Raw genomic sequence first — 125,561 nt, 5'->3', positions numbered from 1 at the left:
TTGGGACGGTTAAACATGGAGGAAATGCAGCAAATGCACAGACAGTTCGCGCTGCCAACATTTAGTTACAGTGATTCAACAATACTGATCTGGTGCTGCAGTCCAGATATGACATTAGATTAATATCATATGAATAGGCAAGCATTCAGTGCTGCTTTGTGTAGCACGGCCTGTGTGATGATGAAGGCCTGCTGAGGACTCTAGCATTTAAAATAATATTCAGTGTTCCACACTAGGCTTGTTTAAATCAGATTTATCAGATAGATTTCAATTTGTTTATGTACGTAAAGCATAAAGTATGTCTTCAGGACAGACAAAATGACGTGTAATTTTCTCCTTCTAAATTGTGACAAAACTGAAGTAATGATATTTTGACCCTAAACACCCCCCCAAAAAATGTCTAACCAAATAGTTTCTCTGGATAACATTGCCTCGACCTCCAGTTCTATTATGAGGAACCTTGGAGTTGTTTTTGATCAGGATATGCCCTTTAATTCACACATAATAGCAGGTCTTTAGAACAGCCTTCTTTCACCTACATAATATTGTCAGAATCAGGAACATCTTGATCCTGAAAAACTAGCCCATGCATTTGTAACATCTAGTCTGAACTATTATCATTCTTTATAATCATGACATCCCAGTAACCCTATGAAAGATTTCCAGCTGAATCCAAAGGAACCAGTAAAAGGGATATTAGCTTCTCATCACTGACTCCCTGCAAAATTCAGATTACAATGATTTATTCTTTAGAGATAGTTCAGGTGACTCTGTGCCATCCCTTAGTTATGTTCCTATATGCCTAGACTGCTGGGTGACTTTTCACTCTCCTCTCCTCTGTTCTTTGGATCTGGAGGTACATGTCTGGTTATTGTTGTCATATTCATTTTTTGTTCTCCACTTGCAGTCTTGTTCTTTCTCCCCCTCAACCTCACCCTAACAGAGCAAAGCAGATGGTCTTCCTGGTAAAGGGGACTTTTTTCTCCCCACTGTTGCCGAGTGATTGCTCAAAGGAAATACAAAAACAAACAAAAAAAAAATGTTCAATTTGTTTTCACTTGTAAAGATCATGTATATCATAACAGTCTTGAGTTTTCAAGAACTCCTACAGTTCTTAATTTTCTGTGATGGAATAATGAAACATGTCTGTCACTAAAAATACCTCTACATTTTGTTTTTAATAAATTTATCAGATCTTCTGGAAGTATAACAAAATCTGCTCAATCAGAAATATACAAACAGCAACTTAAATTGTCAGTTTTGGTGATGTAGATAGTTGTGTTGATTGACCTTGGTGCTATAGTTTTATTTTCTCATAAATATTGACTGACTAAAGCTGCTGACTTCTGAGCCAATTTGATTAATGACGATTTAATAAACTCCATATAATCAGCCACAAACACTGCAGTGGGAAAGTCTGAGGAATTCAGCAAAGATCTGACTATACAAATCACTGACTTGAACAAGCCGAAAAGCCACTTGAGTCATTTTAAAGCAGCTACAGATCCAACTGTTTCCAAGTATAAAGTGCATGTCATAGTTGTGTTACTGCCATGATCAGAAGAAGGAAAAACAAAACAAAAAAAACAAAAACAAAACTCAATCATCAGATACACAATGAATTAGAATCTGCTCAAACACAGGTGTCAGTGTGATCTCAGTCAAGCATGTTTTACGTTACCATGTGGGACTGATATTTGCTGCTGATCACATAGACAATGAAAAGACATTTTGGAGGAAGGCCCTTCGATCAGATGAAACAAAAATTGAGCCATTTGGTTACAATGACCAGAAATTTGTTTTGAAGAGAGAAGATGAGATCTTTAATTACCCAAAACAACAAACCTACAGTCAAGCATGGTGGTGGTAGTATTATGCTCTGGAGCTGTTTTTGTTAAGATTTCTTTAGAAGCTCAGGAACAGAGGAGGAGATGAACAGATGCAGAAACACTGATTTATTTTCAGTAGCAACAGGAAATACAATTCCCAGTGAACAAGTAACTGAACTAATACAGAAAAACTCAAAGAGCTAGAGTGCCTCTATAAGAGGGTGGACTGCAGAAAAAGAACCTAAAGAGACTAACCCAACGGCAGGTATAGCCTGGGCAGGAAAGCTTAAACCGTCACTGAAACCCACAACTGCAGAAAATAACAACGATTAAGCAACCATGCTTTCAAAACACAGAAAGAACCATAAGTATCTAGAGCAATTTAGCTCCCTAGGAATTCAGGAGTGAACATAGAGCAACAACTACTAAACTACTTGTTACTTGTTACTACTACTAAGCAGTGGTGTAGTCCAGGGTATACGGCGGTATACGGCGTATACCCACTTATTTTTCAGTTAGCATTGCGTATACCCACTTCTAATGCTCCCTGGTGCGCATCATTCAGTAATATCTGTGTGCCAGGTAGCCCTCTTTTCCTTAAGGATGATGAAGCCATGAACAACCCTCCTCTGCCTGTAATTGGCTGGTACATGCTACCTTCACTGATTCGATTGGTTAACTTTAGGGATGAGCCAATCAGAGGCAGAGTAGGGCGGGTCATACAGAGAAAAATTTTGCTAACACCTCTGTGGCACTCCAGTTGATTGACAGGTCTGCTTGAAAGATGCGTGGAAATGCGAGAAAGTCAGAATAAACACATTTCAAGTGAGTAGCACGTATCGAGCGAACCTACTTTCATGGACGATATAATTCTCAGGTAAGTTTTAAGGTGGTTTCCAAATGAATCATTGTTCTAAACTACTGGCAACATGACTGCACATTTCAAGGAGAGGATATTTTGTCGCCAGTGGTTAAAGCTGCATTCAATTCCAGCCATTTTCAGTACAAAAAATCGCTAATATTCTATTTGTAAATAAAAATATGACGAGAAATACAGGGGATATTGGACGCACATCGCGAGGTGCATTTCCTCGAAAACGACCTATTCGTGGATCATATACCGTCTTCAAGACATGTTTTGGACAAAATAGTTTACTGGCTTGTTTCGTCTGGATGTCCAAGGTTGGATTATGGCCGTTTTTGTGGAATATTTTCATCTGTGTGTAATAATGAACCCGGAAATGTGAGTCGCGCTGTGTACGTTGAAGCCATGTATAGAGAACGGATGGATGGATATTCGTTGTTTGTCGGACAAATGTGTTTATATTACCGCTGTGGTAATCACATCTGAAAGTGGTTTATACCGGCGGATTCATGAGAATCTAAGCTTTCCATCGGCGTATAGTGTTTGTATAATCACGTTTGCAGTTTCAGACATTTAGCAAATTGCTTATGCACATCTCAAAGTGTACCGCGGGCGGGACACTGAAGCGTAACTGAAGCGCAACGGGTTAAACTGAGTGTCGGGCCGAGTCTGACTAACGTTTTGAAAGGCTAACGTTATTCTAACGCAAGTCTGAAGCTAGCTAGATTGGGATAATGTGGGAAAACCTCTAGGCTGGTAGTTGATTTTAAAGTAAGTAAAAACACAAGAATGGGGACAGGTAGTTTAAGATTTGACCTAAAACAATATTGAGGTTTTATTCATGATGAAATATGAACAAGGATGCACTGTCAACTTCATATTTGAAGTATTTTATTAAATAAATGTTCAAAAGTAACTGAAACACCATGTTTGCCTCATGATAAATACATGTTACATTAATCCAGTTTGCTTGTGTGACCAGTAATAACTACAAACTGCTCCTAATCAAGTCATGATAATTTTATAACAGTGGGCAAGTAGAAATGACTGAATAAATTGAAGAGAGTAGTCTTCTATGTCACTGTTTCTAAAACAGGGCGTTTTTCTGGACTAATTTTAAAAAAAGGTGAAAATTAAGAGTATACCCACTTCTCCAGGGACCACTACACCACTGCTACTAAGCTTACTAGAGAAACTGAAGTAGAACAAGAGCAACTAAAGCTCACAAGGAAACAGAAGTAGAGCAGGAGCAAAAGAGCAACTAAGCTCACTAGAGCAATTAAACAAACTTTAGTCTATTACCTATACTGCAAAGTAAGAGCTCCACACACACACACACACACACACACACACACACACACACACACACACACACACACACACACACACACACACACACACACACACACACACACACACACACACACACACACACAAAATACTCTAGTTCACCTCATGCTTGCTCGTACTGGGGCCGGACTGCCGGCAAGGTGTTAATGTGCTGGGGCAAAGAACTATTGGTCGCGAAAGCAACGGCAGATGGGGCTTGAATGGTGGGGAAGGTCCATGAAGTCGTAGGAGCACAAAGGTCCAGTTGAGTCCAGAGGGCATGTAAAACAAATCCCAGGAGCAGGCGGGTGTCCAGACTGAAGAGAACAGAGGCAGAGTTACTCAGAGTTCAACACTTGACAGTTTGGCAAGAGTGGATGAGTCACTGACTGACTGTGAGCATTCACGATGTTGTACTGCTGACTGGCGTCCCAATATATGGTGTAGAGCCAGGCAACTGATTGGAACTGGTGCAGCTGTTCCTGCTTCTGCTGATGCCCAGGATTGCTCTCACCTGCACCGCACACAGGATACCTAAAAAGGAATAAGACAACAGGAGGAGGGAGGGGCCCCAGCCAGAGCCTGCCAAAGCAGGCCTGACAGTTTTGATGCCAGCAGAATTGATGCTTTACTAAAAGTAAAAGGAAAAATGAAGGAGAAGAATTACCTTTACATTCTTTGGAAAAACCTAAAATCACCTAATAAAAACCTCATCAGCAAGAATGTTGATTCTTGACAGCAGTTAAGTGTTCCACCGGGACAATAAAATTAACCACACATCAAAAGTGATAAAGGAATGGTTAAATTAGCCAGTTATCCCAATCACCAAAGTTATTGTGGCATCGGTGTGTAACTTCGCTAAAATTATGGCGGACTCCGTAATGTTCTCTGGACCCCTGTCTGGTCTGACTAGTGACAATATCCTTAGTCGCATGCTGTCATTTCACCACTGGCTGTTGAGGTGGTGCGCAGCAAACAACGTGGGCTTCGTAGACAATTGGAGCTCTTTCTGGGGGAAAACTTTGTCTAATTAGGGGAGATCCTATCCATGTCACATTGTCTGGTGCAGTTCTCATTTCTAGGAATATGACTAATTTTATCAGAACTCCTAAAGCATGACAACCCAGAGTTAAGATCAGGATTCAGAGTTGTAGTCTTACACACCTCTCTGAAGTCTCCCTAAAGTTGTCACTTTCCAGTAACTCAGTTAACTCCACTGAGACTGTGTCTGTCTCCCAACTCCCAAAATTCAACTAATTCAATAAATAAAAAATAAACAAAATAAATATTTTAAATAAAATAACTATAAAAATCTAATAAAAATTTATAGCACGATTTCAATAGAGTGACGAAACAGGACAATTAAATGTGGTCTGTTAAATCTTAGATCTCTCTTGTCTAAATCTCTGTTAGTATATGATTTGATAACTGATCACCAGATTGATTTGTTTTGTTTGACTGAAACCTGGTTGCAGCAGGAAAAATAGGTTAGTGTGAGTGAATCAACTCCTCCCAGCGAAACTAACTGTCATATTCCTCTAACCACAGGCCGAGGAGGATGAGTGGCTGCACTCCTCCACTCTAGCTTAACAATGAACCAGAGTTCTAAATCTGGTTACAGCTCATTTGGAAGTCTTACTGTGAGTCTCTGACACTCAGACTGGACAGCTCAGAAACCAGTTCTATTTGTGTATTGTCTGTCTGCTCCTTACTCTGAGTTTTTATCTGAATTCTCAGATTTTTTTTATCTGATTCAGTACTCAGTTCAGATAAAGTTATTATTGTGATTGACTTCAACATTCATGTTGACATTGATAGTGACAGCCTTACGACTGCATTTAATTCACGACTAGACTCAACTGGCTTTTCTCAATGTGTAAATAAGGGGTAAGTTTTCTAACTTTACCCCCAAAGAAGTGTACTATCTTGTTAATAATGCCACAGTCTCACCACGTACGACACTCGATCGTGTTGCACCTTTGAAAAAGAAAGCTATGTCTCAGGGAGTACCTGCTCCTTGGTCCTTGCTGCAATTGCCTGCTGCAGACTTCAACACAGGCATCACAAAAGCTGTACAGGAAGTGGTATTCTACTAGTTTAGATTAAGTTTATGTAGCGTGAAAAAATAGTCCAGTAATTTGTTTTAAGAAAAGCTCTTTGTCATGCCAGAACAGCATAATATTCATTGTTAGTAGAGGAGAACAACAACAGCAACCCCAGGTTTCTTTCTCTTCAGCACTGCAACCAGGCTGACAAAGAGTCAGATCTCTGTTGAGCCTTGTATTCCTTTCGCTCTGAGCAGCAAAGATCTTATGAGCTTCTTTAGAGATGAAATTGTTACGATCAGAGAAAAAATTAATCTTGCCCTTCCTACAACTGTCACAGATGTATCATTAAGTGCAGTTCCTTTAGAATTGGCTGTAAGACCTGATGGATATTTAGACTTCTTCAATTCTATACATCTTTCTGAGCTAATTTCAACAGTTTCTTCATCAGTTTCTTCTAAACTATCGACATGTCTTTCAGACCCAATCCCAACTAGACTCTTTAAGGAGGCTTTATCTTTAATTCTTCAATGTTAGATTTGATCAGTCTCTCACTAGTAACAGGCTATGTACCACAGTCTTTTAAGGTTGCTGGAACCAAACCTTTACTCAAAAAGCCGACTGTTGATCCAGATGTTTTAGCTAACTATAGACTTATATCCAACCTCCCACTTCTCTCTTAAATTCTTGAGACAACTGTTGCAAATCAATTATGTAAACATTTACAAAGGAATAGTTTGAAAATTTTCAGTCAGGCTTCAAGAGTGCATCATAGCAGAAAAAAAGCTTTGGTGAAAGTCACTAATGACCTTCTCATAGTGTGAGATAATGGACTGGTCTCTGTGCTTGTTTTGTTGGACCTTAGTGCGGCATTTGACACCATGGACCACAAACATATTACAGTGACTCCAACATTCTATTTGCATTAAAGTGACAGCACTGGACTGGTTTAAATCTTACTTATCAGGCAGGTTCCAGTTTGTGCATGTCAGCACTGATTCTTCTAAGCACACCAAGGTTAACCATGGAGTTCCTCAGGGTTCTGTCTTAGGACTGATACTGTTCAAATTATACATGCTTCCCAAAGGCAACATTAGAAAGAAGCACTGTATTAATTTCCATTGTAATGCTGACGACACTCAGTTGTATTTATCTATGAAGCCAGAGGAAATTAATCAGCTAGCCAGACTGCAAGATTGTCTTTAGGGCATAAAGACTTGGGTGACCTGCAATTTCCTACTACCAAATTCAGATGAGCCTGAAGTCATTGTATTTGGCTCCAAACATCTCAAAAACTGGCATTCAAAGCATATAATTACTCTGGATGGCATTACTTTGGCCTCCAGTACCACTGTGAGGAACCCTGGAGTTTTTTTGACCAGGACATGTCCATTAACTTGAACAACAAACAAGTTTGTAAGACTTCCTTAGGTCACCTGAGGAATACAGTAGAAAAATCAGGAACATTATGTCTCAGAGTGATGCACAAAAGTAGTCCATGCATTTGTTTCTTCCTGGCTTGACTATTGCAATTCCTTACTATCATAATGTCCCAAAAGCTCTCTGAAAAACCTACAATTGATCCAAAATGCTGCAGCGAGAGTACAGAGGGAATTTAGCAAGAGATCATATTTCTCCTATACTGACTTCTCTTCATTGACTTCTTGTGTTTCGCATCTGCTGACAGAGGCTCAAGTGCAGGGCAAAGATGCAATACACAAGACGTAGGCACATTCTAAGATTGATTTATAATAATGACAAGAAATGAACAGAACTACAGCTGTAGTCAAAGAACTACAATAGAAAGTACAAACTGACTGAACGGTGGGAGTACAGGAACAGGAGTTGACCAGAGGTCCCACAAGAGGACAGGCTGACTAATGACAACCAGAGTCTATACAAAAACTACAAGATTAAGCACTGACCTACATAAGGTAAGACCCAATTAGGAAAGCTAGAAATCAGGGAATTAGAACAATACACAACACAGGAAGACAGATAATTTGTCCTAACTAGAATTTACCAGAATAGAAGTTAAATAATAATAGTAGGTCTGGTTCAGAGATCAAGAGGAGACTTAGCTGATCATGAAGACTGAGAGGAGGGGGTACTGGAGGCCGTGGCAGTAGGGACTGGTATGGAAAGCCCTTTGAGCATTTATTCCATATCCTTGATGTCAGACATTAGTTTTCTTCACTAGTTCAGTCTTTGTCAGCACTAGTTGGACATTCAGCTACACTAGTTATGCACTTTGCTGTACAAGTTGCACAAAAAATTCTGACTCGTCACTCATTTTCAGCAGCATGTTAACTAGTCAAACACGGATGCTCCTCACTAGTTAACTAGTGACTTATGATTTCTTTCACTAGTTAACTAGTAAGAACCAAAACACCCACTAGTTAACTAGTGAAAACCAAAATACTGACTAGTTTACTAGTGAAAGCCTCTTGAAGTCTAAAATTTTAACTAATGAAGCTCAAAAGTTGTACTAGTTAACAAGTGATGCCCCAAATATCCACTAGTTAACTAGTGAGACATTTCAACTTCACTAGTTCAACTATTAAGGTCCAAAATGTTCACTAGCGGAACTCGTGAATGCCAAAGTGCTCACTAGTTAACAAGTTAGACAAAAAACTAATGAGAAGGTGTGTAGAAAGTGTGCATCCAGGATTCCTATTGGCTCTACACTTAAAATACACCAATCAGGATTCAGATTTTGTCATTATCCCACCCATTTGCATGTTTTGCACTAGTTGACAAGTTGCCCTGAGAAATTGCAGCTGGTTAACTAGGAGCTGCCTATTATAGGCCACATGTTGACTAGTGAATGCAGAAACCCAGACTACTTTACTACTTAGTCTATTTTGACCTTACTAGATAACTAGTGAGGCTCAAAATGTTTACTAGTTAACTAGTGAATGTCAAGATATCCGCTTGTTACACGAGTTGGGCTCATTTTGACCACACTAGTTAACTAGTGAAACATGTATTTTCTTACTAGTAAACCAGTTGGGTCAGAGTGAGTCACTAGTTAACTAGTGACACTGATATTCATCTCACTAGTTTATAGTTTATACTAAAACAATGCATTTCATTTAATAGGTTGTGCTGTGTGTCGTCTCTATATCTTATGGTAATGGTAATCTATGTATGTAAGTGACCAGAAACTAAAAACTATTAAACAAATGCTGTTGGCTTAAAATGAGGACATTTTCATTTGACATGTAGTGGATGAGTAGTATACAGCAGCACAACCTGAAAGTAAATTCTAAGGATGTCAGAAATACATTGAAATGTACTCCGTGACATAATTTCACTGGTCTTCTTGTATGTCTGCTCGAACTTGTTTTGATTTCATGGTGAAAAATGTTGAGAGGTGTTTTACTGAGAATGCAAAATAAGTTGTTCAGTACATTTCAGTTAGCAGTCTTGCACTTATCATGGCTCATTATCACGTGTCACTAATGACTCACCCACTGAGTCTCTCAGAAGACACATTTTGTTGGCTGGAAAGTAGAGTGAAATTTGCTGACGTTAGTGCCTATGTTTTCTCCAGGTCTCATTAAGCATATAATCATTACATCATTATATGAAAAGGTAAACTATTATACTGACTGTGAAGCATAATTTTGTCCTGTCTTTATCTGAAACTTCCAAATTATACCAGAGTCTAACTTCTAGATATTCTGTAATTACGGTCATTAAGTTGAAGTCAGCACCTTGTCATGCAATGATATCTTTCAGCTGTGGATGTAGTTTAGCCTGTGGGAACACAGTCTGAGAATTTTCCAGGGCATTAGGCGACATCCTGCTGCACAATAACAACAGGCTCCCCTCTGTTTATTTGTGTTAGATTCCTATGTGCAAACTGCCATGTTTTTTGGGCCACTGATGTTTTTTTCCCATGCTTTAACTTTTCTGGCATAAAGACTACACCATTTTGATATGTAGTTCAGTGTACATATACACTACATAGCCAGAAGTATCTTTCTCAAATGCTGCCATGTTCATAAATAAACCACTTTCCCAGTTTGGGTGTTGAAGAGACTGGACTGTACAGACTTGGAGCCCTGACCTCAACCTCATCCAACAACTCAACAAGAACAAGAGCACTGACTGTCAATCTGTTTTTATTGCCCTCATTCTGTGTCTCATGAATTCTATCATGATTAAATGGGAGCAAATCATGATGACTGAGATTCAAAAACTGGTGGAAAAACTGAAACCACTGTTAGTTGTAGATTAATCCACATGGTGTAGCAATCACATCTTTAACGAAGATATACGACTGGAATAAGTTCTGATGTGGTTCCAATTAAATGATTAGCTTTGAAAATGAACTAATTTAATTTTGATAATTAATCAGTATTTTAAATAATCCATCCATCCATTCTCTATACACTGCTTATTCCTCATTAGGGTCGTGGATAGGCTGGACAGGTCACCAGTCTGTCACAGGGCTACATATACAGATGAACAATCACACTCACATTCACACCTACGGACAATTTAGAGTAATCAATTAACCTCAGCATATTTGTGGACTGTGGGAGGAAGCCGGAGTACCCGGAGAAAACCCACGCATGCACAGGGAGAACATGCAAACTCCATGCAGAAAGATCCCAGGCCCAGGCCGGGATTTGAACCAGAGATGATCTTGCTGCAAGGCGAAAGTGCTAACCACTATACCACTGTGCAGCCCCATTTGAAATAATGGTAATTAAAAAAAAACACAGCATTTTGTGGTTGAGATTATAAACTGTAAATTTAGCAAAGTTTGTTGCTTTTCCATTATTTTCATATTCAATTAAACTCTATAGTAATTTGGACTGATGCTCTCTCTAAATACTTAAATCATGCAGGTAGTTTATAAGCAGCCGTCAGTTCCATTTAATCCTTTGTTGCCTTTCTATCTATCTATCTATCTATCTATCTATCTATCTATCTATCTATCTATCTATCTATCTATCTATCTATCTCTCTCTCTCTCGCTCTCTCTCTCTCTCTCGATCTCTCTCTCTCTCTCTCTCTCTCTCTATATATATATATATATATATATATATATATATCGGCTTTATTAGTATCTCTCCTGTATGGCTAAAAAAAGAATGACCTTTCTTTGGATCTGACATCAAAATGTGATGTTAGATTTGACAAAACGCTAAAAGTCGAATTACATAGCCTCTTTATAAAAGTAAACTTTCACATACATGAATCACTCACAGACAAATAAAGACAGAGAAAGCATTCTTTCTCATATTTTTTTTAAAATATTCAACAGTGTTTCATTCTTTGGTGGGAGTGATCCTATGGAGTGATCCTGCTGCTGCAACAGAATTATCATACAAATGATACTTGACATTGAGACGTGTGCTTTTACTGACATCTAGTGGTCATTTCTTATTAAAACACTATTAATATAACATATAGTTTACTGTAACGTGCTTGATGATCTGTTCCATGTGTTATTTATTAGCAGTACAATGATAAAGAACCTCTTATGGTATAAGTGGAGACTGAGAGGTAATGTAAGTTAAATGGGTGCAGTCTCTGCTATTTTGTCACATTTTAAATCATTACATACTCCAGTGAAATAGCACCACTGGTGTGCACAGATAGACATCAAGTGATGCTAGAGCACCTGCCCCTTGCCCTCAGTATCAAGCAGGTGCTTTCCACGTCTCACCTTTTGCGTGGCAGCAGCTGCACAGCCCACATAGACTGTAGCCACCAACCAGAGAACACGTAAATGAATGAAGTGTATTCTTCATAAGCCTCACGGTGCATCTATTTGTCTCTGTTGTAAAGTAGCCTGTCTCATACAGCGCGAAACAACCGTGCCGAAATTAACAAGCTCCACGCTACCCATAATAATAATAATTAATCGACATAACGTGACGACGATGACCACACAACCAATATTGTGTGGTGAATTGGTACAGCATATGATCAGTACATTATAACTGGATATTTAGTTTGTGTAGGTTTATTATTAGCCTACATTAGGGAGAGGCAACACTTGTTGTGACTTATTTGCTAAATGACAAAAAGAAAAAGTAGCTTTGTGCCTTGTTGTAGCCTAATGTCAGGAATTAGTCTTGATATTGTCAATCTCTTTTAATTTACTAATCACAGCAGGCCCACATGGGAAAGGATCAAGAGAGACAAAGAAAGGGAGTTACAGCAGGCCATCCAGGGAAGCAGCTCTCTGCTCTCCTGGGTTTAAAGAACATTTCAGGAGGATGAGGAGACAGATCATGATCATGACGAAGAAAGGCCAGAGTCAACATCAGAGTCATGTGAACTGTTTAAAGCCTTTTCCTCTAATTTTATTGAGATATCTTAAAAGCTGTTCCTGATTTATATTTTCAACACAAAGTGATTTGATGGAACTAAATCAGGCTATAGGCTGTATTAGCAAACTATATTATTTTGTACTAACCATGAGTTACTTCTACGTTACAACACTTCCAGTGATTTTGGATTTACATTGATAGACTATTATTAAAACTCTGACTTTTATCGACTCTGTGTGTGTATTTATTAAGATGTTTAAATAAATGCCATTACAGAAAATCTCTTCCTGATTTTTTTATGTTTTCATGTCTCACACTGTTATATTAAGGCAGCCGGTGGTTCTACACGCTGCACAAGGTGCATTTTTTTCCACTGAGCACCTGCCCCCCGAAATGTCTGTGCACGCCACTGAATAGCACTTTATAGGTTTTTATTATTGCTTATTTATTACTGGCCAAAAAGAGTATCCTTCTTACAGCGCTTTCAGAGTAAAGTGTAAACTTATGCAAAAAGTCTATATTTCATAATCCATGGAAATAATGTATTTAAACATTTCAGCTAATAGAGGCTTGTTTGACTTAGTCAAACCACTGATGTGGTTACAGTGTTTTTAGTGTCTATCTAACCCATCTTTGTGTCATTGTCCTGCTATGGCAGCCTAGCAAGGAAGGAACCAAACCGATGCTATCTGAAAGATTGCTCATACTTTTAATAAACCACAACAGAGTGGCGGATGGTAATTTCATAATGAACAATTTTATTACAGTGATATTAGCAGTTTTAAATAGTACGACAAATGCTATTTCAATTGCTCTGTTTCCAGAGCTCAAACTAATCAAGGATAATCAACAAAAACAGGCCACCACAAGGGGTAAAACCTAAACTAAAATGCAATGGCTTAACTTATAGTCAAAAGTCCAACTGGTGGGGCGGTGGGTCGGTTCTGCGGCCGTCTGGCTTTGTATGGGAGGTGATCACTTCCACCAGCATTTGTGCCAGTTCTGCTGATTGAGACTGGCAGCACCTGCCCGATTGCCACACTCCAAACACATGCCTACCTAGAAATAGGGAAAGAGAGAAAGAAGGAGAACCTGCCACTCCTAGGCATCAGGTGGAGGCCGTGACAGCTATACTCCTAAAGGCCTAACCTGGTGGGGAACATCCCACGATGCACACTCATCTTCTTTACTTGTCATACATTTATAATCCACTAGTGCACGCCATTAATTTTGCTATTTAGTGGTGGCTGTGGCTCGGGTGGTAGAGCGGGTCGTCCAATGATTGAAGGGTCGCGGTTCGATTCCTGCTCTCGCCTAGTCATGTGCTGTCATGTCCTGGGGCAAGACACTTTACCTGCCTTGCCTCCAGTGCTGCTCTCACACTGATGTGTGAATGTTAGTGGTGGTCTGTAGGGGAGGATTGGCAGCCACGCCTCCGTCAGTCTGCCCCAGGGCAGCTGTGGCTACAAATGTAGCTTGCCGCCACCAGAGTGAGAATGTGTGAGTGAATGAATAATGGATCCATTGTGAAGTGCTTTGAGTGCCCAAAAAAGTGCTATATAAATCTAAATCTGTTACCTCTCCTGTAGATTGTGTTTTATCTTCAGATATGTTAGGCTCCAGAGCTGCACGTTTCTCATCTGGCCTCACCAACCTCCCCAGTGTTTATTGTTCTCTTATGGACTGTTTCTCTGATACACCTACTGCTGCTATTTGATGTGTGTGTTTGATGATCAAATCTCATTATTGATGTGACTCCACAGATCTATTTCTCTTCATTTCTATTTCTCACTGGTAGCACTCCTGTTGTTTGAGACACTGCAGCGGAAGCACTACTACTTTGTTGAACAACCTTTATTTTGCGATTTCGCCATATTATAGTATGAATATATCCACAACTCGCTGTAGATTTTCATGTACTTATTTTACTGCAGAAAAGGAACAAAAGACAAACAAATCATTTTATTTACTCTTTCAAAGTCAATTTATTGTAAACAAACTGCAATTCTCCTCTGACAAATCTGAATTCAGCACTGTATACCACAATAGTACGTTGTAAATCTCATTTGACCTATTTAGCACAAACACAAGTAACAACACACAGCATAAAATCTCAACCAGTGTCCATCAATCAAACTTTGTAAATATTTGTCCCTAATTTTATTGTTCATCCATGCCCTGTTTCTGAGGGTGTTGTCACAGTGCAGCTTTACAGGATTTTGGTATTTCTTTGTTAACTTCAGTCAGTTTACTCTTCTTCCTTATAAGGAGTTGGTTGGGCCCTTCATTTGTAGTTTTGAGAATTTTCCAGGCGTCATGGAGCATCAGGCCCTCCAGAGAACAGCCATTAATAGACAGGACCTCATCACCAACATCAATAAGCCCAGACAGCTCTGCAGCACCTCCTGTTGCAGAGAAGTGCAGAAATTCACTTTTCAGCTTTACTTAAAGATGCACAAAATGAGACACTATTCATATTTGCAAAAAAAAAAAACACTCACAAAGAGGATCAAGGTAGAAAGCCACAACAAAATACTGATATGACAACTTCCATTGAAAACCCAAAACATTATGAGCTCGGGCCTTATATTCTATATGTCAAAACAGCATACAGGCAGCGACAGTGGTTTCAGGCTGAAAACTTCTGCAGCAGATCCTTTAAGTCCTGGAAATTGAACGCTGGAGTTGCTGCAGTTCAGACTTGTTCCAACAGATCCCAAACACTCTGTCATAGGTTCTTGGTTTGTTCTTCCTCGGACCACTGACACTGACTTCATTGCTGCATTCCCAAGCTTTGGTGTTTCTAAGGTGCACATGGTCATGTGACAGAAATGATTTGGCCCTTGCCAAAGTTGGTCATGTCTTTGACCAGCCCATTTCTCTAGAATCCAACATGCTGACTATGAAAACCGACAATTCCCATTTCATTTAGAATATCCTATGACCTTCACATAAGCTCTTGTTAAAAGACATTGACTCGGTCATAATGTTTATGGTCATAATGTTTAGGTCATGATCCTGGCTCCATCTGTCTGTGTACCTCGATGTGGTGACCTTTTCCACTTTGCCTTGTCAGAAAATCTAGTCATGCAAGGCAGGAAAGATTTTTCCAGCTGATGGAAGAAGACTGTTTTCAAGAATAGCCCTGTACATGACCTGGTTCATTTGTCCTGTTCCACCCAGACTAAAACAACCCCAGATGGTCACTGATCCACCCCCATATTCTACTGTAGGGGCAAGACAGTCTGGTTTGTAGGCTTCTCCAGGCTTCCTCCAAACCAGTAAGTTGACTGGGGTGGGCATCAACTGAAAATTGGATCCATTCATTTCTGGCACACCGGTAACACTGGTGAACACTCCAGCCCGGTACATGGCGGTAGTGAACTGCATCTATGTTGAGGCCTCGGCAGAGTAATAAGTTAAACCACAAAAATGTCTGTCTTTTAATAACTTAATGATAAACTTTCAGCTTACGAAAAAATACTTTTGTTTATAAATAAAAAATGAACCATCAAAATTTCACCATTTATCAGACCCAGAAACAATGAAAACAGAATGAATCTATGGATCTTCAACTTTTTGAAGGTCCTTGAATTACTTATGCTTAGGTTATGTTCCATGCAATGGAAAAACCTTACTAAATCCTGATTTTAAATAATCACAATCACTTTTTTCTAATGTCCCACTTTAAAATTGTATTAATTATCAAAATTTAAAATCATAAACACGTTTATGTATCTTCATTGATTCAGCTGTCAACCAAAAGTTATTTGAATTGAAAAACTTGTTGTGTGAAACATTGCTATTTGACAAAACATGATTAATCGTAATTAATTAATTTCAAAGCCTGGTTCATGAGCTTTATATAAAGGTTTATGAGCTCCAATCTGTAGCAGTTTTAGATATAATACAACTAAACTAATACTACATAAAAAGTGAAAACCAGTGAGGTATTATTTTTGATAACTGAAGAATCTGCCTTTGGGTAGAAAATTATTAATTGGTATTAATTTACTACTGTAAATACAGAAAATTTAAAGTATTTTGCAAATTTTGTTTCACATATCCACAATGTCTATGTGTGTGACTTTACTAAACCTAGCAACCACAGTGAAGCTAAGCAGTTACACATATCTGGTTATCAGCTCATTAAGTCAACCCAGGATTTTGTGAAACTATGTTCACATAAAAAACAGATATGTTGGTGCTTAATGACCAGTTGCAAACCAGGACAGATCTAAAGCCACATACTTCTCACAATAAATACAAACTATGATCACTACCTCCATATCCTGCCATGTAGTACAGGCCTCCATTAAGGCCTCCATTCCTGGTAATGCTGGTAATCCAGGCACTGCGTTTGTTGTGACCTAGTTGTAGCTAGTGCAGCCAAATGGCTTCGTGGTTCTGCCTGTGTTATGACACTATTATCAAGTATTTGCAGATTATGTACGTGGCAGAACAACAAAAGTTTGCTAGGACAAACAGAAGGACCACAGGTGTACTCCAACCTGCAAGCCACTACAATGTGACTCAATAGGACTGTAGATGGGAAATTACTTCAAGCATTTTCTTACTTAGAGACAAAGTTTACCTGTAAAGATGCGTTTGACAATGAAAGGCCTGTCTCCATTGCTTGAGGACTTCCCCCTCTCCAGACTGAAGCCCAGGCCAGCAGATGTCTTGTGAAGCTCCACTGTTAAAGCACCATCTGGACCGACATCCCCCACTAAACAGCATTCAACAACCAGAATTTTACAAGTTAAACAACACTATAAGTAATTTCTGATAACTTATTACTGCTTACTAATAGAAATAAAGACAGTAAACGTTAGAAAAGCAAGGGAAGGTTATGATGATAATGCTTCTGGTTAAAACAGTGAAATGGTCTACAGGAGATAGAGTGGTAAAGTGACAAGTAGATCAGTGTGTTGAAATTCACTTCACAGTTAACAATATAAAGGGAAAATGAGAGGAAGCTCTATTGCTGTAGGACAAACAGCTATACCCTTATGAATGCAAGCATCTTGGTCTTTGTCATTAGATGTTTGTACAGGCTCCAACCACCTACCTGCTCCATCTTCCAAAATCTTCTTGGTGGCAGAACACATACTATTTGGCTGAATAGTCGAGTCTGGTCTGTCAGAGGTACTTTGTTCGCTGTCCTTGTTTCTCAAAACAACCACTACGGCTTGATTAGACAGTCTGGCTTGATGAAGGCAAGATACAACCTCTCCATGGGTTTTACCCTGCAGACTTTTGCCATTTATAGATAAAATTCTGTCACCTCGCTGGATTGAGCCCTCAAGGATAGCTGCACCTTTGGCGAAGACCCGATGAACCTGGACACAAAAGTTGTTCAAGTGTTGTAACATCAGTCCCTTTGCAGACATGCCAAGGTCAATAGATATAAGTCAGAGGGTGTCATTCTGGCAGTCTAACTTAACATTTCTTTAAGAGTTTTAACATAGTACAAACCTGAATAGAATGCTGTTGGATGAATTATATAGGCTGCCACAGCACAAGGTAAAGTAACCACAGACAGCAGGAGCTTTATCCAACCATATAACATCAGTATAGTAAATTTTCTGCCATAGCTGACCTGCATTCTGTTTCTCAGCTTATGCCTTGCTACATTGTCTACTGCTGATAAAGGTTGCCTGGTCAGTGTATTTTGAAATGGCCTGTATTGGAAAAAAGCTTTCAGACACCCTAATTATATTTTTTTGTTTACTGTTTACAAGAAAAACTAACAAAACTAAATTCTTCACAGTTTCAATATGTCAGCTCTCAACATTGTTGGTGTCAAAGTCAACAAATAACAGAGTATGTCTTCAAAACTGAACAAAAAACAAATAAACCTTCACATCATCAAATTAATACTTAGTTGTCCTAACATTAGCACACAGCAGAGCTCTAATCCCAGCTGGCATGTTCCCCATGAGCCTTTCACACTGTTGAGGGGCAATCCTGTCCCATTCTTCTTGAATGACTGCTTTTAGTTCTTTCTTTTGCGGAAAGTTTTAGCTCTGGTTGCATTTTTTTTTTTTTTGCATAAAGACAACTATTTCTTGCATAATACAGTACCAATTGTGTTTCCATAATGAATAATGTGATTATTGTTACTTCACAAGATATATGGAACAAAAATTACAAATTAAATGTGTAAAACAAATAAATAGCACTTCACTGAGTGTGTCACAAGTGCAAATAAAATCTTTTAAATGATACAAAGTGAAAATAACACAATGATAAATATAATGCAAAACTTCAAGTAGGACACCTAAACATACATAGCCTTGTCTTGCTTGAGAGTCTTTGCTGCACACAATACTCACTGTCTTTCACCTTGTATTTGATGCAACCTGGCATGGCCATTTGTTCTATACAACAGAAAATGCAAGTCATCTCCAACAGGACGTGTGGCTAGTAATCTACAGTAAGGGGCTTGGTACTGCTTGGCCTACTGGAGGAGCTCCTGCTTGTGTGTCATGTTTAGATGTGGCTTCCTGATCAGCCGTCTGGCATTCAGACCCTTTCAACCAATCTCCTGTTGACTGTCTCATGACTAACTTGGATATTTGCATCCTGCCTCAAAGACGCAGCAGCATGTTTATCTACCTCTAGTGTGCCCCAGAAACATTCAATTAGAAACAGAAATGCCTATTATGAGTTTCATTTACACATTGAATCATTACTCAATTTACCATTTTAATTTTTACCATTTCAAATTACCATTTTAGTGAACATAACACAGAAATTTGCATGATCATGCAAATTTCTGTGTTATGTTCACTAAAATGGTGCTTTTCAACAAATCCCCAATATTTACAAGCTGCAACCGGCATTTTGACCAGCAGTGTATGAATGGAAAAACAACTGAAATGAATAAGATCTAAATAAAATCAGTAAAAGACTAGGGTAAAAAGTTAGGTCATGGATTTGCTTTTAAAAACAACATGCTACCCTCAGTCCTTCAGGTAGAGTGACATGGACCACAGCAACAAAATAATGTGTTCTGTATTCATAGTATATAAGAAAACCTGAAGAATAGGTAGGAGCAAGACCAGGATGTGCTTTATAAACCAAAAGAAGGTTTTTAAGATCGTGAAGCAAACTGTTTCTCCTCTATAGTACAATTCATCCTAAACCATATCAGTTGGGTTTGGGGCATTTTATTATGGAAGTCACGTGATGCAGCACTCAATTAATTTTTGTCTTTGTCAAATAGTCACTAACTTTAGCAGTTGTTTGTTTGTCCTCATACATTATATTGCCAAAAGTATTCGCTCACCTGCCTTGACTCGCATATGAACGTAAGTGACATCCCATTCCTAATCCATAGGGTTCAATATGACGTCGGTCCACCCTTTGCAGCTATAACAGCTTCAACTCTTCTGGGAAGACTGTCCACAAGGTTTAGGAGTGTGTTTATGAGAATTTTTGACCGTTTTTGACCACAAGCACATTTGTGAGGTCACACACTGATGTTGGACCAGAAGGCCTGGCTCTCAGTCTCCGTTCTAATTCATCCCAAAGGTGTTCTATCAGGTTGAGGTCAGGACTTTGTGCAGGTCATTCAAGTTCATCCACACCAGACTCTGTCATCCATGTCTTTATGGACCTTGCTTTGTGCACTGGTGTACAGTCATGTTGGAAGAGGAAGGGGCCAGCTCCAAACTGTTCCCATATAGTTGAGAGCATGGAATTGTCCAAAATGTCTTGGTATGCTGAAGCATTCAGAGTTCCTTTCACTGGAACTAAGCGGCCAAGCCCAGCTCCTGAAAAACAAGCCCACACCATAATCCCCCCTCCACCAAACTTTACACTTGGCGCAATGCAGTCCAACAAGTATGGTTCTCCTGGCAACCGCCAAACCCAGACTGGTCCATCAGATTGCCAGATAGAGAAGCGTGATTGGTCACTCCAGAGAAGGCGTCTCCACTGCTCTAGAGTCCAGTGGCGGCGTGCTTTACACCACTGCATCCAACGCTTTGCATTGCACTTGGTGATGTATGGCTTGGATGCAGCTGCTCGGCCATGGAAACCCATTCCACGAAGCTCTGTGCACTGTTCTTGAGCTAATCAGAAGGCCACATGAAGTTTGAAGGTCTGTAGCGATTGACTCTGCAGAAAGTTGGAGACCTCTTCGCACTATGCGCCTCAGCATCCACTGACCCCGCTCCGTTAGTTTACATGGCCGACCACTTGGTGGCTGAGTTGCTGTCGTTCCCACACACTTCCACTTTCTTATAATACAGATAACAGTTGACTGAGGAATATTTAGGAGCGAGGAAATGTCACGAGTGGATTTGTTGCACAGGTGGCATCCTATCACAGTTCCACGCTGGAATTGACTGAGCTCCTGAGAGCGACCCATTCTTTCACAAATGTTTGTAAAAGCAGTCTGCATACCAAGGTGCTTGATTTTATACACCTGTGGCCATGGAAGTGATTGGAACACCTGATTCTGATTATTTGGATGGGTGAGCCAATACTTTTTTCAATATAGTGTATGTCCACCATTAAGGCTAATCATGGTGACCAAGGCCTGATTCATGCAGTCTCCTCCCAGCATTTGATGTTGAGATGTGTCTGTTCCAGGACACATTGATGTGGGCTCGGATGTGAGCCGCTGTTAATTGCTGATTTCTGAAGCTGGTAACTCCACTCTGCATCGTCCTCACTATACCTGATATGCTTGTAGCATACACACTTTGTCTTTGGAATTCCAGAGGAGATGACAAATCAGATAAGAACACACTCTCTTAGGATGGGGGTCTAAAACCCACATCAAACTGTCATTTTGGACATTGGACAGGTCCAGAATTTTCTCCTCTCCCAGGAGAAAAACACCATTAATGCCAAGGTTGAATTACAGCAAGACATCTGTGATTCTGGTCTCACAACCCCAGTTTCTGGAGGAAAACTGGGTTAGATGTATTTCTTCTGCATGTAACACTCAGACCTCCTGCAGAGGGATGGAGTTCCCTGGAGAACATTAACACCTTAAAAGAAACATTTGAAAGACCATGATTCTCACTTTATGCTGCCAATGTTTTCTTTAATCAACCTTTCATCCAGGTCTAAACCCCCTCTCTCCCCTCAGGAATGCCATGTTGCTTCCCCTTTGCAGGATCTGATAAGGACAGGGTCTTAAAATTATACGACCTACATGGAGAACTGGTTTGAGACTATTGCAAAACTTTCAGATGAAGCAGGATGGACCCAAAATTCATATTTTTCATATGTATTATTTGCATTCATGTTTACCAAAGCTGTAATAAGGTGTTCTTTTATAACACTCCCAAAATTGACACTTCTAGACCTTACAGAACCAGAGTTATTATTCTGGAGAAATAATCCAATTTCTTCCACAGTCCCACAGTGCCCCCTACTGACATTGGAGGACACGATGATTTCGGAATGAATGTCATTATTAACCTCGGAATTTATTTCCCATTAAGAATGTGAAAGGTGAAACTTGTGCTATTCATTACCATATGTATGATATGTAACCATATCTTCACTGTGACATATATATTTAGTATCTAGAGCACATTCACATATAGTTTGAGTGAATTAAATAATTTGCTAGTCTATTAATTATGATTGTGTTCACTTTTGGTTGACGGGATTATGGTGAGGAATAAACAGATCGCGTTTTAGTTCGTTTTGATAAACATCATCTCCCCTTTCTCCTGAAGACAAAGGGAGAGTAGTCAGATTACATAGAATCGCGCCAAAGTAACACCAACTCCGCCCAGGCCTCCAGCCCTGATAAAAACGGGCAACACCCTTGTCTGCTCTCTTCTTTCTTCCTTCTGACTTGCTCCGAGAACGTGCTGGGCATTTTCTTTCTAGATGCATCTTTTCTTTATCTTCTGAAGTTCCTTTGTTTCAGAGTTTGGTCTCTGGTAGCTAGTTCGTTCTTGACATTTTTGCTCACTTTCAACACAAGCCTGAACTTATCATTTTGTTCTTTTATCTATTTTTCTCACATGAACTAATTGGAACCAGTTTTCCTTTTTTCTAAATTTTGCGGCGGCTCTCCAGTCAACATCCATCACCCGGCTAACACCGGCTAAACTAGAACGAGAGCCACCATTTTAATCAAGTGACTTTTTCCATCAGCCCTGGACATCGACTCTGCTCATCGCTCATGATATCCAACGCCTCAGAGGTCTGCTGGTCCAGATCCACTTGTGCCGAACTGAGCTCCCAGGGCAGGACGTGAACCGTTGCCATAGCGACGACACAGCGCTTGGGAACAAAGACGTCCCATCGCGTTATGAAGGCGTCATTAAGCGGCGACTTCTTCGTCCCAGCCTCCCGAGACTCTGACAGTTCTGCTCACAGTAAGGTTCCTCCGAGCTTTCTCTGTTCCTGATCTTGGTTGCGTCTCCCAAAACGCTGTTGGTCCCTCCCTCCCTCTGATTTTGCCCCTTTATTTGTGCACGCGCGCAGTACCTGACAGGAGTGCCCGGAGTGCTGCAGCATCTCGCCTGTTTTGCTGTTTTCCACTCTTCTACATTTAGTACATTTAGTAAATAATAAAGGAATTACATTAGAATGCTGTATTGAGTCTAACTTGTCCTAATACCAAAATAACATGAATCTGCTAGGACTAACGAGTAAAGTTTCAATATGTGATTACACTCGTGTATCCCTCTCGATGACGTTGTTTATCAAACTTAGTGCATTTACGCGTGTATATGTGTTACATTGTTTATTTATTTCTATCTAGAGTTCAGAATTGCATGACTCCTCTGATGAAGAGTATGTCCCAGACGCCCCAACATCTTCCTCCAGAGGTCGGGCATCTAAACGAAGCCGTCAGGCAGGCTATGGAGGCCGTGGTCGGGGAGCGACGCGAGCACCCCGAGCCAAAAAACGTCCTGCAGTCTCTTGGCCTGACAAGCCATGGGATTGGTAACTTTTCTGGAAGTTGCCGAGCCCTGATGCTCTCTCCTCCACAAGCAAAACAAATGTGCGCGCGGTTGCGTAGTGTGTAGCTCGCCCACCTCTGCATGGGCTTGCTTGCTGTGCGCGTAACCGTTGATTGACAGCATGACAAAGCTGAAGCTCGAACTTGATTGGTCGGCAGCGACCGGCGCTTTTTGGAATAACATGGGGGTCTATGAGAGGAAGGCGGAGCTCAGGAATAAATTTTCATATCGCGTTATACTAACTTTATATTATAGTATCGAACTAGACTAACACATTAAAGCTTTGTTAAACAATGATACATAAATTGAAAACAAACGGAAACTCCAGACAGCAGCTTTAACCCGCCTTGCCTTCAGTGCTGCTGTACGAATGCGTGTGAATGTTGGTGGTGGTTGGAGGGGCCGTAGGCGCGGACTGGCAGCCACGCTTCCGTCAGTCTGCCCCAGGGCAGCTGTGGCTACAAATGTAGCTTATCACCACCAGAGTGAGAATGTGTGAGTGAATGAATAATGGATCCATTGTGAAGCGCTTTGAGTGCCCTGAAAAGTGCTATATAAATCTAATCCATTGTTATTATTAAACTGATAATTTTCCTCAGGTAAACTGAGGTGGTGCCCGTTTATTTCAATGAGTGCAAATATAATCACTTCCGTGGTTATGCTACATGCTCATACTGAATTTTATCACCAGCTATATATGTAGTATATTTAATGCCAGAGCCGTACACCATAACAGTAAACTATTAATCAATTTCAATGTTAGCTTGTACGTAGTATCTATCATCTATCTTATCATGCATGTATCCAATTGTGTGTTATATGTTGTTCCCCACCCTTCTCTTCTCCCATCCCTCCCCCTCTCCACCCCTCTACCCCTCTACCTCTCTACCCTTCTACCTCTACTTCTCTACCTCTTCTGTCCCTCTCAACTTGCTGGCCAGCAGGCAGATGGTTCCCCCACATAAAGAGCTGGGTTCTGCTCAAGGCTTTTTTCCCTGTTAAAATGGTGTTTTTCTACTCTTTTTTTTCCCCTGTGCATGGTACTTTCACTAGGATTGATCACCTGCTAGTTGACTCTAGACTTATTTCAAGTGTGATAAGCTCGACTTATCATAGTATCTTGGTTTCGGATCACGCACCTCTCACATTAGTTATTGATTTTAATCTTCACGCCCCCCAACACAGTTGGAAATTTAATCCTTCTTTATATTTAGATGACACTTTTTGTGATTACATATCGGACAAGGTACGTTTTATCCGTTTGATTCCTGGCTATAAAACACACAAGCAGAAACAAAAAATCAAGCCGTTTTTTCGTTTTTTCGTTTTGAGCAAAAAACAAAAAAACAGGAAACGGTTCGTTTTTTCGTTTTTTCGTTTTGAACAAAAAAACAAACAAAACATTAAACGGTTCGTTTTTTCGTTTTTTCGTTTTCACCCCCAAAATGAAAATACGACTCAATATTTCGTTTCATTGGTGGGCGGGGCTTCGGAGCCTGCCAGTGCACAATAAAGCTCCTGCCCATCACAATAAAGCTTTTGCGCTGGCATTCATAGACAGACTGACTTTCATTGTATTGCCTGCCCCCACTGCACTTCCCCTAACTCTAAATCAAAACAAGTTGTGTACACAGTAATGACAGTCATAACCAGTGGTGTAGTCTAGTTTTTTCTACTGGGTATACTCCAACCTCATAAACCAAAGCCAGGTCAGGTCAACGCTGCTCGGGGTACTGTGCAGCGAGAAATACGGCCGCCGTCTTGGTCCGGTCAGCCGCTCCACTCAGCGCTGTTTGACAGCGCATTTAATCCATCTTAACTCTGAATATTAAAATGATTTTCACGCGTTTTTTATTTTTATTTTTTTGCTACAAACGTCATACATGTAGCTATGATCAGTGATGTAGTCTACGTGATACGCAGGTATACACCCCACCACTAGAAAATTTTCCAAATTTCTGTATACCCACTTACAAATGCGCAAAGATACGTATACCCAGGGGTGTAAACACGCAGGTATACGCCTTATACCCACTAGAAAAGGTCCCGAATTTCCATATAACCACTTAAAAATGCGCAAACACATGTATTAGTATGTTTTTTTGACATAACGTTCACTTTTCTCTGTGTCAGGAAGCGGTGAAGCTGTATGGGACGGGGGAAGGTGTCTGGCTGAGAACAGGGTTCACTAAAGGCCGACCGCGGTCCGGATCCGGACCCAGACGCCGTCTATACGGGTGTAAATTTGACAGGTCGCTTCTATTTTACCGGTGCAGCTTTCCAGTGTTTATCATTGGTCTATCGGCTCAGAAACGCACAGACCAATTATGTAGGAGTTCAGGCATCCCACGTGATGCTACTCAGCCAATGACGTCGCTGAATCGCATCGCAGCTCTGCCTTCAAAAAGCAGCTGAGAGATGAGGGACAGAGAGGACAGTAGTGATGGAAGTTCAGCTCTTTTCAGAGAGCTTTTGGCACTGCTTCCAAAGAAAAGCCGGTTCTTTCGGCTCCCAAATGGCTCCTAATTTATTATTCTTTGTAGCCTCATGTTTTTGCCTAACCTGGCAAATATGAATCATTTGTGTTTTGACAAACTCTTTTTCATTCAGTGTTTTTATGAGAAGCTTTATAATTGACTCATTTTGTACATTTGCTCTGTTACAAAAACAGGTATTCTTGCTTTTGTTTATTATTTCAACCAAACTTTTTTGCACAAAAAATAAATGAACAAAACTCTGCACATGAACCCACAGAACCAGAACAGAAACAGAACCAGACTCAGTATTCAAACAGTATAAATGTCCTCAGAGCAGGCTGACATTTAGAAAAAATCAGATGGCTGAGCTTGGATGGGCTGATACATTTCTTCTTTCAGTGAATATCTGCCGTGTTTTTGAGAAGATTCTCTCAGATGGAAGAAGTTGTCTCTCCTCCATCACCTTCACCAGGTGGGGCAGACTGAGGCCTTGTCCTGCCTCCAGCTCAGTGGGTCGTCTGCTGGTTGGATGAGGGCTTCCTCTAGATATGATCCTCCATTACCACATCAGCTGTAGGATTTCTCTTGAATCATCTCCTGTAGCTCTTCCATCAAAGAGCCTCCACACAGCAGAAGTTTGAGGTTCCTCCTCCACTTGGTCCTCTAATGGTGGAGGTGTCAGACTGCTGCTCTTATTCTCTGAAGTGTCTCATCAACAGCTCTGTTGTCACTGAAGGCAAGCTTCTTTAATCTAGGATCCAGTAACATGTTTTCTGCGAGGACAGTGTTAAACTCCATACTCCATTAAATACGTTAGGAGTCGGCTCTTCAGATTCACTACAAAGCATCGGCTCTGAGAGTCGTATCTTTTGTATCTTATTTATTAATAAATGTCAAAATGTTTTTGAACCGTACTGAATTTATTTGACGGTCAGTTTTTGATTACAGGCAGACTCTAATAAAACTACCAGGTTACATCAGCATATATCACAGTAACTCAAGTTAGACATTATGATGTTCTGGACCTTTGCTGACTGGACCTCTCTGAATTTTAGCTGAATACCACTGGCTTAGAAGAAGAGGGACATGAGTCTAGAACTTCTAATGATCCAACATCAGTCAGTGGAGAAAAAATAAGAAAAAGAAAGCAAAGCAAAATGAAACTATTTCAGTGTTTTAATAAGCCTGTTGCTTGTCCTGTGAATACTGCCGCTTTAGGGAACACTACAGCTGGAGCTAAGGTTAAAGTTTAGGAAAGGGAGCCTGATGAAGAGGAAACATCAGCTCTACCTGATGGAGAGGAAACACCAGCTCTACCTGATGGCAGGAGGAGGAGCTGCTGACGCTATAATGTCTATAAGTATCTAATTGGTAGTTTGAAATAAAGGAGCTGCTGCTGCTGTGTGTGTGTGTGTGTGTGTGTGTGTGTGTGTGTGTGTGTGTGTGTGTGTGTGTGTGTGTGTGTGTGTGTGTGTGTGTGTGTGTGCGCGCGCGCGCGCGGACATGTGAGTGCACGCGCACATATATGAGAACCTGACCTGGCTTTGGTTTATGAGGTTGGAGTATACCCAGTAGAAAAAACTAGACTACACCACTGGTTATGACTGTCATTACTGTGTACACGACTTGCTTTGATTTAGAGTTAGGGGAAGTGCAGTGGGGGCAGGCAATACAATGAAAGTCAGTCTGTCTATGAATGCCAGCGCAGGAGCTTTATTGTGATGGGCAGGAGCTTTATTGTGCACCGGCAGGCTCCGAAGCCCCGCCCACCAATGAAACGAAATATTGAGTCGTATTTTCATTTTGGGGGTGAAAACGAAAAAACGAAAAAACGAACCGTTTCCTCTTTTTTTGTTTCTTGTTCAAAACGAAAAAACGAAAAAACGAACCGTTTCCTGTTTTTTTTGTTTTTTGCTCAAAACGAAAAAACGAAAAAATGGCTTGATTTTTTGTTTCTGCTTGTGTCTTTTATAGCCGGGAATCAAACGGATAAAACGTACCTTGTCCCATATCAGCCAAGATTGCAGATTTTCTTCTCACTAACGATAATGGTGCTGTCTCAGATTCTATTCTATGGGAGTCCTTTAAAGTAGTTATAAGAGGACATATCATCTCCTACCAGTCGTCTCGTAAAAGGGCTAGGCGTTCGCATCTCATTGATATGGAGATGAAACTAGCTAAATTGGAAGAGGAATATCGAAACTCAGGATCTGAGGACACTCTTAGTACTATTCTGAAAGTGAAGTATGATTACAACCATATTCTTGGCGAACAGGTTGCGAATTATATCCGTAAATTAAAACAGAAGCATTTTGAACTGGGTGAGAAGGCAGATAAGTTGCTTGCTAGGCAACTTAAGGGCATCCAAGCTGATAGGGCAATACATAAGATTTTTTCATCCACCGGTCAACTATTAACTGATCATAAGCTAATTAATGACGCATTTTTAAATTTTTATAGACATTTATACACCTCTAGATCTAACGCTACTGATACAGACTTTGCAAATTTTTTTAACACTTTAGACATTCCTGTCCTTTCTCAGTCTGCAAGGCTGGCTCTGGACTCTGACTTCACACTGCTTGAGATTAGAAGTGCTATTTGTTCTTTTCCCAGCGGTAAAGCATGTGGTCCAGACGGTTTTGGGATAGAATTCTGTAAGACTCATATTGATAGTGTCGCACCCCTTTTGCTTCGGATGATCAATTGCTCAGTGAAAAATGGTACCTTCCCTTACTCTCTTTATGATGCCCATATTTGTGTCATTTTGAAACAGGACAGAGATGAAACAAAGGTTTCATCGTATCGCCCCCTTAGTCTTCTTAATTCAGACCAAAAAATTATAGCAAAAGTCCTGGCCAATCGCTTAAGCAAATTTATTGGTACTTTAATACATCCTGATCAATCAGGTTTTATTCCGGACAGATTTTCCTTTTCAAATACGAGAAGTTTGCTAAACCTGATGTACCCAACAAATCTACCTTACTCTGCTGTTATTTCACTGGATGCTCAGCAGGCCTTTGACCAGGTAGAATGGAGGTACATGTTTGCTGGGCTCGATAAATTCGGTTTTGGGTCGAGATTTATGAATCTCTTAAAGATGCTTTATGCCAATCCCCGATCCTCTGTGCTAACTAACCATGACAGGTCCCCTCCATTCCTGTTGTACCGTGGCACTAGGCAGGGCTGCTGTCTCTCTCCTATGCTTTTCGCATTAGCTCTCGAACCTTTGGCCATAGCCATCAGAGCTAACCCCCAGATTAGATGTGGCACTTCTGAATGCACCATCGGTCTGTATGCAGATGATGTCATTTTGACTCTTTCAGATATAAAGACTTCTCTTGCACCCCTTCTTAATCTGATAGATGGCTTTGGGCGACTCTCTGGGTTCACTATAAATTGGGAGAAATCTGTGTTTATGCCTTTAGCTAATGGCCTTGACCCTAGTTTTCTTTTCAATTTGCCTTTTAGAGTTGCTCATGATCAATTATCTTATTTGGGGATTGTTGTCCCCAGAAACCCTAAATTTGTTTTTAAAATTAACTATCTGAACTTGATCGGTAAGCTCAAGCGTTTGATAGACAAATGGAAACTTCTCCCTCTCTCAATGATTGGACGTATCAACATTATCAAAATGGTCGTGCTCCCTAAATTCACATATCTTTTTCAGCATGTGCCCATCTTCATTACTTCCTCCTTTTTTAAGATGTTGGACTCTATTATCATGCCCTTTATCTGGGCCTCCAAGCCCCCTCGTATATCAAGGGCCCACCTACAGAAGCCGACAGAGGATGGTGGCCTGGGTCTTCCCGTCTTTCGACATTACTATTGGGCCTGTAACGCCAGAGCTTGGCTTTTCTGGAATCAATCCTCAGTGGGTGGAGAGGTGTGCAGGCCCGGCCCTAGATGGCCTGAGATAGAGCTTAGTAATGCTCTATCACTTACAGGTGCCTTACTGTCAGCTATTTTATTTTCAACACCTGATTTCAAAATGAAATCCCTGCGCAACAATTTTGTGCTCTACAACTCAATCAAGATTTTGAAACAAATTAAGGGAATCCCGAGGCTCCCAATAATTTCTATATATGCTCCCATATATCAGAACCCTTGTTTTAAGCCGGGATTAATGGGTGCAGTTTTCAAGCAGTGGGCGAATGTTGGTTTAATTTCTATCAGGGATCTGTACGTTGATAATCATTTAGCCTCTTTTTCTGAACTTCAAGAAAAGTTCAAACTCCCTGATCGTCAATTTTTTCACTATTTGCAAATTAGGAATTTTGTTAGGCAGTCATTTCCCCGCTTAGAGGTGGCTCCAATAAAACATGTTTTTTATGACATTATGACCAAACCTCCCACCTCTAAACATTTGATCTCTCAATTGGTCAGCCTCTTTTCTGTGGCAACCCCCTCTCTCCATATAAAGAAGGCATGGAATGAAGACACCGGGGAAGTAATCTCTAATGATCTTTGGGCAAAAGTGTTATATAGGATAAAAACTTGCTCTATTAATGCTCGACTTCAGCTTATTCAGTTTAAAATAGTTCAGAGGTTGCACTACTCCAAGAAAAGACTGAACAAAATATTTCCTGCTGTTTCTCCCATTTGTGATAAATGCAATTCGGCAGAGGGTACTCTTGCACATCTTTTCTGGTCCTGCTCTAAGCTCACATGTTTTTGGTTTGACATTTTTCAATTGTATAGCACTGTTTATGATAGACAATTGACTCCTGACTGTCTTTTAGCAATACTGGGCTGTTCTAATGTCTCTCTGACTTTTCCTTCTGCTTTACAACAAGCACTCATGTTTGGCATGGTTATTGCAGAGCGGGTCATTTTGAGGGAATGGAAGTCTCCTTCCCCTCCCTGCTTTAGAAGATGGCTGAATGACATGGTCTCCTGTTTACACCTTGAAGAAGTTCGGCTTGCAATGTCCAATTCCCTAGATAAATTTGAAAAGATTTGGGGCCCTTTTATAGAGTACATTAGGAGGGTGGGACCACAATCTGATGCTTGAAGGCTTTGCTCCCTTTTTGGCCTGGCTGTGCTGTTTATTCTTACATATCCATTTATTGAGACTTTGTCATTCCCCTCATGATTAGGCCTTCTGGACTAAATCTCTGGCCTTTTCCATATGCTTTGGACAATCTTGGATCTTGTGTTGACATGTATTGTATATTTTTTCATTTATTAATGGTTAAACGCTGGCTGTAGAGTGTTTTTTTTCTCTCTCCCTTGTTTCTCTTGTGTTTTTTTTCCTTTTTTTCCTTTTTTCTTTTTCCTTTTGTGTATTTTATGTGTTGGGGAAAAAAATTGAAAAAATTCTTTGCATAAATAAAATTTTCAAAAAAAAAAAAAAAGGTGTTTTTCTTGCCACTGCCGCCTTAGGGCTTTCTCTGGGGGTTCAGGCATATGGGTTCTGTAAAGCGTCTTGAGACAATTTGACCTATAATTGGCACTATATAAATTAAAATAAATTGAACTGAATTAATGAAGTCCTCCTCTGCAGCAGAAGGAACTCTTTGTCCTTCTTTCCTAGGCCAGTCCTTAAGAGAGCCAGTTTCATCACAGCTTTCTTGAAGAAATTCTCAAAATTCTTGTAATTTTCTGGACTCACTGACCTTCGGGTTAAAGGAATGATGGACTGTTGTTTTTTTCCCATTAATATGGATTAATATTGTCTGTAAATAAGACTATTTGCTGTAGATCAACACTACCTTGGAGCAAAAGAACTGGTCTCAAACACACTGATAAGACAATAATTGGCATCAGTGAAATAGAAAAATGAAGATAAAGTCCTTGAAAGAGTAGATGCATCCACTCTTTTGACTGGTGCCGTATGTGCCCAAAGATTACAATATATTCTGCTACAAAATACGCAGCAAAAATACCATAAACTGATTAACGTGCTTTTCATACGATATAGATGAGCTGCATACAACACATATTGCAATAAAGTGTGCCTTACTGATATTACTGCTTTAACCACATTAGACATTTAATTTTTTTAAAGAAATCTGCTGCCTGGGGAGTGAATCTTGGGAAGTCAACAAACTCTGTTTAGAGCATAATCAGTCACCATTATTTTAACTTAGTACCTAGGTAATGACTGGACTACTACAATGCTTACAGGAATAGTCAGACTCCAAACTGACAGCCAAATTAAAGTTTCAGGCTAAAGGGCATTATAACATAATAAAAGACTGGAATTTTTTTGATTTTGCTACTCCCAGTAACAGTGTGACCGTACACACTATGACAGACTACTGTCATGGACAGGGTTTGATTGCCCCCTTCCTACTGTCAGCTCTTCTGTCCGTTTAAGTCTCCTCCCTCTCCTTCTGCGCTGCAGAATGCAGAGGGAGAGCAGCTGTGAGGATACACACCTGCAGCTAATCACCATCAACCCGACAATAAAGACTGTCTCCCCACATCGTTCAGTGTGGGATTGTACTGCCAGCCTACTGCAGACAACAGTGTGAGGCTGCACCATGGAGCAGCCTGTTTTCCGCTCCAGTGATAGATCAGATAGAGGACCTGGACCCCCTTAGTTGCCTCCAGTCGAAGACCCACAGACTGCCTCCAGATAGAGGACGTGGACCCTCCTCCTGGACTGCTCCGACCAACTCTGTCCCCACTTCCAGGACCCAGAGTCATCCCTGCCAGCAGCCGCCGTTCTCAGCTGGACACTGTCGGCACAGGTGTGTGCTTCTGTGCCTGCTGTGACTGCCGGTCCCCAGGAACCTGCCTTCCGCCCTCCCTCCCCGTAGAGTTTCTCGCCTTAGTGGCAATTAGTTAATTATTGAAACAATTGGTATTTCTGAATAAAGACCTGTTTATTTCTGATCTCCCGTCCGCTCTGTGAATTCTCATTTGGGTTCAAATTTCCCTCAAACCATGACAACTACATATAATCATTCATGAGTCTACAATCTGTACTTACAGTTATTTCCTTCTGCTCAAGGTCAACTCCACCAGCAATACTAAACCCAAGCCCTGAGCCTTCTTCTTTACTCAGCACGACAAGTTGAGTATTACTGTTGACCTGCAGAGTACAGACACAGTCAGTGTGACAAAAGTGAAAGTGAGACTGAAACAATATAGTCTACAGAAAGTGTTGTGCAAATATGTATATCAGCAGTGTATTGTTACCTCTGAAATGGTTTCAGTGTCCTGAAGCAATTCAGACACGTACGCTTTAGCTTCCAGGGAGGACAATGTTTGCAGCTTACTCTGACTCCCAGAAAAAGTAGCCAGCTCCTTCAAACTGCAAACAAAAGCAGTAAGATAAAGAAGTTTACACTATTTGCCCCAATGATTGTAATTCCAAGTAAGACTACCCATTGAAATTGAATATGATTGTAGTAAAATACAATGAAATTAAAGGGTGAACATATGTTACAGGTAGCCATGTCCAGCAAGTCGATATACCAGGAACAGAAACCTGTCTTAAGTGTTTATCAGACACAAAACCATTCAATACTATGAAAGCACCATTTTCCCCCTTCTACTATAATGCATTCATTATAAATGATGCAGTATTACTTCAATTGTGAGTCCTGTTCATTAAGAAGAGACAGTCAAACTTTAAATAAACACAATATTGCATGGGTAATGATTCAAGAGTGCAGCTGGAGAAGCCAAAAGCCAACTTATTATCTATTTAGTATAAGATATAAAGGAGTGTTGCCACCAGATTGTGTTCAACGATTCATCTCTTTTTAGATGTTCCAGATTAGAACTGATGTAAATAGCTTAAGCTGTGCTACAAACTTTACTTTATATTTTGTGTGATAATGCTTAGCTTGGTGTTGATTCATATAACTAACAAATGAGAGTTGTTTGAGGTCAACCTTCAAATAAACTCACTCAGTTGTACAGATATTTGTAGCTATTGTAGAATACAAGATGTTCGCATATGGGATGTTTTTTCATGAGTGTGTGATGAATGCATTCCAAAGTTCCATGAGAGCTTATAGCCTATGAAGGTTTAAAAGTTACATCAGTAACAGTACATGTCACATACCCATTACTGTGAGGAGTTTTTTTTTTTGCAAGAGACTTGAAAAATGTGAGGCAGTGCAGATGGTGCCTGTGCTGGAACCTCTGTTACTGCAGTTACGTATTCTGCAGAGATGATCCAGCACGGCAAACCCCTTGAACTCAGTCTGCTAGTGATACTAGACCTGACAGATAGACCACTGTTCCCAGATTAATCACCTCCAATTGTCTTTTTTTCTGATCATGAACTACAGTATATACATTTTTTAAATGTTGACTTATTCACTGGATAAATGAAGGAGAAGGATCTTCTGAATTGTCACAGTAAAATACTTAACTCATGTATGCGACAGAGTCTTCCAAGCAGCCTCCTAACCAAGCACTCTAGAGTAGTCACTGAAATGTCTGAGAGTTTCACACCCATCATATTGATTCTGACTAACAGAGTTTGGCTATTTTCCTTACGTACATGCCATTATTATAGGTTTTAAGGACATGAGATGATTAGCCGAATTTGTTCAGGGTGTCTATGTGAGAGAAGAGGCCACTGCTGGAAAAAAACACAAACAGTTATTGTGTGTCAATGTTTTTAAAAGCCCTATGTCTGTTCTGTAATTCTGCCTTAACCCAACCTTTATTGCTTGCCTGTGTAATCCAGTTCACAGCAATGCCCTCCATTAGACTGTAGGACATACAGTACAAAGCAAGTAAAATCTGGGCTTGGATATGTATTCAAATACCTGCACAACAGCCTCTGCTATAGCCCATAGAGTGCTGTGAAAAGTACTTTCCTCTCTACAGATGTCTTTTATTTTTACATATTTGTCACATGTACATGTTTTACAAAATCAAACTAATTTTCGATAACACAAGAAAACACAAAATTACATTTTTAAATCATTATTTCATTTATTGAAGGAAAAATTAATGTGAAAATAGTAATTGCCCCTTAGCTACCAATCTACCAAATGACTTTGGTCATTTGGTAACTGGGTTCACTCTTAACAGCCAAAGCCACACTGCCAGGTTAGTTGAACCTAAACATTACAAAACAGAATCTGTCTGACATTGTGAAGTAGCTAAATGGTATCAAAAAGCACCACATGATGCCATGTTCTAAAGAGATTAGAGCAGATGCAAAACAAAGTCTCTGACATTTTTCAGCCTGGAAAGGGTAACAAAGCCATTGCTAAGGCTCTGGGACTCCAGAGAACCACAGTGAGAGAAAACATGGAGAAAAATGGAGAACTGGAGAAAACATGGAAAAGTGCTGAACCTTCCCAGGAGTGGCCCAACTACCAACATTTCTCCAAGAGTGCATCAACATTTAATCCAGGAGGCCACAAAAGAATGTAGACAAACATCAGAAGAAATGCAGGTCTCCTTTGCCTCAGTTAAGGTCCATCGACATGATTCCACACTAAGGAAGACTCTGGGCAAATATGGCATCCATGGGAGGATGCAAGGCACAAAGTACTACTGACCAAAAATATCATAAAGGTTTGTCTGGCTTTTGCAAAAAAAAATATCTACATGAGCCCCAAAACTTTTGTGATAACATCCAGTGGACTGATGAGTCAAAAGTGGAATTTTTTGAAAGACATGGTCCATTAGATTTGGTGGAAAGGTAATATGGCATTCCACAAGAAGAACACGATACCATAAGTGAAACATGGTGATGGTAGTGTGATGGTTTGGGGCTGCTTTGCTTCCACAGCACCTGTACGACTTGTCGTAACTGATGGAGCCATGAATTCTGCTCTCGATCAAAAAATCCTCCTGCAGAATATCCTCCCATCAGTTCATGACCTAAAGCTCAAGTTAAAATGGGATTTGCAGCATGACAATGACCCAAAGCACACAATCAAGTCTGTCTTTGAATGGCTCAAAAATAACAAAACAAAGTCAACGTCTGGACTTGAATCTAATTGCTGTGGCAAGATCTTAAAGGGGTAGTTGGTGCTCATAAATCATCTAATGTGGCTGAATTAAAACGGTTCTGCCAGGCTGTAAGACATACAGCACAAACACACCTGATTGACCAGCTACACTGTTGTCTCTGGGGTTACCTGATCGGTCTCTCCAATGGATCCAGCATCACGTCTTCTCACCATGTTCACATCTACATTTGTTGGTGTGGCAGAGCGTGGAAAGATTTCAGTCCCTGCAGCTTTTGTGACTGTTGTGGGGTGGATGTCGTACTGTGTTTTATCTACAGCTGTACCATGTCCTCTGGTAAAGTCCTTTGTGCATAGTTTTTCCAATTCAGGCATACTGAGAGCCCTAAGTTTCTGTAACCGGCAGTGGGAAAGTCTGCTGTTTTTTCTCTGAAGCACAGGAGGGGTTTGTGCTGAAATCACATCCACAGCTTTTAGAACCTCAGGGGATTTACCAAGAAGTGGTGAACATGGTCTGACAGGAATTAAATTCTCCACATAAGAGCTAAAACTTCTTTGCTGTTCCAGGCAGTCAACAGATTTAACCAAAGTGAGCAGAGAAGAGTGGGACAAAATTCTTCCATGGCAACAAAAAAGACTGATCACAAGATGTAACAAACAATTAACTACAGTTGTTGCTGGGTGGCCCTATCAGTTATTAGGTTTGGTCGGGGGGGGCAATTACTTTTTCACAGGGATGATATAGGTTTTCAATAATTCTTCAATAAATCACAATTTAAAAACTGCATTTTGTGTTTTGCGTGTTATGTCTGCATAACATTTAATAGAATCTGGAGCATGTAAGTGTGAGAAATATGCAAAAACAGAAGACAATACCTTTTCACAGCAATGTAGTTTTGATTTCTTCAGCTTTGACCTACTGAAAAAGTAAGTCACTGACAAAAGCATGAAAACATCACCACTCAGGAAGCTTTTTAAAAGTACCAAACATTACTCTGCAAAATCCATCCTAACCATTCTCTTTGAAAATGTTGAATAGATGGGCATGAGAGTAGATCGATCCAATTTGTCAGAAATCTGCTGTGTTTAATTGGGAATATCTGTTATGTCACTCGATACATTCTAAATTTTGTTGCAGTGATTTACTTGGTCAATACTGTACCAAATTGTTCTCTAGTGATGAACTAAAGAAATAAGTGTTTTTGGTAAAATGCTTTTTAAAAAAAATCTTGTTCCTTAGCAGTAAATACTCATGACTAAATATGTCATAATTAAAGGGAAAGTTTGGAAAAAAATCTTGTTAAGTGAAAATGTAATACTTAAAACTTGGACTGTGTGTGTGTGACTGACAGTGGCATCATAACATAAGCAAACAGCCATTGGAACTGTTGTGGCATAGATTGCATCTCCTTTAGCTCACTGTAGCACTTATTGAAAAAACAATCAAATCAAGGAATTAATGTGTTTTAAGTCAATGATGGTTGGAAAGGCAACCTTTTTATAAAAATGTTTAATCTTTCTTGCAATACAGGACTTTTCCCCGTAAAGTTCAATACTCTCATAATGTGATTAGTCTTGCATATATAATTATTAGGATGTCTACATCTAGCATAATTGCACTCATCCCCAGTGCTCAACAGCAGTGACATTTCCAGTCGGGATATAAAATATACTTGGAATATAAAGAACTGCAAATGAGCCGTTTTTAGCTGAGTTACCCACCTGATGGACCAACTACAGTGTTGTCCATGGGTCTCCGGGATTCCCTGAGGAGTCTCTCCAATGGATCCAGCATCACGTCTTCTCACCCTGTTCACATCTACATTTGTTGGCGTGGCAGAGCGTGCACAGCTTTCAGTCACTGCAGCTTTTGTGACTGTTGTGGGGTGGATGCCGGGCTCTGTTTTATCTACAGCTCCATCGTGTCCTCTGGTAAAATCCTTTGTGCATAGTTTTTCCAGTTCAGGCATACTGAGAGCCCTGAGTTTCCGTAACCGGCAGTGGGGAAGTCTGCTGTTTTTCCTTTGAAGCACAGGAGGGGTTTGTGCTGAAATCACATCCACAGCTTTTAGAACCTCAGGGGATTTACCAAGAAGTGGTGAACATGGTCTGACAGGAATTAAATTCTCCACACAAGAGCTAAAACTACTTTGCTGTACCCGGCAGTCAACGGAATTAACCAAGCCCATATAACAAGCAATCCTTTGGTTAAGTGAGGCTCTATATGCCAGGCCATAAGACTGAATGTCACTGTTTCTAGCCACAGGTTTGTCAAAGTTAGCCAAGTTTTCAAAAGATTTTATTTTATGCTGGACAGAGAAAGGATTGTAGTCTACAGACAAGGCATTATCTGCGGAGAGACTTCCTCTTTTCATTGTCTTAAGGTATAATCTGGATGTGCAGGATTTTAAGGTCTCATCTGTGTCCACAATAGGACTAGGTTTTAAGCCATTACTTGTGGTTGAAGGAGCTGCTTTAGTAGAACACAATGAGTTCAACACTATGCTACTATTCATACCATTTGTTTTCTTTGCTGTGGAAATGGTGGGAGAAAGCATAGGTGCTAATCCTGCATTTGTATTGCTTTTAGGACCTTCTGCTTCTTTTGAAATCATTGTTTCATTTTGTGTCACAGCTGGTGATGATGATCCAGATATGGAAGACAGTTGAACCTCTATAAATGTTCTTTGAATAACAGGAGGGTGTAATTGATCCTGTGACTTGACTGTTACTTTGGAACCTAAATGAATATCCTTCTCCTTGGCCAGTTGTACAGTTTGTAATGTGTCACCTGAATGCCCATACTCAGCTGGAATTTGAACTCTGTCTTTGACTCTGGACAAAGCAAGACAGATCTTGCTGGTATTAGGCTGGTCAATGGTCTTCAAAAAGCTTGGCATGGTTGCCTTTGGTGGTAGTTTTGTTGACTGTTTCAAAGCCGCATTGATGTCAGAAGAAACAGGATTTTGACTCCTGAAAGGTTTTCGTTGAAGCTCCTCCTGTTGTTGGTTCTTACTCTTAATACTTAAGCCCTTCAGTTTGGGAGGACCACTTTCAGCCATTAGTTTTAAGTTACGACTCCTTACAGGACCATCTGAGTTATCAAGGAGTGTTAGGGCTGAAGTCTTCTTTCGTGAGGAGCTTGCATCATGGCTTAAATTAGGTCTACACTCCAATACTTTTTGTGTATTCATTACTGATGTTGAGGAACTTGTATCTAATCTGCTGCTTGAACTTGACGTCCCAGATGCAATTAAAGGTGCTTGTGTATTTAAATGCTTTATTAAATCTGAGCTCTGCAAGGCATTTGTAAGCACATCTGCAGTAGTATCTGTTGGAGAGTGGCTGGATGCCACGCATGCTTTGAATGTCACACTATTGTTGGAACACCCTGTAGTTGACACACATAATGTATTGTTGGAAGATGGGCATGGTTGTTGTGCAGAGGAGGCCTCTGGTAAATGAGAAAGCTGTGAGCAATGGGTTGTTACAACAGTGTCTTCTTCCTTTGGCAGTGAGACATCGGAGGATTCCTGTACTGCAGCTGAGGTATGGTTCAATTTTTTATCGTGATTGTGGACATGCTGAAGAGATGAACACCCATTTGGTGACTCATTAACCTGGGAGTGCTGACTGGCACCAGGTCGCTGGGCATCACAGGAATAAAACTCCACTTCCTCCTCATCAGAAAGAGGTTCATGTAGATTACTATCATTCATCTTATTTATAGTACAGCTGTCAGTGGTGGAGTCACTGTTGGAATCATCATCTACAATGGGGTACATCTGTTTGAAATCGGCATCAGGCCTTTCCAGGCTTGATTTGGAGTGATTTTCCTTTTGTTGGTCCAGACCTGTCTCCATAGGCCTAATGATACCACTTTCATTTCTTGTCTCCGAGGCAGAGGAATCCAGGATCCTGGACTGTGTTAGATCGTCCTCAGACTGGGCTACATTATATTGGCTTGAACAACAGGATACAGGCTCATTGGATAGTGTTATAGATGGGGATTCAATGTGTGTATCTGTGTCACAATAGGGGCTCACTTCTGATAAAATGTCATCTATATTGGTGATCGGTATTTGGAAGTCGCAGTCTGTTTGGGTTCTGTGGTTGGAATTCCCCAAATTTGCGCTTGTTACTTGTCCTTCGTCAGATGTCCCTTGAAAATATTTGGCTGTGTCCACTCTGGTGGCTTTAACATTGTTCACTGATGACATAATCAAACTGGACAGTCGATCTACAGCTGGGACCAGGGATGAAAAATGAGCAGTTCAGTTAGGCCTGAATGAGAGTGGGGTGACAAGTATTAATCCACACCAGATAAAATCAAAGGTAAAGTAGCAGTTTTTGCTTTCAAAAACATTTTTTTCATCTTGCAGCACAGCGAGGTTTTATACATGTCATTTCAAAGAGCAATGCTTTTTCAGTTAGGAATTATCAATCTCGTCAGTCTGAGGGTCTTTGCTAACTACATCACAACGAACAGTTACACCCTACAATATCCACAGCATTCTTAAAATCTGATAATTGAATGTTGTATCATAGTTTACAGTTGTGGCTTACTTCCAGGCCAGTCACAAGATAAAAATGATTTCATTCTACATTAAAATAATCTCGTGTTATCAGCTCACCAAAGGGCAGTAAGAAGTCTACATGAAAATATAGACATCAAGAAAGTAAACGCCTTGTTATAAGAAGGTAGACTGCTAATTTTCACTTACAAATTATTTTTTACAAGATCTGTGCAAAACTTATTGAAAACGCAGATTGAAATAAGTTAGAAAATAACATATCCTTCTGTAGGGCTGCAACTGGAGCTAATATCAAATAAAAGTTAATAATTGATTACATTCTTAGAAACAACAACTATGCATGCTGCCACATTGTAGAACACAAAATTACCTTTTGACTAGAGGTGTTAGATTGCATTATATTATATTCAGTCTTATTAGTGAAGACAAAAGTAAGTATAAATACATCTCTTCCTCAGTAGACAGATCTGATTGATTCTCTCCCATAAAAACTTGGCACATATTCATGCTCGTTCAGCATGTAAATTACAAGACTTAACTAGAGACATTGCTGTGGTTGCTCCAGGAGTAGTAGTACTTCTATTCCTGGAAGGTAGAAAGAAGAAAGCTAAAGAATTTACATTCAAGAACAGAAGCGTACATGCAATTGCAAAGACAATGCATATGATGGTAGTCTTGAGTTTCAAATGACTCCTACAATAAAACACATGCATCTGTGTAACAAAACATGCAATAATGCATTTTGATCCTTTTAAATACCTGAGATATTACCGACCTTCTGGAAATATGAGAAAATTTGCTGTGTCCAAAATATACACAGAAATTAGATTTTCAGTTTTTGTGACGTAGACAATTGTGTTAATCAAAGGCTCATAGTGGCATGACTTCTTACCTTCCTGTGATGGCATTTAACTACAGCTGCTTACTTCTCTGAGCCAATTGAAATAGGGCCCATTTGATACACGGAATAGACTTTCACTTCAATTACACTCAACAAAAGTATAAACGCAACACTTTTTATGAGATGAACTCAAAGATCTAAAACTTTTTCCACATACACAATATCACCATTTCTCTCAAATATTGTTCACGAATCTGTTTAAATCTGTGATAATGAGCACTTCTCCTTTGCTGAGATAATCCATCCCACCTCACAGGTGTGCCATATCAAGATGCTGATTAGACACCATGATTAGTGCACAGGTGTGCCTTAGACTGCCCACAATAAAAGGCCTCTCTTTTTATGAATTCAATACAATTCATTTGAATACATTTCAGCTTAACTGTATTTATATAGTGCCAATTCACAACATCATCTCATAACACCTCATACAGTAATGTGAAGACCTTACAAATTTTAAACACAGAAACCCAACAATTCCAAAGTTTCCTTTGGTTTTCCTTTGAGCAAGCATTGTGCGACAGTGGGAGGGCACAAAAAACCTGACCAGATGGGGTGAAAGTGGGGATGAGGGAGTGGTTGGGGTGGGGATAGTAGGATATATCCTCCATCATCGATATCAGTGATTTGCAAGACGCGTCATGTGTTAGTATTCACTGGTGCTGGGGATATTAATCAGGCAAAAATAAAGTAAGTTTTCCCCAGATTTCTTTTCCAACATGTGGATTTTCCTGCAAGGGGAGCAATAGGCAAGATTATGCCTACACTAACACTTTAAAAACAACGCTTAAAGCCATCACATGCCCTCATCTTGGCTTGTCAATCACATTCTGGTGATAATACCACCATATAGACCTCTGCTCATCAGAACAAAGTCCTCCTTAAAGCAGGTGAGAGTCTGGCTGGTAAGAGCTATGTCAGCACTGCAGGATTGCTTTGATTGCACTGACTGGTCTATGTTTTAGGAGGCTGTCACCGAAGATCATACCATAGAAGTGTATGCTGAGGTTGTATCAAGCTGCATAAATGAAATCATGGATGATGTCTGTGCCAATAAGAACATCACAGTCTAAGCCAGGGGTCAGCAACCCGCGGCTCCGGAGCCGCATGCGGCTCTTTCATCCCTCTGTTGTGGCTCCCTGTAATTTTGGAAAATAAATAATAAACAGGCTATTTAATTAAATTTTCTTTTGTTTTAGATTGTTAATTTTTAAAATGTAATTCTAAATTTGAAGATTATGGTGATCTTGTAACATCAAAATTAAACGTCTTAATGTTTGTCTGTCAAAATATGCGTCCCAGCCGTCAATCTCCGACACTCGCCGGCCTGCGGGTATTCATTTGGAGTCCTGTTGATCTTCGGATCCCAGTGTTTGCTCTACATTCATTCAGCAGTGGCAGGCCACCATTCCTAAATCCTAGCCGTCGAGCCTTCAAATTTCTTTCTTTTTTTATTGTCGCAAATACACCACCGATGCACATCTCCGCATTCACAGAAGAGTCCTGCATTGTGTCGGGTACTCGTGAGTACTAAGGTAAACTACGGATAATTGTCTTGCTCAGTATCTACTCTTTGATATGTCAGGTTAATACGACGTTACTCGTGAGAGCACGGCTCGATGTCACGTCCAGCATCCAGGCAGCAGGTCAGAGAGTCAGAGGAGTGTCGTCTTGGAAAATAGGGCAGCGACTTACCAGAGAAAAGTTATTAGCTTAAGATAAATAGATTTTACAAGTTAAATAGACATTCGCAAAATATTGAGTTCCAGCTAACATTATGTAACATATGAGGTCCAGGAGCAAAAATGACATGAACCAAGTAAGATAAATATTAGTGGAAGGGCACAATTAAAAAAATGAATCTATCTAATTAGAGGCTTTGTAATTAATTAATCACGACTGATTAACAAGGGCATTGAGGTAAAAAAGTGTCTTCATTTTAAATGCCAAAAGGATTTTGCGGCTCCCGGTGGTTTCTTTTCTGTGGGAAACAGGTCGAAATGGCTCTTTGAGTGTTAAAGGTTTCCGACCCCTGGTCTAAGCGAATTAAAAACCTTTAATGTCCTTTGAGATTGGAACAATGTTGGAAGCAAGAAATTCTGCTTTTAAATCTGGCAAAAAATTGCCCTCAGCTCTGCAAGAGCCAAGTACCAGAGTGGCAAAGAAAGCATATGCACAAAAAAATGAGAGAATTTTATGTTCCAAGAATATCGGAACATTAGGAGACTGTGGCAGGGAATTCAACTCGCAACAGTTTACAGGACTGCTCCCCAGTCCTCTAACAACAGGGCTGACTTCCTTAATGATCTCAATAACGATTTTGCTCTGTTAGAGGCATGTAACAATATGCCAGCGTTGACAGCCACACTCCATATTTACAACCAGGTGCTGAGTTTTGAATCAGCTGTTGTCCACCAGACTCTGAAGAAAATTAATCCAAGGAAAGCTGCAGGTTCTGACAAGGTACCAGGCTGTGTGATTACTAGGTGTGTAGACCTACAGGCTCATGTCCTTACAGACATATTCAATATGTCTTAGAGCCAAGTCATAGTGCCATTATGCTTCAAAATCTGAGCTACTATCTCAGTTTCAAATAAATCCAGTCACTTTTCATAATAAATGCCGTCCAGTAGCACTTGTCCCCACAAGGTTAGTCAAGGATCAAAGCACATCTTTCCTAGCACCTTAAGAACAAGAATACAGTTGTATGAATGCTGTTTGTTGACTTTAACTCGGCTTTCAAAACAGAAATCCCCCCACATGAATTTGCCAAGGGTTCATGTGGTAGACAATCTAAACTGGTCCCTGCACACCTCCACTCTTATTGGAAGAGCTCACCAGTGCCTACATTCCTTGCAGCAGTTCAATAGGGCTTCAATCATCAATCCTCAATACTTGTTTAGAGAGGCACCACAGACATTGTGTTGACCAGAGCCATCTCTCTCTGGTATGAGAACAGTAATGCCTCAGATAGAAAGACCTTAAGTAGAGTGGTGAGGTCAGCTTAAAGAATTAGTGGGACCTCACTGCCACCTGTTCAGGACCTGGTCCAAAAATGCTGCCTGTCAGAAGCCACCAGCATCATCAGTGACTCCACTCACCCCTGTCATCACCCTTGTGCCCTCTGGCAGGTGACACTGTAGCCTGTGAAGCAGAACTGTTGAGTTAAGCAAGAATGTCTACCCAACTCTTATCAGACTTCTAAATAAAATGATGCACCATCCCCGATTATGGACGGACCCATAGACTCATTGCACCCACAGTCTCTGAGCAATTCCATTCTATTCTTTCATGTGGAATAGTTAGTATGTAATAATATTTATGAGTACTTGTAGTATAACTCCTTTATTCTATTATATATTACACATTAATCATATTTTACCTACATATCTGTATTGTGGTGTTTTCTTGGATTCATTTTTTCCTGTGTTTTATTTCCTGATGTATAGGTAACTGACAATAAAATAACTCTGAATAAATCTTTAATCGTCGGCCAGAAAGTTGGATCTTGAATGCAGTTGGGTGTTCTAACAAGACAATGACCGCAAACACACAACAAAAGTGGTAAAGTACTAGCTAAATCTGGCTAGAATTAAGGTTTCAGAAGAATCCTTTGGGTGTGCTGAGAAATACGTTTGTCTCAGTCAGCCAACAAATTTACTTGAACTGCAGCAATTCTCTTAAGAGGGATGGTCAAAGATGCCACCAAGAGCTTATGGATGACTGCCAAAAGCATCACAGAGATAAAAGCCTACTGAGTGTATTAAATGGGTTCTGTTTAAATAGGCTAGGAGAAGTCAGCAGCTGTAGTTGATCATAATCATCCACAGGAAGGTAATTCAATTCAATTCTATTCTGTTCTATTTATATAACGGCAACTACATTTCAAATTGTCTCAAGACGCTTTACAGAACCCATATGATTGAATCCCTAGAGAAAGGCCTAAGGTGACGGTGGCAAGAAAAACCTCCCTTTTAACAGGAAGACACCTTGAGCAGAACGTGGCTCATATTGGGGGACCCATCTGCATCTGTTCGGCGGGTTGAGAGGTACAGAAGAGGTGGAGGGGGTGAGGGACAGGGAGGGAGAGGGATGGGAGAAGAGGGGAGTGGGGAGCAAGGAACATACAGTAGAACACACAGTTGGATACATGCATGATAAGATAGATGATAAGAAGTCATGCTACTAAGAAACTTTGATTAACCATCTTCTGCATTACCAAACTTACAATCTAAGTTACTGTGAGTATAATCTGACCCAGCAGTTTTTGTCATATTTCCAAAAGGCCTGTAATAAATCACTAAAAAACAAAATGCATAATTGTTTTGTTTGTTTGTTTGTTCATTGTTTTCTTTGGGACAAAGATGTATGTGTTTCAATCATTAGTTACAGAAAATTACAAGTTGTAATAGTCACTCACGACCATTATATACAGTCTTTACAAGACTATGTGAGCTTTTGTTAACAACAGTATGTGTTCACAAACTAAAGATGCAATATGGAAAAGTTAGTTGGGAGAAAGGATATTTACTTTTATTTAACTCTATCAACCTATTTTTGAAAGTAAGGACATGGAGATAAAATGCCTGTCTTTTAGGGACTACAAAACAGCAATCCACAGCAATGTCTATGCTAAATCTAGATTTACACTAATACTACATGATAGTTGATATTTTATTAAAAGTGTACAGGGACTGAAGCTACGGGGTACAGGGTAAATCTAGCATTGGTAACTATGTTGTATTGAGTAATCACCATGGATAGAAAGCCAGATACTTGCAGGCTGGTTTGGGTATGTGAGTGAGGGAGGGTTGGTCCTACATCTTAGGTCAGCATAAAAGGGAAACACATGGTGATCTATTTGAAGGCATACAGAGCAGCATCCTGCCGCAATGGTGTATAAACACAAGTATAAAGCAGCATAAATATATACCAATATACACTCAACAAAAATATAAACACAACACTTTTGTTTTTGCTTCCATTTTTTATGAGATGAACTCAAAGATCTAAAACTTTTTCCACATACACAATATCACCATTTCTCTCAAATATTGTTCACAAATCTGTCTAAATCTGTGATAGTGAGCACTTCTCCTTTGCTGAGATAATCCATCCCACCTCACAGGTGTGCCATATCAAGATGCTGATTAGACACCATGATTAGTGCACAGGTGTGCCTTAGACTGCCCACAACAAAAGGACACTCTGAAATGCGCAGTTTTGTTTTATTGTGTATCCAACAATTGTGTACAGATCCTTGCAACATGGGGCCGTGCATTATCCTGCTGCAACATGAGGTGATGTTCTTGGATGTACGGCACAACAATGGGCCTCAGGATCTCGTCACATAATGCCATACATGCTGTCTGCCATCTGCCCTGAACAGTGTAAACCGGGATTCATCCGTGAAGAGAAGACCTCTCCAATGTGCCAGACACCATCCAACGTGAGCATTTGCCCACTCAAGTCGATTTACGACGACAAACTGGAGTCAGGTGGAGACCCCGATGAGGACGACAAGCATGCAGATGAGCTTCCCTGAGACGGTTTCTGACAGTTTGTGCAGAAATTCTTTGGTTATGCAAACTAATTGTTTCAGCAGCTGTCCGAGTGGCTGGTCTCAGACCATCTTGGAGGTGAACATGCTGGATGTGGAGGTCCTGGGCTGCTGTGGTTACACGTGGTCTGCGGTTGTGAGGCTGGTTGGATGTACTGTCAAATTCTCTGAAACACCTTGCTTATGGTAGAGAAATGAACATTCAATACACAAGCAACAGCTCTGGTTGACATTCCTGCTGTCAGCATGCCTATTGCACGCTCCCTCAAATCTTGCCACATCTGTGGCATTGTGCTGTGCGATAAAGCTGCAACTTTCAGAGTGGCCTTTGATTGTGGGCATTCTAAGGCACACCTGTGCACTAATCATGGTGTCTAATCAGCATCTTGATATGGCACACCTGTGAGGTGGGATGGATTATCTCAGCAAAGGAGAAGTGCTCACTATCACAGATTTAGACAGATTTGTGACCAATATTTGAGAGAAATGGTGATATTGTGTATGTGGAAAAAGTTTTAGATCTTTGAGTTCATCTCATAAAAAATGGGAGCGACAAAAAAGTGTTGCATTTATATTTTTGTTGACTGTATGACATATAGGCAAGGTGCAAGGGTTTAATAAACAGCACAGACTTAAAAAAATAACATCTGGAGACTACATAAATACAATAAAGCCCAACTGAAATACAAATACTCTTCTGTTTTTCCAGTCATGTAAATTGTCTGTGTTTTTTTAAACTTGCTAATTGTTTCTTTTTCTCTGAGAGGAGGAGAAAGTTATAAATGCCTCTGATGGTGTTCCTGCAGTCACAGATATCCACAGCCAGCTGAAGAGAATGAGTTTTTCTTGATGCCTGGTCTGTGTCTATAGGTGTGATGCAAATATGAAACTAAATTGGAAGAATTCAGTTTGCAGTTGTGATCAAAATTGGTGTCCTGCAGACTTTATTATACTTTCTAATATCAGCTGGAGGAAAATAGATGCCACGTGGAACTAACAGGCAACACTCAGTAGGGTAAGGAAAGCAATATAGGCAAAGCAAATACATCCATCCATCCATCCATCCATCCATCCATCCATCCATCCATCCATCCATCCATCCATTCTCTATACACCTCTTTATCCTCACTAGGGTCATAGGGGGTGCTGGAGTCTATCCCAGCTGACTCGGGTGAACGCAGGGGACACCTGGACAGGTCACCAGTCTGTCACAGGGCTACATATACAGACAGACAATCACACTCACATTCACATCTACGGGCAATTTAGAGTAACCAATTAACCACAGCATATTTTTGGACTGTGGGAGGAAGCTGGAGTACCTGGTGAGAACCCACACAGGGGAGAACATGCAAACTCCATGTAAAAATATCCCAGGACCTTCTAGCTCCAAAGCAACACTGCTAACAACAGTCTCACCGTTATACCCAGCTCCAGAATAAAGTGACTGTAAGGACTTACCTGAAATTGGTTTCTTTACTTCCAAGGACAATGTTACTGGAAGATTGTGCATGAGCTCACATATTTCCTGGTAGCTTGAGGAGCACACAAGCTTTTCTCCAATTTTGACAATATCATCTCCAGGACACAATTTGCCCTTTTCCTGAAAGTATATTTACACAAATGTAGTTTTTTTTACTGACCAACAGACTCAAGTATCATTAAAAGTCAAGGATTTTTTTTTATTCTTTCAAAAATGAGAAATTTGGCATATGGTCTGAAGCATTGTGTCATAGCTAGACTAATGAAGATGACACCATTTACACATACCTTTTCTGCTGCTCCTCCAGGCTTTAATCCAGCAATGACAACTTTCAGAGGTGATGACGTTATCTCCAGGTCAAGCCCAAATGACTCATCTTCACGTCTTGTCAGGGTCACTGTATCAATGGTACAAACACCTACAAGCTCACTGGTATCTCCCTTCTTACACAGCTGATTGGGTATTAACTCTGCCACAATCTTGGGATTTTGTCCACATTGTGTAGCAAAGGATGGTAGCTGGAGTGGGGCCAAACCTGGAAAGAGCTCATTTGCCTTCAATTTTTGCTGTTGAGGCATGTTTGGTGTTTCAGTGCTCATCATACTTTTGACCCGAGCCACTGCTTTATGTTCAAGCTTGGGGGAGTGCCTTGGCTCCAACTGTCCATCATCTTGACAGTTGTCACTCTGGATACTCAGATTACTTACAGAGCTCATAGTGCTTGCTGCCCCTGCCCTGTTGTCAAAGTGACTGCAGATAGGTATAAATTGTGTTTCAGAACCAGGTGACTCTAATTTATTGGTATTACCTTTCTCAACTTGTGGAAGAGCACTGTGGAGTGGTGTCATATTATTGCTTCCACACCTTCGCAAATCTCCACCATCGTTATTGTCTGCATCGAACAATGATGTAGCGATTACAGCTGCTAAACCACTTTTGGAAATTTTGGATTCAAGTGCAAAGTCAAAGGGTTCAGATTTTATTGGATTGTTTAAAATCCCTGTGTTTCCACCACTGTCTGAGTCATCATCATCACCAAGTTCATCCTCAAAGCACATCACCCCCCGCTGGCGGAGAAGTGGGCTCCGCACTGAGGCAGGGCTAGAGGCAGTAATCGGCTGGCAAACTGCCTCTACATGGTTATTCAGAGGGACAGAGGTTTTTTCTTGCAATGTGTTGTTCACAGGGCTGCTCTTCAGGTCTGTCAGAGAGTGGGTGAATGCTGAAAATGAGGTGCAGATAATCAGACAATGTAAATATGGTAACAAAAATTAAGGTGGTAAGTTAGGTAAGTTATGGTTAAATTAACAGACACGGTGTCTCTAAAGACTGAAATGTTCTACACTGAACTACATCTGAATAGACTGTCATCCTAAGCAGGTAATTCTACCTTAAAATTAGCTCTCTGAAATACATAAAATATTTAGAATAATGCCACGGTGCACAGTGTGATTTTGAGCTGTCTGATACATAAAAAACCTAATTCATGGTTTTGATTGCTCTGTAGAGCATGTCCACTGATGTCAGTGTGATGGGACGTTCACATAATTTATCTCAGCAATCAACTGTTCCATCAACTGTTCCTTCATTTATTCAGAGCGTTGGAGATATTCTACAATGTTCTAAGCCATGTGGACAACCATCTCACCGTATTGCAATATACATAAAAAATGATATGTATAAGCCACTCAAACTAACTTGAGCTGCTTTTCTCAGTGATACATTGTATAACAGTTTATGAAATGTCTTTGACGCTTGGACTAATTGACAGACAAATCAAGCAAACTGAGGGCGTCCTCTTATGCTCCAGATCGTTTTCTGGGTGTTGACACTACTTTTGACATTTCATAGACAAAGCAAAACAGTAAGATAAATCATTATTAAGTGTAGTCCTCCTCTCGAGCTGAGTTTAATCCCTGCTTACACAACCTGTTGTAAAACTTCTCTACTGTGTTTTAATGAGTGAAATTTTACCATGTGGTTCTGATGAAATCTCATCCATTAATGTACTGAAGCTCTGTTGATGGAGCCCTTCTTCACTATTTGAGCCCATCAGAGTGGATTCAGACAGGAATGAGTGGCTGGAAAAGTCCTGGGAGAAGTACTGTGATAATTCTGTCTCTGAACTCAGGGATCCCTGCTTATGAAAACAAAATGTACCAAAGATCACAAATTAAAGGAAGGTTAAAACTACCATCATACATTTTTAAAGTAACCCTCAATAACCTTTGGAAAAGTACATATTTAGCAAATGAAATGAATTGTTTAACTCAAAATACACAACTACGCAGAATGAAATTCATACAGTACATGATGGCTATCACACAAAAGAGCATATTCATCCACTTCACATCTGCCTCAGTGAACAACAAAACATCAGTGGACGGCTCCTATCCTTGCGCTGCAGGACTGAAAGATTCTGAAAATCTTTCTTGTCATCAGCAATCAGACTGTTTAATTCAAAAGTAAACAGATGAGAACCCAGACAATTGAATTTCCCTTCGGGGATTAATAAAGTCATTGTATTGTATTTAATTTAATAATAAGTTTACATTGTTTTAAGGATCAAGAAAGATTGCATTGTGACAGCAAAACACAAAAAGAAGAAAACTAAAGATGTAAATATGGAAATAAAAAATGCAGATGTTTAATAAAAGTTCATAGTTTTTTTTTAATTGTCGGACAGATTTGGACTGAACAGTACGTATACACAGTGCATGCCCTATACATCGTAAGTCATAGAAAGATTTATTGAAGTACTGACTGCTGAGAGGTTACCACACCTAGGATGTGTTTGTAAAACTAAACTAAAAGATTAATATTGAATGAATACTTACTCTACTGGCAGGCTCAAGGAACCTCTTCATGGTCCAGCTGAGGGAAGGGGAGTCATCTCCTTGTCTGTCCCTCACTGTTGAGTTGGAGCTCTTCCAGGACTGACCTATAGGGTACAACCATAGAAGGTAAACCCAGAGGAGACAGACAACCACAGCATAAGAAAACTTTCTTGGGCAGCTGAGCCATACTGATGAACTCTTTCAGTACTTTGTTGAACTATTGTATAATAACAAGGATATCTGTAAAATAGCAGAAGTTAACCTGTGAATTTTCCTCCGAAATTTGTGCTGTGTCACATGATGTACACTGTTTCAGAAAAATAACAAAAACAAAACAACCAAAAAACTAACAAACACTAAAATAACATAGATTACATCAGAAATTACAAATAAGTGGCTGCAGTGCATCAAATGAATCAGTCCCGCCTGTTTGCTTAGTCCACACACTAAAAAACAGAAAGACTTTATTCAGTCTACCCTGTGTAACTAAATCTTTTTTGCTGACAAAGTTCATATTCTTCAGATGAAATATGGGAGAGGTTGGACATAATATCACCTGCCAGAGAAGGCATTCTTTTAGTATATGCAGCCTGACAACTTCAAACTACTTCACAACTTTATGCAGTCTTTGAACAGATATATAGCAGTCCAACCAGTTGAGCTTTAAACTGAACAGTGACAACTACTGTCCCATGCACTGATTCCATATTGCAAAGCACACTGTGTTATTAAATGGAAAACAACAACATCATCTGAAAATGATTGCAGTGTATGAGTAAATAAAAGATAAATGAAAGAAATAAAATTTTAAAAAAAAATAAAAGAGGAAATAAGTAAAACTTTAATGTAGGTAAAGAACAGACCTTGGGAAAGTGACGAATGTCTGTTCCTGCACATTTTGTCTCTCTGTGTGGATCGAGCTATTATGTGATCCATCTCCTGTTCTGACACCTGAGACATGACAAAAAAACAGGTTTTATTGTATCACTGAAACAGGGAATGTTGGAGCATCACCACAATGGCAACAACAAGAAAACAACATATCAGCAATTACTGTATTTTAAGAAAATATGGAAATAGAAAAAAGAACTTGTAAATAATAAAATTGCATGTGTCCATCTTTGTTCTCCAGTAATTTCTGAAGCAGCCAGAGCTTACCGTCTCTGGCCGCATTAAATACTGCTGTTTTTAAATCCATTTCTAAAGAGTTAGGATCACTTTATAAAAACGAAGATATATCCGTGAAATAATGGGTCAACGATCAGTCGAGGTGTAGTTCAGCTGTGGACATGTAGAGCTCGGAATCCTTTGTTTACAACCAGCCCCAATTTTCTCATTAAACCAATTAGCTAGCATTTTTTTGTTGTTGTTGTTGTTGTTGGTTAAAAACTCACAGCGATACATGACTTTCTAAAACTTCAGCTTTTTAAACCGGTTGGTTTTGTGAATGCTTAACTCTACCAAAGACTCAGATGTTTGAGACAACCCTTGGTCAAGTAATACATTTGTCACCAAGTTAGCAAGGTGGCTAGTCAACTTCCTAGATCAACTGAGTTAACAGATTAGCTTCGCTTAGTAAACCTTATTTGCCTTCACAATTAATGCAATGGATTGTTTGTTGTTTTTTGTCTGGTATTGCCAAACAAAGTGCAACAGTAGAAATTAAACCCTATCCCAATTTGTAGGACTTGCTGGTTTGTGATACAGTGTAAGTGGGAACCAGTGGGAGAATATTGTTTTCACCACATATTCTAGTGCTAACAAGAACAGCAGGTAATCAGGTATCTTTATACATAGCCATAAGTTGAGCAAAGTAGTTCATGTGACAAAGGTTAAACTACAGATACACCGATTATCAGCCTGGTTCTGATGCAGTCACCTTTTTCTGCAGTCATTCTATGACCTCAACAATGTCCCACACGCAGCTCCATCTGATTGGTTACTTGTTACAAGGAACAATCAATCAGCCCTGGATGCTATTGCATACAGACAAGCACATTTGCGAAGTGAAGCTATGTTTGGAGGGGAAGGTGGTAGATGTTGCTGGCATCACACAGCATCACTGAGAGGCTTGCTGTCAGGACTGTGGCTAATGCTATCAGAAGTAACTTATCATCTTTTAGGTAAAGTTAACCTGGCAATCTGTTCTTTCAGACAGACAGGCATACCTCTCTGACAGAGACACAGCCAGTATAATCTCAACAAGAAACACAAGCTGAGGCCACAAATAAATAAATTAGGTACTTTTACACTGGTTAAGACTACAGTAACAGACAGTGGAAAAGTCAGGATGCATCCACAGACTGCACTGAAGCAACAAGTGTGCATAGGCCGTTCTTGATTGGCAAAAATCTTCATCGATAGTCAATCCCTTGACTAAAGCCTGAAGACATGAGGAAAGAAAATTTCCAAAACAAGTAGAACAATATTTTGTGATCTAACCTTCTTTAGATTTTGCATCCAGACTCCTTCTGCCAAATAGGAGCTGAATGGCTTGTCAAGGTTTAAGGTCACATAAACACAACTACATCTGTCAGTCAGCTGCAATCCACAATTCATCCTAAGCATTAAAAATTGCTGTTCAGAAAATGTCCTTTCACTCTGGTTTTGCGCTACTTGAACTCAGAGCAGCCTTTGACAGTTTATTACAGCATCCTGCTGGACAGACTGAGGCAGTGGGTGTGTATATCTGGGACAGCTTTGACTGGTTCCCATTATATCTGTGAAATAGAAGATTTTGTGCCTTCATCAACAATCACATATAATCACTTTTTTCTTAAGTATGGTGTGCCACAGGGTTGGATTTGGGAAGAATTTTAGTATACATTCTTCCACTGAGGCACTATATTCACAGACATGGTGTCTCTTCTCATTTTTCTGCCACTGACACACGATCCTCTGAGCCTGGCATGCGAATGACTCTAAATGACTGGATTTCCAATGATCAAAACTGGATGCCGAATAATTTGCTTCAGTTGAACTCTAACAAAACAATGATTTTTGTAATTGGATCGCAGCACAGATTTTAACAAAAGCTGTTTTGATTTTCCTTCAAGTGAATGTCAGAGAATCTTGGTGTCTTGTTTGAAACTAATCTGAGTTTTGAGCAGCACATCATACAGCTTGTAAATTCATGTTTTTAATCATCTTATGAATATTTCAAAAGTATGGTCTATTATAAATTTTAAAGACAAGATTATTATGCATGCTTTAATTTCATCATGCTTACAATGCTTTGACATACTTTTGACCTACCTGAACAAAAAATGCATTGATCAACTCCAGACTCTGAGCTGTAAGGATTTTATTCATGTCAGTACATTACTCCTGGTGTTTAACTTCCTTACACTGGCTCTCAGTGGGTTTCAAGCTTTTAAGATTACTCATGGCCTGTGTCCCTGAGATCCGTGGGCAGAGACCCTCTGGGCGCTAGAACAACCTGCCTGAGAACATCAGGTCTGTTGAGTCTTGAAGAGATTTTTTTTGATTATATTTGAGTTTTTATTGCCTTTGAAATGTCTTTTAATTATTTCAATATTGCTTTCACGTTTTTAAATTCTGTGTTGGTTTTTATCCACCGTGCTGTGTTTTATCTGTTTCCTAAATTCTGATGATTTAACAACTTGTCTGTTTTATTTTGCTGTCTGGTAATGTACTTTGTAACTTGATTTAGTTTTTTCTCTAGAAATAAACATTTTTGTTGTTATCGGATGCTTTTTCAGAAGCCAAAAGGCAGTCTGTTTGAAGCAGTGTGAGTGTGTTTGTGCTGCTGTCTCAATAGAGCACAATGAACTCTTTCCAACTGACTCTGCTTGTCTCCAGTGATCTTCATTGACCGAGCCTTCTGATGTCACCAGGCCTCATTTTATGAGGTTGTAGCTAGATGTTGTAGCTTAGTAAGGAGCAGAACATTCAACAGCAACAAAAACAGATCCAACAACCCTCTCCCAAAGCTGTAAATCTGGTAAGATACCATTTCAGGAGACAGCTAATCCAAAATTCATCTCCAAATGGAACATCTGCCGATCGGATGTATACTCCCAAAGGACCACTCATGGCACTCTTGGTGACAACAGGATGCCTCCTACCTCCACTAGAATCTGATAAGAGTCATGAAGTGTCAACTGTGAGGAAAACCATACCTCTTCAGGATTGTTATTCTGACCTTCTGATCTCCCAACGGAACACACAGAACTCTCTATACAAGAGTGAATAGAATAGTTTAACCCTTGTGTTGTCCTTACCAAAAAATGTTGTTGCCTTGTCTGAAAAAAGTCGAAAAATTCAGAAAAAATGTCCCCAAATCTCTAAAAATGTGCAAAATCATCAGGAAGAAAATTCCTGAAAAGTTTCCCTCAAAAGTTGTATTTTTTAAAATTAAAAATCCCAAGATTTGACAGCGAAATTCACTGGATTTTGGTTGATTTTTTTCTGAATATTCTTAAACATTTTTTAATTTTTTTTCCACCAAAAAGTGTTCAAAAACTTCCTTAAAAAATTGAAAATGTGGAAGTTTTCACTGTGAAAATATTTTTTTTCCCCAAAATTTTAAAACTTTAAAACGGGTCAATTTGACCCGAAGGAGAGTTAAAGCAGAACCTTAAAGCAATGCAGCATCACCGGAATGACGGTCTGGACTCAGTTTCTGATACCAGGTTGATCCGGACCAGTATGGAAGAAGAACACATGGAATCTGAAGTGTTTGTGGAAGATGCACACACAGGATACACAAACATCCCCTCCTCTCTCTCTGTCACAGACCACAGCCACAAAAAGACACAGAGAGTCTTTTCACTCTAAGCATATGTTCTCCCTATGCCTTCTTTATCTTATTATTACTGAATGTATATGCTTTTATGTTTAACCATGTTATAGGTTTACCTCATGTAGCCTAAATTCTAGAATTTGTAAGTTTATTCATATGTTTACACCTTTTATTATCTCAGGAACCATATGAGATAAACATATTGTGTTTGGTGTCATTTTAATCATTTATTTGGTGTTATTTCAGATCTGTGATCACCGTAAATATCGAATAATTGGAACTCCACATTTAAGAAATGAACTAAGAGTAAGTTTTAAAGGTATTTGGCCTCTGAACTCTCCTGGACAGTAAAGCTCGAGACCACCCATTGGGAGGAACACATCCATGATTGGTTAGATGCGGATTTGAATTTGGCTCCAAAACTTTCTATAAAGAGGAAGGTAACTAGAATGCAACTCACTTTAAAGAGAGTTTTTAAAGTTTATGTTTACGTTTGAGTTTGGGTTTTGACTTTTGTTTTGACCTTAAGGATGTAACTTGGGCTTCTAAGAAAATTCAACTTGGGCTTGTAACTGTTTTTGTAAGAATGGGCTTTTATAACAAAGGATCTTAGAAAAATTGAATTTTAGAAGAATGCAACTGGACTTAAGAATTACTCAAGAACTACAACAGTGCAAATACTTTCTTAATCATTATGAGCTTTGACTCTTAGTGTTTTTATTTCTGTGGCACACTTTTGCAATTCAAACCTGCCAAAGTGCCTTTTTGTCTCTGGGTTTCTGGACCAACTCATCCAGCAGATCATCACAGCTCCACACTCTGCAGTGGCCTTTTTCTCCTACAAAGGCTACGCAAGTATCACTCTCCTTCTGCTAAATGAGTGAATTTACAAATTACAATTTGTTTTCCAATTCCAAATTATTTAAATTCATCACCTTTTCTACCAACTGCACCCAGTGACGATCACAGTTCATCAGTTAATTTATCTGCATTTATTATTCATTTGTTCACGATTGTTGTCATGTCATTGTTGTTTATTGTTTGTTTGTAGTATTAGTTAATAAAGGTTTGTGTATAATTATCATCGGTTTTACTGCATATTTCCTTGTTTTGGGAACTGGAGGTCAATGAAATCAGAATTTATGACTTTTAGAATGAAACTTCATTTTAATCAAAGTCTCTTTGAGACTTAGCTTAAATTGATATTTTCCTCAGATAAGCTGAGGTGGTGCCCCCACATTAACGAGCGCAATTTCAAGTATAAAGTGTAGATTCTACCATTTCTACATGTTCTGCTACAATGTTGTGAAAGGTTTTTCTTCGCAAAGTGAAGCATTCCACACTGCTTATCAGTCAACGGTCCGATTAAGTTTGAGCTTGTGAGAATGGAAAAAATGGTTGGAATTCCTGAAAGCTACAGAAGCCAGAAAAAAAAGAAAAAAAAACACCAGACTCCCAGAGTTTCTTCAGCTCTTTCCTCTCCTTTCTCTGTCCCGTGTCCATCCCACCAGATGGCCACGAGCATATGTATGCACTTTTAATGCACAAAAATAGTCAAACTGAAAATTAACATTCACTTGTGTGGGATTCAACCCCCATTCTCCCAAAGTAAAGTCCTTTGGTAATCTCATTGCACCATTACTCTTTCCACTACAAACTTTGTTGCTGTTTGTCATCTCTCACTTGATCTGTTCAAAAACCTCTGTGACTAGTTGAAGTCTCCCAACACAGACTACATTTTAAAATACTGAAAGGTTAATATGGGATTGTTGTCTAATGACGCAAAAAAAAAATACTACTTTGTTAAACACCTTGCTTAAAAGCTGGAAGTCTAATACATCTTGATTGCCAAAGTCCAAAGGCTTATGGACCAGACCACATGTGCTTCTCCTGCCTTAAATCAACAGTGGCTGGATACAGTTTTATTTTGGCAAACAATCTGCTCTAAGGACTAATGGGGCACAAAACACTCAGCATGACAAACATAGCTCAAGACTGCAGAGTTAAGGCTGTTCTATTGATTATAGGACAACTACATAATAGTAGATAGATACTGAACAGCTTAAAAGAAAATTAGTCTTTCCAGGTAAAAACAGACGTACCTTGGGATTAGGGTGTCGGCTTATAATGAGACTCACAGGTCCTGAGCCACATTCACTGAGGATGCCATAGGCCTCACTGAGTGCAGCATGACGAAGACTGACTGAGTCTACCTCCAGTATCTGATCTCCACGACTACACAGATAGGCAGAGGTGGTAGCACAACATTGTCAAAGCAGTCTCAGCATAAATGGCTACAGATGTCCAGTGTCTTTCCACTAAGTTTGTCATGAATAAACGTTTCAGTCAATGAAATATGTCCCTCTTTTTGTACCTTTGTATCAGTACAAGTACATCATAATTTGTGTTCATCAGTCTGCAATTCAAAGATGACTCTAAAAAGTTACCTGAGCCTTCCATCCATCTTGGCCACAGATCCCAGGGCCAAGCTATGGATGTAGATACCAGGAGCAGAATTCTCCAATGTCAGACAGCAAACTCCAATTCCCAGACCAACACCTGGCTCTAAAACAATCAAAAATCAAAATCAGAGTGTCCTCAAAAGGGAAGTTAGCCATAACTGCAGAAACAACGTAAGACAGTGTGCCCGCTGTCATCTAAACTATGACAACTGGAACAAATATGTTTTGTAATTCATGAGTTGAAAATATTCTACACCTAAATAGCAGTTAAGGACACTCCATATAAAAGTGCAAAGACACAATGCTTGTGCATTTTTTTGATATGAGTGTGTTTCCCAGTTTCTCAGGATCTCAAATATTAATCTTACAACTTATAGTAATACCTCAGACAGTGTTCCTATACACAACGCTAGCTTCATTTAGAAATGCTGTAAAGAAGTTGACTGTCCAGCACACAGCCTGCTCTCCACTCCATCCAGCATCAGTGTTAGACCTCACTGATGCTGTTGTGTCTGAACAGGAGCAAAACCCTGCATAGAGGTTCCAACATCTGGAGGAAAGAATCAGATTAATGGCCCTGTTGTCAAAATCACATGTTCAACTTTGACATATGGCTAGAATGTCTGGCTACTTTGCAAAGGGATGTGCACCTTTGTCACACGTTCAACTCTCTCTACATCTGTGACTGATTTGAGCAGTCTGCATAAGTATGTGTATAAATGAACAGACATGCTATTGTTGTGTGTAACTCACACAACTGTCATAGTTTTCTTACTGCTTTGCAGTACAGTTTTAATGAAAACTGACCACAAAACAGACATTAAACGTCAACAGTTTCTTCCAACGTGACATCCCCACACAGGAAGTGAATGCAGAACCAGGTAATGGTATCTAAATGTCTCTCTAGGCTCTCCATCAAGCTTGCTAACCTTTATTAAGTGTGACTTCCATGATGATGCAGTCTTTTGAACCTGGGTTGTGGCCCCTGCACCCATCAGCCTCTTCAAGCCCGGACAGGGCAGGTGTACCTCCACTGGTGTAGGAGTTAGGCGAGTTGGAACGACTGGGGAGGGTGGGGGTGGGACATGGTGTCAAGCTGGGGCTGCGCAGACGAGTTCGAATCGTCAGGGTCACCACACCTTTTTTCAGTTGCTGTTAAAAAAAAAAGAAATCTGATTCAATGTTAAGCAGGCAAAGATGAAATTATTTTTATCTTTGATTTTCATTCTGAGCTTCAGAAAAATTAAAAACTAAACTTTCACCCCCAAAGGAACAAAACATGTCTTTTTAATACACTTTTGTTCTACTCTCAAAAAATGTGATCAAGCAAATTAGCTTGCACTGTGAACATAAAAAATGATATATAAAACAAAAGCTGTCTTTTGGCTGAAAAAAACCCACTTTGTCAAAAATATTTATGAAAACATATAACTGTTTTAGTGTTTTTGAGAGAGTTAGACAAAATCCATTGTAAACATGGAGCCCACCTTGAAGGTTTGGATAGCCTGTTGGTGTGTGAGTCCTTGGAGAGACTCTCCGTTTACCTCCAGAATCTCATCTCCTACACAGGAAAGCACACAATTAGACAGATATAGGTATCTAGTGTAAACTGTAGATACAGACCAATTTCAGCGCTATCATTTAACTTTTTTGTATGCATCAGTTCCATAACATAGGGGGGAAAGGAATGGTTACCTTCTTTTAGTCGTCCATCAGCAGCTGCAGCTCCATGAGGGAAAATAGTTTTGACAAAAATACCCATTTGACCACGTGCTGAGTCCTGTCCACCAACAATGCTGAATCCTAGACCCTGCAAAAGTTACATCTCAGAAATGACTAGTAAAGACACAGTTGTCAAATGTTTACTGACTTTGGCGTTCCAGGATTATCGGCTTTGGCAGTTTGGTTGAACGCAAGAGAGGAGGGATGTCAAAGAACAGAGGTCCAGCTTTAAAAACTCACATTTCATTTTGCCATGCTAATATGTTTTCTCTTGCAGATTAATCACACTGTGACTATGTGTGTCATGGCTATAGTTTGCACATTCTAAGAAATAAGTTTAGCTTTTTATATCTTCCAGTCTAATACTACCACCTGTTGACAGGATGTGAAGGTGCAGTTCAGATGTGGTGAAAACCTGCTTTTATTGTATGTTGTATGATTCAAAAACTTGGAGGCATAAATAAAAGCAGTAAAAATATTAAAACACCCATGTGAACAGGGCTTTAGTCTTACATTCATTCACGTCTGTCAGCTGCCACACATTTAACTGTGATGCTCTGCTCTGCCAATCAGTGAACAAAGCAAACAAAAAGAGTCTTCTGCTCAAAGGATGCTGGGGCAGCAGCAGCTCAGCAGAATTTAAAACCACAGACAATGACACAGCCTATTTAGGCCAGGGCTAAAACATTCATGGTAAAATTAACAATATCTGCAGTATTTTTGAGCTGAAAATGAAAAAGCACTTATGTAGACGTGTGAAATTTTTTGTTAATTTGCCCAAAAAGGGCACAGAATGGGACTTTTAAGTTCCACTTTTGTTTTGAGAGTACAGCATTTGGTCAGTGCTGCTACATTTTCTGTATTTTTTGGAAGTACACTTCCTTTTGTACAATGAATGCCACTTAAGGACATGTCTTTCAGAGTCAAGTTGTGTTCCACAATGAACTCCAAGTTAGCACAATCCCCTTGGTCTAAAAGGCTTTGCGGGCATGATGATTGTTTAGATAGCTGAATAAACTGCTTCAATGGTGAGGAGTTAGGTCAGCATAATGTCAAAATTACAAAACACCATTCTTAGCATTCTGCTACATTATATAAAATATGAATTCAACTTCTTTGTTTATGATTTTAGAATACATTACACCATTGTGCTCTGCAGCTGGGCGAGTTGAGTTGTGTTCTGTGGAAGAATGGTTTGACTTATGCTGAGAAGTCAGACCATTTAAAGGACTTGATGTGCAGGTGATTGTAGATACTATTTCATAATAAAGTGTAAATATAATATGCATACAGTCTGACTGATATTGTAATATCTGTGGACTCTGTGGACGGTCATCCGGCTGATGTTCAGCTGCTTGGCTCTGTCAGACTTGTTGTGGCCAGCATGAAGGAGAGCAGATATCTCAACTCTTTTGACTTCCATCTTGATACAACTTCACCAGAGAAAAAATTGTATTAAGGACACCTGCAGATAAGGTAGAACTTTCAGTTTATTTAAAGGAATTTTTCACTCCGACATGTAAACGTCTCTAAAGATCATGAAACCGTGTAACAGAATTTTTGCAAAGCCCGGTATATATATATATATATATATAACACCGGTCAAAAGTTTTAGAACACCCCGATGTTTCCAGTTTTTTATTGGAAAGTGTGCATGTTAATGTCTCATTGTACTCTGAAATTAAACATAGAACAAATAAACAACTGAAGTAAACAAAATCCATTTAGAAAACCAAAATGTATTCTAAGCTTTTGACTCTTTAAAGCAGCCACATTTGGCAGAAATAACAGCTGAACACACTCTTTCACAATGGAAATTAAACATTCTTCACAAAGTTCTTCCTAACTCTGTTGTAGAAGTTCCCATAAATGTGTGGCACTTGTAGGTTGCTTTGCTTTCACTATTCTGTCCAGTTTATCCCAAACAGATCCATGGGGTTTAAGTCTGGAGACTGTGCTGCCACTTCATGTTTTCAGATTTACCATCTTGTTATTTTTCCCTAAGGTAGTTCTGGCATAGCTTGGACTTATGTTTTGGGTCATTATCTTGCCATAGGATGAACCCCTGACCTCTGAGTAGGCACATATCAGAGTCTATTGCATGGCGCTGCAAAATGCTGTGTTTGCCATTTTGATTCAGGGTCCCTCTCATTCTGTACAAGTCACCGACCCTGGATCCAGCAAAACAGCCCCAGACCATCACACTCCTCCATATTTGACAGTTGATGTCACCCAGTGAGGAACCATCCTTTGGCCTACTCGACAGCGTACAAAAAGCCTGTGTGATGAACCAAAGGTTTCAAATTTTGATTCATCAGTCCATAATATCTTCTTCAGTAGTCCATTGGCCCTGTTTTATGGCCCAAGCAGGCTTCTTTTTCTTATTCTGACGCAATGGTTTTCTTGCTGCAACTTGACCTATCAAACCTGCAGATCCAAGTCTTCTCTTCACAGTTGAAACTGAGGCTTGTTACAACAACTGTTAAGCTGTGCTTGAAGCCATTGTCCTGTGAGCTGCCGATCAAACGAGCTGTTGACTCAAAGTAACTTGTTTTCTGATTATTTTGTGGCTTTGGTTCTTCCAGATCTCTTCCTGTCAGAGTTTACCCCATTTTCTGAGTGCCTTTTGATGGTAAAGAAAACTGTACTCACTGACACCATCACTTCCTGCACAATTTCGCTGTAGGAAAGACCTCCACTTTTAAGTGTTTTGATGGCCTGTCTCTCTTCTATTGTTAAGTGCCTTTCCCTCACCTTTTATATAGCAACAGATTGCTGTACAATACTGTTTAAATAATGCTCTCGAGGGTATGATGCCACGGTGTCAAAGTTGGGACACCTGTAGGATTTGGTAGCACCAACTTGCAAGGCTTGATCAACCTCCATTGCTGCAGAATAGCTTTAAGTTGTTAACCAATTTCTTGTTCCCTGAAAGAGGCCTTTTTATATAATTCTGAAATGTACATTATTTCTCAATTTTGGGTAACCTTACCTTTTTATTTAGCCTCTGGCAGTTCACTACTTACCTTTGAACCATTTCAAGCTCTTTATTGACCTTGAAATACTTCAATTTCAACATAAAACTGGAAAATTGGGGCGTTCTAAAACTTTTGACCAGTAGAATATACACTGCTCAAAAAAATTAAAGGAACACTCTGAAAACACATCATATTTCAATGCGGGGATAAAACAAACTGGACATGTATATTGATATGGACTGCATAATGTGTTAGGAATGAAAAGATGCCACATTGTTTATTGGAAATGAAAATTATCAACCCCCCAGGAGGGCTAAATTCAAGACACCCCAAAATCAAAGTGAAAAACTGATGTGGCAGGCTGGTCCATCTTGCTGAAATTCCTTGGCAGAAATGCAAAATGGTATTCAGTAGTTTGTATGACCTCCATGTGCTTGTATGCATGACTGATGATGCCAGGACAAGCTCTGAATGAGACGACAGATGGTGTCCTGGGGTATCTCCTCCCAGAACTGAACCAGGGCATCACTGAGCTACTGGACAGTCTGAGGAGCAACCTGATGGTGTCGGATGGAACAAAACATAACGTTCCAAAGGTGTTCTATTGGATTCAGGTCAGGTGAGCATGGGGACCAGCTAATGGTATCAGTTCCTTCATCCTCCAGGAACTGCATGAGTTCTCTTACCACATAAGACTGGGCATTGTCGTGCACCAGAAGGAATCCAGGACCACTGCACCAATGTAGGGTCTGACAATGGGTCAAAGGATTTCATCCTGATACCTAAAGGCAGTCAGAGTGCCATTGCCCAGCCTGTAGAGATCTGTGTGTCCCTCCATGGATATGCCTCCCCACACCATCACTGACCCACCACCAAACCGGTCATGCTGAACAATGTTACAGGCAGCATAACGTTCTCCACGGCTTCTCCAGACCCTTTCATGCCTGTTACATGCGCTCAGGGTGAACCTGCTCTCATCTGTGAAAAGCACAGGGCACCAGTGGTGGACCTGCCAGTTCCTGTGTTCTATGGCAAATGCCAGCCGAGCTCCACGGTGCCGGTCAGCGAGCACAGCGGGCACTAGAGGACGCTGGGCCCTCAGACCACTCTCATTACATCTCTTTCTGATTGTTTGGTCAGAGACATTCACACCAGTGGTCTGCTGGAGGTCATTTTGTAGAGCTATTGCAGTGCTCATCCTGTTCCTCCTTGCACAAAGGAGCAGATACCTGTCCTGCTGATCGGTTGAGGACCTTCGACAGCCCTGTCCAGCTCTCTTAGACTAACTGCCTGTCTCCTGGAATCTCCTCCATGCTGTTGAGACTGTGCTGGGCAACACAGCAAACCTTCTGGCAATGGCACACATTGATGTGCCATCCTGGAGGAGTTGGACTGTCTGTGGAACCTCTGTAGGGTCCAGGTATCGCCTCATGCTACCAGAAGTGACACTTACCCTAGCCAAATGCAAAACTAGTGAAAAACAGTCAGAAAACATTTGGAAGGAAAAAAATGTCAGTGGCCTTCACCTGCAAACTCATTCTTGTTTTGGGGGTTATCTCATTGTTACCCCTCTAGTGCATCTGTTGTTAATTTTATGAACACCAAAGCAGCTGAAACTGACTAAAAACCTCCTCTGTTACTTACTTGACCAGATCAGTATTCCACATGTTTGACTGACTTGATGCAATACTTAGATTAAAAAGTGTTCCTTTAATTTTTTTGAGCAGTGTATAAATATATAACATATATTTATTTATATTTATTTTCACAATTTCAAGAACTAAGGAAAGTCAATCAATAACAGATGAGAAGGCTGGACAGTCTAGGTAATTACTCACACAGCATGACTGGAATGGCAGACATTCCAGTCATGCTGTGGAAGAAATGAAAATCTAGAGTGAGGAAATTTATTTCTGTCACAACTTCAGCTGACCTCAAGCTTAGTTTGTTGTAGTGGTAATCACAACACCAATAAATCTACAAGTCAACTAAAGAACATTGATTTTGTTAATTTTTAACCACAGCAAATGTTGTTGTTTTTTTTTTACTGCTTTTCTTATTATGAGAGCCAGATCAATGGTGACACTATACTACTTTCACCAGAACTGCTTTTGTGAAATCACAGGAAAAATATTGCATTATTTTATTCATTCATTTTATGTATTTTAAATTCTATCTTTGCCAAATTAAAAGCATCCAAATTTACCTCACTGTAATCTGTACAGTCTCTTTACAAGACGCGCAGGTGAACAGTCCCTATAAACTTTTAACAACGGCTAAGTTGATATTAATATCATAAACTTACTACAATGCTGTGGCTGCTATAACAATAATATTCTGCATTTTAAATATAGACTTATAGCACCACTGTATTCTGATCGTCAATAATAAACAGAATAAACATTAACATAATGCACATAATTACAACAGTATGAACCTTTTTTGGCACTAATATAATGGTCTAGTTCAATTGCTACTTCTGGTAAGAAAAGCCTTTTACCAATAAGTGATTGAAGAGAAAGCACAAAAGAAAGAAACATTTGTAAATCATGTCAGAATACATTAAAACCAGACAGATGCATTTATTTTGTAATTGTGAGATTACATGCACATACTCTTTGAACTTTATTTATGCATACATGTGAAAGAAGTGCACTCACTTTGCCTTGGCCTTTCATCAGCACTATACTGGAGATAATGGATGGCTGTGCCAGTCGCCATGGAGACTCCACTTGAATGGTGCTCAGGGAGCGTGCTGATTTCTTAACAATCTGATATTCCTAGAGGAAAGATAAATATCAAAAGAAAAAAATCTTCAATCAAATTTTCAAATCTTTTCCATCTTTAAATATTCATGTTTACTGTGATGAGACTTTTCTTTCTCTTCATTAAGTCCTAGTTTATTCTAATATACACTTGCCTTATTTTCTCACACTTGAGGTTGACAACTGTGTTTTTCCCTGGTAGTGCAGCCCGTTAAGGTCTGATGCTGTAACTTGATGACTCAATTTTACATGAAAGTGTTTGTTTGTGTATTACCCCCACTAGCAGTTTGAGTCTAAGACTCTGAACATCATCATGTAACATTTTATATTTTATTTCCTTTTCCTATTTACCCTCTCATTAAGCAACATTGTTATTATTGTCAGGATAGCATGGTAAAAATGAGTGACCAGCATTTGAGCTGATCTGGCTGTGTGTGTGTGTGTGTGTGTGTGTGTGTGTGTGTGTGTGTGTGTGTGTGTGTGTGTGTGTGTGGTGGTGGTGGTGGTGGTTGTGGTGGTGGTTGTGGTTGGGGAGGGAGGGGGAGGGGGGGTGACAAAAGTGTCTTTATTTCAGGTTAAGGTTGCTCCGGAACACATTCTCTATAGTGCCAGGGTTGCTGGCCATAAGGCCCAGAACACTGAAGAAAACTTATGTTTTCTATATCTATTATGAGATAAAATGAAAATAACAGACCATGATCCTATGTATACTTTGTATGCACGTCTTTACATCTTTAGTTGCATATAGAGAGGGAGGGCATTCACTTACCTGTCTCATTCCAGCAGCATCTAGCTGTTGAGGTAAGGAGTGTTTACGACGACCAGGTGGAGGCTTCTCTGACTCTTCACAGCCACTCATGCCATTCTCCACAAACAGCTCATCATCCTCACCCACTGACTCCAGGCGATTACTCCCCCCTGAGTCAGTGAAATTAATCATTTTTTCCTCTGCACATAAGCAGTACGTTTTTTCCAACAGTGAAAGCATAAATATAGTAGACACCAAATTACCAAACAGACAAACTGCATAATTTTGGAAGTATTGTAAATATGTTGAATACACTGCAAAAACAGTGATGTAAGACACAGATAAAATGTTTCCAGGCTTTTGGTGTTCCACCATTTTGGTGTAAATGAACAATTAGTTTTTATTGAGCACCAACCTTGGGATCGGTTGCACAGCTTCATAGGTATGGAGGTGCAGCAGGATCCTTTGAGTGCCTCTCCCTGACTTTTCACTTCGAGTTTCTCCAGGCTAGTCAACTACAAGAATACACACAGGTTTTATGTTTTTTCATGCAAATAGCATGGACCTATCTCAGACCATGCTCCACTAGAATGAACTGTCATGACAGGTATCAAATGTATCTGTAAACACCTTGATGTGTGAGCCCTCTACCACTGCCAAATGAACTCTTTATTGCTGGAGTGAGGAGTCACTTAAAGAGATCCAGGTGTGAGAGTAGATAATATCCTAGTTGGATTAGGTTCATTTTGTCATTCATTACTATATGATAACATTGCTTATTTAAACCTACAATTCAGTAAAGAAAAGTTGTATTACCTTTGCTGACATGTTTCGACAGCTTCTGCTGTCTTCCTCAGAGCGTCATCTGATGTTTGGTGACGTGTCCTTTATATCACGTGGCCGGTTTGAAGGGACGGGGGGAGGATTATAGCCTCAGAGACAAAAAAGCATAAACGATGGATCAAGGAAGCCATCAAAATCAGGAAGCGGGCGAGCTGCACCATAAACCGAGACGAGGGGGCCTACATCCTCTTGCACACCTGGGACACCATCCTCCAGAGACCACCGGACGGGGGGAGGCGTGGTCGGTTTGACAGATTCTGACAGATCTGTCAAACCAGCCACGTGATAAAAAGGACACGTCACCAAACGTCAGATGACGCTCTGAGGAAGACAGCAGAAACTGTCGAAACATGTCAGCAAAGGTAATACAACTTTTCTTTACTGAATTGTAGGTTTAAATAAGCAACATAATCATAGATTATGTCCTGATACATGCAGTTGAAGATTTTCTAGATGTGTTCAAATGGGAGGCCTGAGTAGGCCCAGAACAATCAAGAGGGAACATACGTCCCACCTGGCATGGGAACGTTTCTGGATCTTCCAGAAGGAGCTAAAATTAGTAGCTGGGTACAAAGATGTCAGCCTGCTAACTGTCAAATAAATAACTACTTTTGACTTGGTCTATAACTCTGCTTTGTGACACAGGTCACTGCTTTAGATTGGAGCAGGACTAATTTAAGTGCCCCACATACCCGCAGACACACATATGATCTATGTATACCAGGTAGGTGTTGTGCAGACTGGTGCTGCTGTTGGAGGCTGGGAGAGAGGGCAGGGTAGCTGACTGAGACATGATGGAAGAAGAATTGCAGGTGCTGACGAGGTCTGGTAGACTGGTGGACGGGAAGCGTTCGAAATCCACATCTGATTCCTCCTGCCGAACAGAAAAAAAATAGAGTACACATATGTGTCATTTTTCTTTATATGTATCATACATGTTTCTATATAGAACATTCCTAATAGGAACACTAAAAATAGAATACTTTTGCAGCATAATTTTCATTATCTGAAACTTTTGTTGTCTTTTTTTCAGCTCAAATTTCTTCCCGCAGAATAGAAAAAGTAAACGTTTCTGCAGTTTGGAGCACAGAAACTGCAACAGAGTCCAGAGTAAGTGTTTTTCTCTTTTTTCCTAAGTGATATAGTGTGTGAAGTGTTTGTGTTTGCCTTTAGAAAGTGTATTTCACTTTATTGTTCAGGCTACAGATTCTAGAGCTGTCTTTGGTGCAGGCATCCACTCTGAAGCTGCATGTCCTCATTCATTTTCCTGTAATTATCATTTAAATTCTGTTTACAAAGTTGGACAATATTGTCATCAGCTAGAAAGTATGCATTAGCAGTACTGGTCTTGTTTGTACCACAGACGCATATTCATAAAAAAATTCCAAAACATGATGAAGTCAGGAGGCCACTTCCTTTAGGTTTTAACTTAGAGCATCCATTGTTGCTGTACTTTGCATTTTTGCACTATAGACATGTAACACAGACTTGTTTTTAGGTAATCAAAACAAATTGTAGTAAGCAGGATACAGGTTCTCTTTGAATAGTTTTCATTAGTAGACACTAAGAGGACAGGGAAGGCTACAACAAACTTTACTTCACACAGTCTCCCTGCTCCACTGCTGCACGTACTCTGTTACACTGTACAGTTACACAACTGTAAAAGAATGGCAAATAACTAAAATCAGTCTAAACCATGGAACATAATGTGTGTGTGTGTGTGTGTGTGTGTGTGTGTGTGTGTGTGTGTGTGTGTGTGTGTGTGTGTGTGTGTGTGTGTGTGTGTGTGTGTGTGTGTGTGTGTGTGTGTGTGCATGCCCGTGTGCGTGTCCATGTGGGTCTTTGTGGCACTTGGTCTTTCTCCTACCTATCCTAGTTAATATCAGCACTACTATGTCTGGTAGAAGCACTGCCAGCACTTACCCTGCTGGCCACCACCAGCTGGATGAGACCAGTAGTTGAGCGCAAGATAGCAACAGCCTCCTGATGAGTAAGACCCACCAGAGAGTGACCATTAATCATCAGCAACTCATCACCAGCATGAAGGCGGCCATCCCTGAAACACACACATGCACGCACACACATTTAGGCAGAACAATTACTTACACTGTACATATGCATAGACACTACAGCGGAACCATTCTCAACCATTTCAGATCACTTAGCTGTCACTTATTATATCAGGACTCATAGTAGAATTCCAACAGAATTTTGAACTAATGTCTTGAAATTTTTAACTTGCGTTGGGATTACGAATAAAGTACACTTTGTGTAATACATCTTTCAGATTTTTGTTGTTGTTGCAAGTGCTCAAGCAAAGGTAATTCAAATATATAAAAAACTGATTGTAATTTGTCAACACATTCTGAGATGTCTGCCATAGAAAAAGGAGAAACTAATAAACAAGACTGATAAAAAAAAAAACAGGACCTTCAAACTTTTGGAAAACCAGTATGAAAATTAGCAACCTTTTAATCACTTGATAATTCACCAGAAAAAGATACAATTACTAGACAGTGCAGACAAAACTAATGAATTATGACCTTAATTATGAGCTGGACATCTCAGTGACTAGCACCTCTGACTTTGCAGGTCGATGGTTCAAATCCCAGACAGGGTGTAATTCTCCAGCGAGGATCCTTAGTGCCTGCCTACCAACTTTGTGTTGTATCTATTCTCAGCTTTGGATAAAAGTGCATGCTAAATTAAAAAGAAAATTGTAACAAAAAATTAACCAGAACTAACTGTACCTGTGAATGGCACCCCCCTCCTCTATAAAAGCTATAATGATGCCATGTGGCGAGCGTTTGGAGCCACGTCCTCCTGTTATCTGTATGCCCAGGCCCTCCTGACCTTTCACCATATGCATCTTCCAGATCAGGCAGCCATCTCTGGGCTACGAAAAAGAGAAAACCCATAAACACAACAAACACACAAAGCAACATATCACACAGGGCTCACACACACACACACACACACACACACACACACACACACACACACACACACACACACACACACACACACACACACAGGCATAAATAACACTATGACCACTGACAGGTGAAGTGAATAACACTAATTCTCTCTTCATTATGGTACCTTTTAGTGAGTTGGATTTACTAGGCAGCAACCAAGCACTTTGTCCTCAAAATGATGTGGTAGAAGCAGAAAAAATGGGCAAGCGTAAGGATTTGGGCGAGTTTGACAAGGACCAAATATTAAACAATCCATGAGAGATGAAAGGGTTTGAAAAAGCAAAGCTTAGCAATTATTTATATCTTAGTGCCACAACAGAAGGTTTCTTTAAGTACAGAAAAAGGGGCACTCTTGCAGTTCCTTACAAATGTGAGTCTCTGTCACTTTTACTGTTTGTCTTCATAATAGAACTCCAGCTCCAACCTTACATGCACAATGCTATTGCCCAGTCAGCACATAACAGCTCTGCCCTTCTCTCTGATGCTCTTTTAGTCCAAGAATCAAATAAGGCTCAGAAAGCTTCAATGCCTTATTCTGTCAGAATCAGCTCCATTACCAATTTCCCTAGAAGGTATTGAAGTTAGCTACGTATAATGAGAAGGGAATAAAAGAACCCAGTGTTAAATGCAACAGTGGAAACAAAACATGGAGAAAAAAGAAGGTGGAAATATTTTAATATGGGGAGGAAAAGAAAATTATGATTCAAAAGAAGAGCAGATGATAGACAATAGACAGACACCTTGACCACAAACTCTGAAAACCTGTTCAGGGTGATTTGCAGATTTTTAAGGAATAAACTAACCCAAGCAACACCAAATCAAAAATATTCTGAATGTGTAATAAAATAATTAACTAAGAATATACACTGTAAAAACTATAATCATTGATTGTTTTGTTATGCTGTTTAAAGGATGCTTCCTTTCATATGCTTTTTAGGCTCAAGAGTAAATTGAGCTAATAGTTTCAGTTCTGATCAGCTAAGAAACAATTTTCCATCTACAAGTTAAACTGTTTTTGATGTGATTTGACTACATCTCTGTGAACAGTGGATGGTTGTTTCGCGCAAAGTTAAGAAAACAGACTGAATGTAAAAGGAAACATTTTCACTGATCATTCCAATTTTTGCATTTGGTTGTGTTGTTTTTTTATATCACAGATGGCAACAACCAAGTAACTTCTAAAGTTCAGGTTCACACTGCTTTCCAGTCCATGTATACTTCTTCCTTCTGTCTCTCTCGCATCCTGATGCTGTCAGTGCTTCTCACACATTGTCTGAACTGACCAAAGAATAAGTTTCTTTTAGCTGGGCTGAAATCATTTGTCTCAATCCCTTGTCATCAGAATACATTCTCAGGTACAGTAACTAGTATGACCCTTGCTTGTGTAATACCTTCGAGCCCTGTATGTCAGCAGTGTGTCTCACCTGACCAGAAGATTCAATGTTCAAAGAGTCCATTTTGCTTTCTAACAGCTCACTGTGGCATCTTGCAGGCATAGTGACATCCCCTCTGCTGTGTAGACGCTCGGGAACTGTTGTCACCTGAGGACAGGTGTTTGGACTTTCCTCTGCAGGTGTATGTGTGGAGAGGATGCAGACCGAGTCATCTTCTGGAGGGCTGACTTCTCCATCAGTGGAAGGAGAACAGCTGTGGCCATTGTAAGAGCTCCGAATTTCTGAGTCAGTACTGTCCCTGTTGTCTCGTTTAAAGGACGAACGTGATATGACACCAACCTTGCGTGTGCGTTCACAGTTTGCCAAGTTGTTAGAGGACTCAGAGGCAGCTGTGCCCTGCTGCTGGTTTGCACAATGGTCACTGCGGAGAGTAGTACTGACATTTTCACTGTCACAGGGAGGGAGAGGAGCCTTTCGCTTGACTCGACGCAGCAGGATCAGGTAGGTACAGCCTCCATTCCAGCACTGGTCAACCAAGTAACTGTAAAAAGATTCAAACCACTCCAAAGTTTAATCAGAGAAATTTAAATGGGAACATTTATGAATAAGAATATTATGATTTAATGCTTCATGTACCATTTTACAATAAGTGGAAAGTCTTGTTGAACTTTAGGACTCATCTTTAACAAGTCATGCCTGTACGTTAATGAATGGTTTTACCTATCAAACTAAAAAACAGGAGCTCATAATAGCTTATATGAAGACTACGCGTCATTAGTTTCATTGCTCTCATGATATATGAAAAAAGCACAAGCTCTCTTAGTTTTTTAAAATCATGTAATTTTCACGTAATGATGCAAGTATGTTGAACATTTGTTTTCAGTCTAAAGTTAACTAAAATGATTGATATGAAAAGCTAATTAGCTGTCAGTGGACACCATTTGTGACAACATGCTGACCGACCTCTTTACCCTGCTTAGCTAGGCCAGCAAATTTAAGGAGGTGGAGAGTGTATGAGCCACAGTCACGGTAGTCACAAAACTCAGAAATACGCCAGTCTGAAACGCACCTGAGTTATCCTTAAATTCACACACTTTTGAAGGTTAGGGTTGAGGTACCCTCAATGTGGTTTGCAATGTATTATCATTGTGTGACTCTCAAACTGAGCAACCTTAATACAAATCAAAACACAAACAGCATAGCAAGACAGAAGGGTCAAACCATACATACTGGGAAAATTGATATTACTGTATTTTAAGAACACTTTATCAAGTTAGGTTGATCTGTAACTTTAAATGTTGCAACGGTGGAGAACCACACACTAAACAGAGCTGGATATCATGTTCAACCACCAAGGAGTTCTAAAAGGTCTCGAAATGATCTCCAGTCCTGTACACACTCAAAATCCAGATGTCCACAGAGCTGCTTGTCAGATTTGTCAAATGTCTCTTCCAGTTAGACCATTGTAGTCAATAAATGATACAAAACAGAGCTGTGCTAAATCTGTCAGAGCCAGTATATTTTTTCCAAAGGAAGAGACCCAGTCAAAAACAGACCGGAGGTTTGTTAGGCCTGGTTCAGGATTTTACAGGCCAGCAAGCTCAAGTGGAATTAAAAGGGTAACATTAAGTTAAAAAAAATAATTGCAACAATTATGCTAAACTTTTTTTTTAGCAGAAGTGTCAGCCATTTTCTGCTTCAACCTTCTTAAATATAAGGATTGGCTGGTTTACCTCAGATTACATATTAGTGTGCCACTGTCATCTAAAAATGTTGTCAAAAGCTATTACAAAGTAGCACGTTAGATTAGAAAAGAAGAGTCTGTGCTTGATAAAAAGCCAACGTTGCAAATCACTGAACAGGACATCTCTATGGTAATGTTGGATTTACAGACTTGTTGTTTTGATATAAAAAAAAACACAGTGAATAAAGGTATTTATAATGTAGTAAATCAGTTTATTTGCTTCATCATCTCTCATCTGATCTTCTTGCATTGTGCTTACAGTATGCAAGGTCACTATTGCAATCATTGTTTCCTTTCACATGGTTGGTTCAAGTTTCAGTTTTTATTAAAATCCTCTTACCTGGCTCCACTGACGTCTACTCCCACCATCAGCTGCCCGTTCACTGACAGCAGTTCATCTCTGAGTTTGATCCCCCCACAACGAGCTGCTGGGCTCCTCTTCCTCACCTCTGTCACCCAGATGCAGCCCACATCCATGATGGGGCCCATGTCCCTTCTTCTCCTTGGGCCTCCCTTTTTTCTTCTGTCAGGATCCCCAAAAATAGGGATGTTCCCAAAGCTGAGGCCAAACTCTGCAGAATCCCCTTCATCTTTACTTAGGAAAACAGCATGAACTTCAACGTCTAATCCCTCCCTGCAGAAGGATGGACTGCCTGATGGCACTGTGTCACCTTCCATGAAATTGAACTTAATGTATTCCACCAACTTTTGAATGGCAGCAAAACACAGGGGCATGTCCTCAATGTGAGCACTGCTAATACTGCTGCTACTGCAAACACTGCCCACTTCCTCATTCTGATAGGAGTCCTGATCCACATGCTGGAGGAACAAGAAGAGTTACAAATTAGAAGATGAAGCTCAATGATAACATTTGTTTTTGTGCACAGGATAGCTTTTCATAGTCATATATTATGACAAATGAGGACTCCTATTTACAGTTCCAAAGTTATTCTCTGTGGCAGGTTTGATGACTTAGTAATCTGAGGCATGTCTTTCATGCGGCCTTACGTCACTATCTCTAACTGACAGTGTTGGTATTGACAGTGGTAGAAAAAGTTCCTTTAATTAAATAAAAAAAAATCATGTATTATGTCTTTGAACTTCAAGCAGTTCCTTGGTGTTCATTGCTCCTCTCACATTTTTACTCCCAGTGGGTACATTTTTCACTGTAATAACAAGTTCTGCAAATCTAATTGCACAACCATCACTAGAAGTGGAGAGAATTAAAGCATGTCTTGTGTGCATGACCAACACTCTTCCAAATGCCCACTCATGAAAAAAAATGTGACCCCATAGATATTTCTTTCCATACTTGTATTCTCTCTGCTCTCTGTAAGTACAGCCTGCAGTTAAGCTAAAAAGTTGCTGAATTTTTAGCAAAATTATACATGATAAATATGGTAATTGAAAGAATGCTGTAACTCAGATGATGCTTTCTGTCTATACTGTCTCTGGTTCTGATTACTGGTGTCATTTTTAAAGACAGCATTCTCTTCAAACCCACTAGTATGTTTGGAGGCTTAAATAATACTATCATTTCTGAAACCAGTGAGCCAATTAAAGTAGGCTACATTTGTCTGTCACAGGGTTGCCACAGACAGACAATTGTACTGACATTTACATGCACAGGTAACTTTTAGAATGGTTACTAGTTAACTATGTTTTTATTCAGATTAATACTAACAAGTATCAGTGTGGAAAGGGAACAGTCACAGCGATGGTTGATACATGGTATTTGGTCCTGAATATTTTAGGTTAATCAGCTTGCTACATACATATAAATTTAGGTGTATAGTCTGATGAGATAAGCGTGTCTAGACAAAGGGCGAGACACTGCCTATTGACGGGGAGACCGAGGTGTAAAACATATTTGACTTTCATTTTTAACAAGATAAAATTACAGACTGTTTTAACAAGAACAGTTTATTGTATAACTTAAATAATTTCCATTTATCAAGCAATAATGGCAACGTCAGATCAACATGAAAAATATCTTGTCATACTGTGAAAAGATTCCAAAGAACCTAAGAATCTAAAATTGGGAAAATTTGGAGGATGTGGGGGGAAGGTAGCGAAGTGAATGAAGTACCTTAAAACTAAAACTGTCCTTATTCAGGTCGTCATCCTGTTGTGATCCTTTGTTTTGAGCCCCATGCCAGTCCTCTAGCAGTGAGAGGATGCTGAAGGCGTTGTCCTGAGTGATAGGCATCCTGGCATCTTGGGCCTTTAGGCATCCCTCACCAGCAGCCACTCAGAAGCTTCCAACACTTAGTACAGGCACAGGAACGGGAAGGGATTGACTTCCACAAATCCATCCCTGAAAGAAGACCACTGTTGAGAAATTGTACCAACTCCTGAGAGATTTTCCAATAAACCAGGGTGAAAACAACAGATTACTGGCAGGATGTGTCTGCTGTAGTGTTTTTTGCATCAGACCATCATCTAAATAGAACACAGTAGATGTCACATTGTAACAGACGATGAAAAGGCATATACCAAGAAAAATGATTAATTATTATCGCTATTTCGTCCAACCCTCCTCTTTTTTATTAATTAATTGAGCTTCAATTTAAACAAATAATTTGCCATCAAAGCCTTTTATATAAGATACACCAGTGAAATCTCTTTACTTTTCATTTTGGCAGTTGAAACTTTGGCAAATGCATGAAGTTACAAAAATCAGATATAAAATGTATCACAAATATGCAGATGAGAAACTAAACATAAGATGATACTTTGCGTCTATTTGATTCCAATTTAGATGTCTCCCTTTTGGCTGCTTTGTCTCTCATCTTATTATTGTTGATACTGTACATTATAATTATTTTATGGATAAAATTTCAACCAAAATGACAGTGAACCCAAATAATCAGAATTTAAGGTTGAGTGGGAACAATTTTGGGATTTCAATTACAATAACAAAAGCTAAATCTATAAACCACAGTTCTCGTTGCAGTTCTGTTGTTAGCTTTCACGCGGCAAAAGGACAGATGCCACAAAATTCATTTGCACCAAAAAGACAGGTTATGAGTAAAAGTAACCTCGCATCACTATCCATCCTGTAGCTCTGTTCAGTTGTTGCATTGTGCTCCCCACATCTGACACATTTTCACCTCAACCAAATCTGGCCCTACTTTGCAAAAAGTTTGGACATCCCTGATCTATACAGTAGTCAAGTCAAGCCTTGTTTTAGCTGTTCATGGAAAAGAAACAGAAATACTTAATCTTAAGGGAATAAATCAAATAACATGTAATGTATGCACAAGTAATGATTTGCATATTTAACTGTGAACCACAACGTCCCACTATGGGTTGTATCGACCATGACGCCATGCAACCTTCATGACACCTGTCTCCAGCAGCACTTTGTCTTCCTCTCCAGCTACAACTCCAGTCTCCATTACCAGTGTTCCCAAATTAAGACAGACACACCAATGAGAAATTTATGTGTGTAAGCAGATAAGTGCCTGCTTAATTTAACAAAATCAAGACTGCAAGACACCATTAAATAACGTAAACAATGATTTAATAGCAGTCCCCAGATTCTCCCAATTAACTTTATATCTCATGACAACACAGCGCATTCCTTGTTTGTGTTTGAGATGCAAAAAGACGGAGAAAATGACAACTCGGATGCAGAGTTGTCTGCGATGCGGAAACGTCTCTCTTTCTTTCTAGGGTCCACACCCCAGATATACATTTAGTGAAAGAATACCTGACAGCAACAACCAAAAACAACAAACAGGCTATTGGGCTATGAAAAGCACTAAATGCTGTCACTTTCAAATCGATAGGCTACTGGACATTATAATTTTAAAAAATTCTATGAAAAAAGTAATAAAAGAAATTGAAAATAATATTAAAAAATAATTATTAAAATTAAACGATTTAATTTATTTCTTTCAGCCTTGGGTAGGCAGTACCTGACTGGCAGATGAGAGTGATCCAATCAACCACTTCTTCAGCTATATAAGCAGACTCCACTCACCACTCAATGCTTGAATGTGAAAAATCAACAGTCCTGAGTCTTTGTTCAGTCTAGCTCACCTTGCCTTTGTTCTCTGTTTAATTCCTGTTCGTGTTCCTTTCCAGTCTGGACTTCTGCCTACTCATGCCTTTCCCTGGATCCACCTGCTCCAAGCCTCTGCCGTCTGTCACCACTATGGAGTTTCTGCAATCCCCATTCATCCCTCCACCATCTCTGGACCTTTCCCCACACCAACCTGGTTCTGACTGCTACACCGCCATCTCCGCCAACGCCATACACCACTGCCAACCTCTGCCACATGCCAACTGCTTCAGACTCCCTTACCCTCCTCTCCATATCCTACCCAGCTAAGTTTCCAATAGCTTCTGACCCAAACTGGTAGTTGCTTTCGCATTTCGTATTTGTATCATTACTTTTCTTGTATTGTTCATCTGCTTAGTGTAGTGTCCATTCCGGCCTAGGTGCTACCTATCATGGGTCTGTGTTTCTGAGTTCACTCTATTTTGTTAAGCAGAAGCCTGTTTGTTGTGCAAGTAGTTCGCTAGCCCTCTAAGGGCTCCCGTTCCTCTTGCCGCCTTCTGCATGTTGTAGTTGTGACATTTCATCACTTCCGTTTGTAGTCATTCTTCATAAATTGTAGTTCTCTTGCTGTTTGATTCTCAATTTGTAAAATAAAAGCCTGTTATCTTTTATCCTCATGTCGTGTCCATTATCTTGTACTTGACCCTCATAGGTATTCGTAAGAGTACGGACCAGCCAAGATGAGCTCAGCAGGTAATGAGATCAGCACCGAAGCTATGGAAGCTAGCATTACCATTCATTAGGCTTTAGTTAATCAGGGAACAGTACTTGGGCAGCGTGAGGAGCTGTTCCGTAGCCTCATTAGCAGCAATAGTGCGTTGTTTAACCAACTCTCCCAACTCACAGAGAAGGTCACTCAACTTGCATTTCAGCCTTTGGCTCCTGTTTCTGCTATGGTAGCACATTCGGTAGGAAACAGTATCGCAGTTAACACTAGTACCATTGTCATGATTCCAAGTGATGAACCTCATGTACCAGTCCCTGAGCGTTACAGCAGGGACTTCAGCTGTTGTCAATCTTTTATGACCCAGCTTTCTCTAGTGTTTGATTTATAGTCTCATTTTTATGCTATGGATAGAGCCCGTATAGCCTATTCAATCAGTCTGTTGTCTGGCTCAGGTAGAGAATGGAGTACTGCTGTTTGGGAATGCCAAAGTGAGGTTTGCAGCTCCTATACTGCCTTTATCGCTGAGATGAAGAAGATTGTTGACCACCCAGTGCGAGGCAGAAGTGCCACAACGCCGCTACTGACCGTTACACCAAGGGTCTCGCAGCATGGCTAAATACTCTGTGGAGTTCCTCATGGTGACAGAAAAGACAGGGTGGAATGATGTGGCTCTCCAAGGCGTTTTCTACAAAGGACTCCAAGAGGCTCTGAAGGATGAACTGGCCTCATTGTCGCCCTATCCAAGTTATCTTCAGCCAAAGAGATGGTGGAAGTCATGATCCAGCAATTCTTCAGGCCCCACGGCATTCTTGCAGGCAGACATCATGTCAGATTGCCGCCCTCAGTTCACCTCTGAAGTCTAGAAATCCTTCTGTGCCACCTTGGAATCTTACTCCTGGTTTTCACCCACAATCTAATGGTCAAATTGAATGTATTAACCAGTGCCTAGAAGTTTTCCTCCACTGTCTGGTCTCTAAGACTCCTTCCTCCCGGAGTGCACAGCCACCCTGGATAGAATATGCTCACAACTCTCTGACTAATGCATCCTCTGAATTATCCCCTTTTCAGTGCTCCCTTGGCTACCAACCACCCTTGTTCTCCTCCCAAGAACAGGAAATCACCATTCCTTCCATCCAGGCCCTGGTCAAAAGGTGCAAAGTGACCTGGAAGGAGGCCCAAAGAGCCCTCCTGCGAGCATCCCAGCCCATCACACCAAGACAGCTCAGCACTCCATGAGTTTGTAGAGTGGTGACAAATTTTCCCTGGAGCTTACTGAATAGAAAAGACCAAAGAGATGGTGGTGACTTTCTCCAGCAAGCAGAGGGAGCTGGCTACAACAGCTGTCAGCACAATCCATAGGGTGAAGGTAGAGACAGTGAATGAATACAAATACCTGGGCACAATTTTTGATAATGCATTCAAATTTGTCTTCAACACTGAGGAGATCCTCAGAAAACGCCAGCAGTATCTACCGAGGAAACTGAACACTGTTAGTGTCAGCAGAAACATCCTAAGGACATTTTACCTTTCCTGCTGGTTTCACTTCATCAACTTGCAAAACAGGACCCACCTGCACTGTCAAGACCTGCTCTGAAATCATGGATTCCCACTCAGAGCACTTTGCACTCTGCATGAGCAGCAGAACCCATAGACAACCATCTCAGTTCACCTTTAAAGAATGTTTGTTTAATAAATCCACCTTTTCTAAAACCACTCAGTGTTTTGTGCTTCTGGGTCCAAACAAAGATAAAAATCGCAACTATCATGTTAAAGACCAAGTATATATCTAATCATTTTCACAGCAATGCCAAAAACATCCTAAAATACACCAAAACTCATAAAGTTTAACTTTGCCCTACTGAAGTAAATTGAAACAAAGACAACCTGAATGATAAAAATCTACGAACCTATGCTTCTGTAACTTCTCTAACTTCTGCAACTTGAAACAATACACTTTGAAATGGTTGACAGTAATGCAAGGTATGCTAATAGAACATTTAAAGGTTGAAAACATACAAAACCAGCAGAGTCCTTCAGGGGCCCCGTTCACAATAAAGTGCTTCTGTGGAATCTGGGCTGACCCTTCATCTACACACTTAGAGCTGAGTGTAGCCACATCTATGGCAGATATAGACAAACATGCATGCTTCTGAGACCACACTTTAATGACTATGCAGAGCTAGGGCTTCAAATAAACTGTTGGGCTTTGTGGTACCATCTGTCCTTGCTATTCCTGTATGCTCAGCTGAAGGCAAACAGGGCCTGCCCTGTTCTGGCCCAAGCTGAACCATGGCCTGGAAAAAGCAGTGTAGGTTTAGAGCAAAAAACTGAGAGTGGTACACTAAAAGGTCCTAGGGAGACGAAGCTTTCAAAATGTGATATCAAAAGACAAAGACCCCATATCAGACAATTATTATTGGGGCTGTTTGAGGTTTGCACAAATCTTAAAGTGTAACCCCCCTGATGGAGACGGATATTAATTTAATATACAACAGTAAAAATACTGGTATCTTACTGCAGCTGTAAGGTACTTGGTACCTTACCATAGCTGTAAGGTACTAGGTATCTTACAGCTACAGTTATTAAAAGGAGCACAAATACTGCAGAGCCACCCAAACTAAAGAACCGCGGAACACTCTGTGGTTATACACATCATACTTAATTTAATCATTTAATAAATAATGATTTTAATTCACAGTTTCTACCGTAAATCAACAGATGAGTTGAAAACTCATTGCAAACAGTTCTGTGAAAGATTCCAATCAATTACAACTTCTCTCGTCCCTAATATCTCAGGATCTGAGAGTCAGGAAGACCTGGCTGAGTGCGTACATCAGTGTCCATTTCATTTTTATCCAAGCCTTGCTAAATTACTGCCAGAAACTCCACATTTTAATTAGAATGCAGGCAGATGCGACAGCTCTGCTTTTTATACATTTAAAAATTCAATTTCAAAAAACAACAGATGCTAAAATATGTATAAATTATTTTTGGTCTATAAAATGGAAGAGATTAAAATGTAGCTTGTTAATGCATCAAAACTGTTTTTCCAGCATACACAAATACATAATAACAATATTACAGCATTAAACACTGTGAAATGGATTTCTGAAAATGAAATAATCAACAAGTTTTGCTTGTACTCTTGTACTTGAGTAAATGAATCCAGGCTATTGACTTATTACAAAGTACTTATAAAATATGCTTGTGCAAGTTGTCTAAAGTAATGCTAGTATTTGTCCCAACAACAGCTGAACTTTTCAGCAAGTCAGAACTGTTCCATAAAAGAAATGTGATGAACCTTTAGTCTATTTACTGCTTAATCATGTATTACTGCAGAGCATTGTGAATGTAGGACCTTGCTTAGGTTGGATTATTTAAATAATATATCAGTATTGGCATCTTTTTAAATAATACATTTCACAGCTTTACACAAGACAGCCACCTTAAATGAATTTTAACATATTGCTACCTGGCTGCCCATCAGATGACACTGCACTAAAAGTCTTGAAATAGGTGCCAGAAACATTTCATTTTACTGATTCCTAATTCCAACAGCAGTGCTGCGGCCTCATCCCACCTACAATAAATAGTCTGTTTTTGCTACCAAATAGTTCATAATTTGAACTTCCACTTCTATCTGATTACTTAAATTTTTAGAAAGTATCAGTTAAAAAAATCACAAGTCACTCCCTCAAGCCCCTTTACAAGTTCAGTGACTGTCCTAAGTAAAATATACATTTTAAATCAAGTATCTATGTTCTATAAAAATTCAATATCCACGTGTTTGTCTTAGCTGATAGAAAACTTTCGGGAGCCGCAAAAAACTGTAATTATTTTAAGTAAACTTCTACATTGCCCAAGGTTGTCTGACCAACAAGTCCTCCAACTCATACGACCACACAGGTTTTATGTAACGTGCACCGGAATACGACCCATGAGAGCGTATTTACGTTAGCGCCCCTACGGGGAAAAGGAACGCATTACGGGATTTAATTTGCGAAACGGCTTTTTCCTCACTTTCGCAACACGGGTTTAGGGTTGTCGCTGTCGCCATAGATATATACAAAAGTTTGTTCATGGTGACGTTTCAGCTGTGACACCAGAGTGTCGATATTTACTCAACCGCTAGAGGTCGCTTAACGTCAAAATGTAACACTCGGTCGTAATACGGGCGTGTACAGATGACCTATGTGGTCGTTTTTTCTATGAGGACAGGCTCTGTCTGACATTTATCCAAAAAGGTAAAAAGGTGCATTTTGTGGACCGGAGAACAGCAGACAATCATGGGTCCCATTGACTACTGGCCTTTGTAATAATGAACGGTTTTTAACACCTTTATAATGCACTCTGCTGTGTGGTCATTTTAACTTGCCATAGGTTTTATTTTTATCTTTGTATCTTATTGCATTTTAATTGATTACTATTATTGTTGTTGTTCCTGTTGTGTATTTTATTGTTGCATATCGCATTTTATTGTGTTTGTTTGTTTGTCGTTTTTGCTGCTGGCTGCACCAAAAATTGCCCCAGTAAAGATTTCTTGACTTGATTTGACTAGACTTAAAATTACAAGAGACCTGGGGAAATCAATACAGATGAGACTTGGGCAACATTGACATGCTTCTGTCTAAATCTGAATGAAAGTGTCTTAACTCACATCTAGATTTATATTAACATAGGACACACTTGAAACGATTGTGAGTATTTAGGCCATTTCATGGTACTTTAAATTTGAATCTTCAGAAAGACAGAAGAGAGAGAGAGAAACACAAACAGAATTCAGTTCAGCTGTTGACACACATCAGTTAAATAACAACAGCATTAACATGACATTTCCAGTAATGACCTAAATCCTTCTAAATGGAGCCCTTCCCCCTCTGCAGATAATCTCTGACCCACTGCTCAACACTTGTAACAGAATTAAAGACCTACAACTACCACTGATAAAGATTCGCAAGTCTCTGCTCATCATTGATAGTATTATTCTTTTCAAATGTCATCAATTGTCGGAAATAATGCTAAAATGCTCATTTGTCTTTAATTTGTGATATAATCCCTGCGAAGAACTATAATAGTGAAACAGTTTAAATTTTTATAAGCTGAGAGTTTTTGTGAACAAATGTACTCTGAGAGACATGCAGACATTTTGATCAGTGACAGTGGCCCTTACTGCCCCCTCATGTGATCTAACCCAAATCAGTCAGAAGAAACTGTTTATTAATGTACTTACCATCACCAACACTATGTATTTGTCACAATGTAAGATGTAGTACATGGTATAACCTTGGTATATATTTCGTGTATATAGACTACCGGGTTCTCCAGCTTCCTCCCACAGTACGAAGACTGCTGAGGTTAATTGATGATTCCAAATTGTCTGTACGTGTGAATGTGAGTGTGTTATGTTATCTGTTTCTATGTGTAGCAGCTGTCCAGGGTGAACCCTGCTATCACCCTAAGTCAGCTTGGATAGACTCCAGGCTCTATGCAGCACGACTGAGGATTAAGTGGTGTGTAGATAATGGATGGATCGACTGATTTAGCCATCTGTCAAGGAAAAAGTCGGTCTACTGTGGTTGTCTAGATACCTGAAGTTGTGACAACTTAATTTGTTCTGACAACAGAAATTTGAATGAAAATATGAGGGCAAAGTTGAAACTGAGCTAATAATGCAAATTAGGCTATTAAGTAGAGTAACACTGCTACTAAGGCCCTTTCAAGTTCCCTTAAAACTTTGGTTACCCTTCCATTACAAGCCACATACTCCATTCAGGATTTGGCGCTCCAACAGTGTACTGACTAATCCACACCTAAAATTTATGCTGACAAGCAAGAATAACACAATTTGTCCTGTGTATCTTTCCTGATGGTTGCTTACCAAACATTACAGTGACCTCATGCTCTCAAGCCCATTGGCCCATGTGAAAAGGAAAAAAAAAGAAAATGACTGATTGCATACATTACTTGTGCAACTCCTGGAGAGCAAGCTCATTTTGCATGACTGCTTACAGCAATATGCAAACAGGTTTTATGTAGTGACACAAGAATGCACAAAATTGTTAGCTTGAAATAAAACAAAAACAATTAACTTGAAGAGACTCATGAATAAAGCCAAAGCTATCAGATACAACATTTACACCAAACTGGTTGCAGTTTCAGTGATAGGGATGGACTGTGAGAAATTTATCAGTGTGCCTCATCCCAGAGTATTGTGGAAATATGGTATGCTGTATCTTAATGCCTAAGGAGGTTAGTGGCACGTCTGTAACTTTGACATCAAAGTGATATAAATTAATACATAACAAAGAAAGAATAAACAAAGAAAAAATCATTTATTGTGAGGCTCAGATATTCTTCAACATTACTGCCACAAGATTTAAGATTTACAGACAAATTGCTTTTCATTTAAACCTAATTTGATAAATGTTGTATTGATTTGCAGTGTATTAACCACATGCTCACGTGTCAACATTTGTGTATATTATAGTGTCACACAAACAGTACATGTCACAGAAATGAAAGTGACATTTACGAACATACAAGTTGTTGAAAGTTGTTGTTAGACAAGTGTCAGTATCAAACCTTGGGCCACAAATCCTTTAAGTTTGTTATTCATGTAAATTCTGAACCAGCTGGAAAGACTTATGAACAGAGCAGCACAATGCTACCCATAATATCATTGACAGCCTAAGAAACAATTGACATAGGACTGAGTCTGATATGAGATTTCCAGACTGCAGAAATGGCACCTGTTAGAAAGTGCATTTCAGATCTGTGGAATACCCTACAGATATCTTCAAGTGCAATGCTGCACTATACTGCACTTCTTGGTATAAACAACCACTCATGGACTGTAAAGCTTCACCCTTTTTTTCAACTGTGAAAACAAATTCAGACTTTAGTGTAGGGTGACCATACGTCCTCTTTTGCCCGGACATGTCCTCTTTTGAGAGGCTGTCCGGCCTGTCCGGCCGGCGTTTATAAAGTCCTTCAAATGTCCGGGTTTTTGATCTTGCCTAGCTTGAGCGCGTCACAGACCAGTGTATTTATCATTCACGTTGAATGGTTCCTTTGGAAACACGCTCTGAGAGGCGGAGTTTGAGCCGAGGCGCTTCACACTCACTCACTCCTCGCAGGCTGACGGGCAGGTAGGCACACTGCGAGAGAGCACTCGAACCGAAAGAAAATACCGAAACGCAAATGTCATTTCACTGATGAAATGTGAAAAAAGTACCCCTGTTTTTGTCCGGGTCGTGTCAAATGGGAGGCAGAATGTACAGTCTGCAAAGCTGGGACTTATGTCTCTGTAGCTAATAAGAAAAGGAAAAAGACCTCTCTTTTTTCTTTTTGTTTAATATTTTGAGGCATTATTTTTAAATTTAAATAATTGATAATTGGGACGTTATTTTGAAGAATGGTACTCTACCTCACTTTTCCTAACTAAGGTGTAAGTGTCAGACTTAAGAGAGATGATTATTTCTTATTTTGTTAAACATCTGAATACATGTGTTCCTACACAGCTTGAGTCAATAACTATTAAAGACTAGAGCATGCCATATTTGTATGTGACTGATTATATTGTTTAGGAGAATTGCTTTAAATTAATAAATATATTATTTATAAAGCAACTGTTTGTGAGTGTTTTGGACTATTTTTCTGTATATCCAGGTAAAGTGTTCTTTTCTGGGGAATTCAGAATATCTGTTTAACTGAGTTTGAAGCACAGAAAGCCCCCTGACCCATGGAAAACCCCTAAAAATGGGTTGGGGGGGGACTGAAAATTTTTCGCGAGCGAGCTGGAAGTGTGTCCTCTTTTCAGAGAAACAGAATATGGTCACCCTACTTTAGTGTTTTACAGTCGTGTGAACAAATTACTCTACCTTACAGTTTGACAAGAAGGATTAGTTTCCCACTCTTTGTTTTGATTCAAGCTGACCTACATGTCTCACCCCCTCCCCCTGTACACTGCGCTTCCCGGGGTGCCATATGGCCAAAGACGAGAAAAAGCCCCATTTCAGTACATCTGAAATGTCACATTGTTACAGAATAAATGAGGAACTGACAGTAATGTCCTGGTCACACCGCTTGTGACACTGACTTTCAAAGCATATTTTTAACCATTTTTCATCACACTTCAATTTTGGGAGCAGCTCTGTGCCACTGTCCAATAAACTGAGCTAATTTTGTAAACTAAATTGATGAAGTAAATGTGTGCAGTAAAGCAAATATTCAGTGGTAAGTCTGTCTAGGTGACTGTATACATAGGCGTCAGTTTAGGGGGGGACGGTGGGGATGTGTCCCCCCCACTTTTTGTCAGTGGTCATTTTGTCTCCAACACATTCAAATTCTTCACATGTAAGCCGTTGTAAACCCAGTTATTTTCAGCAGTATAGAAAATTCCGACGCTCCTGAACGCACCATCCGCACTCGGCCGAGAGTTGTACAGACATGCAGCACACTTTCGTGAGGTTAAAAAAAAAACGTGCAGATGCTAAATTTGCGCCCGTGCCAAGTGGAAGCTACGACCAGAGGCATACAGGGGCAAAATTTCGGCCCAGGAGAATTAGTACTATAGCGGCCCACAGACCCTTTTACCTGAATGTACCCATAGCTCAACAGGTTCGGCCTCTGCTTTTGGTGCGGTCGTTGTGAGTTCGAGCCCAGCTTGTAGTATTTTGCCACCGTTCTTCGACATTTTCTCAAAGTGCTGTGGTCTCCATCCCCCCCACTTTTAAAAACAAACTGACGCCCTTGACTGTATGGATCAGCCACAACATCAAAACTGCTGACAGGTGAAGTGAATGTCTGACCTGCACAACATCTTGCAACATCTAGATGGCCCTAGGAGTTATGCAAAGATCCTGTTGTTGGATTATTAACTCAGCATTCACTCCACTTCTCTTCTCCCTCTGTACCACGGGTCGCCAACACAGTGCCCACAGGCACCAGGGTGCCCGTAAGGACCACGTGAGTCGCCCGCAGGCTTGTTCTAAAATTAGCTCAAATAGTGACACTTATCAGTGAGCTGCATCTATTTATTTTATTTTATTTTTGCTATTCTTGTTTAAATCACACTTACATGTGAACTAGAAATGACAACATATTAATTAATTTTTTTTTAAAATGATTAATATAAATGAACTCTGACCTACTATAGTTCAAGGGTCATTATTATGCGCATGCCCAAAACGTAGCATTTGTGGAGCGGCAAAAACAAGATGATTGACCCCAAAAAAGAAGGCAGAAAAAAGAAAGAAAACCTATCAATTTCACAATGAATGGGAGGTATATTTTTTTTTTTACCAATGTGAAAGGAGCCTGCGTGTGTCTCATTTGCGGGACGACTGTAGCGACGGCAAAGCGACACAATGTGAAGAGACATTTCACAACTTGCCACACATGCTACCATGCTAACTACCCACCGGGCAGCGCACTACGAGCAGAAAAAGCTCGCGATTTAAAGGCAGCTTTGAACAAACAGCAATGTTTTTTCACGAGACCGGTGAAAAGTTCCCAAAAAGCACACGCTGGTGGAGAGCATGCAATGCCAGGCTTCCCACTAACTGACAAATATACAGATACCAGATTTGGTGTCCAGTTCAAAATGTGTCATTCATGATTTGTTAAATGTGTTTGTAAAATGTAACATTTGATAGCACAACTGTTAAGTGCATTTTTTTCTTAGGCTTGTACAGGGTTTTTGTTTAAAATATTCAAAATGCTGCGGAGGTACATTGTGATTTTCTTGGACTGTTGTAGAAGTGATCATTTGAAAATGTTCAATTTGAAAAACACTTGCACTTGAAAATTTAGAAATAAAGTGTTGCATATTGATATTAATCTATTTTCTATCTTATCATTGTTGTTATTTATTGTGAGAAATCATTAACATGATCAGTGTCTTCATACAGCTAAATACCATTAATTATTAATAATAACATATGGTCAAAGCTAAAGAAAATAGGCTATTTCAGAAGTGTGTATCAAACTGGTAGCTCTTTGCCTTAAAGGGGAAGTTCGGTTTTTTTCAACCTGGGGTCTGTTTCCATATGTAATTTCATACATGTGAGTGATGGAGAAATGAATTTTCGACATAGCTCCAGTATTTAGCCAGGCAGGCAGCTTAGCAGCTCAGCTAGCAGCTCGGCTAGCGAAAAGTATGGGTTATCGCGAGCTATCGTGTGATTTCGGAACGAGATTTGCTTTCTAGCGTCCTGAGATTTGGATACAGACCACAACAAAGAGCGATCGCCAGGTAATGTGGAGGTTTTTGTTCACTTCTCGTCTCTAGTATGTTGTGGGACACTCATTGAGACTATCTGAGCCGGTCAGTGTGGGGCAAAAAGCACGTTAGGGCACTGTTGCCAACTCCTCAGTAAGGAAAGTCGCTGTTGGCTGTCCTAAAAGTCCCTAGAAGTCGCTAAATGACGTCATCGTCTAATTTGCATATTTCCCAGTTTGCATGTAATTGTAATCAACGTTGTAGGAGAGAGGAATAACGCTGTGAAAGAGACCAAAAAGTGAGTATAAAACACCCAAAATATGTTTTTGTACTAGAGGCTAAATGCTGTGGTTTATTTTAGCATGAGAGTGAAGAAACATTTTCGTTTATATGGCTCCGTAAGTCTGGATGCGATCTGTAGTGACTGCGCATGCGCGATTCATCTGCCGTCTGGCCGCGGAGTGATGTGGGTCTCCCCCTCCCCTCACTGGGACTGCTGCGGGGTTACTGGACTGACAGCCTGTGCTCTGGGAGGGGGACAAGCTCACAGCAGCACCTGCTGCTCGTTGAGGACAGTATCTGCAGAATGAGCTGAGTTTTCCTGTCGGACTCTCCAAAACGGCAGAAAAAGTCGCTAGATTTGTCGCTAGTCGCTTTTGACAAAAAAACGTCGCTAGGAGCTTTGAAAAGTCACTAGATTTAGCGAGAAAGTCGCTAAGTTGGCAACACTGCGTTAGGACGGACTTTAACGCGGGGGGGCCAGCTGCCCCATACTTTTCGCTAGCCGAGCTGCTAGCTGAGCTGCTAAGCTGCCTGCCTGGCTAAATACTGGAGCTATGTCGAAAATTCATTTCTCCATCACTCACATGTATGAAATTACATATGGAAACAGACCCCAGGTTGAAAAAAAAACGAAGTTCCCCTTTAATCAGTATCCAGGAAGTAGCCCTTGGTTTCAAAAAGGTTGGTGATCCCTGCTCTATACCAACGACAGCACCTCCAAGCACCCAGCTGTTAAACTCCTGAAGTTTGCAGAAAACACAACAGTTGGGCTGATCCATGATGGAGATAAGTCTGCATATAGACAAGATGTTGAGCGGCTAGTGATTTGGAGCCTCGAGCTGAACACGCTCAAGATTGCGGAGATGATAGCAGACTTCAGGTCACTGCTCTCCCTCACTATCAGCAACAGCCCTGTGGAGCCTTCAAGCTCCTGGGAACTACAATCTCTCAAGACCTGAAGTGGGACACAAACATCCACTTCATCCTAAAAAAAGCTCATCAGGGGACGTATTTCCTGCAACAGCTGAGGACACACAGCCTGCCATGGCAGCTGTTGATTCAATTCTCCGCTATAGTCATCAAATCTGTCCTATGCACCTCTGTCACTGTGTGGTTTGAAGCAGTCACACTGTAGAACAGAAACAGACTGCAGCACACAGTACAGACTGCAGAAAACATCATTGGAGACCCCCTGCCCTCCATCCATGAACTGTACTCCACTAGAACCAGGAAGAGGGCAGTGAACATCATCAGAGACCCCACTCACTCTGGACATGAACTGTTCTCTCTCCTCCCTTCTGGTAGGTGCTACAGAGCCCTGTACACAAAAACCACCAGACATAAGAACAGTTTCTTCCCCACTGACATAACTCTAATAAACATCTGAGCCATTCCTCCACACCTGTACAATATACCAATTTATATGTACATTAGTTTTGCACTGGGAACAGTATTCTCTGATTTTTGACCACTGTACTATCACTTTGGAAAAAAATATTTTGCAGTAACTGTGTTTATATAATTTTTTATATGTGTAAATATCTGTATACAGGGCTCCAGACTAACTTTTTTTCCTAGGAGCACAGTGGCCCCTAACTTAAAATTTTAGGAGGACAAGCAGAAAATTTAGGGGCGCACACCAAAATCAAATTGCAAAGGAAACATGCCCATTTCCTCTCATTTTCACTGTATTACTGATAAACACTTGAACAATAAATGCAGAAACTATAATGTCTTCAATTCACATCTTATTGTGCAGCAATTGGCACAACATAACAAGCAAAGCACTCAGAGAGTGCAGTACTCCGCCAAGGCTGCTCAGTTGACATATAATTTTCAACGGATGAAATCTGTCATAAAAAAAGACCCTCTGCTGAGCACAGGCATGTGCTATGCATGCACACATTATGTATTTTTACTGAATCACGTGTAAATGGTCTGTTGATCAGTTCATAAATTTTGGCAAGCCTTTGTTTTGCGAGTGTTCAAATAACCGTTCCCTCCAGGCTTTTATTTTGAAGGCGTATTTTTAATGGTATGGGTTTTTTGTAATCATTCCAGCAACGAAGGAAGTGTTTATGTAAGAAGCGCTTACTTGACATGACGAAAACGTCGTGGAAAAGTCTGAAAATTCACATAAAGACGAAAGAAATCGGTTCCATGCTTTTGCTGTCTAGAAAAGGACATGTCTAAATGTATAAGCGCCTAGCTGGGATGGGGACAAGCTCCGATGGTGTTTCCTGAAGAAAGGAGTGAAGGACAGAAAGGTGAATTTGTGTTCAAAATAAGGCTGACAGCTGAACGTAAATAAATGCTTTGTGAAACAGGAGCTTCACCATCATTCGCCCCCCGCTCTCACACAAATTGGCCCACCTTCTTCTTCTGTTAGTGTTGGCTGACAAACCAGCTCATTTGTACATTACTGTCAGCTACTGGGCTGAAGTGTGGAGCATAAGTTTGTCAGCAACAAAAAATATTCAATGGTAATTTTAAAAAAATCGTCAAATTTACTGGCCACACATGGAGGTGAAAAATTTACTCGCACCGTCTCAAAGTTTAGTCGTAAAATGCGACCATTCAGTCACAGTCTGGCGCCCTGGCATATACTTTTTCAATTATTTATTTTTATTACTACTATCATTTTTTATTCTTTCTATTTTCTTATACATTTTTTCTTTCCTTTGCCGAGAGTGACACCAAATTCCTTGTATGTTGTGCATGTACTTGGCGATTAAAGCTGATTCTGATTCTGCTCATTTCATTTCTATGCATGGCAAAGATACCAATGCCATCCGGAATCCAAGCTCCCTAGATGCTAATCTGATAGAGCTGTCATGAGATGCACAAGAAGCCTGATCTACACAATATTAAGTTGATGGACTCACTGATGTCGCTGATTGGAGTATGCAAGAGATGGTCGTAGCCAATGAAACTTCACACACTGGTTTGTGAACTAACATTTTAAAGCTTCGAGTTTGGAATGTGGCCATCGCCCATTGATCTTTTGAAAGTGGGCATGACATATGAGTGGTGGATCAGACTGAAAACTCAAGGACACAGTGATAGAGTGGCTGCTTGTCTATCACAAACTATTCACAAAATGAGACCATGATTTACAAAATGATCCCAATGCTGTACTGAAGGAGACATGAAACTAGCGATTGAGACCATAAACTAATTAGAAAAATGTTTACTGAGGCATGAGATCAAGTGAGAGATGGAGTCATTTTCTCAAAGACTTCTATACAGTCAGGGTTTTTTGCAACCACAGGAGATGGCCCCTGCTGGTCATTAGAAAGAATACAGGGTTAGGGCACTTCCACATTGTCTTCTTTTTCAGACCCCAGGGATTTGTCCAGCTTTTATATACAGTATATTCTAAACTGCCCTGTAGCTGCCTCCTCAAGTGTAGCTGAAAATGCTATATTAGCATGGATTGTGCATCATCAAGTAATTACAAGTTATTACACTTTTATTACACTGTTTAAATCACAATAAGTCGGGTACTTCGAGAATTTGTTTCTTGAATTTAATTTGTACATACATATGCAAAGTTGATGAGAATGTCCATGACTATGATTGTGAATACAATTCAGGAAACGGATGAAAAACTTTGGCTCATACCTAGTATCTAGAAACAATCCCAGTAACATCATGAAAGTCATTAAACAAACAGTAGATAGCAAATTAGTTAGCCCTTACAAACGTTCCAGTCTTGCCATTCACATAACACCATATCAAGGCAACCACATAATTATGATTGTTGCTTGCACCGTTTCCCTTGAAACAGCTATGTATGCTGCACCACAACAGTTTTCTCACACCAGGCACTGAATCATACCTCCAGACCTTATCCAAAATGGATGGAAAGCTGAGACAAATCCAATATCCATAAAATTAAAACAATCTAAAATGGACCTGAAGACAATCAGGCCTAAACCTAACAGACACAAGAATAGTGAGCTAAAATGTGGTGGACCTGAGCAGGCCTACAGACACAGAGAATGGTAACACTAGCAAAGATGATGCAGGAGCAATCCACCAATGACTGATTAATTACATCCTACATTTATTTTATGGAATTACTCAGCATACCTCTTTGTAAAATCAGGGAACAGTAGGAATCCACTAAAGTGTTACCTGTTTATAAGTAATGTGGCAGTTAAAACCAGGTCATTGAGTAAAGAAAACTCACTCAAGTCACAATTCATGACACATGCTTTTTGAAGTTGGTAATTAATCATATTTTACTTTCTCCTCTGTTTTTTTTTTTTATAAACCATGTACAATAGGACATGGCTTGTTACCAGACATAGTTTGTTTGATGGTGAAACTGATGCAAGGTGCTGAGGATAGACAGGGGCACTGGAACATGCCAAGGATTAGAGATATTTATTGTTTCAGGTCACGGCGAGCTGCTGTCAGCAGTTTGTGTGAGCAGTGTGCAGGGAAAGCGCAGCAGGCTGATTCTGTCTAGTAGCCAAGTAGAGAACGTTAACCTTGGTGTGTTCATTCAAATATTGCCACATTAGTCATTCTGTAGTGTGCAACTTAAAGCCATAAATGCCCCAAGTGTATCAGGCTAAACAGCAATATTCCAAAACAAGCATATCCAGGTGTTTCCCTTATTTTCGTCTCAGCATTCTCATTTTGTTCCTGACTCTGAAGCAACAAGTTGTATTAAGACCAATTTAAAACAAACCAACATTAAACCATGTTTTTTCCCCTCAGTATGTGATACTTGAGGCCAGTCTGCGCGTATTTGCATTCTAGGTGTAGAAACATGGTGGTGGTGGGAGTCTAGTGATCACACAATCTGCTCATGTGCTCAGATAGTCTGGAGCCCAGAATTTCTACCAGTGCTGCTATCTATAAAAATATTCTGTTGTCATTTCAAAACAAGTAACAGATGTGCAGTGTAAATACCTAACCTGCACAAACTACAATGTGGTATGACCTGAGTATGGCACTGTAGTCAACGTGAGAATTGTCAGTCCATGATACCGGTTTTAGTGCCATCTTTGTCAATAGCACATCAGACTGCTCCAAACAAAGACGATTCTTGTAGAACAAATAATTTCTTGTATCCACTTATAAGTGGAGTAGGTCATGGACTTCCATTTATGTGAAATAGATAATCTACTTTGTCTATGCTTAAAGCATTGTGTACTTGTGAAAACAGTCTGGTTCCTGAAGGTGGCAGGCTAGGAATAATTGGATGGCAGCCTTTAGATGTAAAACTATGACATTATTTCATACTGAGGTCACATTAAATCTGTATCCAAACAGCTTAAAAATGCTAAATAAATAAATAAAATACACTGAACTGAGTTTGAGAAGGCAAAAATGTCCTCAGCAGAAATGCAGAAGGCAAACCAATCTACAAGCAGAATCCTGACAGAGGGGAATAAAATAGATATGTCTGACAGATGTGGTGAAGAAGGCCCACTTGTAACTACCAAAAAGGAGGGAAGAAAAAAAGACTTATCAGATGTGTTTTACTTTTAAATTGGGGGGGCAACAAACTAGCATGACTGTTGAATTTCATTTAAAAACAAACGAGAACCAACACCACACAGAACACCTACAGTCTGCCAGTTTGTTGATTGTGTGCAATTCATCATTTTACCTTCTATTAGTTGCTTTTATTGATGTAGTTACTCAATAATTTTAATATTTCAGCAAAGGTATCAATGCTATGCAGTTTCTCTTGAAAATATTAAAGATGCTGGTTGGAATTTTCAATGAAGAACAGAGTAAAACAACACCCCCGTTTCTTTTTTAGTTCCAATAGCTGGTTTGAGATATAATGGTGGTCAAGGTTTCTATGTGTACATTACTAATTTGGACTAGAGCTCAGATGAAAGAGTAAATTTGACAAACTGCACAAACAGAAATATCTGAAAAGGAAAAGTCTTCCGACGGACAGTCAGAATTTGAAAATGTGAATGGAACCGACCACACTCGTGTTTTGGCTGATACTAGGTCGTTACTATAATTACATTCCATTCTAACGTAAGGCCGTCGGTGCCGCTACGAAAACAACACACTATTAACACACTCCTGAGAAACAGCCCTCTTATCTTTCAATATGCTTACACTGTGTCAGAAAGTGTCAAAAAGTGTACTAATACATAATGAACACTGTACCTTTGGGAGACATCATGCAGTTCCAAGGCTTTTAATTTCAGTTCAAAACAATAATCCATGTTATCGGGTTTGTTTAAAGAATGAAAAAAGATACTGAAGTTAGCCGATCGTACCGTAACCACATATTAACAACTTAAAAACACGTTTTACTCGTTCACAACGTGAAAAAATAAAGTATCACAAAGTCGCATTTATCCTCAGTTTAAAGAAAAAATTAGAAAAAAATTAAAAAAATCGTGGCCTCAAACTGCAAAGCTACATTCAGCTGATATCCACCGCAGGAAAAGCCATCCAAGGGACGAAAAAATACCCTGAAGTGAAGATATGCACGTACTGCCGTTCTCTTATTCCACAAGTATGGATAAAATGCGTTGGTACTGATGAGTTTTCATTCGGCCGACTTATTCTCCACTGCAGGCGGAAGGCGGAGTCAAAATGTGCAGATTTACTGAGATATTATTTGCCCTGAACTCCGCCTGTCAGGCACCCCCACCCCCCACTGTAGAGTGCTGTTCCGCCAGGCTCCACCATGGCGCACAGAAGTGGGAATAAAATTTAAATAAAATTTAATAACGATGGACATAGCAACTGACTCCAAAAAATGAAACCTACTGGGAAGTGTCAAAAACTTGCAGTATTATTATGTCCGACAGGGTCTGGCTCCAAAAAGCTCTGACTCCGTAGACCCCACAGCAAAAACTACAACAGGATTTTTTTTTTTCACTTAGGACAATAACTGTCACCTCCTCTGCCTTCCCAGAACCAAACTCCAGAACTCCTTCCCTGAGCACCTGAGAGCTCCACAGGCAGTAGATGTTTTCAGAAAAGGCCTAAACGCCTTTCTTTTGAACAAAGCTTTTAATTAAAGGTGACCCTGAATGTTTCCTTTTTATTGTTATTTTATCTGATTGTTTTGTTTGATTACATGATTGTTTTGTTTTTATCCGTTTTCTATCTTAAATGTAGAACTTTGAGATTTTGCCTAAATGAAAAGTCCATTACAAATTAAATGTATTAAAAATGTATTAATTATTATTAACAATTTATTATTAACTTTAATGTGAATTAGCGATGCGTACCGAGCTAGCTGTTCAGTCGTAGCCTGATTAAAGTTAATTGTAGCAGCATTAAGTTAACAATGTTTGTGTTGTGTTAGTGTATTGTGGCACATTTAATTAATAAAACTGTCTGTGGAGATGCTTAATCACATTAATGTAATGTTTAGAAAACCTAAATATGATTAAAATTGTACCGTTAAGGTTCTCTGTTGTCAGTAGTCCGGAACATCTGCTGAGTCTCTGAAGTTAAACTGAATAAAACAATAAATCTACTCTCTCATCGTTAATGTTGTTTGATGACTGACTGACGTGTTGTAGTACTTCTTACTGCAGTGTAGACAAACCCTAACTCCCAGAACATGACCAAAGTAATGATTAGCAATAAAGTTATTACATTTAAATTTCAGTACAGATAAGCTGAAAAATAAAATCCTCTCCCCAAAGTGACTACAAGCCTTTCTGTCTTTCGGTGCATGGAAAACTATATGAAATAGGAAATCTTTCCAGGAACACTTTAAAATGAACCTCTGCTGTTGATACGTGATGTCTATCTTTATCTCAGTGTGTCATGTTCACGGTGAGGATCTTCTGAGTGAAGTCAACAGAAGGAAAACCTCATTTGGTTGTGAAGAAGGAGACTGAATAGACGACATCCTCAGTGAACCACGTTCAATTTAGGTTTCATCTACAGAAGCACAGACCAACTCTTTTGTAGTTTATTACTGTCTGTTCTTAGTATTTACAGGTTCTATTTTTAACCTTTAGCTTCATCTCTGATGTTGTAGCATAGTTACAATACAGAGAACATGTTGCTGTCCATTGCAGATATGCAGCATTAAAAGATAGATTGATAGACAGATAGACACAAAGATAGATCGAGAGACAGATAGACACAAAGATAGATAGATAGATAGATTTACACAATAATCAGCATGCAACTTTATTAATCCCACAGCGAGGAAATTTACAGTGTACAGCAGCAAATAGAACACTTGAATCAAAGAAAGAGTGCAGCACACAATGCACACAGTGCATATATATATTTTTTTTCTTCAAAAGAAGAAAAGAAAGCAGTATTTACAGCAAAATATTTATGAAATTGCACAGCATCATTTGCATATTTATTGCACAGTTTGTAAGTGGGTGAACTGAGACTACTGGGAGGGTAACTCGACCGACCCTGGCAGAGAATTAAATTCGTTGCCATGGGTTGTCTAGCACGGCTAGGCTACAATTATGCCATTTTTAAAAGACCGGCAAAGGGAGTTGGCAAGACACACCCCAATACATGTGATGTCATTTTAAAGCTAAGGTTGTCCCCTTTAAGGAACGTCAGGCCTTTAAAGTGTGGCCCATATAGTATTGGAGAAATGAAAAAGAAATTAATGTGCACTACAGTGCACAAAAATGAATTGCTGAGTCTCAGGAGGATATTAAAATGTTTTATTTTGATGTTACAAGATCACCATAATCTTCAAATTTAGAATTAAATAAAAAAATAAATAAAATGGAATTAAATCATTATTTTCCAAAGCTACAGAGAGCCTCAACAGAGAGGTGAAAGAACCACATGCGGCTCTGGAGTCGCAGGTTGCGAGACATTGTTAATGTGGTAATTAACTATTCTAGATGGAAATGGCTGATTTTTAATGGAATATCTACATACGTATGTGTACAAAGGCCTACTTCCAGCAACCATCTGTGTTCTAATGGGACACTGTGTTAGCTAATCGTGTTGAAAGGCTAATTGATGAGCAGAAACACCTTGTGCAATTGTGTTAGTACATGAATAAAAGTGTGAGTTTTCCTTGAAAACATGAAATTGTCTGGGTGACCCCAAACGATAGTGTACGAGAACTTAAACAAACAAAACGTTTGTTTCATTTACATTTATCTGTGCAGTTTTCATCTGTCTACTACATTCAAAGATAATTGCAAACTCAAAATCCAATTATAGTGATTATGTTCAACACTTTAAAACTTTTTGTAAACTCAAACACTTTCAATGTCTTGGAAAGCGGTCTAATATGGGATGGCTACAATGTTTGCCTGTACCAGGACTGTGGTAGCTAATGATAGCTTTGGTGCTAACAGCGACATATTTTGCACTGAGGTGATTCTGCTTGAAGTGCTGTGGTGATAAGAAAATTCTTCGGTGCACAGTTTGCACACAACCATGCTTTTATCCAAGCTTCCATCAGGAAGTTTTTTAAAAGAAAATTTTCCACCCAACAACTTTTACCAAAAAGCAGAAAAAATAATAAAGCACATTACCATTTTTGGATTGAGATGCCAAACTACAGTTATTTCCTTGCATTTGGACAGTATTGCCATCTACCGAAAAGCTGTAGGACATTTTGATGCTCGTTGCACTGCATCTACATTGAAATACAGTGGAGATTCTGTTTGTGGGGTTCCATTTGTGGAAACAATATAGGAAAATAAGTGAAATTGATGGTATCATGAACAAGAAGATCTACCACAACATTTTGGTGCATCATGGAATCCCATCTGGACTGAACCTGGTTGGTCATGGGTTCTTATACCAAGAGGACAACAACTCCAAGCATACTTCAAAGCTGTGCAGAGACTACTTGACCAACAGGGTCAACAACGTTGCGTGAGGTAGAATGAGACATTCAGTCAATGTTCTGAAAATATGAAAAATAATCTATCTATCTATACATATATTATATTTCATATTTTCAGAACATGGTCAGCCCCTTGTGTGTGTGTGTGTGTGTATATATATATATATGTATATATATATATATATATATATATATATATATATATATATATATACATATACATATACATATACACATATACATATACATATACATATATATATATACATATATATATATACATATATATATATATACATATATATAAGGTCGTATGTGCCGTAACAAATAAAGGTGGTATGATTTAAACAGCTGATGTGGCATTCAGTGTAACCTAAAGTTATTTGGTATTGTGGTTATCGCGGCCTCTACCTGCTGGATAAGTTCGGTACCACATTCACTACAAGGCGCCATATTAGATAGACATTAAATTGTTGCGGGCAAAGTCAAGGAAGGGGAGCTGTAGTTGTACTAGCAAAGGGTACCCTGGCCGCAGTGTTCAACTGGAAAAATACTAGAGGTAACTGCTTTATGGTTGACAAATTATCGAGTGAAACATCTCGGGCAACGCTGTCCGAGACGTGTTTTTTCCTCGTTGTTTAGCCAACGCGCCGGCAGACATGACTTCCTTGACTCAGAGGAGTTCGGGCCTCGTGCAAAGGCGGACAGAAGCCTCGCGCAACGCCACTGAGAAAGACCGTCCGTCCGGCCAAGAGGACCATGATCCCCGGCGGGGAGACGAGCAGGACGACGATGATTCGGGAGACTCCAAGGAAACACGGCTCACATTGATGGAGGAAGTGTTGCTATTAGGACTGAAAGACCGAGAGGTAACGGTAATAAATCCTGCTCTCTAACGATGTGAAAATAAGGTAAATGTTAATGCTAAACGATGGGATGTTACCCAAGCTAACGTTAACGGCAGCTGCATTTTCTTAACCCACATAGCATCAGTGAAGTTAGCATTCTTTTTTACTGTAATGTAAGATAGGCTAACAACAATGATAGGCCTCGTCACTCTTCGTCGAGCTAGCTAATGTCTTTCGATGAGACATGGTTGTGCTAAGAAACAATCGTTTACATTCAGTTTGCACTGTTCACAAGATTTGCTTCTGTCTTGTGACGGTCTTTGTTGTGACAGTTACACTACTAGGGTAACAGGATACACAGCAACAAAATCTAATAGTGGCCAGTGATATTCAGACAAATGGACTATAATGATGTGCTCACAGAAACGCTGAATAATGTCGTGAAGTAAAGTCATAAATCCGTTGCCGTAAGGTATGAATATAAGGTATTTACGTAAAACAAGCAGTAAATGGCTGGGAGGTACAGCACCCATTTAAAGGTGATTCTTATTGCCTCTCTTGTTGTCGAATCCTAGTGGAGGTAATTCAAATGCATTGCCATTGAACAGCAGGAAGAAAACTTTCAAAGCACAAATGAAGTTTGCAAATTTATTTCAGTTAAGTCGATAATATAGTACACCCAAATCCTCTCTTGTGGAACCTCTTAGTCAAGATAGATAGATAGATTAAACCTTTATTTATCCCACAGCGGGGAAATTTACAGAATTGTATTTAGCTATAATTTGAATAGAAATCCTCATAACTGTTAATGTTGGGATTTGAAAATTAGGGACATCTTTCAGTGCCCTGGCCTAGGCTGGACCATGCTTACCTCTGTTCACATACCTCTTAAGTTTACCATAGTACAGTAAGAACCATGGTTGACACGCAAGTTACTCAGTTTAATTGTAAATTAATTAATTGTAGCTGACTCATGAAATTTTTGCATGAGAGCTGTAACAAAAATGGAGCTTAGAAAAAGAACTGTTATTTTTATGTATCAGACTATTTCCAATGTTACAGTTAATATTTTTGACATCAAATGATGATAACATAGTTACAGCTGCAGTCCCAATTACACCTGTGTGGGTGGGTACAGTACACCCAAACTACAATGTAAAAGCTTTTTATGCGCAGATTTGTGTTGTGCATTTTTAGCAACTTTGTGTCTTCAAGTGTGTTGTGAAAGTTCTGGCATTTGTTTGTGTGATGGGGATAATGATAAATATATATTGCACAAATATTTATCTTTAGTACATGTTACTAAATAGTCCCAGTGAGTTTTTGTGCATCTAGCAAACATTATATTGAGAGAGTGGACAATCCAAACACAGCTTACCCTGTTGTCCTGTCATCAAAGACTTCTGAAAAGGAATGATATTGAATTCCCCAATCTGCAAGTCAAATGATTGATTCTTTAGATTTGTTGCCTAATAAACCCTGGCTGTGTGAGACCATGTTTTCTTACATGCGACTGGTGCACTGCAGTTTTAAGGTGGAATTGCTTCAATATTGCTTTGGCTGCATATTTTGCTCCTCTGTGTCGTCTAACATATTAAAAAAAATACTTTATGGACACACCAACATGGTAAAAAAAAAATTTTCACAGCAATGGTCATTAAATGGGGAAAGCAGGAGAAAAAGATTGTATAGAGAGAATCTTTTGAAATGCACAAATGCTGATAAGTTTGTCTGGTGATGCATGTCTGTCCGTTTCAACAGGTATTTCCTCCCAAATTACAGATTGGATCTATCCATCTGTTTCTAGCTATGTTTTTATTTATATTATACTGTGTTTTATCAAGTGTACTGAGGAATTGCTTTCTGATCTGAATATGAATATAACCTAATAGGTTGTCATAAACAACCTATTAGCAGTTTGTCAATATCAAGAATGAGGCAACATGGGCTTAACTGTTTAGATTTTCAAATGTTTTACTAACCGCCATGACCTGCATTTTAACTGTCAACAGTCTGTCTCTATTTCATATTTAGTCTGTTAGTTGCCTAAAGGAACACACATGCATACAATGTTGATGTCAAAATTTAGTATCGGCTAATTTGAATCAGGGAGTACCATTTTGGTGCCACACTTCTGATGCCAAACATGTTGCGATAATTTAATCAGACAGTGCATAAAACAGAAGTTGATATTTGACTCACAAAGCCATTCGGCGTGACCATCGGGAATTCCTCACGTACTCCTGTTGTAATGGAAAGGGTAACTCTGTGACAAAACTCAATTCTAATTATGTGTTCCCATTATGTAGGGCTACACCTCATTCTGGAATGACTGCATTTCATCAGGATTGCGAGGGTGCATGCTGATTGAACTAGCTCTACGAGGACGCCTTCAGCTGGAGGCTTGTGGCATGAGGAGGAAAGGTCTGCTGGCCAGGAAGGTAGGAGATATATGTTTCCGCTTTTACTGCATAAATGTACTAGACAAATATAAAAATATAAATGCAGAATGTAATATTTAATTAAATTACATTAAAAAAACGCATAGTGGAATAAATCTGTTTTTCCAACTCACAGCATCTCTATAATGGAACAACCAAGTATGCACTATATTAGAAATGATAATAGGCAGATCAAGAGTGTAGTGACAGACCTGAAATCACAAGTCAGTACTGAGTTGAACCCTTCTTTTTTTCTAGCCATAACTGTAAATGAAATGATGAACTTTTCGCTAAGTCAGAAAAGAAAAGCATTTGCATGTTATGTTCATATTTGTATATCTTGTCATTCAGATAAATCATTTTCCTTTTCGTCTTTGTTGTCCAGCGGGTGCACAGTTTCTAATCATCTCTTTAACTCACATTGGTGTGGGAATTGACATGGAGCATCAACCCTTATAGTAACCTGCACAGTAATTTGCAAAAAGACATGGTCACTTCCAACAAACTTGTAACAAGAACCTCATAGTACCTAAATTCATTAAAGGTAGTGTCTACGGATACGGGTCCGTATCCGTAGCCCACAGGCTACGGGTACGGCACTTTCCATTTGCCAGACAGATACGGACCCGTACGCGAGTCTCGCGAGTCGAGAAGCTGCTAACCACTGCAAACTGTTGAAAGGTAAGCAAAGGTTAAGGTTAGGGTTAGTGTTAGGGTCAGGTTTAGGGTCCGTACCTGTCGTACCGATGCTACGGGTCCGTACAGCTAGCGTCTACCGGGAGTCACGTGACCAGATCTTGCGTATCTGATTGGCAAATGGCAAGTGCCGTATCCGTAGTCCACAGGCTACGGGTACGGGTCCGTACCTCTAGCAACAACCTTCATTAAAGGTTAAAGTCTACAGCCCTGTGGTTATGCTTCTCCCAGGGAACACATGTCGTCCTAAGTTGAAAAATTTTGTAAAGCATAAAGAACTTTAGAACTGCAACAAAAATGTATCAAGTACCGTATTTTCACGACCAAAAGGCGCACTGTACCAAAAGGCGCAGTCTCAGTTATGTGTGCCATTACTGTATTTAAAACACACATAAGGCGCACCTGATTATATGGCGAGGGTTTTATATACAATCCACGCCCACACTTCCCCCTTTAACGTTCTCATGGTGTCCTCTACTACGTCGGCCTTACAACAACAACACACACACAAGCATACAAGTGTGCGTATTTAAAAATAGAGCCGGAGCAAAACTGAGTTTGGTTGTGCTTTATTTAAGTATTGATTACAAAGTACTAACATTTTTTAATCATCAATAGGCGCGGGCATGGTAAAACACAGATAAAACAAGCACACAAGTGTGCGTATTTAAAAATAGAGCGGGAGCAAAACGGAGTTTGGTATTCACTTTTTTTTTTTTTTTTTTTTTTACCGGTAATCGTCATCAATCAAACCCATGGAAGTCCTCATCCTCTGTTTCTGAATTGAACAGCTGCGCTAAACCTCCATCAAACATGCCAGGTTCACTTTCTTCACTGTCAGAGTCACTTTCCGTGCCGTGCGGCGCCTCGGAAATGATGCCGGCTTTTGCGAAAGCTCAAACAACAGTGCCAGCAGACATGTTAGCCCAAGCATTTATAATCCATTCGCAAATTGTGGCGTAACTCGCCCGGCGCTGCCTTCCACTCTTAGTGAAACTGTGGTCCCCATCGGTCATCCATCGCTCCCACGCCGCTCGCAGCCTTACTTTGAACGGCCGGTTCACACCGATGTCCAGCGGTTGGAGTTCCTTTGTCAGGCCTCCCGGAATGACAGCAAGCTCAGAGTTCATTTGCTTCACTTGTTTTTTCACATCGGCTGTGAGATGGGCACGCATAGAGTCACAGATCAACAGCGATGGTGATGCGTGGAAAAAACCACCTGGTCTACGTCCGCCTTACAACAACAACACACACAGGACGCACTGCACCATAGGGCGCGCCGCACAATTTGAAGAAAATCTAAGAATTTTATGTGCGCCTTATAGTCGTGAAAATACGGTAATGTGTTTTTCATTATAATGAGGATGTTGGGAGATACTATCTTTTTTTTAATTAAAAAAATACATTAGGCTTTTGATTATTTCTGCTTCAAACTACATTTAGTATAAATTGGTTATACTTGGAACTACAAGGCTAATGGAAAAAGCACAATATCCATGTCCCTTGTTCTACAGTGATACAACAGACAGTCTCCTTTCTAAATCTGATTATTATTTCCAAACATTGAACCGCTTCCTTTATTTCTCTGTGGGCTGCAAAACTAACATTCGCAAGAGTTCAACTGCTTGTTTTCTCCACTACAGACCAGCAACATCTTTCAAAAGATGATTCACTTATGGGTTGTGCCCATATGGTGTTTATCTGGCAGAAAAGCTTTGGGATGGCGCTGGAAAGCACTCAATCAAAAAAAACAACCTTTCCTAAGCTGCAAGTGGGTTTCATTTCTGTAGCCCGTTTTAGACATGCACTCCTTCCAATCTAATGGCAGTTGAATTTTTTTTTCTGAATGGACACCTTGGTCATTTTCCTGTTACAGTTTTGGTGACAATCGCATTAGGTCATATCTAGTACAATTTCTGTTACTCTCAACACTGCTCAAGTCTGAACTACACTGCATTAACTGGCATGCGTATGTGACATTACTTTGAGTTGTGTGAAGTGATTTCAGAAGATTTTTTTTCTACATTTCAGCAACAGTATCGGTCAAACAACATCACAAAAACCACCCAAAACACAATTTTCAATTATACTAATAAAACACCTTTCTTGTTTACTTTGCACTACAATTTCACTTCTATTACAAACTGAAATGTCCATAAAAATACTACTTTACTGAGATAGTCTCCACAGAGAAGGGATTATGTGTGTAGAACAACAGTAGTAACTTCATTACTTCTAACATGGAGACAGTCAACACGTACCAAGTCACACTGTGTACTTTTCTTTACTTCAGACAAGTGAGCTATCACAGTCACTTAGTTTATTGGCTGCAATTAAATGATTTCTTACATAGCTGCCATCCTCAGGTTGAGTCCTGAGCTCCAGCACAGCTTTGAGATATTGAGATGTTTTTTATTTTGCTTTTATTAAAGTAGCAGTTGGACTATCAGCACACCTGGACAGAATTTTTAGACTTTATCAAATCATAAATAGCTGAGACTGTTGGGTATTTATTTACACAGTTTGGTTTGAGCTTGGTGTTTGTTTAGATTTAGGCTTTTGTTTATTAGTCCATTATTATGCATTTCATGTCACTTGATGTACTGGTCAGGGTTTCCTCCAGGATTTTTTTAAACTGTGGGGGAGGTCTGCCCGAGTGGAAGACGGGGGGGTGACGACGACGACAAATTTTGAAATGTGAAATTATGACTATTTCGAACTGAATGTTTTTCTAAATACATTATTTATTATCAGGTTTCCAGTACATTAATTGAAAATAACTGAAAAGACTATCTTGCAGTAACAACAAACACAACGACAAATTAAAGCAGCATCTAGAAGAGGCGTCAATCTGCCAGTGCCACAGAGCTTGTGTCTTTGCTTTATCCTAGTGCTGTGGCAACAACAGTAAACAAAGAGGCAAAAAGTAAAAGGCTGTAGCAAAACTATATACAACTGTGCCCTTCTGTCTCCTCATCATTTCTATTGACTTGAGGGAATTACATCACGACAAAAGTCTCAAGAACATTGAGCTTGTAAGGTTACCTGAGTCTCTTCCTCTGGAACCTTTCTCTTCTTGAGAAAATAGTTTAATATACTCATCTGAAAATGTGACCAGAAAAGAGTCATGGCAGAAAATTACCTCGGCATGACCTAAGCTAACGTTATGTCGTGCTGTTCAAAACGTCTATCTGATACGTAATGGGTTTCCTCTATCAACAGAAAATTTAATTTTACAGTTAAAAAATAATCTACAACAAAATATTATCTCTCTACTGTATAACCAAAGACTCGACATGCTTTATTAGGCCTAGATTAATCTGTCTTTAACAAGTGTCAATGGTACAAAAATAAAATAAAAATAAGAATCTCTCTGAAATAATGATAATGCGTATCCTGTATTAAACAATGAATAACACATTTATCACGACTCAGGATTTTTTCTGTAGCCTAATCCATCTATATTTCGTTTTCACTGGTTTGAAAAAAACTGTATCAAATGCAACCGAGTTTAGGTACCTTTCTTTCACCCTTTTCTCTCCCTCCACGTCGGACTGTTGTCTCTACTCTCTTCGCATTTCGCGCGCAGCAGTTAGACAGGCAAGCACTGTTGCCAACTCCTCAGTAAGGAAAGTCGCTGTTGGCTGTCCTAAAAGTCGCCAGAAGTCGCTAAATGACGTCATCGCCTACTTTGCATATTTCCCAGTTTGCATGTAATTGTAATCAACGTTGTAGGAGAGAGGAATAACGTTGTGGAAGAGACCAAAAAGTGAGTATAAAACACCCAAAATATGTTTTATCACTAGAGGCTAAATGCTGTGGTTTATTTTAGCATGAGAGTGAAGAAACATTTTCGTTTATATGGCTCTGTAAGTCTGGATGGGATCTGAAGTGACTGCGCATGCGCGATTCATCTGTCATCTGGCCGCGGAGTGATGTGGGTCTCCCGCTCCCCTCACTGGGTCTGCTGCGGGGTTACTGGACTGACAGCCTGTGCTCTGGGAGGGGGAGAAGCTCATAGCAGCACCTGCTGCTCGTTGAGGACAGTAACTGCAGAATGAGCTGAGTTTTCCTGTCAGAGTCTCCAAAACGGCAGAAAAAGTCGCTAGATTTGTCGCTAGTCGCTTTTGACAAAAAAAAAGTCGCTAGATTTAGCGAGAAAGTTGCTAAGTTGGCAACACTGCAGGCAGGTGCCAGGCAGTGACTCCGGTGTTCCGGTGTTGGTTTTTCAAAATAAAGGTAGGGTATTTGCAGCGTAGCCTCACATTTCACGAAAAACACCACGTTTTGTGCCGAAATCACATTTAATACAATAATCGTCATTAATATAAACATAAAACAACATAAAAACAAGGTAAAAGAAACCCATTTTTCTGAAGGTGTGGCGGCTTTTATTTTGCCGTGGCGGTGCACCACAAATAATTACATGTAGAGGAAACCCTGCTGTTTAACCTCGTGTGTAATACATACATCTACTGTGGCCCTCTCTGTCACTGTTATGTGTCTAAATTTAGCCATAAAGAGTTCTAATGTAAAAGTGACCTGAATATGAACGACAGAATGCAGTAATTTTACAAGACTGATGACGCAGCTATTGTATATTCTATGTTTTAAAAGTGCACATGGCAATAATTTTATGACAGCTTGGGATACACAGACAAGGCCAAAACAAGCTGCTCCATGTTCTTGGATGACATTGTGATGAGTCTCACTTGTACAGTTAGCTTCCTGAAAAGATTCAACAGTGACACCAGTGTCTGTGTAAAAAGTTTATACATTTTTAACATGAAGTAGCTGGATTATTACTAGTTTTGTCATACTTTTTCTTTGCACACGTAATGCAATGCTCCTAAATGCTTTTTACAGTTGTACATCTATTTTTAAGAGAAAATTAATTCACCCTACACTTTCATACATGTTAACATTCTGCCTTGATGTCATGCCCCTGGCAATCCTGCAATTCCCACCACTGTCCACTCAAAAGCCTTGATTATGCTACCTTAAGGATATGCGCATGGACAGCTGAAAACACCACCAATGCATCATTGAATTTCCCTTCGGGGATGAATAAAGTGATTCTATTCTATTCATTGTTACTTAAATTTTACTCAGGGATGTTAATGATTATTGATACATGACTAGTAGTCATTAATAATCAAATTGATTTAAAATATAGTCACTGATCAGGCAGACCTGCATGTCAGAAAATGTGTTGTACATCAGTTCCATACCTGCATATTCCACCAGGTGGAGTATGTCACTGCTTAGAATGTGGCCACTCAGACTAAGGTGGTCACTCAGTCTATCATCAGTCATATGCACGCAGAGAGCATTGTGGGAGTTAAGTTAGTAAAGTACCACCATGAGAGAGTGGATTTGGAGAGATTACAAAATTTGTGTCACGTGGACTTTCGTAAACTTGCAGACATGGAGAGCATAATACTTTTGCATAGACAGGGATACCTATAGTCAGGGTGTAACGAAATGGTCAACTCACGAAACGATTTGAAATACAAAACAGGGCTCATGATACGCAATACTTTGCATGTGCATGTATATGAAGTAAAGATTAAAGAAAATCCCCAACAGTAGGAAGTTATGCAAAAATCTCATTTTCTTTATTTTCTTCCCAACCGATTTATTTGACAAAGGAGTGTCAGCTAATTCCTCAACCTTGTCTTCCTCCATTTTGAAGCAAGTGTTTTGCTACAGTAGGCGAGGAGGGTCAAAAATCATCAGTCTCAGTGGTGCGTGGCACCCCTTCGCGTTTTTTATTTCGTGCATCTTTGAATTGTATTTTGTCATTTTTTTATTTCGTTACACCCCTACCTATAGTGAATCCTAAAATCACTACTCAGCAACTACTTGCTTTAAAATACCAACAAGGTACAACAAAGACTGAGATAATTATCTCTCTGGGGCCCGAAGCAAATTACTGCTAAGTTTCCCTCACTAATCTAAAGAACAGTCACACTTTATCTTCCGAGTTGTGACCATCAACACCTGCTACCAGCCATACCGGGCCATGTGGTATTCCTGTGCTACTAGGGAGAAATGTTTAATAACACATCAAAAAGGCCTGCGGTCATGAATACCGTCAATGGGATACCTGGTCTGTCATTTTTGTTGTTGTTGTTGTTTTTTTAATGAGAAGTTAAAGGTGTACGAGATTTATGGGAAAATGTTCAAATAGGAAGACAACTAGACAGAACAGTAAACTACAGGAGAATCCTGGGAACAACTGATGTCTTGGCCGATCTGGTTTCAGCTTTTCAGTTTTATCAAAAATAAAGAAAATGATAATTTTGCATCTATTTCAGCTGCTATACTCTGATAATTAAGTCTTCTAACTGGATGTTGTCATTTTGACTGAAATTCACAGGTGATTTGTAAGTCAGATGCTCCAACAGGTGATGTGCTTCTGGATGAAGCTTTGAAACACATCAAAGACACTCAACCACCGGAGACCGTGCAGAGCTGGATTGAACTGCTAAGTGGTGAGTTCAGTGACTTCATCATCCCACAGCCTCACACTGGTAGTTGATCTATTTGTACTAGGGCTGAATCGATTCCTCAAGTTATTGAGTAATTCGATTACTAACATTCTTGGAGGCAAAATTCTCTGAATCGAGGCTTCGTTTGTTCCGCTACGCACTAGACCCCACTAACTAGAGCTCACTCCTGCTATGTGTTAGAGCTTTAAACACCTGCTACAGTGCCTTGTGAAAGTATTCGGCCCCCTTGAACTTTTCAACCTTTCGCCACATTTCAGACTTCAAACATAAAGATATAAAATTTTAATTTTTTGTCAAGAATCAACAACAATTGGGACACAATCGTGAAGTGGAATGAAATTTATTGGATATTTTAAACTTTTTTAACAAATAAAAACCTGAAAAGTGGGGTGTGCAATATTATTCGGCCCCTTTACTTTCAGTGCAGCAAACTCACTCCAGAAGTTCAGTGAGGATCTCTGAATGATCCAATGTTGTCCTAAATGACTGATGATGATAAATAGAATCCACCTGTGTGGAATCAAGTCTCCGTATAAATGCACCTGCTCTGTGATAGTCTCAGGGTTCTGTTTAAAGTGCAGAGAGCATCATGAAGACCAAGGAACACACCAGGCAGGTCTGAGATACTGTTGTGGAGAAGTTTAAAGCCGGATTTGGATACAAAAAGATTTCCCAAGCTTTAAACATCTCAAGGAGCACTGTGCAAGCAATCATATTGAAATGGAAGGAGTATCAGACCACTGAAAATCTACCAAGACCTGGGCGTCCCTCTAAACTTTCACCTGGAACAAGGAAAAGACTGATCAGAGATGCAGCCAAGAGGCCCATGATCACTCTGGATGAACTGCAGAGATCTACAGCTGAGGTGGGAGAGTCTGTCCATAGGACAACAATCAGTCGTACACTGCACAAATCTGGCCTTTATGGAAGAGTGGCAAGAAGAAAGCCATTTCTCAAAGATATCCATAAAAAGTCTCGTTTGAAGTTTGCCACAAGCCACCTGGGAGACACACCAAACATGTGGAAGAAGGTGCTCTGGTCAGATGAAACCAAAATCGAACTGTTTGGCCACAATGCAAAACGATATGTTTGGCGTAAAAGCAACACAGCTCATCACCCTGAACACACCATCCCCACTGTCAAACATGGTGGTGGCAGCCTCATGGTTTGGGCCTGCTTTTCTTCAGCAGGGACAGGGAAGATGGTTAAAATTGATGGTAAGATGAATGGAGCCAAATACAGGAGCATTCTGGAAGAAAACCTGTTGGAGTCTGCAAAAGACCTGAGACTGGGACGGAGATTTATCTTCCAACAGGACAATGATCCAAAACATAAAGCCAAATCTACAATGGAATGGTTCACAAATGAACGTATCCAGGTGTTAGAATGGCCAAGTCAAAGTCCAGACCTGAATCCAATGGAGAATCTGTGGGCAGAGCTGAAGACTGCTGTTCACAAACGCTCTCCATCCAACCTCACTGAGCTCGAGCTGTTTTGCAAGGAAGAATGGGCAAGAATTTCAGTCTCTCGATGTGCAAAACTGATAGAGACATACCCCAAGCGACTTGCAGCTGTAATTGCAGCAAAAGGTGGCGCTACAAAGTATTAATGCAAGGGGGCCGAATAATATTGCACACCCCACTTTTCAGGTTTTTATTTGTTAAAAAAGTTTAAAATATCCAATAAATTTCATTCCACTTCACGATTGTGTCCCACTTGTTGTTGATTCTTGACAAAAAATTAAAATTTTATATCTTTATGTTTGAAGCCTGAAATGTGGTGAAAGGTTGAAAAGTTCAAGGGGGCCGAATACTTTCACAAGGCACTGTATGTATCTATAGCTATCCATCTGCACCAGTGTGAGAGCTCAATGCCATCATGTCTTCGGTTTCCTGATGTGTTTGTCTTAATAAATGGTCACTCTAAAAATTATTTTGTTATCCTGCTTAGTCATTACTGAGCTGATGTGTGATTGTCTCGTAGCAAACACCTTAATTTCAAAAATGCTACTCCAAAACAGGACGGCCATCACTACTTTTGTGATTACTTTATGTAGCTCTGTGTATCTGCTGCTAAAATTGTCAAGTAGAGCTTCACAAACTCTGTTGTAAAGAATGCCGGAGAGTGTCATAGTAACATTTCATCATGTTAATTAATGCATGTAGTTAATCAGTGTTTCATACTAGTGAATGAGCAGCGATGGAGAAATATTCAAATCTTTATCTCTGGTAAAATTACTAATGTCACACTGTAAAAGTCATAAAGTTAAAATTTTACTCAAAATAAAAGTCAATTTTTTATTTTAGCCTTTATGTTACCAGGTTGGTACTGTTGAGACACATGACCTCTTTTTCAAGGGAAGCCTGGTCAAGACAGCAGCCTAAGAGACATTTAGATTGCATCAATTAAAACAGAAAACACCAGCTCACAACAAAATAAATATAATACATGCTAGATGAAAGCAACAGGATGAGAAATTTACATAGAAACAACAAGTGTGAAAAGTAGCTCCTTCAAAGTCTTTCACACATTTTTTTTAAAAGTTCTAAAGGTGATGAGTTCCTTTAGATTCAGTGTGTTCTGCAGTGAGTTCCAGGCAGCAGGTGTAGAGTACTTAGAACAGTGCTTCCCAAATTCAGATCGAACCTTTGGCATGTTTATTAAGTACAAATCATTGGAATGTAAACAGTAGTTGCTGTGAGTTTTAGAAATGTAATCACGTCAGTAATGGGGAAGTAGACCTAGGATTGCTTTGCCAATAAAAGTATACCAGTGCACAGCACGGCGTGTTTACAAAGAGGTCCAGTGAACTAGAGCATATAAGGTGCAGTGGTGAGTGAGGGCTCTACAACCCATGACAAATCTTAAGGCACCACGATGCACAGAATCCAGAGATTGCAAACAATTCGCAGGGGCATTCATGTATGAAAGGTCGCTGCAGTCAAGCGCAGGGAGAAAGGTGACCGCAACCAACTTTTCCCTGGTCATCAATTAAAACACATTACTGTCCAAAGTGTCAATCAAACAGAAGTGGGCCCAGAACTAAACCCTGGGGCATGCTAGTATTAACATTTAGCAGTGGATGAGTTGCCTTCAAAACAAACAAATTGTTTTCTGTCAGATAATTATCAAACCTGCCAACTACCTGCACAGACAAACCAATATCAAGCAATCGTTGCTTCAAAATAGAGTGGTCCACTGTTAACGGCCTTCGAAAGGTCAACAAAGAGAGCTGTACAATTATTGGTGATCCAACGAGTCTACTATGTCATTGGTGAGTTTGAGGGAGGCTGTGAAAGTGCTATCTCGTTTCCTGAAGCTGGAGTGATAGGGGGAGAGAATATTGTTCGTATGGAGGAGAACCTTCAATTGATCATTAACTAGACCTTCGAGGACCTTTGACAAAATGGACAGCTTGGATATGGGTTGATAATGATTCAAGCAGGTATGGTCCCCCCCTTTCAGTGGGGTAGAACACATGAGGATTAGTGTAATCAGAACAATGTAAGGTAGTAAAAGTACAAAATGCAGAAAAAAGGTTCTTATGGTGGTTGTACTATAGTCTGATTTGAGAATCATTAAGAACCAGAGTTGATAAGTCGTGTGTGAATCTGAAATGGGAAAAATAGAAACGATACCAAACCTACGTAAAACTGAAGTGTACAATATTTTTTCACGTGTGGCCTGGGAGACCTTTTATGGACAGCTGGACTGATTGCAACAGTAATGTACAGTATGTGCTCTTTGTAGACATGCTGCTAGCCACAAAGACTGATAATTAAAAATCAGCTTGTCTATATGAGAGGCAGTTTTTGCCTATGAGAAGCTCTAGTTTTGTGATGTTCTAGTTTTATGTGTGGATGTGTCATTCTTAAAAAATGCGTCTTTATAATCTGCTACACACAAATTTAATATTTAGACAGATTGAATAATAATGACTGTAGCCACTTGCGTTAGAAGCAGCGCCACTCTTGGAGTTTTTTCCCTAAGTTATATTGCACCTTTAATTGCTGCAGCCATTCCACATGTTGTCACTGTCCAGTATCCTTAGTATTTCTAACATATTTTACTGTTTTGGTAAAATGAAAAACGGGTACAATTACATTTTCAGAAATTAACATCATGTATTGCTTCTATTGACATCCCACTTTCCAGGGGGCAACAGGTTTGTTCAGTGCAGCATCTAAGAAACTTCTACAGACATTATTCTTTTAATTGTCTTCGTTAAAGCACCAATGTGTAAACGTGCAGGTCAGTTTTTTGTGACAATGTTTACAGTGTTTGTTTTGTTTTTTGGCTCATGTTTAGGAGAGACGTGGAATCCCTTGAAGCTTCATTATCAACTAAGGAATGTCCGTGAACGGCTGGCCAAAAACTTGGTGGAAAAAGGTGTCCTCACTACTGAGAAGCAGAACTTCTTGCTTTTTGATATGACGACACATCCTCTGACCAACAACAACATCAAGCAGCGCCTCATCAAGAAGGTCCAGGAGGCTGTACTGGACAAGTGGGTGAATGACCCACATCGAATGGACAAGCGACTGCTTGCACTCATTTTCTTAGCCCATTCCTCTGATGTCCTGGAAAATGCCTTCGCTCCTCTTCTTGATGATCAATATGACCTGGCCATGAAGAGAGTGCGGCAGCTGCTGGAACTGGAGCCTGAGGGAGAGAGTATGAAGGCCAACACAAATGAGCTGTTATGGGCTGTAGTGGCTGCTTTCACTAAATGAAGCTACCACAGATAGGACAGCAAACAGTTGGTGCATTCAAGTGGCATTGTACTTTTGGGTAGGAATCAGAGTACTAAGCCCCAACATGGTGACTTGACTTTTCGTTTACTCCTATCTGGACTTTTGGAATGGGCTACCCTCTTTTCTCCCTGATTTGTGTTCCTTCCAGTACTGCTGTCCTAGTTGATCCTTCATGGCCCTGTTTCTCCCATGTATCATTTATGTGTTCACTTTTGCTAAAAATAATAACTCTCTCTGAACTTTGAATGAAGTTGCTGATGGGTGGAGCAGATATTCAAGATGCCGATTCATATTCCTTTATTTTCTGTCAGGGTTTTAGAGGTACAATATATATGTCACAGGTTCCTTAAGATAACATTACACAATAACCAACTGTGATGTACAGACAAGTGATGCTGATGAAAGGTTATCCAATTAGCCAATGATCTTGGTGCGTTTTCTACCAAATGGGATTAAGTGTATGGCTATGATTTACTTGGTGACACAGCATTCTTGAATTTCATGTCTAGTGTTAGAAGACAGCTAACGGGATCAAATCCAAATATCTACTACCTAGGACAGTGTACTGCGATTAACTAATTTTTTTTTTTTTACCACCTAATTTGTGTTTTTTTTTTTCTTGGTGTAAACCTCTCAACCCAACCCATCTATTCATCTATAACATATAGCTGCTTGATATGTGCAGAGACACAAGAAACCATCTCATCCCACACTGTTGAGGGAGAGGGGCATGGCTACATGTTGTCAGTTTATCACAGTAATGACACATAAAAAGGCAGCAATTTGTACCAACAGCCAATGTAGAGTTTAATTGACCTGTTTGTCTTTGGACTCTGGGGAAAACCCCACATGGTTAGAAAAAATACAGATTCTAGACAGAAAGCAACAGTGCTAAAAACTGAGCCACAGTGCCACTTAACATTCCATTCCTCCTAACCCCGCTGTGGAAAATTGGTCCAGTGAAGAAGTGCTGACCTGTATGACCTTTTTATCAGTTACTTAGACTTATCCCCCATTGAATATGTGAAGAATTATTCAAGCGAACAGTCAAGTCAAAAGCAACTGAAACATGGTGAATCTTATTAAACTGACTTTGTGTAGAAATCCTGCTGGCATAATGCAAACCTGTGTCATCCAAACATGTAGAAATGCTGTGAGAGAAATGATAGCCGTCATGGAGGGATAATTAAATTGTCTAAATATCAGTCAACAACTCTAAAATGTGGAAGTAAAAACAGTTCATTCTATTGTACATGTGCTGTGGCTAGTTTTTTTTTTATTTAAAATGAAGTATACAGTACATTTTGGTTGTGGAACCTCTAGATGCACTGTTATATGTGCATATCTAGCATAAACCAGGTTAAATTCCACAGCTGTTGAAATCCCAAAGCTTATCGGTCTAGTGCCATTTTCATTTCAGTTGTATCTGCTTGATAAAACAAATGGCCCTAAAATGTGTCATTTATATGGTTTGAGGTGGTATCAAATAAAAACCCTTGTCTTCTGTATGAGCTAATACTACTGTCAAACTATGTTTTTCTTTTTTTACTACATATTTTATTGGCAGGAACAAACTCAGGAAAGCAGACCAAGTCATTGTCAGCTACCTCTGTTAGCAATGTCAAATAGAAATGTAAAGTTTTTTCCCCACTTATCAGTAGATTTGAATAATATAAAGAATAAGTATTCCACAGGGCTTAATGCAGGATAAATGTATTCATGATGATTTTCTCCTCCTTCCAAGTTTGTATGAACTACCCAGATTGGTTAAATAACAATAAAACCTCTTCACATCTTTTACATTTTTAGTGAAGCAGACTCATCTGATGATGAATATTTTTCCACCCCCTCTCCTCTGCAGTGACAGGTCTAGATGTTCAGTCACTTTAAAACAAACAGGATCAAAAATGAACTTATACCAGTGCTCCTTCAAACAAAACAAACTCAAGTACAAAAAAAGTCTAAATGGTCACATATATGTATTAGTATATTTTTTTGAGCTTTTTTTGTATGTTTACATACAGAAGTATAGAAGATATATTTTAAGGAAATTTGGAGATCTTTCTTCACCAAAGTTTGCTGTTGGCAGTGACTCCACGCATCTCAGACATTATCATTACTCTGCACAAACCCTTTCTCAACTGCTTTCTTGAATTGGATGACTGACCAGCTAGCTAACGATATACAACATGGAAATCAGATGGCTTCAGCCTTTCAAAGGTGCAATATTTCCTTTTTAATGGAGCTAGTCTAGCAACTTTTCCCTGCTTCCAGACTTTTATGCTAAACTAGGCTAAACTTGTCATACCTATCATAGCATTAGATGGACAGAGCTTGTGTTCGCTTGATGGCAGACAAGTGCATTTCCCAAGCTGTCAGCTTTAATATGCAGACAGCCTTACTGTGCAGTTACTTGTAAGTGCTTTCAAAATATATCCATTGTATTTAGGAAACTTGAAAAGTCTGATGGATTATTTAGTTCACTCACTAAAATCTGATCAAAAGAATCAGAAGATGGACTTACATTCCAGATGTTAATGTATGTACTGATGTTTTTGTATCAGGAACAGATTCAAATGACCTTTGTCAAAATTGCTTTTGAAAATCTGTCATGGTTCAACTGCACTTTCAAAATGTACAAAACATTCAACAAAGCCTTTTCACCATGAACTGTACCTTGTTCTTAATTTCATCTTGCCTCAGTTTCATGAATTTTGTTTTCACATTTGTTGAACTGTTCTGTTCTAGCACACTTAGTACTCAGCCTCATGGATCTTGTGAAACATGTTGCTTTATTCTGATACTGTATGTAGCATAGGGCTGAAAGTGATTGGCCAGTGATTATGGATGAAGAGAAGAGGGAGATAGAGTTTTTTTGCATTAGAAAACCACCTCAAGTTGCAGAGTAAATATGAGAGATTATCAATGTTATCTAAATAAAGGGACCTCTAGTCTGTGTACTTTCTTTGACCCTAGAAAATAAACAAGAGCTTGGAAGTGCCTAATCACACAGTTGATTTTATTTTTTGTTATTTTTTATTTTGTAAGAATCTAAGTTCATCCTCAACCAATTTATTGATTTTGTGACTATACACTCATTTAGTTCCATCAGATGTAAATGCAATTATAAAAGCAAACCTCTACAAACTGATTCTATTTATATATAGGGGACAAATGATTACATGTTTAGTTCTGTTCATAGGATGCAACTTCAAGTTTGTGTGATTAAGTTATGCTTTAAATGAAATGCACCGATCAGGCAAAACATGACCACTGACAGGTGAAGTGAACAACACTGATCATCGCTCCATAATGGGACCGGTTAGTGGGTTATATTATGCAGCAAGGGAACATTTTGTACTCATAGTTAATGTGTTAAAATCAGAAAAAAATTGCGGTCGTAAAGATTTGAGCGAGTTTGACAAGGGCCAAATTGTGATGGCTCGACGAGCATCTACATCACTGGGGTGTTCCTGGTCTGCAGTGTTCAGTATCTGTCAAAAGCGGTCGAAGGAAGACACAGTGGTGATCCTGCGACAGGGTTAGGGGCCGGGGCTCACTGATGCACATTGGGAGGAGGACTGGCCCATGTGGTACAATCCCACAGACAAGCTACTGTTGCTCCAAATGCTGAAGAAGTTAATGTTGGTTCTCATAAAAGATGCTAGAATACACAGTGCATCGCAGCTGGTTGCATATAGGGCTGCACAGCCGCAAACCAGTCAGGGTGCCCATGCTGACCCCTGCACGCTGCTGAAAGTGCCAACAATGGGCACGTGAGCATCAGAACCACAGAGCAATGGGTGAAGGTGGCCAGGTCTGATGAATCATGTTTTCTTTTACATCACGTGGATGGTTGAGTGCGTCAGTTACCTGGGGAGCACATGGCAAAAAGGCAAACAATGTTCTGCTGGGAAACCTTGGGTCCTGCTTTTTGTCTTTTTGCCATTTCCACTCTGGACTAAATACTTAAAGTACAGCAAAATCAAACATCCCGAAAAACTAACAGATTCACTTAATAATGTCAGTATCACTTTACAGTAAAACAAAGTTAGGATTTTTAGAAAGAGGACATAACGTTGCAGATACAAATCTGCAGTTTGTGAAACTAATTACTTTAAAAAAAAAAAAAAACAAAGGTCGCAGGAAAAACAGAACATTTGTTCTCACCTTTACTGGTATTTAGTGATGCATTTTAAGCACTTTTCCCTGGGACAGGTTGTACCTTATCAGGTACTTCAAATGAAAACTGTAAAAGTACCACTTTTCAAAAAGGCTTTAGCTGCTGCTTATGGTGCTTCTGCTACTGGACACTATCTTTGAAGAAGAAAAGTTACTGCCAGATATGTTCCAGTTTGTGTATGTTTGTGCATGCCAATCGTTTTTAAAATCATTATTGTATCTACTGTAATGTATGGTGTTGAGAATCACTCTATCTTAATGAAAATAATTGGAAGAGATGATTATGATATTTATTTATAGTTGATGAGGTGGATTTACTGATATACACTCAATTCAACAGTTAAATTAGTCAAAAACAAAAGAAAGTTCTCTAAGAGGTCTGCAGTGGTAGTGTGGGTGAAACAGTCTTAATGCAATTTCAGCTATAAACAGACCAAAATCTTTTTTTTAGTTCAAGTCAAGGACGCCGATGTAGCAAATGCAATCTAACAAGGAGTATACTCATGATACAAGGAAGAGGTGTCAATCCAAAAGTCAGATGTTTACCTGAGGGCTGTACTCCAAAGCAAGTTTGACATAACCAGGCTTTCTTTGTGTAAGTAGGTTCAACAAAAACTAAAACCCCAGTCAGAGATAAGAGATATTTAGAAGGTGGTTATCAGCATTTTTCCCTTAACTCAAGATTTTCTGCTTTGAAATCTGTGTGACTCTTCTACCACACAAACACTCTGATCAGTCTCACCTACTTCAGTCAACATGTTATAATGAAGCACAACAAGGATTATAAATAGTGATGAAAGTAAAAAGCACTGCTACTGGAAATGATGCAAGACAGGAATGCTGGTAGAAAAAGAGTTAATATATTTATTTTACTGATCAATGCGGCCACTTTTTTCTAACGGGCAGCTGCACATATTTAAACACAATATTGTATTGAAGTGCATTTAGATCTGACGCTGTCCCACAATGTAGGAAATCACTTTAGCGTTTCAGCTAATCAAAGTGAAATTACCATTATTGATAGAATATAATACCAACCGACGGATCCGTTGTTTAACCTGTGTCAGGCTGCACTGTAAACAGCAGCAAACCAGGAGCAACATGGTGGACTTCATGGCAAAGGAATGATTCAATCTAAGGTACTGGATAGGTACTCATACAGCAGTTTTAGTAACACACATCTCAGCAGATTTACAGATGAAACAAATTCTCTCAGCTGAGAATCTGTATCACTTATAAAGAATTGTCAGGGAACAATTTAGTTAAAGGGAGATGCTTCTTACAGCTGATTGAAATCCTAAACTCTGAACATAACCTCTTCCAGACCAGGTTACCTCCAAAGCATCAGTTAGTATGGAGATCTAGTCAGGTTACAGTAGAGCCACATTCATGATACTGAAAACTTTGACTTTGAACTCAGGATACACTATATTGCCAAAAATATTCGCTCACCCATCCAAATAATCAGAATCAGGTGTTCCAATCACTTCCATGGCCACAGGTGTATAAAATCAGGCACCTAGGCATGAAGACTGCTTTTACACACATTAGTGAAAGAATGGGTCGCTCTCAGGAGCTCAGTGAATTCCAGCGTGGAACTGTGATAGGATGCCACCTGTGCAACAAATCCAGTTGTGACATTTCCTCGCTCCTAAATATTCCACAGTCAACTGTCAGCTGTATTATAATTCAATTCAATTCAATTTTATTTATATAGCGCCAGTTACAGTCAAATTGTCTCAAGACGCTTTACAGAACCCATATGCCTGACCCCCAGAGCAAGCCCTAAGGCGACAGTGACAAGGAAAACACCCTTTTAACAGAGAAAAAAACACCTTGAGCAGAACCCGGCTCTATATGTGGAGGAACCATCTGCCTGCTGGCCGAGCAGGTTGGGAGGGACAGAAGAGGAAGAGAGCAAGAGAGGGGGAGGGGAACAGGGAACATAAAACACACAATTTGATTCATGCCTGATAAGACAGATGATACATACAAAGTAGAAGCTAACATTGAAACTGATTCATAGTTTACTGTTATGATCTACAGCTCTGGAAATAAATATACTACATATATAGCTGGTAGGAAACTCAAAAATATGTAGAAGAGCATACCAAGTATAGTGAGGGTGATGCAGACTAGAATGGTGGAAATGGACTGCTGGAAGCAGTGGACTGGAGGATATGTTAGAAGAAGGATTTTGAATTCTATTCTAGCTTTTACAGGAAGCCAATGAAGAGAAACCAGTATAGGAGAAATATGATTTCTCTTGCTAACTCCCGGCAATACCCTGGCTGCAGCATTTTGGATCAACTGAAGATGTTTGAGAGAGCTATTTGGACAACCTGATAATGAGGAATTACAATAGTCAAGGCTGGAAGTAACAAAAGCATGGACTAGTTTTTCTGCCTCACTCTGAGACAGGATTTTTCTGGTTTTTACAATATTTCTCAGGTGGAAAATGAACTCCTACAGATTTGTTATAAGAAAGTGGAAGTGTGTGGGAACGACAGCAACTCAACCACCAAGTGGTCGGCCACGTAAACTGACGGAGCGGGGTCAGTGGATGCTGAGGCGCAAAGTGCCAAGAGGTCGGCAACTCTCTGCAGAGTCAATCGATACCGACCTTCAAACTTCATGTGGCCTTCAGATTAGCTCAAGAACAGTGTGCAGAGAGCTTCATGGAATGGGTTTTAATGGCCGAGCAGCTGCATCCGAGCCATACATCACCAAGTGCAATGCAAAGCGTGGGATGCAGTGGTGTAAACCACGCTGCCACTGGACTCTTGAGCAGTGGAGACGCCTTCTCTGGAGTGACCAATCGCACTTCTCCATCGTGCAATCTGATGGACGAGTCTGGGTTTGGCGGTTGCCAGGACAACGATACTTGTCGGACTGCATTGTGCCAAGTGTAAAGTTTGGGGGAGGGGGGATTATGGTGTGGGCTTGTTTTTCAGGAGCTGGGCTTGGCCCCTTAGTTCCAGTGAAAGGAACTCTGAATGCTTCAGCATACCAAGACATTTTGGACAATTCCATGCTCCAAACTTTGTGGGAACAGTTTGGAGCTGGCCTCTTCCTCTTCCAACATGTTTTCTTTCAGGAATTATTACTTTTTTCATTTTTCTAAATCATACTCATATTTCTATATTTGTTGAGAAATTATATTTCTATTGCCAGCATCTTATAGTGAGATGCACATAATACAGAATGTCTTTTTTTCTTGCTAATATAAAAATGATTCAAGTATTTCACATCCAATAATGACAAATCTGAATCTACTGTTCTAGGAAAAAGTACACTTGAAAGAGAAAAGTTAAGATAATAAGTCAAGCTGAAATAAATAACAGGTCATTGGAGTTAAATATTGTAAAGCATGTTAACTAAGGGGCCACCTTAAACTTAAGTATCATGTAAATACCTTTAATTAGAACTTTCGTACAGCACGATATATCTGAGGTTGGAGAGGCTAAATCAAATCACTCTCGGATCAGATTGCAAGCCTTGATTCGAATCCTGAAAATCTTTGGAACATAGGGTGACCATATTCTGTTTCTCTGAAAAGAGGACACACTTCCAGCTCACTCGCGAAAAATTTTCAGTCCCCCCCCCCCCCCACCCATTTTTAGGGGTTTTCCATGGGTCAGGGGGCTTTCTGTGCTTCAAACTCAGTTAAACAGATATTCTGAATTCCCCAGAAAAGAACACTTTACCTGGATATACAGAAAAATAGTTCTAAACACTCACAAACAGTTGCTTTATAAATAATATATTTATTAATTTAAAGCAATTCTCCTACACAATATAATCAGTCACATACAAATATGGCATGCTCTAGTCTTTAATAGTTATTGACTCAAGCTGTGTAGGAACACATGTATTCAGATGTTTAACAAAATAAGAAATAATCATCTCTCTTAAGTCTGACACTTACACCTTAGTTAGGAAAAGTGAGGTAGAGTACCATTCTTCAAAATAACGTTCCAATTATCAATTATTTAAATTGAAAAATAATGCCTCAAAATATTAAACAAAAAGAAAAAAGAGAGGTAGGGTATTCTTCAATGTTCAGTTAGCCCATTCTTCAAAATAATGTGTCTAATGGCAAATGAAAAAAATATAGAAATAATGCCTCAAGTCAACAGTCCTTTTATTTCCTTCTTTTTCCTTTTCTTATTAGCTACAGAGACATAAGTCCCAGCTTTGCAGACTGTACATTCTGCCTCCCATTTGACACGACCCGGACGAAAACAGGGGTACTTTTTTCGCATTTCATCAGTGAAATGACATTTGCGTTTCGGTATTTTCTTTCGGTTCGAGTGCTCTCTCGCAGTGTGTCTACCTGCCCGTCAGCCTGCGAGGAGTGAGTGAGTGTGAAGCGCCTCGGCTCAAACTCCGCCTCTCAGAGCGTGTTTCCAAAGGAACCATTCAACGTGAATGATAAATACACTGGTCTGTGACGCGCTCAAGCTAGGCAAGATCAAAAACCCGGACATTTGAAGGACTTTATAAACGCCGGCCGGACAGGCCGGACAGCCTCTCAAAAGAGGACATGTCCGGGCAAAAGAGGACGTATGGTCACCCTATTGGAACATCGTAACTTCCATCCAAATGGGTGGTATCACCTGTGTACCTAAATTACCTTATGTCTGATGTTGAAGCTTCTACACACACAATTGTTAGGGAAAACGCGCTCCCTGCTGGTGGAAAGATTGCAGACAGATCACTACAATGGTCTGTATCTTACAGCTTTTCTAGTGGCTTTGGTACAGAACTGAAAAGTCTCAAAACTCTTTGTTCAATCTTCACATCATTGTGTCACTTGTGCACATCAAAAAAAGTAGTTTCTCATTTCTTTGAACAAGTTGCAAATGCTTTGGTACATCCATGCAAATGATTCTGTACAATTCTCAGCTGTTTCTGACATTATCAATGACTTATGTCATGTTGATCAAAATGTTTTATAATGGGTCTCTGTTGAATAGTCTCACCCCCCACAACATTTCGGTTTTAGTTTGTCGCATAAGTCTTTACATGCAAAATGATTTAACAAGTTGTCATAATATGTCAAAGATATTTCTATACGTTGTCATTAGAATTTTTTCTAAACCTGTCCTGAATTGGTAAATTGCTCCCAGGTGAATCTTGACTTTCTCTAAAGAAGGGAAATGTGTGAAGGGTTAGGGTTTTCTGAAGTCACTCAAAGACGCAAGACAAGATATTTGTGATGTGGATGAGAATTTGTGGCCCAACAGACAGGAATGTCAGGAGGTGTAGGAAGACTCCACTGTAATTCCTGCAGCACTGCATGTACAGTTTTCCCTAAGGAGATTGTCCCATGTTCATGTCCCATGTTTCTACTTATGTTTTTTTGTTTTTTCTTTGTGCTATACAGCACTGTTTTCCTTTGTGCATCACAATGACATGGTCTGTTGACAAATTACAATACAAACAGTAAAAGCATAAATGTGAATCTTGTCCAGTCACTTGCAATCAATCTCCCACATAAACTAAGGTGTAACTTCCAATTTACAATAATTGTCACCAAAACTTTACCCATAGTTTACATCAGAACATCCCACCAGGGTACACTATTATAATGACTACATGACTAAAAAAATTGACTCTTATCCATGCACTAGCCATTTTGAGGGCACTGCCATACTCACTGACACAGATATTTACTTGGACCTGGACATCTCATTGATCAGTCGGGAGTTCGGCCAGACCCAGATAAAGTGGAAGCCATCCAACAGCTTCCACCGCCCACAGACGTACATGACCTGAAGAGAGTTCTGGGGATGGTAAATTATCTCGGAAAATATGTCCCCAACCTCGCAACTGTTGGAGAACCGCTGTATGAACTCCTGAAACAGAAGAACATGTGGACGTGGGGTGACGCACAACAGGCTGCATTCGATCACATAAAGGAACTGCTCACAACTGCACCAATACTCGCATTCTACGATGTCACAAAACCCACTGCAGTGTCGGATGATGCGAGCAGCTATGGGTTGGGCGGTGTGCTACTGCAGCTACACGGTGAGCAATGGAAGCCAGTGGCATATTGTTCCAGACGGCTCACCGAGGCAGAAACTCGCTATGCTCAAATTGAGAAAGAGCAGCTAGCTGGAGTGTGGGCATGTGAGAGATTCGACCGATACCTTGTTGGCCTGAAGCAATTCAGGCTAGTGACTGACCATAAACCGCTGGTTCTCCTCATCAACAGCCGCAGCCTGAACAATGTCCACATCCGGTGTCAGCGTCTTCTTATGAGGCTCATAAGATTCAATGCAGTGGCCGAGTATGCTCCAGGGAAGACCCTGCTGGTGGTAGATACGCTGTCCCGAAGCCCTCTGACCAGCCCTTCTAATGTCAGTGAAACAGACAGCGAAGTCACCCATTATGTTGACAGTGTGGTAAGCGCAATTCCAGCGTCCACGAGCAAAATGGATGAAATCAGACAAGCAACAGCTCAAGACACAGAAATGCAGTCAGTGAAGCAGCTGATCAAGAATGGATGGCCAGATCGTTCTCAGAGTGTGCCTGCTGACGCCAGGGCATATTTCCAGGTCAGAGCAGAACTGTCTGAATACAGTGGACTTATCCTGAAAGGAAGCAGAATTGTAGTTCCAAAGTCACTGAGAGCAGAAATTTTGCAAAGGATCCATGAAGGTCACCAGGGACTTGTGAAATGTAGGGAGCGAGCACAGTCTTCAGTGTGGTGGCCTGGAATCACTACAGAGATAAACAATCTGGTGATGTCCTGTGAGTCATGCCGTGAAATGAGGAGAGCTCAGCAAAGAGAACCACTCATCCCCACACCGCTGCCTGAGCGTCCCTGGAAGAGGGTCGCCATGGACCTTTGCGAGTATAACCAACACACTTACCTGGTTCTTTCGGACTATTATTCCAGGTTCCTAGAAATCCTGGATCTTCCTTCCACAACTAGCAGTAGAGTCATCCAGAAGATCAAAGGGGTTTTTGCATGCTATGGCATCCCTGATGAAATTGTTAGTGATAATGGGCCGCAGTTCTCAAGTGTAGCGTTCAAGGAGTTCGCACAACAGTTCGACTTCAAGCACTACACATCCAGTCCACATCATCCACAGGGAAACGGCCATGCAGAGCGAGCTGTGCAGACCGCCAAGAAAATTCTGTAGCAAGATGATCCACTAATGGCTCTAATGTGCTACAGATCCACACCTTGCTCCAGTACGGGCTACAGCCCTGCGGAGCTGTTAATGGGGAGAAAGATTCGCACTATGCTCCCTGTTTTGGAGAAAAGTCTTCTTCCTAAATGGCCAAATAGGGCCGTGGTCAGAAACAAGGACAGCAGTGAAAAGATTAAGCACGCCTACGACTTCAATTGTTGCCATGGTGCCAGGGCACTGCCTGTTCTGCAGCCAGGAGATACTGTTTTTTCCAAGCTGGATCACGAGAAGTCATGGTCACTGCCAGCAACGGTCCGGCGTGGGAGTACAACGCCATGATCCATCATCATCACAACATCGCAAGGAACGGAGCTGAGACGTAACCGCCGACATCTTCAGTCTGCGCAAATTCAATGCCACGCTTCATCAACACCTGGGGACATTGGAGCAGCACAGACACATTCTTCTACATCCATGACTGATGCTGTTCCTGTCAACCAGGATGTGGCTGCACCTGCGACGCCTGCACCCTGTCAG

At 39.9% G+C, this 125,561-nt stretch overlaps 3 protein-coding genes across 3 annotated transcripts; 1 reads left to right on the top strand and 2 right to left on the bottom strand.

Moving 5' to 3' along the window:
- Positions 1–14,321: 14,321 nt before the first annotated feature.
- Positions 14,322–46,308, bottom strand: LOC110966945 (serine-rich adhesin for platelets-like). The gene is made up of 6 exons (XM_051950652.1): positions 37,409–46,308; positions 32,940–33,054; positions 32,731–32,832; positions 17,436–17,706; positions 16,959–17,093; positions 14,322–14,769 (listed from the first exon to the last, which is right to left on the bottom strand). The coding sequence occupies exons 1-6, from the start codon at positions 39,904–39,906 to the stop codon at positions 14,561–14,563; spliced, it is 3,330 nt and encodes a 1,109-aa protein (XP_051806612.1). The 5' UTR covers positions 39,907–46,308; the 3' UTR covers positions 14,322–14,560.
- A 4,694-nt stretch (positions 46,309–51,002) lies between these two features.
- Positions 51,003–95,248, bottom strand: pdzd2 (PDZ domain containing 2). The gene is made up of 16 exons (XM_051950673.1): positions 94,792–95,248; positions 75,491–75,718; positions 73,742–74,220; positions 71,688–72,198; positions 70,036–70,181; positions 69,209–69,341; positions 68,007–68,159; positions 66,858–66,957; positions 66,464–66,612; positions 65,590–65,709; positions 59,925–60,039; positions 59,717–59,790; positions 59,159–59,381; positions 58,215–58,332; positions 51,866–51,953; positions 51,003–51,106 (listed from the first exon to the last, which is right to left on the bottom strand). Exons 2-15 carry the CDS (start codon positions 75,608–75,610, stop codon positions 51,926–51,928), a joined length of 2,469 nt encoding a protein of 822 aa, XP_051806633.1. The 5' UTR covers positions 75,611–75,718; positions 94,792–95,248; the 3' UTR covers positions 51,003–51,106; positions 51,866–51,925.
- A 3,586-nt stretch (positions 95,249–98,834) lies between these two features.
- golph3a (golgi phosphoprotein 3a) lies at positions 98,835–116,704 on the top strand. The gene is made up of 4 exons (XM_022213354.2): positions 98,835–99,309; positions 101,598–101,729; positions 108,808–108,922; positions 113,249–116,704. Exons 1-4 carry the CDS (start codon positions 99,100–99,102, stop codon positions 113,671–113,673), a joined length of 882 nt encoding a protein of 293 aa, XP_022069046.1. The 5' UTR covers positions 98,835–99,099; the 3' UTR covers positions 113,674–116,704.
- Positions 116,705–125,561: the final 8,857 nt, after the last annotated feature.

This window comes from Acanthochromis polyacanthus, chromosome 7 (assembly GCF_021347895.1).
Source record: "Acanthochromis polyacanthus isolate Apoly-LR-REF ecotype Palm Island chromosome 7, KAUST_Apoly_ChrSc, whole genome shotgun sequence".
Lineage (NCBI taxonomy): Eukaryota > Metazoa > Chordata > Actinopteri > Pomacentridae > Acanthochromis > Acanthochromis polyacanthus.
Note: the sequence above shows the minus strand (reverse complement) of the source record. Positions and strands in the feature narration are given on the sequence as shown.

What these genes read in the sequence shown, in the direction of transcription:
- pdzd2 (XM_051950673.1), bottom strand. Translation starts at nt 75,610, where the DNA reads ATGCCTATCACTCAGGACAACGCCTTCAGCATCCTCTCACTGCTAGAG. An exon ending in AGGACAGTTTTAGTTTTAAG is followed by an intron (nt 74,221 to 75,490) that starts GTACTTCATTCA and finishes TTGTTCCTCCAG; the next exon opens with CATGTGGATCAGGACTCCTA. An exon ending in AGGCTATCCAAACCTTCAAG is followed by an intron (nt 59,382 to 59,716) that starts GTGGGCTCCATG and finishes TTTTTTTAACAG; the next exon opens with CAACTGAAAAAAGGTGTGGT.
- golph3a (XM_022213354.2), top strand. Translation starts at nt 99,100, where the DNA reads ATGACTTCCTTGACTCAGAGGAGTTCGGGCCTCGTGCAAAGGCGGACA. An exon ending in TAGGACTGAAAGACCGAGAG is followed by an intron (nt 99,310 to 101,597) that starts GTAACGGTAATA and finishes CCCATTATGTAG; the next exon opens with GGCTACACCTCATTCTGGAA. An exon ending in CTGGATTGAACTGCTAAGTG is followed by an intron (nt 108,923 to 113,248) that starts GTGAGTTCAGTG and finishes GCTCATGTTTAG; the next exon opens with GAGAGACGTGGAATCCCTTG.
- LOC110966945 (XM_051950652.1), bottom strand. Translation starts at nt 39,906, where the DNA reads ATGTCATCAGTGAACAATGTTAAAGCCACCAGAGTGGACACAGCCAAA. An exon ending in GATTTTGGAAGATGGAGCAG is followed by an intron (nt 17,094 to 17,435) that starts GTAGGTGGTTGG and finishes AATGCTGTTTAG; the next exon opens with TGGGGGATGTCGGTCCAGAT. An exon ending in TGTCAAACGCATCTTTACAG is followed by an intron (nt 14,770 to 16,958) that starts GTAAACTTTGTC and finishes TCTCTGCAACAG; the next exon opens with GAGGTGCTGCAGAGCTGTCT.